This window comes from Myxocyprinus asiaticus, chromosome 22 (genome assembly GCF_019703515.2).
Source record: "Myxocyprinus asiaticus isolate MX2 ecotype Aquarium Trade chromosome 22, UBuf_Myxa_2, whole genome shotgun sequence".
Taxonomy (NCBI): Eukaryota; Metazoa; Chordata; class Actinopteri; order Cypriniformes; family Catostomidae; genus Myxocyprinus; species Myxocyprinus asiaticus.
In genome coordinates, this window is record NC_059365.1 from 13,716,022 (window position 1) to 13,840,195 (window position 124,174).

At 38.9% G+C, this 124,174-nt stretch overlaps 1 protein-coding gene and 2 long non-coding RNA genes across 4 annotated transcripts; 1 reads left to right on the forward strand and 2 right to left on the reverse strand.

Annotated features, from left to right (window-relative positions):
• The first annotated feature begins 31,460 nt into the window (after positions 1 to 31,460).
• Positions 31,461 to 119,179, forward strand: LOC127412947 (glycine receptor subunit alphaZ1). Of its 2 annotated transcripts, XM_051649679.1 has the most exons (10): positions 31,461 to 32,305; positions 40,598 to 40,722; positions 48,096 to 48,134; positions 84,678 to 84,745; positions 87,061 to 87,284; positions 92,913 to 92,995; positions 94,048 to 94,185; positions 96,810 to 97,024; positions 100,047 to 100,193; positions 118,253 to 119,179. In XM_051649679.1, the coding sequence occupies exons 1-10, from the start codon at positions 32,259 to 32,261 to the stop codon at positions 118,538 to 118,540; spliced, it is 1,374 nt and encodes a 457-aa protein (XP_051505639.1). In that variant the 5' UTR covers positions 31,461 to 32,258; the 3' UTR covers positions 118,541 to 119,179. The 2 variants fall into 2 exon arrangements, with proteins under 2 accessions (XP_051505639.1, XP_051505640.1); XM_051649680.1 differs by lacking the exon at positions 48,096 to 48,134.
• Positions 62,764 to 64,261, reverse strand: LOC127412948 (uncharacterized). The gene is made up of 3 exons (XR_007892506.1): positions 63,990 to 64,261; positions 63,665 to 63,830; positions 62,764 to 63,348 (listed from the first exon to the last, which is right to left on the reverse strand). It is a non-coding gene; the product is annotated as an uncharacterized LOC127412948 (long non-coding RNA).
• Positions 66,795 to 67,222, reverse strand: LOC127412949 (uncharacterized). Its single transcript, XR_007892507.1, has 3 exons — positions 67,149 to 67,222; positions 66,987 to 67,018; positions 66,795 to 66,905 (listed from the first exon to the last, which is right to left on the reverse strand). It is a non-coding gene; the product is annotated as an uncharacterized LOC127412949 (long non-coding RNA).
• Positions 119,180 to 124,174: the final 4,995 nt, after the last annotated feature.

Sequence of the window (124,174 nt, forward strand, 5' to 3'; positions counted from 1 at the left end):
GGTGGTGGCACTGGACCCACTCCACCGTTCCTATTGGTAGTCGATGGATTAGCTGCTCCAGCATCACCTGGTCGATCACTCCCACGATGTCACGAGCCCCCACCAGCAGTCATTTCCGGCATGCGTCTCGGAGCCGTTGGGTGAAGGCAAGCGTGCAGGATGGACTTCTTCAGGTCCTCATAAGCCAGGAGGTTAGCCGCTGGCAGTTGTTGAGCAGCAAGCTGGGCTTCCCCAGACAGCTATGGGAGGAGCCTGGCTGCCCACTGGTCACATGGCCAGCCCCAGATCTCTGTGGTCCGCTCAGACAAGTCAAGGAAGGCTTCAGGGTCGTATTCCACCCCCATCTTCAAGAGCGTGGGTGGGGGAAGGGGGCTGTGGTTGTCCAGGGGCAAAGCCAGGGCTCTCTCCTGGATGAGGAGGCTCCGGATCGCATGCTTAGCGAGGGACTGGAGGATCTCTGCCAACTGCAAGGACTCCATGGGGCGTACTTCCTCCAACTTCAAACCCAGTTTTCGGCACCAGTGTGAAAGACTTCACAACATTAGGGAAGGAGGACACAGGGAAGCAGGTTTTCCAGACTCAGGTAAGGCTTTTAATCGCCACTTCAATGCTTTACAACTTTCACAGACTCAACAGTTTCTGAGGCACGTAGACAGTCAAACTCATTTAGCTTCACAACATAAACTCATTAGGTTCTCAACATAAATTCATTAGCTTCACAAGCATCGTAGGCTTCCTTGTGCCAGACTCTCTCTGCCTCTGCTGGTGGCGTGGCCATACATATGCCGCTCTCCCCATGCTCACTGGAATTAGAGACAGGTTTTAGACATCATCTACCTCAGGTGTAAGCGCCCTTACCACTTTCTCTCACTCCGGACGGACGCTCGACCACGCCCCTGCTGCCACAATCACATAGGCTTCCAGAGAAGCACGGCATCCAGGCAGGACCCTAAATGACATGTTTAGAGCATTTCATCCAATGAACATCGATTTTTACTCCCCTGAATTGTAATGGTACAGGTATCTGCATAGACTCCCATTGAAACATGGCTTCAATAGTGCTCATGTGCCATGCACCTACAGTCTTTTATGGACACATTCACGTAGAACATTACATTTTACATTTACATTTAGTAATTTAGCAGATGCTTTTATCCAGAGCGACTTACAAATTAAGAATATAGCAAGCAATTTGTCATACAAAGATCAACAACATCTACAGTGGTGTACTGCCAAGCTCTGGGGGTGGCTGGAGTAGTATAGGTGCTAGCACAGAAGAAAGAGACAGAAGTGTTTTTGTGTGTGTGTACAGTAAGTACAAGTTAAGTTCAATAGTAAGTGCAATTAGTGTGGACTTGTTAAGTGCTCACTGATCAGATGTGTTTTCAGCTGGTTCTTGAATGTTGAGATGGTATCAGCAGATCGTGTTGATTTTGGAAGCTTATTCCACCACAGTGGAACAGGGAAAGTGAAAGACAGTGAAATAGACTTTGAGCCTCTTTTTAATGGGACCACCATGCGCCGCTCGTTCATAGATCGCAGAGAGCGAGTGGAGCATAGACCTGGAAAAGTGAATTGAAGTAAGAGGGTGCAGTTCCGTTGGCTGTCCTGAAGGCCAGAGTCAAAGCCTTGAATTTAATGCGGGTAGCCATATTTCCTGTGTAGTCTTAAAACAATCTCCATTGACGTGAACATAGGCTAGACTCAAGCTTTGGTGAATGCGAAGATTATAGGCTGTGTTCCACAGAATATAACAACATAAGGGTGAGTAAATAATGACAGAGATGTCTTTTTATGGTGAACTATTCCTTTAATGATGGGGTTGTTGCATAATTTCAGGTCTAAATGTATGCCCAGTCAATCTGAAACAAATGAATAAGCGATATCATGGCCCTGGCCAGATGGTGCATATGCATCTATATTTGTATTTGCATTCTTTGCTGTAAGCCATTTTTTCCATGGCCTGGCACCAAAGGGTAAGACTGCACACATGACATACTGGATAAACATTTGCCTTTGGTAGAGTGCATTTAACAATGCGCACACTCTCTGTTCACGCTCTCTGATGGCTATGTATAGCTTCGTACAAACAAAGAATCTACAGCTTGAATGGGTTAGTGTGAAAGCCTAGGCCCAGACTAAATAGAGTTATGACTAATAGCTAAGCACACAACAGTCTCTCAATGTCTTAAGGGGCAAGTCGGCACTCCAAATTGAATCACAACACACAGAGCAAACTGCGCTGTAAACCGCCTCCATTGGTCACATACATGGTTGTAATGAAAAAATATATTTCCTGTTTTACCTGGCCTTTTCTATTAGCATAATAACACATGGTGTGAGTTATCGCTGGCATTGGCCTGTTTGTTTTATTGGGAGGGAAGCAGTCCTGCCATTATAGCTTCTGAAGCTGAAACATTCCCATCCTATAATGAAGCCATTAAAAATACTCTGCTGCTGCCAGATGGTTTGTCATTGAGTAGGACAGAGTGGGAAGCCTTCCGCAGCTGAGACCTCAGCACTGTGGTGGATTTGAGGTTGTTGTTTTGCCTCAATGAAAGCAGTAGGGAGATTAGGAATACCATATCATTGAAACATGATGTCTCTGGAAGCCCCTCTTTGCTCCATTTTTTTCATCAGCTCATTCATACGGGAGAGCAAAGCAATCTGCTTTTGGGCTAGTTTGGCATCACACACATGGGAAAGCACACACTCACACACAGACAGGCTCTTGTCAACTTTACTTCCCATTGAAAATTAACTATTATAAATATGTGTTATATGCATTTGTAAATTTCTGTCATGTTTGACCATGTCCAGAACTTTTACCTGATTTCTGTAAAAAAAAAAAAAAAAAAAAATGTATTGAAAGAACTTAAAAGGGACATTAAAACAGGGTTTTCTTTGATCATTTGAAATTCAAGAGCTTTATGTACTAGTATGTGGACAGTCTTTAAACATTTAAAGTTTTTTGTATCTTGGGGAACTGAGAAGCTGGGGAGGAACAGTGAGTGGGTGGGCCTAATTTCTAAGAAAAAAATATTGAAAAGGGGGATCCTTGCAAACTCTCAGATCAAGTGACTTGGTATCAGGTAACTCAGTTTTATCTTAATGTAACATGGAAAGGTTTTAAATACCTTGTGCTGTTCCTGGCTTTGTGTAACACCTGCATATCCTTCTGATCCCAGTGTTAGTAATGACCGGGTGAAGTTTAAAAGGATAGTTCACCCAAAAAATAAAGTTCTTTCATCATATACTCACCCTCATGTCCTCCCAGATGTGTATAACTTTCTTTCTTCTGCAGAACACAAAACAGGATTTTAGAAGAATATCTCAGCTCTTTTGGTCCTTACAATGCAAGTGAATGGTTTGAAGCCCAAAAAAATCACATAAAAGTAATCCAAAAGACTCCAGTGGTTAAATCCATATTTTCAGAAATTATATGATAGGTGTGGGTGAGAAACAGATCAATATTTAAGTACTTTTAAATCTTTCACATTTTAAAAGTGAAAGTGGAGATTTATGGTAAAAAAAGGACTTATATATTTATCTGTTTCTAACCCAGACTTATCACATTGCTTCTGAAGATATGGATTAACCGCTGGAGTTTTATGGATTATTTTTATGCTGCCTTAATGTGCTTTTTTTTGGGGGGGGGGGGGACCTTCAAAGTTCTGGCCACCGTTCACTTGCAATGTAAGGACCAAAAGAGCTGAGATATTTTTCTAAAAATCTTTGATTGTGTTCAGCAGAAGAAAGAAGTAATACACATCTGGAATAGCATGAGGGTGAGTAAATTATGAGAGAATTTAAATTTTTGGGTGAACTATCCCTTTAAGGTCCCTGTCCATGAGGATTTCAGTTTAAGTGGCATATTTCAGCGTGGATTGTTTTTTGTCCCTTTCTCAATATAATGCAGGCCTTTGAGTTACAGAAGTCTGAGCTATTGAAGTCTGAAAGGTACAATAGCAAAAACAGCCTGTTTAATTCTAATGGTCAGAGAGATTTTGGAAAATGGTCATGTAAAACTACAACTGTACGGGTGTAAAAAAACCTAGACTAACATTAAAAGTGGACTTAAAGTGGAAATAAATGGCTACCTTTGTATAGAATATGGCTCCTTTAAATGAAAGAATGCAAACTCAGCCTTTCATTCCTATATTTAGTCAAGCAGACAAGAAGAACAGTTGGTTAAGACATGTGCTGAGCATCTCCTGGGAGTGATGGTAGGAAACTTGCCCTAATAAATGTCAGTAAAATGTCAACTGTTTGACCAGATTTCTCTAGCTAATATCAAGTGAGACCTACTTTGTACCAAATCACTGCACAGCCATTAGTGACACCATTAGTAATGCTTGAATAGCCCACTGTAACATGAAATATAGTGGTGTTCTGTAACTTGCTTCTAATTTATATTTAGTTTGCATCCTCAAATCACAGCTGATTAGTACAGTCAGATGAGGAACAGTAAGATTAAATCCATAACTGTGTAAATTTGATTACAATATGTTTCTTTTAAACATTGGGGATTGTAATACCTTTGGTTTATTCAGAAAATCTTAAAGCAATAATATTTGCCTCAAACCTTTTTTTCCGACATGTCAGCTGCCATTACCCATGTCAATTAAATTGATAACTTAATCGAGTTAGATTGAGTGTTACTCGTATCCCTGCTTTCCACTTGATCTGATGGTTCTTTCTTATCTAGTGAGCAGAATTTGCTACACTGCCTGTTTTAGGACTGAAACCCTCCAGAGCCTTATCTATATCCATTTGAGGCCTAAATCTCCCATTTTGCATTGTATTCTCACAAATGTATACATGTTTTGCATGGTGTAAAATCCACAAATCCAAAGGTCTGTGAACTTCAAATCTCCAAGCAATTGCCGCTCTGGCACAGAGCAGAAAAATCAGCTCATTTGTACAACTATGATACAGGGTTTCTGCTGATAGCACATTTTGATTTTTGATTATCCTGGCCTAAGCTTGAAAGAGAAACAGTAATTTTGTCTGGATTAGAGAAACTAGACTTGTACAAGCATTTGACTGTAGCACTCTGAGTCTAAAGCTATAGTCTCTTTCTGTTTTTCCCACCTGATATAGCAGGTATGCAAGGTTCAACAGGGCTGCTTACTCACAGTAAATGGAGCTGCACTAAGGTGTCTACTGCAAAGATCATTTCTTTATGTCAGATCTGTGCTGACCTTTTGACTTGTGTGCGTTCTAGTGAAGCGTGCTGATTTGAATATGACCGCAGGAAAATTTTTTAGTCCAGGACAAGCCGTGCGCTATTAAAGTGGAAGCAAAATAAAGCAATGGAAACTGGAGCAAGCACTTGTCTACATTCCAAAAGGGAAACAGGTCTGCTGAGAGGGACAATGAATCCCTATCCTTCACTGAATTCGACCCCCATCTGTAAAAAAAAAAACAGTAATGATAAAGTATTGATACTGTATATAACTGCAGTATATAATGTATTTTATATAAAAATCCCCCGAAAAGTATTTTTACACTTAAGCTACACTTATAAATGTCTGAATGTCAGTACATATGAAATCATTTATTTCAAAGAAAGATTTTCACATATTTTAAGCAAAACTTAAAATATAAATAAATAAAGCTTGTTAAGTTTTAAATGATCTCATGAAAATTATGTGACTGTGGTTACACTTTTTTGTAAAATTGTATTACGTGGTTCCTTACACATATCACGGCAGTTCTGAAGTGAAATGTTAAGTGTGGCTCTAAAAGCGAGTTGTAAACAGATTAGTTTTTTAAGGTTAATGCTCTATTGAGTTTTAAATCAACAAAACCTACCTTCCTACACTAAACTGTCAACCTAAACCTAACCGATAGTGTCATCAAAACAAAAAAAAAAAACAAAAAAAAAAACCATATGTGGCATGAAAAACGAGATTGATAAAGCAAACATGTAATTTTGTGGTGCTTTCATGACACTTTGGACTTACATGTCGACTTGCATGCTCTTAAGGACTCGTACCCGGTCCTTTGCATCACAAGTGCAATGCAATATCAGTTGAGCTACTGTGCAATTTGACTGTGTTTGAACAAGCTTGTAAATGTAGTTGATTATGTAATTCACACAATAACATGTTGCCTACAAGTCATGCACTATAGTGAAAGTACTGTATTTAGATGTAATTTTATAGCATTGTGTGAGGAACAGGGCAGAAAGTGTTTATGAAAAGTATTTATGAACTGATAATTTGCCGTTTTACTCGTGATTTGTGTGAAGGGAAATAAAAGTTGTTGTTTTTGTAGCGCCTCTAGTGTTCATTTCACCATTAAAGTATTTTGATACTTATAACGATCCACGTGAACATCATTTTGCAAAAATTCACCTTTATTAATGTTATTCTATGAGACCAGTTTGCGATATATTGTTCAAAAACAGTTTTTTAAAAAATTAACTTTTAGATGCTAATTAAAAGTAATTGCAAAATTAGCTATTTAGTTCTGAGAACAGCTCTACCAGCGTTTGGAGTGCCACTTAGTTTGATATTTTGTCATCAATGAAATGCAATGAAATTCATATATTTTAAGTGTTCAAATATTTTTAGCGCTACTGTACTGTATGTGCATATATTAACATAGTAAGATCAATCTATACATAATATGTGTAAATCAAATAAATTACCATTAATTATCATCCATTATTTTAGGAGGAAGAAAAGTTTTGGAGGAAAGTTTAAGAATGCCATATACAAGTGTTCCTCTGACAAATGCCATTAATACAGTGATTAAAATGGGATTGTTTTCCATTTAAAAAGGTACCAGAGTTAGCTTTCCATTCACCCTGAGGAATATTGCTTCAGCTGCCCAGAGTTATAATGAGAGACATTCTTCAAGTCAAATACCACCTAGAATGTGACAACATGTTGGTCTAGATGTTCAGTATATTGGAGTGACAGCAACTGAATGAAGCTGTCACTGAATCTTCACACTTAAAACCAGGACAAATTAAAAACTTGTGCAGGTGTAGCTCTTTCATGGAGCCTATGGTGGAACATCATACAGAAGCATTGTGCAATAGAAAGTCCCATAACCTAAGGAGTGTGTGAAAAAGAGGAAAAAGAGAAAGAAAGAGATGGGACAGGGAGGGAGAAATAGAGAGTTGGGGCAGCACAGCGACTGAATTAGCAACTTACTCCAGGCGTGTTGTCAAAACTGCTGCATGAGGACATGACCTCCATCACTACCAGAATCTGCGGCTGCAATGCTGGGCAGAGGGGGTAATTCCTCATGCACTGCCAGAGTTTGGAGCCCTCCAAGCACATATGCCACAAGCAATCCAAGAGCCGTTCCCCTCGAGACTTCTCTCAATGTATATAATTACACTCAGAGCTCTATGCTCTGGCCAGTATCTATTGTGTATGGCCAGTGCAGTGCTGTGTCTGAGCCAGCAATCCCTGCTCAAGATATGCCTTTAAAATGCACATGCAGTGAATAACAAACCTGGCTTTGACAGAATGATTAATTACCTGCAAAGGTGCTGCAAAATCTTTCTATTGATAGAATGATTCATAAGCAGTAGTGCTCGGACACCGACAAGAATTGCAAGAATTTAGAGGCAGAATCTTACACTGAAAAAAAAATGCTTTTAATTTACATAATTTAATCATGTACATCAGTTCCACATGAACCAATTAAAGGTGCTGTAAGCTATTTTTTTAATGGACAGGTATGCAAAAAATTGTCCTACTCCCTGAAAGATATTAATGAAATAAGTGTCAGGCGATATCTCACCGGTCTTTGTGACAGCACTCTATAAACAACAAACAAAAATGTATCCGTGGGCCACAGTCTCTGATGCTTTCTGCCTGTCAATAATGTTGCGCATTCTCATGTAGTTTCATCTTATTATTGAGGCTTAATCCCATTTTTATGCCATGTTGTTCATAACAGTTGTTAGTTGAGGGCTCTATTTTGCTGCTGTTGTTTTTGACAACTGCTTCTGCTCGGTGTCGGTCTCAATAAAGCTCATTTGGTATATTTGGTGTGCTGGGTTTTGGAAAGATGGGGCGTGGCTAATCCAACGGCTCAGCTCGTGGAAATTCCAGAACGGCTAAAATCACTTACAGCACCTTTAAGTTACATCTGCATATTTTGTCTTCTTGGTTTAGCTCATTATTCCTTTGTCAGAAAACATAATTTGTTCACGTAATTTCAACATAATTGAATATTGCCATTTTTAAATGACCCAATTAAGTAGCCTCAAAGTGATTTTATATGTTCCCCTAACATGATTAGTTTAATCAGTTTTTATGTAATATTTTTGTGTCACATTACTGATTTTTGTTATAAAGTTATGCTATGTAGCTAACTTTTAACTAGCAATAGCGTACATTAGCATGCTAAATGCTAAGTGGTATCTGCTACTTGAGTAAAGCAACAACATTACTTCTGAATTGTAATCCGGTACTGATTAAAAATTACATGACTAAAATTGCAATCATAACATACAGTATCTCTTATATTTTTGGGGTAATATAATATGATTACTTTTGGATTACTTATGACCTAACTTTTGTATATTTGATTTCAGATGCATTTGAGTAGGATAATATATACTGTTTTGACATAATGTTGCTTTAATGCATTAAAAAAACATACTTAATCAAGTACTTGATTTTTGGAATCTGATTATGTAATCCAGATTACATTAAGTAAAAAATCTGTTGCACATTCATGAGCAGTGTGATTGAAGCTTGTTCATCGTGGCACGATGCAATGCAATGACTTGCATTGCAAGTTTTTTTCACCAAAACCTATTGAATGTCTTCATAAGACATGTTATATGCATAAATCACATTCCTGAAATTGCTAAATATCTGTAAAATAAACAGTTTACAGTCTCTGAAACACGAGGAGAAATTGGCTAATGTGCCGAGTAATCAAACTTTTCTTTTGTCAGTGTTAACATCTCATCAATATTAATAGAAAAGTCTCATCCCTCAGACTCCTTTTATTACTTTAGCCAACCTTTAATGCCTGATATTGGAATATTGTGCATATTACTTTGTCATTCCTTATAAATGTGTTTTCCACCTTTCAGTATGCCGACTCCCACTTCAAATAGTTATTACCAAGATCTAATGAAAAAACAATCCCAATTAATTTTATTGATTTAAAAGGGTCTTAGTCACCCAACTATAGACAGCACTGTTGCAACTTAATTTGCATACTAATTAAAGCCCATAATCAGAAATTTTGGCAATGATGGGAAAATAATAATAGTACTGATCATTTTCCTCCCTCTGATTGCTCACTCCCAGTAAATTATTGTGCTTTTTATTCTCTATTTACACGTTGTTGAGAGCTGTTTGTTTAAAAGAGGTCTGCTTTTATGACAAATACACATGATGAATTTGATTATGCCACATCTAACTGCAAGTTACAAAGTCCCAGGTGGCCGTCTAATCAAGTCATCAGGCACCTTTAGGGCATGTGGTCTGGTTCTGAGCCAAAAGATGCATCTAGTCCAAATGACAACTATTTGTTGCTTTCTTGGACCTAAGCTGAGTGCCATTCAGCCAACAGCTTGTGATGAAAATTAAAGGATAATGTGACTTATACCAGCTCTATATGGTTTTTCTAGTGGAAAATGTATACAGTCATGCCTCAGCCATAGTAGCCTGCGTATAAACCACAATAGCCTATGCATTAGATGTCTGTAAGATAGCAGTCATGTTACATTTTGTCATTGGCTGCTTCTGAATGATTTGAAAAAAATATTAGTAAAATAGCCATATTTATGACAACACTGCAAAATGGAAGTCATATAAGAAGCTGCTTTCATAATGCAGCCTCATACAACCATGTTATGTTTTTTTTATGATATGTGGAGATTGTCCTGTGGCATGACTCTATTCATATAGAACTTATATGAGGCAGTGGGGGCAGTGGTAGCTCAGCGGTTAAGGCTCTGGGTTACTGATCAGAAGGTTGGGGGTTCAAGCCCCAGCACTGCTAAGATGCCACTGTTGGGCCTTTGAGCAAGGCCCTTGACCCTATCTGCTCCAGGGGCACTGTATCATGGCTGACCCTGCACTCTGACCCCAGCCTAGCTGGGATATGTGAAAAAGAAGAATTTCACTGTATATGTACAAATGTATAATGTGTGATGAATAAAGAAAATTAATTAATTAAAAACTTTTATATACATAAATACAGTTGGATAGAAATACAATTAAAGGGAATGTTCAGACAAAAATAAAAAATTCTATCATTTATTCACCATCATGTGAGGAGATGATTGGCAGAAATTTAGCCTCAGTCACTATTCACTTTTATTATATGGAGCAAAAAAAAAAAAAAATGGAAAGTGAATGGTGACTGAGACTAACAAATTACCTAACATCTTCTTTTCTGTTCCATTTAAGAAAGAAATTCATATGGGTTTGGAACGTTTATTTTTTTTAAGGGTGAGTAAATGACAGAATTAAATTTTTTAGTGTACTATCCCTTTATTAATGATTTATTTATTCAATTTTTAAATGGGCAGTGGGGATCCTTAAAAATGCCACTAATCACCAGACTAAGTGAGTTGCTAAAAGTGAGTTGCTATCAACTGCCATTATTGAAATGACGGACCAAGATATTGATTATATATTCTCCTTTTGTGTTCCACATAAGAAAGAAAGTCATATGGATAATATATATAATATTATTACTAAGAATTATAATTAAAAAATATATATTTATAAAATTCAGATTTACAACAGCCAAGTAAACAAACAAGATTACATTTCTAACTCCAATTATTACCCGAAGTGACATGTTAACACATGACTCTATTGACACCGATTGGTTTTCATCTATACCATTTAACAATTTTGATTAGAGTTAACCTAGCCAGTGTCCATGGCACTAAATTTAGTGCATTTTTTAATTGGACAGTTGTTTTGTGAACGCCATAGAGCCCCATACATTGCTAGTCCTGCTGTTCTGTTCTGAAATGCACGACTTCACCTTATTCCTAATACAGTGTGAGATGTCGTGTGAGTTTGGAAAAACAAAGATAGAGCTGGGAGGAAAAGCCACACAGTACCTGCAAATCCCCATCACTTCATGACAGAAATGGAGGCAGAAAATTCATGGGATCCATCACTTCAGCAAATAATTTAAAATTCTCCATAGTCTGTTTGTCCTGAGGCTTTATATGTTTTCGTTCTCACAGTATGTCCTTTGAAAGGCACTCCCTCACTTCAGCAACAACACTACCCAATAACATCTGCTATGTTATGTTCAGACAATCGTAAAATGGCAATTCAATGTTCCAAGTGTGACCAAAGACAACTGAAGCTGACACACGCTCATGTTGTGCTAAACATATGTGAATGTCTTTGTCCTATTTGCGCTCAGTGGGATCACATGATGCAAATACTGCTCAAATGAGCTCCTGAAACAAGATAACATCTTCATATCTTCATATGTCTGTGTGCAGTTATTAGAACTCAAACTGTGGAGATAAAAGTTTGTTTACGTAAGCATAACTCTAGCTTTGGCTCAAATTCCTGAAAGGTGCCCTGTTTGCTTGATCAGTATTCAAGAAGTATATCCGCCAGTAACTTCATGTTTCAAAGGCACAGAAACAAATGTGTAGCTCTCACAAGGCCAATTTTTTTCTAGGGATTGTTCTTTGTTCCCAAATAAGACCCACATTCAAAAAGTGAATGCAATTTTGATTCTTTCTATAGAAAGACCTCTGGCAGCTTGTTCTGTTTTTACCTACTACCCGCTTAAAGAGACAGTTCACCCAAAAATGAGAATTCTGTCATCATTTACTCACTCATACTTTCTTCTGTGGAACACAAAACAAGATGTTTGGCAGAATGTTAGGGACTGAGAGACTTAGTCACCATTTACTTTCATTGTATTGTATTCTCTTCCTGTGTAAAAGTGCAACAAAAGCCTGATGTTGCAGTTAGGCTTTTTAAATATGCAGTGTGAAACTGGCCTAATATAGCCTCACAGTATTTTGTATAATGAACAAAATGAATCACATATAGCTATCCAATCTTGTAGAAAATAGAATGGGTGAGCTGAATGCACCCAGCTTAGGCAGTATTTCTAGAATATACATTTGGAGAAAACATGTTGACAGAATGACATAAAGTAAAAAAGTTTCCAAATGAAATATATTCGTGTGGCAGTATGTTCAGCAGAGAATCTGATGGCAATAAACCTGAATGGAGCAGGAGTCTGTGACAGTCACAGCACATAGAATGTATATTTAGCTGCAGTACAGACCTACATAGATTGAATGCAGCAGTGCAGCATTTGACTTGGGCAGAGGAGGGTGGTGGTGGGGTGGTTTACTCTCCAACGTGTCTTTAGACTGTTATTTACAACATCTCTGTAGTTAGCACTGAGCATTTGCAGTCTCTCACCCAGACAGCCTTGGCCAAAAAACTAATGTGAGCGAAGATGTTGAATAATTTGGAATGAGTCCTTGGTATTGATAACAGGGTCACCAGAAAAGCTGTTCGTGAATTGTATTAATCTTGGCCTGCAGTATCCCACAATTCATCATGATGTGAGGCAGGATATGGCTTGCTACTGAAGCCTGTCCTAGACCAAATGAAGTCATAAAATACACACCTTGTGTTGAGGAAGCGCCTTCCCCCTTTTTTCTTCCTGGAAGCACTGTCTTGTAAGAAAATGTGTTCTTTCCTCCCTGTGTCTTTCTCCCTCCTTTCTTAATAGAGCACAGCAAGACAGATCAGCATGGTTTTCATGATCTAATAGAGGGCGTTTGCATTCATATTCGTACAGAAGGTATTCATACCTCAAGTGTACATACATTTTGGTGCATTTGGATTGACACAGAAACATAAAAACATCAACATATTGACAGCATCAAAGATGTAAACATGTTCATGTATGTACAGCTTTAGAGACGTACAAATCTTTTTGAATCCTCTGAAAACTGGTTGGAACTGGAATTGCTGGACTTATCAGATTCATTTATAAGTAAATAATGGAGAAACCTTTTTCTGAGAAAGACCTTTTTCATAGCAGATTTATTTATAAAAGTAATGTTCACTCTTTGTATGGCTCAATGTAATTATCATCAAAGTTTAACAAGTTTAAAATATACAATTGTAAGGCCAATCCAATGACGATATCCAATGGAATGACAGAAGGTATCCTGCGTGTTACTGTCTTTTTTTGTTACGCTGTAATAACAATATCATTTATTCACCAAATTTAGTTTGATTCTCTTGTTGATTTCATCTGACTGCAATTATAAAAACCTTGATGTTGTAATGAGATCTCAATTGACTGTTGTTATTAAAATGTATCTCAATCTTAAACACTTGTTACTTAGATCTCACGCTGGCCAAAGACACGAGCTCACGTAACAAACTCGTCAGTTTTGGATCATTAGCCAGAGGTTATTGGCTAATATTATTTAGATAGACTGCTCCCTGCTTACCTTTATTTAAATAGCAGTTTTGCCCTCGTAGATTGGCATACACTTAAAAGGATTGTTCACCCAAAAATGAAAATTCTCTCATCATTTACTCACCCTCATGCCATCCCAGATGTCTATGACTTTTTTTCTTCAGCAGAACACAAACAAAGATTTTAGGAAGAATATCTCAGCTCTGTAGGTCCTTTTGCAAGTGAATTATGATCAGACCTTTGTAGCTCCAAAAATCACATAAAGAAAACATTAAAGTAATCCATAAGACTCCAGTGGTTTAATATATTCACAAGTGATATGATAGATGTGGATGAGAAACAGATCAAAATGTAAGTCCTTTTTTTACTCTAAATATTCACTTTCACTTTTACATTTGAAAGCCACATGTGGTGCCTGTTTAGTTTCACTTTCACACCTGAAAGTGGAGATTTATAGTGAAAAAGGACTTACATTTAATCTGTTTCTCACCCTTACTTATCATATCACTTCAGAAGATATGGATTTAACAACTGGAGTTTTTTGGATTTGAATTGTAAGGACCAACAGAGTTGAGATATTCTTCTAAAAATCTTTGTGTTCTGCTGAAGAAAGAAAGTCATACACATCTGGGATGGCATGAGGGTGAGTAAATGATAAGAGATTTTTCATTTTGGGTGAACTATCCTTTTAAGTGTATGCTGATCTACGAGGGCAAAACTACTATTTAAATAAGGGTAAGCAGGGAGCAGTCTATCTAAATAATATGAGCCAAATAACCTTAGCACTAATCAGAGGTAATGACTAATATTATTTGGATAGGCTGACCAATGTTACCATATGCCAATAATACTTTTGTTTAGTCCCTATAGTTTTTATATACACTCAACTAAAGTAATAATATCAGTAATCAGATGTAATGACTTATAATATTTGGATAAGCTGAGCAACGTAACCTTATCCCAATAGTACTTTTGTTTAGTGCCTATAGTTTCCTGTATACACTTGAGTAATATTATCAGTAATCAGAGGTAATGACAAATAATATTTAGACATTAAGTTGTTCACATTTTTTATTCATTTAGTCCCTACAGTCTAGGTACACTTAACTAACATCAAATAGTTAGACAGAAAGCTAAGGTTGACGTGCCCCATGCCCCATAAAATGCTGAGCCTTTAGCACGTAAAACCCCTGCAGATTTGCAGTAACATAGATTTAGCATAATCTAATCGAGCCAATAATTTCAAAATAAATCAGAATAGAATCAAGTTTAACAATTTATTAGTCAGGTAAATATGTATCATGCCAATTACATAATTAACCAATTCAGAAATAAACAATATAAAACATCCAATGCTCAAAGTTGAACCTTAAAGGGATAGTTCACCAAAAAATGAAAATTCTCTCATCATTTACTCACTCTCATGACATCCCAGCACAAGGCATGGCACAAGGCAGCACAAAGGTAATCCATAAGACTCCAGCGGTTAAATCTATATCTTCAGAAGCAATGTCATAGGTAAGGGTTAGAAACAGATCAGTATTTAAGTAATTTTTTACTATAAATCTCAACTTTCACTTTCACATTCTTCTTTTGTTTTTGGCAATTCACATTCTTTGTGCATATCGACACCTACTGGGCAGGGAGAAGAATTTATAGTAAAAAAAGAAAATGACTTAAATATTGATCTGTTTCTCACCCACATCTATCATATCGCTTCAGAAGACATGGATTTAACCACTGGAGTCGTGTGGAGTAATTTTATGCTGCCTTTATGTGCTTTTTGGAACTTAAATGTTCTGGCCACCATTCACTTGCAATGTATGGACCTACAGAGCTGAAATATTCTTCTAAAAATCTTTGTTTGTGTTCAGCAGAAGAAAGAAAGTCATACACATCTGGGATGGCATGAATGTGAGTAAATGATGAGAGAACTATCCCTTTAAGAGTAAAATATGCATACCTGACTTTATAGTAAGACATAGTGTGGGGCTCATCTGGCTAAAGAATCCCCCTAAGTCAGGTTTCCTTAAAATTCCAGACCAGAATGATAATTCCATCAAATGGAGACAATAATCTAATTGGAATCTGGAACTGAATGGGCTCCAGTGACTTAGGAGGTCACACCCCAACAGCAGAGACATCATTTTTCTAACACCTAAAATCCCTGTTATGACTAAGTCTACAGCTATGGAAATTAGACCATTGTAACAGTTGCACTGAGACCTTTACAATGATTTCAGACATGGATATTTACATTCTTTGCATACGTAGGATATGGTATTTTTTTGTACATACAGATCTTAGGTGGGTTTGAGGTAATTCTGTGCTGAGAGGGAGAGAGTAGAGGGGGAGAATGGAAGAACAACGAGGAGTGAGTTTGCAATCCTTGCTTAGTGGGATGTGGTGTCACAGGTAGAGATGTCAATTGTGCGAGAGAGTTTATATGTTGATTTTCTTGGAAGTTTTCTCAGGAAGCAGTGCTCACTGAGTCCAGACAACTTGGCACTAGCCTTACACAATATATTATTTACTGATTTGTGAGTGTGCTGTCACAATGGTTCCAACCAGTCTTTAGAAATCAGAATGAAATCATTAAATAAATGTGATGTGTTAAACATATTGTGACAAGGAGGAGGGTGTGACCGGGCTGTGAGGATGCACGCCTGGCACTGAGTTGCCCCAATCAGCGGGAGAGAGCTATAAGGAGGATACCAGAGGAGAGAGAGAGAGGCACGCTGTGTGTGTGCGTCAGTGTGTGTTTTGGTTATGCTGACAAGTTGCAGTTTTATGTTATGTTTGTGTTATTAAAGTCTTTTTGGTTGATAACCCGGTTCCCGCTTCCTCCTTTCCGATGAACAAGAGGCTTGTCTGCCACACATATATAATTTCTCATTTATTATAAATACAATAAAACAGCCTATGATTTCCATGAATTCATACATTTTGTGAATTTCAAGTCTCTAAAGTTCTTCCATAAACTGTAAAAGGGTTCACATTTAAGATGCTGCCAATATGCTGAAATTGTACGTTTCAGTCTCTCCAAATTTACAGAATGTATGTATGTATGTATGTATGTATGTACAAATGAGATCTTGTTGGCTCATGATTTACTATTAATTATTACTAGAGCATTTTCTAATACTGACCTCTGGAAATTAAGGACTACTTATTCTTATGACATTAACATTACAGTAAGTGTGCTTTTAAATATTATTTATATGCAAAATATTGTATATATAATATATACAAATTGTATCTTGCATTTTGGGGATTGTATATTTTCTTAAAGGAATATTCCAGGTTCAATTCAAGTTAAGCTCAATCAACAGCATTTGTGGCATAATGTTGATAACCAAAAACAAAAATTTTAAATAATTTTGACTCGTCCCTCCTTTTCTAAAAAAAAAAAAAAAAAATGTTACAGTGAGGCACATATAATGGAAGTGAATGGGGCCAATTTTTGGAGGGTTTAAAGCAGAAATGTTAACACACATATTGTTTATGTCTTGTGGCTATACTTTTGAAACAATTAGTATTTTAACGTTTACTTTTAAGGTTCAAGTTTTAGATGCTGTCAGTATGCTGAAATTGTACATTTCAGTCTCTCCAAATTTACAGAATGCAAGTATGACCACACTTTACGTACAAATTCCTACAAATAAGATCTCATGATGTGATCATACGTACAAAAATGTAAATTCATAAAAGATAGACTGTTTCACAACCACCACAGTTAACCTTTTTGTGTGCCTCTAAGTAAGTTATGAGAAATACAGTATCTCAAGGTAATCCACCAATAAACTAATGAGGACATTGTCTTACTAATGCAGGATTAGTCATTATGATTAAATGCCTTTAAGTATTATAGCTCTGACATATAAGAGAATGCCACTGATTCAATTTGAATGAGTAACACAAATCACGTATGGACTTCAATTCTGAGATTCTCCTTCATTAGGCTTCCTACATGTGACCTTCCTTGCGCACCTCTTGATCACTAGAGATGCAGAATTTGTAATCAAGAGGCAGCTTGTGTTGCAGGCGCTGAAAATCCATCAGTCTCAAACTGCTATTGATGTGAATGTCAAGACCAGTGAGAAACCATCACACAGTGCAGAACTGCAGAACGCACAACAAAGCACTCAATGTAATTAGCAGTTGGGGGCCCTTGCCTCCATCCTATGAAATCACGCTGATGAAACAAAGAGTGACGGTGCAGTGAATCTGAAGCACGACAGAGCTGTGGATCGTTTCGTGTTGTAATAGTACGGCAGTCACGGAACACTGATAAAACATATTGTACCGCTATTTGATCTCAACAAGGGAACTTGTTAGTAATGTGTACAGTTTGTGTGTTTCACTGACCTCCTGAAGTTCATTATTTTCATAATTGTATCTTTTTTTTAATATAATTGAGCATAATTTGGCCAGAAATGTTAAAGGCAGAATGATATAAATCAAAATACATGTATATTTAATAGAACCAAATTTTGCATCATTGCTTGCCTAATTTTTCAATGTAAATTAATTAATTGCCTAGTTTGTGATGTGTGATCCAAGTTGTGATGGAAAACAATTTGATATTTCAAACCGATTACTATTACAATTCATTAAATTCTAATTATCTGCATACATTTAACAAGCACAGCAGTCTGAATGGGTTGACATTCACAGTAAGGTATTGGCTGCAGAAGTCGTCATTATTACTTGAGCACTTTCCAATACTGACCTCTGGAAATTAAGGACTACTTATTCTCATGACATTAACATTACAGTAAGTGTGCTCTTAAATATTATTTATATGCAATATATTGTATATATAATATATACAAAATCTATCTTGCATTGTGGAGATTTGTGTATTTATCTTGCATGATATTATTTTTTTAAAGGAATAATAAAAGTTAAGCTCAATCAACAGCATGTGTGGCATAATGTTGATTCCCAAAAAAATAATAATGATCATTTAGACTTGAACCTCCATTTCTTTTGGAGGATTACAATGGAAGTGTACTGCAATTACAATGGAAGTGAATCGGGCCATTTTTACATATATTGTTTATCTCTTGTGACTATACGTTTGAAACAGTTAGTATTTTAATGTTTATGAATTGGTCCCATTCACTTCTATTGTAAGTGCAATACTGTAACCCAGATTTTTTGCTTTTTTTTGTTTTTTTAAGAAAAGGATGGTGTTTAATTTCTTCACCACTAGCATCACCAAATGCTTTTGCAAAAATAATGAAACAGGTTTCCTGAACACGCCCCCGTCTATCATTGGATAACAGACTGTCCTGCCCCAAACTCATGCCATTGTTTGAGCCAACGTTGCTATGATGAGCTAGCTAGCGCGCTCAAACAAACAGAGCCACAAAGTTTTGAAAGTGCCACAAAGTCACAATGTTTCAATTTTCAGGGGGTATCAGGCTTCAAATGGTTTTCTTACTGTTGTTTCTGCATATTAAGATGGGATAGGAGAACTGATTTTAACAGAGATAAAATTACCTGCCTAGCTGCAGTTTTATCACAGACATTTTTTACAGTATCTTGACACTCATACGAAACTGACTTGTTAATGAATTGTTGTTATGTACATTTTATACCGGTTCACCATTTGCTAAGATAATCAGTATTTACCATTGGACTGTATATGCACAGCAGGCTCTACATGTATCCTGCCTTATGACTCATCAAGTGCTGTGTGATGATTCCGACTTCATTTTGCTGCACATGGCTTTAGCTCATTCCGATTTCCTGCTTGCTGCATCTGCTCATAATGCCCTCTGGGAATACAGCTGGGCTATGGCCTACATGGAACAATTCTGTGAAAAGTAGCAAGAAAATACTATAAATATCTGTATACTTTAATTATTGTATTTGTTTTGATCTGTTCTAATTTTTTCAATGTTAAAATACTTTCTTCTATCCCAGCTTAATATGCAGAGACAGCAATAAGCAAGCCGTTTATAGGTTGATTCCTTCGAAAGTGTGAACACTGGTTCACCACTATCAAAACATGGTTTGCTTGAGCATCCCTACCTGCTCAACTCAATATACTGGTTCAACCAATAGCATGAGTTTGGGGTGGCACTATCTATTTTTTATTTTTTTTATTTTTTTTAATCAAAGGCAGACCAGGGAGATTAAAACATGTTTGAAAATTATTTTTGCAAGTCGTTTTGGTGACACCAGAGGCACAGAAATGACACACTTCTCCTTTAAGGAGCCAGTTTTGTATTCATGTTTAGTTCCATTTTATTTAGACTAATTGCATAATCAGCGTTCATGCACAACATGTTATCGGTGCGCTCTCATAAACAGCGATTGTTAGGTAAATGAGGGGCTTATCGCAAAGCAATCAGTATTGTCAGAAATACAAATTCCTTTGTTATGCATGAGACACCTGGGTTGTCAAGCACATAGTTGAACACTGAGCTCACGTTGGGCGAGTCTCGCCACATGATGAGTTGTTATAATAAACAAATTCCTTCTCCACAGGAAGATGCGGACAAGACAGTCAGTGATTCAGTGGAGTTGTCTCAGCTCCCAGGTTCCCTTGGCTGGCTGACTCTCTTCTCTGGGGCAGCTCAGATCTGTTTGATAGCATTTAGCAGGACAAGATGTCAACTGCTGCTGACCTTGCCAATTAATACCCCGACAGATAGCTAATGACAGGATTCCTATTCACTCCTGCTGGGGAACTTGAAAGTTGCCATTACGTGCCTTTAATCCTTACACAGATATTTGTAGGTATTCTAATGTCTGAAAACCTGATAAGTTCATAACACTAGATTTTATTTCCCCTGATGAATTAGAGGTGGGTGATATGACCAAAATCTTATATCATGAAATAAGTAATTTTATATCACGATAACGATATATATCACGATATAGTTTAAAAAAAACTTTATAAACAAATGGGTTTGTATATTAAATAACCTTTTTGTAATGCCTATTTTCAAATAATCCAGTAAGTGAATTAAATACTTTATAAATGATAACCACTTCCTCTTATATAATTTCTCTTTATTTGGAACTTGACAAACATAGTCAAAGTAAAAAAAAAAAAAAAAAAAATTTTGGTTTAAATCAACCTTAAAAATTTAACATTATGCCACATTTCAGTCTGATGCTGTTGACTAGTATTATTAGTTATTATTTATTTCCTAATATCTAACATTATTCAAACAGAATTTTATTAAGGTGATGATGTGTTGTCAGTGTTTGTTAGAATGTCTGGCTGTCTAGCCATTTGAGATATTTGACTTCCTCAATAGCGTTTAAGGTAAAAAAACTGATAAGGGAAACCTGATTGAGTAGCACGAGTGATCCTGCTCTGCGCTCTTCTGTTTCTAGAGCACAAACAGAAAGTCTGCTGGACTCGCGTGCACTCGCATGCTCCAGAGATAATGCGAGCGACAGTCATGTGAAGCAAAGTTGCACATGTCAGATGAGAAGCATATTTAGAACACGAGACGAATGTCACTGAATTTGCTTTGGCGAATGAATGTCATTGAAATTGAATCTCCTCCTCATCTTTTCATTCACAGGGATTTGAGGAACCAGCCTTCCTCCATTTCTCCGACAGAATGTGTGTGTGTGTGTGTGTAACGTGAATAGAATGCTGTGCACATTTCTTGCCACACGGTACCGATTTTGCGTAATCGCGATAGAAACGATAATCCAAAATGTATACCAGTTGTCAAATTTCTACCGGTTTATTGTGTCTACTGGTATATCGGTCAGCCCTCTGAAGAATATGTGAGTGGTACTTAACCTTTGCAAAACTCGCCGCTATGATGCTAGGGTGTTCTTCATGGGTGCTAGGGTGTCCTGGGAGGTTGATAGTTGGTTGCTGGCCCAAGTCAAAAGGTGCCTCCCTCCAAGTCTCTGTGATATTCTGATCTCTGGGCTCAAGCCCCTCCTTTAATGTAAGGACTATTGATTATTGATTACAGTAGTAGCACACCTCTCCTCAACAAGCAGCCCAATTTGAGGTATCCTTAATGCATGTAGCAGAAATGGTGCGGGACGTGATATGCTCCATAGTTTAATACTTTAATCCTTACTGAGGTTAGGGATTTGTTTAAAAATAAAACCAATGGTAAAAGTGAGGCTTGTCTAGCAAACACCATTGACTCAGTTTCAGCTTGGTACTTCAAACAGACAGCTGGATTATGTAAACGGTCTTTTTTAAAGCATTTAGGGAGACTGGTTTCAACAGCCTCTTGGCATTGGTCAGCACAGGGGCGTTTGCTGATCAATGATGTTAATGCAGAAGATGCTTGATCTCAGCAGACGGTCAGGTTCATTGATCGGGATATTACTCACATGCTCAGTGCCCTGAATCACCAAATCTCTCAATACAGAGTTTTAAGACCCTTTGAAATAGGTGTTTTGTGGCTTTTAGCTTTGAGGCAATCTACATGCTATAGTGCAATGGTTGCAACCCAAAAATGGTTGGCAGGTCTGTTCTAAGCAGAGAGAAAAAAAAAAAAAAGGCACAAAAAAAAAATGCAATCATATAACTGTGTATAGTTAGGATAGCAAAATAAACAAGTAGATAGAATAAAAATAAAAATCAATAGGCTTATCAACGTTTAAATGAAGTCAGCTATCTTTTTATCTGACATCAGTGGCTGTGTTTCCAATTAGTCTCTATAGTTTTTTGCTGCAAATTCATCAGTCTGTTGGTAGAATCTTTTCAAATTAAGCAGATGCCAAACTTGGGCAGGTTGCATGACATTCTTGGGGTCAACCTTGGACAATGAATAAACTATGAAAGGTAAAAGAACATACAAATAAGAATACATTAAAGGGATAGTTCACTCAAAGATGAAAATTCTCTCATAATTTACTCTCTTTCCTGCCATCCCAGATGTGTATGACTTTCTTTCTTCTGCTGAACACAAACAAAGATTTTTTTAGAAGAATATTTAAGCTCTGTTGGTCCATACAATGCAAGTGAATGGTGGCCAGATCTTTCAAGCTCCAAAAATCACATAAAGGCAACATCAAAGTAATCTCTGATGTCAACTCCAGTGGTTTAATATATGTCTTCTGAAGAAATGCAAACACTTTGGGCGAGAAACAGATCAATATTTCAAATGTTTTTTTTTTTTGTTTTGTTTTTTTTTTTACTATAAATCTCCACTTTCACTTTCAGAATATGAAAGAATGTTAAAGTGAAAGTTAAGATTTATAGTAAAAAAGGACTTAAATATTGATCTGTTTCTCACCCACACATATTATACTGCTTCTGAAAACATAGATTTAACCACTGGATTACTTTTATGCTACCGTTATGTGATTTTTGGAGCTTGAACGGTCTGGTCACCATTCGCTTGCATTGTATGGACCTACAGAGCTGAAAAATTCTCTAAAAATCTTTGTTTGTGTTTTGCAGAAGAAAGAAAGTTACACATCTGGGACGGCATTAGGGTGAGTAAATGTTTGAATTTAAATTTGTTGGTGAACAATCCCTTTAAATAGCCGTTCCCTTGTAGCAGGGATAAAAATGTTTTCTTGCTGTTCATTATTGGCTGCTCAAACCCATTAAAATTCAAGAAACATTTTGAAACCATCAATAAACCATTTTATGCATTTCAATATTTTGTTTTAAGGACATTTTTTTCAATAAACTATTTATTGGGTTGGGTTGCCACATGATGCCCAGTATAAAATCTGGGTCCTGAAGCAAAACCAGCTAATAACAACTGCTATATCGTACTTCTAAAAGTAAACAAAATACACCTTTAGAAAATACTTTTTTATTTTTTTATTTAGTCATTCTTTTCTGGGAAAATGGATCAAAAATAGCGATGACATTATATCATGCTGAGAGGCTTATACACATTTTGCTCAATAAAATGCTCTGCCAATGACTTGCAATATCATATAGCAAATATAGTTTTGAGGACCAAAAATATTTTAACCCTGAAACAGCAAATATATAGGTGCGAAAATTAATTCATTGCTATTTTTTCAACACATTATGGCCCACATACTACAATTCCATGTTTTGTTTTGTTTTTCTAAAATATTGCTTTTATTTTACATTTTACAGCTTGCAGCTGGGTTAAAAAAGGAAAACCCTTCTATATATCCCATGCCAACTTCCTGTTTCGATTGGGAAAACATCAACAGGAAATTGTATTCGTCATGCCGTTTCATAGGATCTTAAAAAATAAAATGCAAATATAACACAATATTTTTCATTTGTAAATATTTTTTTTTTTTTGTGAATAATATATTTAATAAAATGCATAATCTATTTATCAATCGAGTAATTGCTCCTATTGTGAACTGGACTCAAACTATAAGCATTTGAAATGGATCGTTTAAAAAAAAATGATTTGGTCCAAACTGAACAGCCATGTCCTCTTTCACTCTACAAACTTTATTCCTCACACATGAAAACTCCCTACAACTACAGTTTAGTACCTGGGGACATGTAATTGTATTCATCTCCAATAGTACAAGCAGACTAGACTTATGCATTATTCATCTGCATTCCCTTTGCTGTAGTTCAAATTAGAGGTCATCATCTAGTACAGGCGAGGTGATACATTAGCCCAGTGGAAATAAACTCCTACTGTGGTCGGAAAGGGAACCATAAAACTTGTATTGTATTTACAAGTACCACCATGCTGTTTAGTTATCTTAAGGTGGTTTCCCACTCTCTCTCAACCTATGTTTACCTGTCATAATCTCCCCACCTTGACACACTGCAGGAACTCTCCTGATAATTGTTTCTGCTGAAGCAGTAGAGTGCTCAATAACGCCGCATGCTCACACTAACACATTCAAAGCGCAATTTGAGACGTAAACACTCATTATTCATCTACAGAATAAAATGTATTATTGACTCTCATTGGTTGGGTCTTGGAGAAAGGATATTATAGTAAGTTCTACCATAGCCAGTGGCAAACCGCATAAAAAACTCTTAGACTGGGTTCCAACCACAAGTAATGTTGTCATGCATGGAAGTTTGTAAAATGACTGAAATAGTGGCGCTGATTGGAACAGAGCGTGACATTTTTTGGGCAATTGGGAAATGTCTTCTATAGCTTTCTCTTTATTTATTTTTTATTTGCTTTGCTGATTTATTTTATTTTTATTTTTCTACAGATTTTTAGTTTTCAAATAAACATTTGATGCAATGTAAATGACAGGGAAGCAATTCCACAGCTCCATTTTAAAATCTTTGCTTCATATTACATGAAAGTTTATCTAGCAATGACTAGACACTCTTATAGAGTGCAGTAGTTTGGTTCCGGAAGTAAAAATCTCATTCATTTTTTCCATAGAGGAATAGATTATTAACAATAACAACTGAGGTTGTTAATTGATAGTATATGCTTCTCTTTAAGCCATCAGTTTGTATTATTTCAACTTCATTTTTAAACAATCTAAACTATTCGTGGATCGTGACGAGAAAGAAGGAAAGTACATAGTCTTGTACCTCATTTTGTTGATTTTCAAATATTTTTTTGCTAATGTTGTGATTCACCTCAGAGCTGGTTGGTTTGGTTCATAGCTTAAAACTAAAATAATAATAATAATAATAATAATAATAATAATAATAATAATAATAATAAAAAAGAAAATTGGGAAAATACTTCCGGAACAACGATGGCTGAAAAAAATGGCAGGCACTGTTGTGCTTTATTGGCATATCTAACTAGAATGCAATTGGCTCATAATGACATAAGTCCCCCAGTGGGGCGGAACTTTACCTGTCCCTTATGCCAGAGGCAATACAGACTTGTATACATGTACACTGTTCACATAATTTTCTGATTCACTCTGATCATGAACAGTGGCAGTATTCAAAGGTCTTTACAACCTCAAAACATACAGCACTTGTATTATTTTTGGAAATGGACAGTGTAGATTTCAAGGGCAGCCAATACTGGGGTCTTAACACGCTGTGGCAGAGAAGGACCAGCGCTGCGATTTATCAGTGTGGCTAAATTAAGGAGATTGCAAAATGTGGTTCCCACTGCGAATATGAACAAATGTGGCTTTTAATGTGATTGCCAGAGGCGGTTGTGCCATCAGTCAAGGTTGGTCACAGTCAGGGAGTTCTATAAGAAAATGGTTTTATGCCGATCCTAACCATGCGACAACTGAATATGTGGATGCTTCGAAATAGCACCTGTTAAAATTAAGGAGGCAGGCAGTTGACTGCTCTCCTCCCTTTTCATGCATGAGATATTTTTGAAGAGATGCTGCTGCTGCTGCTGCATTGGATTACAAGACGCATGCACTCATGTCTGATACAGGATACCATAATTTACTCTGGCAAGTTGCAGAATCATTCATAAGCCACTCGGTTAACACATAAACAAATTTGTCAGAACAGAAATAATCTGGCACTGGTTTGTGCTGATTTGTCACATGGCATCAACAACATGCTCTCTCTCTGATCATTTTGAGCTTGGATGAAAACCAAAGGACGTGCTCCTTCACTCAAAAGACAGTTGGATTTATCATTCCCATAACAAATGCTAGATGCATAATTTCCCTGAAACCAAAGCCAGATGAAGGCTTATATTCGTTGCTAGCAAATTGTTTGGTCTCTGTCTGCACTACACTGCAGTGGGGTGTTCCTTCTAAAGGGAAATCAGCAACGACACATCAGGGCAGAAAAATTGGTGAGCAATAATATTGGCATGTGTGACCTGCTAACATTGGCTTTTTAGCATGTTCTTGCTCCTGGATGTGTACTCCCAGGCACAGGTGTACCCATTCAGCTAGAATGATCAACGTTGCATGCCACACAGAGAGGGACTGTGTTTTCCAGTTGCTGATACGGCACTCATGGGTCTGTGTTTTAATATGAGGCTAGGAAAATTACAACCACATTCACGCTTGAGCAAAATTACATCTCCATTTCCCAAATGGCTCCTCAGCTTTTACAGAGTTCCTATCTTAATTTTTTCCAGCTTATTTTAAAAAGATAAAAATATAGGTTCTGTAGGTCAGTCTCAGGCCATCTGCCTGCTCTGTAAAAAATAGCTTACCGCCAAAGGTCAAGAAGTCATACCACTCCCTTCTCCTCACATTATTTACTTGTTTCATTTCAGACATTGGCTGTAAAAGTATGTCTTTGTATGGCAGAAGATGTTTTACTGTGCATTTACATTGCTGCTAAGCCACATGTATAGAGATGATTACTGGCGAGCTGTTTCATCAAGAGAGATAATGTCAGCACGGTACATTGAACTTATGAGTTTGCGCTGCCTTTGTGTTTCCCAGTAAAAAAAAAAAAAACAAGCTCCTTGTTTATGATGAAGCACACAAGAACATTTTCATCTTGTTTAAAAATGCATGCCCTTTCCAAAGAAAAACATCCTTGATTACACCAAGAATATCCCTGTGACTGATTGTCTGCTTTGTAAAACTAAATTGGACTGTCTAGGCTCAAGACCGACATAAGTAATTTTGATTGAGTCATAGTGATATGCCAGACACTTCAAAAGCAAACATTTCAATGATACAGGCTAGGGTGTTTCAGGCAAGCTTATGGAAATGCCTGAAAGAAATTAACAGTACAATGTACCTAGTGTACCTACTAGTCCACCAATAAAAGCACAGTGTACATTTAATAAAAGTTATCTGGCAAGACAAACCGATGCAACACGTAAAACTTTCCTATTAAATGTTTGTGGCTGACATTCAAAATGATCTGGCTCCCCTGTGCAGTTATGCATTTATTAATGTGAACAACACAGGTATGTAAATAAACTTTTTTATAGTTGTGTTTAATTGGATTAATCCTGACATGATATCAGCTTGTTTTAATGCATTTAATGCCTGTGCCATTTTTATTTTTGATGTCTATAACTTTCAAACTTAACCTCTTGTTCTTGGGTTTTAACAGTCAATTTATTCAAAACAGCCTAAGCTAACATTATTCAGTTTTGTCTGTGTTTTGGCCCACTTACAAATAATGACAGTGGAAACAAAGAGGAACAGGGCAAGCCTACCGCTACTCTCAGCTGCTGAGTTTTTGATGTCTTTAATCACTTTTTTGTGTTGGCACATATAACAAAAATTTCACTGAATTTCCAAATACTGTGAATTGACTCTTGTTCATCATGAAATATTACAGCTGTCAAGGTCCTTTATAGTTTGACAGATATACAGTGCATCTATTAGTCACAGTTCTGCAAAAACTAATAAAAGTGGTACAAACTGTAAGATCCAAATTGATCAAAGATCTGCAACAATAAATACTTAATACTACACTTAACCTGTTCAGATCTGAATTATTGGACACAAATGGACACAAAATATATGACCATGATTTGTTTCTATACTCTAAAGCAGCCATAAATGATCATCTATTTTTAAAAAATTAGTGTACGAGAATATTTACTTGTTATACTAAGTTATTTGTAATGTTCATTACAATGGACATTGATTCTGAACAGTAGTAACATCCAGATAATTATACATATGGATTTGTTGTAAGTTATTTTAAGAAAGCGTAACAAATTATGAGTTATAAAATTGACTCAAAATATGCATATATATTTCCTAATGAAAAACATTGCAAAGAAATTAACAATTAAATATGAATAAAATATGTATATTTTCAGACATACTGTATATACAGGTATATTTCAAATAAATATACTAAGATCTAATAGAATTATAATATTTTAGCTTTTTTTCCCGATGTACCCCAGCAAAAGGTCATTACCATCACAACATTGAAAAACAATTTTTTTAATTTATTGTTAACATTGGTAACTTTAAAAAAAAAAAAAAAAAAACTTTTTTTTTAAACAAACAACATATTACATATTTTTCATGTTTTCACCATCAAAACAATATTTTCATTTTCTAGCAATCTTCACTTTTGTTTAATGTGCAGAAAACCCCCTTCTGGTGTTCCTTTTTGATGGAGTTGTAATTATCTCATGAAGTAATTTGTGTAAAAGCAAAATGGTGAGGATACAACAGTTTAAGCTAAACTTTTACAGAAAAATAAGTGTCATGATGGTAATAACGTAGTGTTTCGGTAATGACATAAAGTGTTGGTGATGACAATAGTTAGTAACGTGGTACATAAAAATGGATTTAAGCAGAGACAAATGACACAACATAAAAGTAGCCCATGGGAAGGAAATATTTGGTGTCAGAGAATCAAATTTAATAACGCTAATTTGCTTTTTCACTTTTCACTTCACACAATTGAGCAAACAGTACTTCTTCAGTACCTTCCCACCAAGAATCTTTGAGACAATTTGCTTGTCTTTCACTCCAGACTGATGGTATTTTTTTTTCTAAGCTCTGACAACACTGTATTATGAAAGAGCAATGTCCTCATTAGGGCCTTTGTTTTAAGCTGCATTTGTTTTTTAGTTTTCAGCATTGGCAACTCCAAATTAGAAAGTTGCTGGGAAAGCCATGTACACCTCTTTTTGTATTTTTCCATCTTTCTCTGAGATTCTTCTAGCTTCTTTTGTATTTCACTATGGTCATGATAGACTTTTGTTCTGTTTGCCTTCACTTTTTTCCATCCTTGTCTGTGAGGTGTTTTATGATGTGCACTTGAACTTTCAGGACATTCTTGGAAACGTTGAGCATCATTCTGTCCCTGTCGCTGGTCTACTGGAGACTCAGGGGGGGCTGTTGCTTGCTAAATACTGCTGTATTTCCTGTCTTCTCCTATCACTGGCTCTTTTATTTCATTGGTTAACTTTCCATTGTCAGTATTTATGTCTTTTTTCCCATTTTGAAATCTGGGAGATTGTTTTAAGCTTTCTTTTTCTGTATCTTTCCTTTTCTCTTGCAAAGTACTCCTGATATTTCACAGGATCTTCCTTGACTTTGTCTCTGTATTTTCTAGACCGTTGTACTGCCGTCTTCGGGGCCATGATATCTTAAAGAGAAATAGTGAACATTTTAGTTCATATATTTTTTTTCATCATAATTATGGTCATAAGAAAGATGAATCTCTAAACATCTGAGAAGAAATCAAAATATTACAAAAGAAATCCCTACATATTAGAAAATAAACCGATAGGATGTCATTACCATCACAACTAGAAATGTGTTGGTAATGACATTTTGCAGTAATGACATTTCTTAATTTCTGGAGAAAAAAAGAGGCTAGCTCCTGGTTTTGCTAACACTACTTTGTAGCTAACATAAGATGCACTTTAAATACATCAAAATATGCATCTATTTTTGTAAAATATTGCATTAGGTTTATATATGGTTATGACAGTAAATAAGTATACTCTTTGATCAGAAGGAATAAATGATTAAATTACTCACTTTTGTCTTCTCTCATGGCAGGCATGTACTCCTCTGTCAGTTATTATTTCCATCCTTACCACTTAAACAGGTGTTACCCCCCAAAGGTTCCCCCTAGAAACAATATGCTGTGATGGTAATGATGAGAATATTGGGGACAGCGATATATTGTCCAAAAATATATACAAATTGTACAGATGTAAAATAAATTAATCTAGCTCGTAATTTTTTAAACTACTATGAAGACACAAAATAAGAAATGTGCATGATTTGATCACTTTTCATGAGTTTATCGAAACAACGAAGTTTAAAAGTCTGGGTTGGGGACAAGGCCAAAGTAGCAAAAATTGGTATTTAAAATAAAAAAAGAAAAGAAAAGAAAAAAATAGGAAGACATTTTTTTTTTGGTACAGTACATTTTTTTCAAGGTAAAATAACAAAATGAATTTAGTTAAGTGTTTTTAGATAAATTTGTGGTCCAAGGACATAAAAGTGCCTCCAATTGTTAAATCACCTATATATATATATATATATATATATATATATATATATATATATATATATATATATATATATATATATATATGAAAACATATATCTATCAGTATATTCTTCAAACTCTTCTCTTAGCCATGTTATCTCCTGTAAATTCATACCAAAGCAGAGCTACAGGCATAATAACAAGCATGACGTTTCATGACAGAATACAGACGGTCAATGGAAACGTCATGCATGTTAATAATAACTTCATATTTGTTATGATTACATCATGTTCGTTACCACGCCTGCAGTTTTGCTATGGCAGCGTTGGGGGCCGTTCAGACTGAACGCGTCCTTCCGCTAAAAAGCTAGATGCAACACATAAATGATACGTATACAATATACATTAAATGAATGGGGAGAGAGCCGTAAACTGACACTTACCTGTCGCAAAATTGTCCGAAGTTTGTTGAAGATTAGTGAAGAGGTGGTCAATTCATTAAGTGATAATGTGTTTCCTCACAAAAGCAGGTTATTCAGCACACTGGAGCATCTCCTCCATAGAAATCCATAAAAATAAAAAAACGGCCTCTGGTCACCTCACCAGTGTACCACCCATAGAATATCTGTGGGACCGTTGCGTTATGAATTGCTATGTTAACCTTGTAGGCTCACCTTGGTAAAATGGCTCTGCAGACAATTTTCGCCCAGGGGTCAAAGACGTTTGTCTATCACATGCACGTACGGACGCAAAAACGCGTTCAGTGTGAATGGCTCCTGATAAGTCGCTTTGTGTTGGACAGACCTAGTGAAACCGAACTGCAGTGAAGTGAATGGAAAATAAATGTGAACTTTCTTTCAAACATATTCCTTTTATGTACGTTTTATGTTTTTTCCCCTCTTCATTTAATACATTTAATAGCATTGATAGGCTAATTTAGGTGTCTAAATTAGATTCAAATTAATCTCGGGTTTGTCAGAAATACCAAAATTAGGTATACTGTGGGTATACCTGATCCTCCGATGTCTTTTGTAGCATCTTTCTCAAAACTGTGCCATACGTAAAAGTAGCCTAGGCTATATATTGTTTCTAAATTCCCATACAGTGCAGCCCTCAAATTCAACATATGGCATTGTCCATCGTTTCCAATCCGTGGAGGAGGCATTTGTCTGGAGTGCCATTCAGACCAATAACAGCGGCATGTGGGCGTGTGTTGAGAGTGTGTGAGGTGCTTTTTGAGTTTAGTAAATGACTGCAGCAAGAAATACAGTGAGGCTCACGGCGTTTATGACGGGCTTATGAGAGATGGAACAGACTCTGTGCGCTGAAATATCAACGCTTTGGCATTTATCACGAGGATTCTCGACAAAAAAAGCACTGAAACCGAAAATGAGCAACATCTCTTAACTGGACCAGACAATGGAAGTAGCTTCATGCAGCAGTAACAATTCACCCCTGGGAAACAAGTACGTACTAAATAAGACTACCTGCAGAAGCACATCAGTCAGAGGTAGCTAAAACTAACGTGTGGCTTGAAAGTGACACATTTTCAATTGGAATGCGTGTCGAAGAACCGCGAAGGAACAGAGCAGACGCGTATGTATGTTTTCCTATGACTTCGGTGGCGTTCCGACGTTGTGAGGAAATCGAGTATAGTTTAATTTGTTTCAAATCGCACTCACGTATCACCAGATGTGTTTGCGATGGAGCGTGTTTGATTATTATTGGTGACTACACATGTAAAGCTGCTATGGATCGTCCGGAATGAACACCTGAAATTTATTCGCGTTATTTTTTCGCAGCGCTGTTTCCACCTGAAATTCCGCAACCCGCGCGAGTCTCCGTCCGCGGTCCTGAAACAAACAAGAGCTCTGCTTCACGCTGAACAGCCACAGTCGGGGAAAATGATCTGCTCGTCTGTATGAGATTGTAATTTTTTTTATTTTGTTGGCCTTTTTGGGAATCTCAGACAAGCAAAGGACGAATTGTTCACCTCAGAAGTGAGAGAAGAAGGAATTTTTGCACTGAGCTGTAGCTTACTACATCTACTCATCTCTAACCTGACACAATGTTCGCACTCGGGATTTATTTGTGGGAAACTATCGTGTTTTTCAGGTACGTATCACGGTTGTTTTAATATGTTGTTGTTGTTGTCGTTTTACTCAAACCTAGCCTGTTTTATGCTTTGTTTTCTTGATATAGGTTTCTTAATTTCTTCTGAGAATAGTGTTGGAAGATAGGTATCCTAATTTCAAGTAACGATTGACTCATTGACATGCTAGTTTACAGTTTTAAAATTATTAATTCGTCTGAACTTATGTTTACCAATTAAAACAAATAAACTAAGTGATAATTCCGTCACATTCGGACATTTAGATAAGAAATTACAAAGGATTCCCATTAAACCGGGCAAACAGCGAACACTAGTGGTCATTTGACGAATAGAAAGTTATCAACAGGCATAAGACAATAACTCAATTTTAATAATGAATCAATGGGCGATATAATAATAATAATAATAATACATGTTGTGTATTGTGATTTAAAATGTCCTTAAAATGATGAGGGCCCCAGAGAAGGGTTAAAACAGGTCAACATAAATTGAATTTGTTTTCAGTGCCTGCTGGTTTGTTCATTGTTTCCTAGTATTCATTCATTCCTTCATTAATTCATACATTAACTCATTCATTTAGAAACAATAGACTTAAATTGCACTAAAAACACTTAAATTACTCGTTTTTCACAGGTCTCTTTTTGTATAGTGCTTTTATTTGACAATATAATGTATAAAATATTAAACCACCATTATGTTTAATATGCACATTTATTCAATTTTACTATTTACTGAAAAAAAATATTGATTTGATTTGATGGCAGCAATCTGTTTCAAGCTCTAAAAGAATGATCCACATATAGTTTCCTTTAAAACTCATTATACTAAATTTAAGCATACTCTATAACAATAAATGTATCATCAAAGGGTTCATCTTATCAAGCTAGTGGTTTGCAGTAATTATTTTGCATTCTGTGGGCATTGTTTAGTTAATGAACTAGAATCAGAATATTGCAGTCTCAGCTCTTGCTGCTGAACTTTGCAGCGCCTGTTAATTGATATCTCTCTCCCAATCTAGGCCTACACCCCAACCTCATTTCACATGCAGACTTATTACTAAACATTGATCACTACGTCAGTGCCAATAGCACTCACGAATACAAATCGTACACAGACATCATTTGTTCTATGAATTTCATCTCTCTATAATTGATTTCCATGTTAGCTTGTACATTTTCCATGCAAGGATTGTCATGCAAGAGGCTGCTGTGTGAGATTCACTGGAGGAAGTGATGCGTAGCTATTAAAATACTGTCCATGCATAAAACAGGCATGATGTTATGTCACCACACACAGAAATATGCAGGTAATGCTGTCTATGGCAAGTCCAAGTAATGGAAGTGACGGTATTCAGAATGCATTTGCATATGCACATTTTAAAATATACACTCACTGAGCACTTTATTAGGAACACGAATGTCCTATTAAAGTTCCAGACATGGTCTTTCGCTGTTGTAGCCCATCCGCCTCAAGGTTCGACATGTTGTGCATTCTGAGTACAGTTCTCACTACAGTTGTACAGAGTGGTTATCTGAGTTACCGTAGCCTTTCTGTCAGCTCTAACCAGTCTGGCCAGTCTCCGTTGACCTCTCAAATCAACAAGGCATTTCCTTCAACAGAACTGCAGCTCAATGGATGTTTTTTTGTTTTTGGTACCATTCTGAGTAAATTCTAGAGACTGTTGTGTGTGAAAATCCCAGGAGTTCAGCAGTTACAGAAATACTCAAACCAGCCCGTATGACACCAACAATCATACCACGGTCGAAATCACTGAGATCACATTTTTTCCCTATTCCGATGGTTGATGTGAACATTAACTGAAGCTCCTGACCCATATCTTCATGATTTTATTCATTGCACTGCTGCCACACAATTGGCTGATTAGATAATTGCATTAATAAGTAGGTATACAGGTGTTCCTTATAAAGTGCTCAATGAGTTTATGTAGAACATAATATAGGAAATTGTGGCTGTTAACATATGTACATTTTTTGAATAAATACTCTAATAATATACTAAAGAAAAATGTTCTTGTTAAATGTTTCTGTTAAATGGGTCTGCTAAGTGCAACGGTGAAATCTTTGAAAAAATGTAACTGTGTCTCAAGGGCTAATATCTTCTAATAGCAGAGTTTAGAGTTGAGTGTCTCTTAAGAGTCCTTCTCTGGTAATTGTATATGCACAGGTAGTGGCAATGAAACAGAGGAGGGTTCATTCTGTATATGGTCTCAATTTTGTGCCTTATTGTAGTGCTTTTGAAACTTACTGTAATGTTGTCATTAAAAGTTTTGGTAAATGAGGGGAAGGATGGCCAATTTAGCATCTGAAGAAAATAGCCTGTATTCCTTTTAACCATTATTATTAAAGGGATAGTTCACCCAAAAATGAAAATTCTCTCATCATTTACTCACCCTCATGCAATCTAAGATGTGTATTAGGGCTGCAAGTTAATTGAAATAAAATTGAAATCACAATTTGACCTCGTGCGATTATAAGGGCCACGATTTAATTAATTAATTAAATATATAAATAGTCTGCTCGCTTCAAAGTTTATTTGCACTGCTCTGTCCAGTCTATATTAAGTTAGAGCATTATTAGAGTGTTTTCAGAGCGGTTCTGTGCTCCACAACTCCAACTTTGCTTACGTGCGCTTTACACCAACCGGCGTGTCCTGCGTGCAGCGGTTTTTATTATCATCTGCGGTAGCAGCATCTCAGTCTCTGCCAGGCACAGGTATCATAATAATAACGTGGAATACAATATGAGGTATATTTTAAAAATCTTGATTAAATGATTGCTGAGCAAACAGCATTAACAGTAGCACCTGTAGAGTCCAGAAACATGCGCTCTTCCAACATTCTCCTGTCATTTGTTTACTTCACAAGAGAGCGTGTCCAGTGTTGCCAACTAGTTTCAATGGAAAGTAGCTAAAGCCTGCTCGAAAAGTCACTAAATGTCACTAGTCGACGTCATACGCTAATTAGCATATTCGTGACGACATCGCGTCTCATTTTAATTTTGCATAGTGTCTGCCCTTTACATGTGTTTGCTTCTCTGTGCTTACCGTACATACTGTAATACCCTATTAATTCCCTATATCTATCAATCACTCAGAGAGAAAGTTAGAAGCAACAGAAACTTATCTTTTCTCTCACACAGTGCTCAGCCATAACAAACCACTATGTGCATATTTACAAAAAAAAAAAAAAAACTATGTGCATGTTTACAAAAAACAAAAAAACAATACAGATTCGTGATTGGTCCTTGACAACGCTGTTTGCACATGCGCAGCTCATTCACGTCTATGTCAGCTGCCGTGCGGTCAACTGATTGTGCTGCTCCGTCTTCTCACCTGCTCACCACTCTCTCTGTCAGTCTCACTGAACAGAGTAGATGCAGAGAGAGGTGTGCCTCCGACTCCGGGCAGGAAAGCAAGACCACGCGCTCGCGGGGCAGTACTGGCAACTTTCTTCTACGGAAGGTAGCTAAGGTTTGTCCAAAAAGTCACTAGATTTATCGCTAGGCAATTTTTTTTATAAAAAAAAATTATATATATATATATATATATATATATATATATATATATATATATATATATATATATATATATATATATTTTTTTTTTTTTTTTTTGTCTACCATAATCGCAGTTCAAATCGCAATCTCAATATTTTTCAAAATAATCGCAACATGACTTTTTGTCCAAATCGTGCAGCCCTAATGTGTATGACTTTCTTTCTTCTGCTGAACACAAACAAAGATTTTTAGAAAAATATCTCAGCTCTGTAGGTCCATACAATGCAAGTGAACAGTGATCAGGCCTTTGAAGCTCCAAAAAGGAGATAAAGTCAGCATAAAAGTAATCCATATGACTCCAGTGGTTTAATCAATGTCTTCTGAAGCAATCCAGTTGGTTTTGGGTGAGAACAGACCAAAATGTAACTGCTTTTTCATGCTATATCTTGACAGCAGTCTCCTTGGTGATCATGATTCCAAGCTTGATTACACTTCCTATTGCGCCATCAAGAGCTCTGTGCATGTGTCAAGCACTGGGAAGTGTAATCGAGCTTGAAATCATGATCGCGCCTAGAGACTGCAATGGCAAGATGTACAGTGAAAAAGCGCTTATATTTTGGTCTGTTCTCACCCAAAACCAACTGGATCGCCTCAGAAAAACTTGATTAAACTTCTGGAGTCTGATGGATTACTTTTATGCTACTTTATCTCCTTTTTGGAGCTCTCAAAGGCCTGTTCACCATTCACTTGCATTGTATGGACTTACAGAGCTGATATATTATTCTAAAAATCTTCATGTTCAGCAGAAGAAAGAAAGTCATACACATCTGGGATGGCATGAGGGTGAGAATTTTCATTTTGTGGTGAACTATTCCTTTAAACTGGTTAATTCCCAGCTGTTGATGCATTAAAATACATCACTGATCAGCAAAGACCAAGACAGATCACGCCACAAATAGGAATGGCCTGTCACTAGTAGGCCTATTATGATTTTGGATCCACCACCTTTTTCGATGAGATCTATCTGAGATCTTTTTTTTTCTAGCTTTAGTCTCTATATTTGGTTATTAATTTTGAAATATGTACACTGGAGCCAAAAGTTTGGAATAATGTACAGATTTTGCTCTTATGGAAAGAAATTGGTACTTTTATTCACCAAAGTGGCATTCAACTGATCACAATGTATAGTCAGCGTATTAATAATGTGAAAAATTACTATAACAACTTGAAAAAAATGCTTAAACTACTTCAGAGAGTCCTCATCAAAAAATCATCCACGTGCAGCAATGACAGCTTTGCAGATCCTTGGCATTCTAGCTGTCAGTTTGTCCAGATACTCAGGTGACATTTCACCCCACACTTCCTGTAGCACTTGCCAAAGATGTGGCTGTCTTGTCAGGCACTTCTCACACACCTTACAGTCTAGCTGATCCCACAAAAGCTCAATGGGGTTAAGATTCATAACACTTTTTTCCAATTATCTGCTGTCCAATGTCTGTGTTTCTTTGCCCAGTCTAACCTTTTCTTTTTGTTTTTCTGTTTCAAAAGTGGCTTTTTCTTTGCAATTTTTCCCATAAGGCCTGCACCCCTGAGTCTTCTCTTAACTGTTGTACATAAAACTGGTGTTGAGCATGTAGAATTCAATGAAGCTGTCAGCTGAGGACATGTGAGGCGTCTATTTCTCAAACTAGAGACTCTGATGTACTCATCCTCTTGTTTAGTTGTACATCTGGCCTTCCACATCTCTTTCTGTCCTTGTTAGAGCCAGTTGTCCTTTGTCGTTTCTTTTTTTGCCATTTTTGACCTAATATTGACCTTAAGTCATGCCAGTCTATTACATACTGTGGCAACTCAAAAACAAACACAAAGACAATGTTAAGCTTCATTTAACAAACCAAATAGCTTTCAACTGTGTTTGATATAATAGCAAGTGATTTTCTAGTACCAAATTAGCAATTTAGCATGATTACTCAAGGATAAGGTGTTGGAGTGATGGCTGCTGGAAATGGGGCCTGTCTAGATTTGATCAAAAATGACTTTTTTCAAATAGTGATGGTGCTGTTTTTTACATTAGTATCCTGACCATACTTTGTGATCAGTTGAATGCCACTTTGGTTATTTAAAGTACCAATTTCCTTCCAAAACAGCTAAATCTGTACATTATTCCAAACTTTTGGCTGCCAGTGTATGATTATCAAGTGCTTTGCTGGGTTTTCTGAAAGATATGTTCTCTTCTGCCCTTCAGAAACCACACTGACAAATTGAGAGTGGCTTGAAGAAATGATGTGTTGGTTGCCAGTGAGGCCTTTGATTTCTTGAGTGTTACAAAATCACTCAAAATCAATACGGATTCTGTTCATCAGTGGTCCTAAGAACATAATGAGCTACACTTAAGGCTAATGATTGGATCTTCACTTTAAAGTATGCAGGTCTTTGGGTTGTTTGCATATATTTTCTGGCAGGGAGCTCTGGTTCCTGCTGCATCAGCAAAAGGCTCAAGCCCTTCTTCACTGCCATGGCCAGCATTGATCAGGGTTCATTTGTTCAGCAATGCTGCTTTGATCAGTGAAACCATTAATTACTAGAGACATGGTTTAGAGGTGGTCTAGAACCTGCATCACATATCCAACTTACTCTTTTCTCTGCCAGCAACTGCCTACTAATTGTAACTTTGCGATAGACATGCAGCGAACCAAAACTAATGACTAAATCCTCAGATTTCACACTGTCACAAAGATTATTCCAACAGCACGGGTTCATATAAGGAGACTATAGTGACAGAGAGTGGCTCTGAAAGAGCCGCAATAATCTGGCATACCATGACAAATCTTGTTATGTTTACATTGCAAAATTGTACATTCAACACAAAGGAGTCACTGTGAGACAAAATTCCCATATATTTTATTTATTGCAAAATATGATTTATTATAGTCATAATTAACTATTTATTTATCCACCTGCATAGTTTCTGTTTCTGAATTGCCACTTTTCTCCTGTCATTGTGCATTTAGATAAGTGCTAACAGTTCTGCACATGCTGCAATTTACTAATTCAGCATATTCAAATTTTGACATTTTGAGCCTAATCCTTTTTAGGTTTTCTTTAGACAAAAATCACACACTTTTAACATGAAAGTGATTCATGGTGTCCCTAAAATACAAAGCAGAATTTCCTAAATTATTTTGCTCTATGATGTATCCACACTTAAATGCCAAAGACTCCAATTTAATAGTTACTCGAGAAGATGCTGTAAATGTTAATGAGCAAAAAGAATAATGATGTGCAGAACAGAAAAAGCCTGACCAATGGTTAGTTAGAACTGAGAGTATAGCTGGCCATGCAGAAAGTCAGTAGACACGAAAGAATAATGGATATGCCACCAAAACGGACAGGATTCAATGGCTGGTTAAGACAATAGAGCAATTCCCCCTCAAGACAGACCCATGAAATAGTCCAGAAAAGAACCATGTCTCAAGGACTTGGGTGAAATCAATATACCACAGGCTATTTTATAAGTATTATCCTTCATTTTCTGTTCAGACACACTGATGGTGTAGTTAAAAAAAAGTCCATTGTTCCTGTATGAGTTTTCGTCACAAATATGTTTGAGGTCTTGAAGAAGTAGATACACATTGAAGTCCATTGTGGATTAGAGAAAGATGACAATTAAATGCAAGCCATCTCAAAAGCCCAATGGAATCAGTTAAAAGCATGGCTAATCAGCATTAAGAGTGGTCATAGGCTAAATGCCCATGGGATGAGTGATAATGTGACTCACAGGCCAGTTAGTGACCTGACATTTAGTATGAACTCAGCAGACAGGTTACACTAAGGTGGCAGTGGGACAGACATGTACCCTATTATCACTAATTAAGTTCTCATGGCTTTTAATGCTAATGAAGACAAGGATACTTATGTATGACGAGGTCTCAGAATTAATATCCTCATTCATTCAGTTCTTTCAGGGATTCTCCTCTGTTCTAGAACAGTGTTCCCTAACCCACTTTGTCTTATGTACACCCACAGATCCATCAGTAAGGCTCAGGTACCCTTCACTGACACCAAACCACAATTGTGTTCCTATTAACTCAATGTATATTGGATATCATTTAGCATGATCATTCTTTCTTCCAAAAAAAAAAAAATAAATAAATAAATAAATAAATCTCAATCCATTCCTGCACCACTGTTTCTCATCTTCCTCCCTACTTGCATTTCTCTCAGCAATTTTAAACTTTGTATTGCAGCACTTCTCATGTTATTGTCTCCTTAGGACAAATCGCTTTTGCTGTATTCCTCATTTGTAAGTCGTTTGCTAAATTAATAAATGTTAATGTAGTATTATTAAAGTCACTTAAAAAAAATGATACTGTGGGTTAATGCCAGACTCACCAAGTAGCACATACTGTTTATTCTGCTACAAATGTCATCCATAAAAATTTACAAAACAGGAAAACATTCACACACACACTCTCACACACACACACACACACACATGTCTATTGGTTTAACAAAGCAAAAGTAAAATCCCCAAGAGATTTTAATGCTGTATTTAAATTCAGAGATGATGTTTTTTCTTTAGGATGTGTTTAAAACCAGTGTTTGAGATTATAACACATGACATAAAATAATGTATTCATTTCAACTTAAGATATAATGGTTGCCTTAGGGCAGAAAATGTAATATAATTAAAAAATTATCACAATGTACTGAAAAAACAGGAGTTATATTCTGCAGGTGAATAGTTCCTTAATACACCTGTCTTTCTCCTGTCCCCAGCTTGGCAGCATCACAACAAGCAGCGGCTCGGAAAGCTGCCACCCCCATGCCCCCGTCAGAATTCCTGGACAAGCTTATGGGAAAAGTGTCTGGTTACGATGCAAGAATAAGACCTAATTTTAAAGGTAGGTGCGTCCACCATGACACTATTGGATATCACAGAAATGTAGCCAAACAGTGTATTTGTATTATTTTTTTATTTTTTTTAAAGTGGGACTTTTCAATTGCATCTTGAAGAGTTTGCAGCTTAATTCAAAATAAATACAATACATAGAAGCAAGTGCATTTTGACTATTGACTATTTGTCAATAAAAAGCTTTGGAAGCAGGTGATAATAATCCAACATGTTTCCATCATCCATTCAAATACTATGAACATAGTTTTCCTCTTACAAGACAAGATTTTTCATTTCAAATTCTGATTTTGAGGAATGTTCTTTCCAAAGCTGATGCCCAAAATGAAATTATACTCTCCAAAGCAACCTATTATATGCTTATTTAGACACAAGATGTTATATTTTTTTTAAATAAATGCTTTCTGCTTTATCAAGGATAACTTGCACATTATGTACTGTATATTAAAAAATCTGTTCCCAAGTTGGCTACATTCCTGTTCAAGGTCCATGATCTTGTATCATTATTCTGGGAGTATGTCTATGGTGGTACTTGGCGTTTTATATATTATATGTTGTGACGTGTGCTGGCAATGTTAGAAATAGCCACTGCAAGATACATGTCAGAGGTTTCCTTATTCAACAATGTCAAGCACTGCAAATTATAGTGTACCAGTTCCTTAGCTATTCTAGGAAACACACAACATTTTTTTCCAAAGGTATATCAGTTTTAATAACTAAAGCAAAAAAAAAAAAAAAAAAAGATTTATATATGTACACTAGTAATAAATGGGGAAAAAAATTGTAACTACCTTCAATGTCTTGCAAGATTGAATAGTCAAAGTATTTTCTTTGCCTTTTTATACTTGTAGTGATGCTTTTTTAGCTTGATTCACTATAGTGACTGTGTGCAGCGGTGCACAAAAGAAAGTGAGTGTCACTATTGTCACAATTCTGCAGGTGAATAGTATATTCCATTGGAAAAAATTATGTTTGAATACACAATGTTTGGAGGAGAAATTAAAATGTCATATTGTGAGATGTTTGATCCTTTGCATGTGTATTGACCGGTAACACTTTATAATAAATGTATCAAAAGTTATTACATAACATAATGTTAAAGAAATCATTAAACATCATTTGAACTACTGATTTGTTAAGCTTCATATAATGTTTGTTAATGATTTATTAATGAAAGGCATTATAAAGTGTTTCATATTAACCCCAGATGTTTTCATTCAGACACTTACGCAATCTTATTTTAATAATAACATATGAATTCTATTGAAAAAAATTTTTTATAAAAAAAAAAAAAAAAACGTGATGTACTGTATATGTATGACTTAAAAAAAAGTGAAACTGTATCCCTTTTCCTTTCAAAATATAGGTAGGTAAAAGCATTACTGAATAATAGGAACATTAGAGCAATGTATCCTGCAACTTGGTCTAGACTGTTAAACCTGCTTGAACGCTTAAATGGCAAAGGGCCCTGTCTGGTTTGGATTGGCCTTGCATCTTAACCTTGCTCGTGGCAAAGAATTTATTTTTTTATTTATTTTTCTTGACAGTTAGAGCTGTGATATGGTGAATGAATTCTGACATCTTCAGTTTTTGCCTTTTGCTGAGTTTTGCTGCAATCTTGTTTATGGTGAAGAGCGTCATACTGCAGAGTTGGTTGATTGTTTTCTCACTCAAAATGACTTAAGTAGCAGCGAATATTCTCAGTATTATAAACCCTGCATAGCTTTAAGGCTTCAATTTAAACCATAATTATCAGAAATCCAGTTGATTATTCTTTAGTAAATTAAGGACCAATTGATAATAGTTGTCTGAATATACATTGGCCCTCTATTGTGATCTCATTATGTAATTCATTCACTTTATTTTATGAGGGCACATGGGTCCTGTGGTCACATGACCAGACCAGACATTATGAAATACAATAGTTCGTCATGGCTGTCAGATCAACCGTGTAACTGCACTCTGAGCCGGAAGCTTACGCATTCTCAGGCAGTTTTCTCTTCTCCACTATAGAACACAATAATAAAATTCACATATTAAGAAGCCTGACAGTGTTTTTTAAAGGAATGTTCTGAATTTAATATAAGTTAAGCTTAATCAATATAATTTGTGGCATTATGAAAACAAATCACAGAAAAAAAAGTCTGACCTGCTTCAATGCAATAAGATTCCACTCGTTAACATTAGTTAATGCATTACGTATCATGAACTAACAATGCACAAAATATTTTTTACAGCATTTATTAATCTTTGTTAATGCTAGTTAATAAAAATACAATTCTTCATTGTTAGTTCATAGTGCATTAACTGATGTTAAAATATACAACTTTTGATTTTAAAAATGTATCAATATATGTTGAAATTAACATTAACCAAGATAAATAAATGCTGTTAAAGTATTGTTCATTGTTCGTTCATGTTAAGTAATGTTGTTAACTAATGTTAACAAATAGAACCTTATTGTAAAGTGTTACCTATAAAAGACAAAATCACTAGATTGAATAAATAGGGTGCCATTGTCCAGAGGTTTTAAGGGTTGAAATGTGAAGCACATATCTTCGTTAAAGTACTTACATTAATTCTTCCATTAAAAAATTTGTGTTATTTGTGCTGTATAAATCATCATTTTTGCACATGAACATTTACTAATTCGTCATCAACATAATATGTATCTGTGGTTACACCCAGTACATGTTCTAGGGAAGGATATTTTGTAGTTGAGTATTCAAACACATAAAAAAACAAGTAATCGATTACTTTAAATTTTGAATTTAAGTTCAACCTTCAACTTTTAAACCTGTTTTTCTTATGAAAAAATTTGCACTCTGCATAAATAACAAGATCTAGATTAAAAAATGAACAAACAAAAGACATTAGCACCACATAGAAACATACTTTCCAAGTCTTCTGAAGCAATAGTCACTTTAAATAATGGTTGAATTTTCTTTTTGGGGGAACTAATGGCGAGATTTAGGTGAGAGAAGCCATTTTAATGTTGCCTACAGCAGGCAAAGGTACAAAGGAAAATCAAATTGCAAAAGTTGAGTAGTGTTTTTACTAATCTAATATTTAAAGCTGCATGAGTAATTAATTAATCGCTTACTTGTGCACATCCCTAACATAACGTAACATCCCTACCCACATTTGCCAGTACATCAACAGAGACGTGTTGTCACCATTACTTACAACAAATTTGAAAATTTGGATATAACTTTGCACTGACAGTAAGTTATTCTGCAACTAGTCTTATGTTAACAAATATAATATTTAAGTCTTACAACTATATTAGTGTATATTTTGTATTTATGTTTATTTACTGATCCGGTTTAAGTGCCTTACTGCAGCAGCGATTTTTTTCACATTAATGTAATTACCTTTTTTTTTAAGAGATGGGTCAAAATTATTTTCTGTTATAATCAACATTATGCCACAAATGCAGTCGATTGAGCTTAACTTGTATTGAACCCAGAAATTTCAGAGGAAGTCCTCAACCAAAGCTGAGAGAGGGATATTTAGAAGGTCGCTTCTATGTAAACACCATCTAATGTGAGAAGACATTTTTCCCTGCTCAAGGTGAGGGGGAGATCACCTTCTCTGATTACTGCATTCTCCTGCAAATTTGGTTGTACAGCAACAGTGAAAAAAGGGAGTGAAAAAGATGAGAATTGCCCGCAGCAATGAATGTGCTGGCATGAGAAGAAATTACACTGATCATGACTGGGACTCACTGTGGGAAATCCTTCCAAATGATTTAGCTGGGATCCAATTGAAATGGAAATCTCATACCCTGGCACATTTGGGGCACCCTATGCAGTTCGGGCTGAGAGAGATATCATTTCATATTTCCACATTCACGTGTATCTTTTCAATCAACGAATTAAAGCTGAAGTGTGTCATTTTTCTTTTAAAATACTTTCTTTATTCTATTAGTCTAATATGCATAGACAACTGTATGTAAGCAAAATAAAGATACTTTAAATATGTTAACTATAATATCTTTATAATATAGTATGCATAAATATAATATATATTTATATACTTAAAATACGTATAGCTCTATTATACTTATATACTTTTAGTAAATTAACTATAAGTAAGAAAGGTGGAAACACTGTGGCTCGACACAGCAACATTGGCTTAACCAATGGTGTGAGTTGGGGTGGGACTATCTGTTTTCCTAACCAACAGAAGATTTGGGTGTAGAGTTCTGGAAACCTGCTTGAAAACAATAATTATTTTCAGAATTTCGTCGGAGACTGTAGTGGCACATAAATTACACACTTTGTCTTTAAATCTCAGCAGCTTAAATCATTTTCTCTTGAAAAGACTATTTCTATTGACTAGTGCTCTATTGATCATAGTGTTGCATTAAACAAATTGGGGATGGGTGAACCTGAACGCCAGCATGTGCTAGAAGAGCAGGGACTGTTTGTCCGCAGACAGGCAGCCAGCTAGAGCTGTAATCTATGCCTGCAAGTGATGAATGGTGTGGAGTACAGCTGCGTCTCCAGTACCCGCATTAACCTTGTCCCTTCTCATCAGTCACAGCGAGGCACTATGGGGCCGACAGCCACGAGGTGCTACAGATTCCACCCAAATAGCACAATCATCAGCTGCTTTCGTCATGCCACAGTAAACCACGCATTTCCCGCAGACCCATGGCCACCCACCCACCCTATTTCAAATTTGCTGCCATGATACATAACAGTCATGGTCAGTGTAATGCTTTCTGATTACTATGTCACTTTGCTTCTGAATGGGTTCAATGAGACAAGTGTACATTTGTAAATATACAGTCTGCTGCGGTATATTTACTGATTGCTTTTATTATTATTTTTTTGGATGTCCTTTATGTCTCTGTTACCTCTTTTCTATTTATCTCCTTCTCATTAATGTTATGAAGTGCAGAAATGGAGCATTATTAGCTGGTGGAGCTTGGTGTTAATTTGGTGCTATCAGCACTTGCTTAATGGGACTTTAATAGGATTAAAGGGAGTTCTCTTAATGAGTGGGGGTTGCATTGTTCACATACAAACGGCAATGGTGAACCAACTGATGTGCTTTTCACTTATTTAGATGATGAAGAATGACTGAAATTTGTTTGAGTGTTTATTATTTGATGTTAGATGTTATTGGATAGGATGCCTTCTGTCTTTAGAGAGCAACTTCCTTAGTGGTCATTCAGACTGAACACATTATTGTGCTAAAAAAGCTAGATGCAACACACTGAATATAACATAATGCCCGTTTTTTTTTGTTTTTTTTTTTACTTGACACAGCATCTAAAAATGTGTGGTAGATGCTGAAAAAAACAGCGTGATGAGCGCAATGATCAAATATATCTGTCTATCACATGTTTACATAGAAAATCAATGAAGAAAAAAGGGAATAGAGATGCAAAAACACATTTGGTGTGAACAGCCCCTTAGAGCCCAATCTTTGGGTCCCAGCAGATTCTAGAAGAGCAAGAAATATGTTCCTGCTAAAATCTGATTTTTGTCCTTTCAAAGGCCTCTACAAACAATTTTATTATGTCAATCATCATAATTTTCCAACTTCAGTTTACACAGGTTGTACGAACTGCTTTTCTGCCATGGTGTTAGCTAATTGTCACAGGATTGCACTAGCAAATCATGTTTTTTTTCTCATTGATGCGAGGGGGCTGCAGGCATCTTAGAAACATCACAACAGAACAGAACAATCAAGCGACACTGAGACAGAGCAAGGTTACATCTGATTAAAATTTTTCGTACATGATTTAGCCCATTGCCTACAAATTGTTCCAATTCTCACAGGGCTGCAGACACTGTCATCCATGGAAATTTAATTTCAAAACTTCTGTTAGTCAGATCTGAAGCTGAGGATGCAATTAATGTTTGAGAATTGGCCTTGCGATGTAACAGAAAATTACAGATACATGTAACTGATCTATCCCATGAGGTCAAATTAGGTACATTTGTATTTGATTTTGGTGACCCATGTTCTATAAAAAAACAAATTCCGAAACAAATTCCAGAATGTTTTTTTTTTCTTCTTTATCTTCTAAGTATGAATAGAATGTTTTTTTTTTTTTTTTTTTTTTTTTTCTCAGTGCAGCTTTTAGCTGTTTAATATACCTTGGATCTCCTATGGCCTTTCTTAGTATTAGCTCTCTTGTAGCCCTAAGATTGGTGATTGACATGCACAGGGATTAGGTCTTTTTCAAGATTTAGAGTCCTCTAAATATTTGTTATTGTCTTTATTTAAACACTTTAGACAGAACAGTCAAAACAGGGTCATTTGAACTGGGATTTGAATGGTTAACATAGATCATTCACACAAAGGATAAGCCTCTTGGGATGTCTTGAATTACACCAGACTGGCATTTTTGGTCAACACTGGAAAGAAAGGTCTAACTTTAAGTCTTTATATCATGTGTCTACTTTCATGTTTGTGGCCGTAAACTGCAATCCACTGGATGAGTGATTTCTGTATCGAGTAACAGAAATGACGACCACCTACAGTGCAGTTGCCTCATCAGAATAGACTGAATTGCATTCTCTATGGCTCATTACTGTACACAATATCCGTGGTCACATGTGTGCATGGTAGTTTTGTATAAGGAGTATTTTTATCCTTGTGATTACCATACAGAACTGTGCAAGAGATACACAAAGTATGCGGTGTTGTCATTTCTGTATGGTTTCGATGAAGATCACAAGAAAAAATTTACTCTGGAATATATGCACTGTGACCTGCCATATGTTCTCCATCTTAAACATTTAGGGAAAATGCCCTTCTTTTATTATCCTATTTTTTAATTATACTCCTTTAAAAAAAAAGTAAAGCAATTTGGAGAGTTCCTCTGTTTTTCCAAAAGTAAGTTCCCATTCCTTTTTTATTGCACAGTCCTGCAAACCAGTGGAAGGCAAATCATTTTAACTACCAAAAATCCTTTTAACAGTTTGTGCAGAACTTAAGTGAAGCCAGTTTGACATGTAGTCTTTGCATTTTCCCTCTTTCTAGTGTATTGCATCTGTTTTGCTCACCTTTGCCTCCTGTGTCCAGATCTGCATTGCAAACCCCATCCTTTCTTTAATTTCAAGGCTTTGCCTCCTGTCCTGCCCGCTCTGACGTTTTGGACAAATTAGTGCATCCCTCCTTACCTGCTCTTGCCCTTAGTATTCCCTTAGCACCCAATATTCCCTGCCACACACTTCAAAGCACAAAAGTGTTGGCAAGAGTAAAAGTAAAATAAGTGCTGCTGCTTATATATATATATATATATATATATATAAATATATTGTTCTGTTGGTCCCGCAAAGAAAAAAAAAAAATCTTGCTGTTAGAATATCATGTGATTAATCCTGATCTTTTTTTCATTAGACCCACAAGGCTCCAAATCGGATGGTACTCACAAGAAAGGTACTTGCTTTTTATTTATCCAGGAATATACAAGTTTATTGATTAATGCGGCCGATATTCCACCTGAGAAATTGCGTAGCAAGAGTGTGATTTCTTGGCTAAATGATAATGAGTTAAAGATGTTTGTTTGTGTCTTTAGGCCTGAAAAGTGTGTTTGTTGTTAAATGAGTGAGAGTAAAAAGCACTAGGACACACTCAGCATTTTAATGGAAGAGAATAGCCAGGCATCATTTCTGTTGATACAGACATTTGTCACAGTGTAATGTAAATTCTCAGAGCTGATGCTGGTAAAGCACTAAGCAGAAAGCATTTGCCATCTGACGAATGTCTGATATTTTCATAATTAGCTTGCTAATTGATAACACAGAATAATACTTTCAGATGCGCGCTGTGGCATTAATTTATCTTTTGTGTTTTAATTGCTTGATCTTTTCACCTGTGAAAGGAACACAGTATTTTGCCTTCAGGCAAGATATTTACAATAAAGTGTTTTTGTTTATTAATTTACTTTTGCTCTGGCTGTGGAAAATAACTATTTGTATTTAATTCAGTGTGTAGTCTCCAGTTGTCATTTAATTTGTTGTTTGGTTTAGCAGTGGAGCTTTGAGACTGCCACTGTTTAGCATTTTGTAGCTTTTTGTAGCTGGGCACAGTTTTTATCTCTGTGCATTGATTTTCTTCTACTTGTTGCTTAAATATATTTAAATCAAGAGAGCAAGTGAATGTCTACATCTAAACATAACCAAAACTTGACTTAAATTATTCTTCTAAACTAATAAAATTTTGTTGCTTTAAATAAAAATGTATTTTTATTATTATTATTTATTTTTTTGCATTTAAATATTACATTTTAAATTATGGTTCACTCAAAATGAAAATTCTGATATAATTTACTCACCTTCATGTCATTCCAAATCTGTTTCACTTACTTCCGTGGAAGAAGAAGAAGGAGATGTTGAGCAGAATTTCTGAGCAGCTCTCCTCCATGGAATGAAAGTGGATGGGGACCAGGCCCAAATAAGAGAACTATAATAAACATAGGATATATGACTATATTGCAAGTCTTCTGAAGCCATACAAATGCTATGTGTGAGGAACAAACCGAAATGTAATCTTGCTCGACAGCAATGGTCACCATTCACTTGCATTGTATAGAATAGAGCAGCTTGGACTTTCTGCTATAAATTAGAGCTTTCAAAATTAACGTGTTAACGCATGCGATTAATTAAAAAAAAAATTAACGCATTATTTTTTCTTAAAGGTGCAGTATGCAAGATTCAAAAACCCTTGTTATTAATGACACCTGTGGCCGTTAAGTGAACTGCAGCCTGTTGCTCGTGATCGCGTGTGCACACACTCTATAGGGACCAAAACAAAGAGACTGAACATGATTCACCGGCCATGATGACAGATAAGGTAGCATAATTAAAATTACACAGTTATGATTGTTTTACTACAAACTTTGAGACTGTATATTATATTTGACTCTCCAGTGCTGGAACAGGGCTAAAACAAAGTGTGGATATAGGTCTGACTATGCGAGACTGTAGTTTGAAGTAATCACTTTTCTTTGCATGATACATTGACTGCATTTATATGATAGCCTATGTTGGTGTTAGCTAGCAAGCCAGCTTTATCAATAGCTGTTAGCTAAATTTGGTGGATGATGACAGTAGCTGTTTATAAAATAGACTGTACATTATAAATATGTTAACACAATTCAGTATTGATGTGATTCCATCACAACTGTCATTTTGATATATCGATGCACTATTGTTTTATAATAATAGAATGTATATATTTTCTGTATAACCAAGTTACGTTACACTAATGAATGGAGATTTTTGCATTATCTTGAACATTGTCTAGCATTCATTTCATGTGTTATTGTAGTTTACCTTGCTGAATAATTACAGATTAATATTGACATTAACCTGACTTTTAGTATAAAGAGAAGATTGTTGAAATTATTTGAAAGTTACAAAGCATGGTAGCTTGCAATTCGTCAGCGTTAGCTAAAATTACACAGATCAATCCTTATGGCACTATATTTCACATGCTTTGCAGTTATGTAAGCTTACCTGTCCAATAAGAAGAACACCAATTCAAGGTTGGTTTTGATCCCCAAAACTGAATGAAGGTCCCTCCAGGAATCAAATACCCTGCTGATGTGTAACTCTAGTTTTCTCTCGACCATGATCACATTCCCGCTTAGCCAGACGGGATTCAGTAAAAAAAAAAATTATTTTGTGGGTTTTTTTTTGGCTTAGGAGTTTGTATATGAGTCGGTATTGTGCTGGGAGCCGGACGTTTGCTGGATTCCATCTCTAAGATAACGTTACCTAGTGTTGCAGTTTGTTGTCGCTGTTGAATAGCGGAAGAGAAGCACTGAGGCAAGGCTCTCAGGAGCGCGCATAAACGTCACATCCTTTGGATTTTCCCGGCAAAAGCGACCCGCTCCCTTTGCATGAAAATCAGTCTACAGGCTTTAACAGGCAACCTAGGAAGTTTGGGAAGGGCTCATTTTTTAAGTTGCATTACAAGCCGTTCACACATTGGCAAAAAAAAGGCGAATATTACATGAAAACATTTACATATGGCACCTTTAATCGTGATTAACACACTCAGAGTTAATACATTATAAACCAGCATAAACACTAGTTGGAAGGGCTGGATCTTTGCGATGTGTTTGCCCGGAGTCATTACACTGACACACACCACAAACACACACAGCAGTGATTCGGTGTCAGTAATAAGTAGCTCTCAATGCTATTTATTGTACCAAATAAGATGGGACTTGTGACAGAAATCAAGTATTTTTCAGCCTAAGTAAAGCACACAGAAGCACTGCAAGTCTTAACTATCACCAAAATGCAGAATGAGACATTTTTGTCTGCAAGTGCTTTTCACGTGGAGCTCAAAATGGCTCTTGATGCTGACGCTGATGCCCTGCTGTGAATCATGAACGCGGTTTCACGTTTGCTTTAACAAAGTGAATTGCCACTGTCTGCCGGCTGATTCATATTGTGGAGGATGAGAGTTTAAGAGATTTAATGCTCATTGCAATGAATATGCAACCTATGTGGGGATTGGTTCTTTCAATTAGTCAAACTCCCACATAGACTTTGTGAAATGTTTAATGTTACTTGAATTTATTTGAACTTGATACTGTTAAATGCTTTGTTTGGAAAAGGTTAATAAAGCATTATATTGTTACATATTGTTTTTTTTGTTGTTGTTGTTGTTTTTTTTTTTTCTAAGAAGGAAATAAATGCATTTGACAGGACAAGAAGTCTATTTATAGTCAAATTTCAGCACTTGAAATATCTGTGATTAATTGCGATTAACTATGATTAACTATCGCAATTTAAATGAAAAAAATAAATAACTGACTGACAGCACTACTATAAATAACTACTTTTGTGGTCTATGGAAGAGAAAAATGAGAGAATTTTCCTTTTTGGGATTCCTTTAAATAATAACATATTTGACCCGGGTGTACAGTCGATTTCATGGCACATGTAATATTGTTTTGTGTGGCGAGTATTGAGACTATAGATGCAGAGATAGTTTAACAGCACTGCGTGCAGTTTTAGCCCTGTGGGCTGAACACTGGCAGTAGATTCCTATTGTAGCCCTGTTATTTAGCTTTATTAAGGACATTATATACACAGCTCACTCCCTTCATGTAGACTAATGTGGAGCCTGCTGGATGTTTGTCATGGCTCCAGTGTTCTCAAATGAATGATCATAGAAGTGGTATCCACAAATCACATTACAGAATATTTTTCTGCATTTATCACACAACGTTTAATCATCATTTATCCCAGCAGAAATTACTGCTAGCTTTTGGTTTGCTGTAAAATATGCTTGCGGTATGTCTAATGTGTGTTGTTTGCATACATTATGTGTGTATTAAGTAACATGCTTCTAATGGTTAGTAATTAGTCATGTTCTCTGTTTGTTTCTAGTCTTGGCACCTTAAACATAATTAGTAATAGCTGTGTAAAGGTTGCCGCTTGAAGCAGAATGTTGTAGCTAGTGTTTTAATATGACGTTTTTAATATTCTGGGGATGCAGCAGCTATGATCTGCTGATTAGACTGAGGACTATTCAATGGGTTTGTTTTTATTGCAAACATTCTCTGAGCCATTACATATGACATTCAGCACCATACAACTAAATATAACTAGATTTGCATTTCCTGAAGAAAATACCACTGCTTGCAAGGCTGCAAAAAATTGTGCTAAAGTTTTAGCTTTAGCCTTGAGCTTTGGTTCTGTGCAAATGAATTGCTGCATCAGAAATATATTTCGTCATTGTCATGACACTCAGGTTGTGTCTTATTTTCTGTCAGGTTTGTATGAGTATCAACACACAGCGTGGCAACTTCTTTAAAGGTTATATGGGTAAATAGATGCAAGAAAGAAAAGACAGAGCAATTAGGTGAAAGAAACAAGCCAATCAGAATTCAGTATACAAATATCACTATGATGTCATTTCTATCGTTTAAATTGAACCCAGAACATTCTATCATTGCAAGTCAAAAGGACAATTTCCAAAAATAGGTCAAAAGAAATGAACTTCTATTAATGTATGAAATATATTAGTATGTTTGAGGAGTATCAATACAGTGCTGCCTTGCAAACACTGTAATCAACTAACATGGCTTAATAATTAATTTAATTTTTTTAATTTTCTTTATTTATCACACATTATACATTTGCACATATACAGTGAAATTTTTCTTTTTCACATATCCCAGCTAGGCTGGGGTCAGAGTGCAGGGTCAGCCATGATATGGCACCCCTGGAGCAGGTAGGGTCAAGGGCCTTGCTCAAGGGCCCAACAGTGGCATCTTGGTGGTGCTGGGGCTTGAACCCCTGACCTTCTGATCAATAACCCAGAGCCTTAACCGCTGAGCCACCACTGCCCCCCTAACAATAACCACGGTATTAAAATCACAAATCATGTCATGTTTTTCTTATATCTTTATAAGAAAAATTTAAGTGGTAAAAAGTGGTAACCTGCAATTGTTATATCTATTTCTACTTGATCTAATCCATGGAAACTACTTTTTTTTGGTGTAACCTGATTTGCCAGGTTGATTTGGTCAGATTATATAAAATTTTTGGAATGGATAAAACGTCTCGGTTACTGTCGTAACCTCCATTCCCTGATGGAGGGAACGAGACATTGTGTCGATGTAGTGACACTAGGGGTCGCTCTTGAGAGCCCCGATCACCTCAGATCTTTGAGAAAAGGCCAATGAGAATTGGCGAGTGGAATTTGCATGCCACTCCCCCGGACATACAGGTATAAAAGGGAGCTGGAATGCAGGATTCATTCATGTTTTGTGCTGAGGAGCCGAGACATGTCCCGGCCATTTCAGCGGCTAGTACAGCGTTGTGGCAAGAGGGACACAACATCTCGTTCCCTCCATCAGGGAACGGAGGTTACGACAGTAACCGAGAAATTCCCCTTCTGTCACTCACTCGACATTGTGTCGATGTAGTGACACTAGGGGTCCCTATGGAAAAACGCCACAACGGCTGAACCGTGTTACGTGAACTGCCGATGCAGGTGCAAGCAAGCTGCTGCGCGCGTAATAGCAGGTGCATCAGACTGCACGAAACCTCCCCCAACGCCCCAAAAGACATCATGTAGTTCCCCACATCCTTGAGGGGGGGAAGTGACGCAAATAGCATGGGAACAGGCCGCACCAGCCGCGGCCTTTTCTCTCTATGTTTTCTCTCCACAGAGTATTAGATTCAGCTGGGGCCATCTAATGCTATCATACGCATTGGGGAAGGTGTTCTTTTCCTCTCCTATTCTTTCAGGGGGAAAAGACCCCGCAGAGACCACATCCTGCCCAAAAGGGGAGGTCAACAAGTGGCAATACGACACATGGGCTCAGTAGCCGCACATGGAAGAGGCGCGGTGGTAGGTCCCACCACGAAAAAAGGGGGGGAACTCTACAAACACAGCGACCGGGGGCAGAGAGAGCTCTGCCTAAGGGAGATGCGGGTCCGCCGACAGTGAGACCTTACCGCAGAATATACATCACAGGGGTATCCCAGTACAGGGCATATTAGACCCCGTAGTGGGGCTTGCTGTGAACTCCTCCGCCGAGTTCACGAACCATAGGGCTAGGGAGGAAGGACATCCAGGGTCCACGACTTCGTGAACTCTACTGGGGGTAAAAGCGCACGTTTTCACCTCAGGGGAGGGGAAAGGCGCTATACACAAGCGGTACACCCGGCCAGCTGTTCCGTATTACCGAACTCTACCTGTTCATACCTGAAAGAACACGGGATGAAACCGGCTCAACCCGGAGATTGTAAAATCTCGCGAAAATATTGGGTGTTGCCCAGCCCGCTGCTCTGCAGGTGTCTGGTAGAGAGGTGCCATTGGCCAGTGCCCACAAGGACGCCACACTCCTTGTAGAGTGTGCTCGAACCCGCAAGGGGGCGGGCACGGCCTGGGTCTGGTAGGCCAATGCAGTGGCGTCCACAATCCAGTGGGCAAGCCTCTGTTTGGAGATGGCGTTCCCTTTCCGCTGTCCACCAAAGCAGACAAAGAGCTGCTCAGAGCGTCTAAAGCTCTGCGTGCGATTCAAGTAGGTGCGCAAAGTGCGCACCGGACACAGCAACGGTAGGGCTGGGTCTGCCTCCTCCCGGGGCAGCGCTTTCAGGTTCACTACCTGATCCCTGAAGGGGGTCGTGGGAACCTTGGGCACATAGCCCGGTCGGGGTCTCAGGATCACGTGAGAATCTGCCAGACCGAACTCCAGGCAAGTGTTGCTGACAGAGAACGCTTGCAGGTCCCCCACCCTCTTGATGGAGGTGAGCGCAATCAGGAGAGCCGTCTTTAAGGAGAGGGCTTTCAGCTCGACTGACTCTAGCAGCTCAAATGAGGCTCTCCAAAGGCCCAGGAGGACCACGGTGAGATCCCATGAGGGGAAGAGGCATGGCCTGGGAGGATTAAGCCTCTGGGCGCCTTTGAGGAACCTGATGATCAGATCGTGCTGTCCAAGGGACTTACCATTGACTGCGTCGTGGTGAGCCGTTATAGCGGCTACATAAACCTTCAAGGTGGAGGGGGACAGCTGCCCCTCCAGCCTCTCCTGCAGAAATGAGAGCACTGACCCGACTGCGCATCTCTGGGGGTCTTCGGCTCGGGAAGAACACCAATTCACGAATAAGTGCCACTTTAGGGCATAAAGCTGCCTGGTAGAGGGAGCTCTGGCTTGATCGTGTCTATGACTGCTGGTGGTAGACTGCTTAGACCTTCCATGTCCCGTCCAGGGGCCAGACATGGAGATTCCAGAGGTCTGGGCACGGATGCCAGAGGATGCCCTGTCCCTGAGAAAGAAGGTCTTTCCTCAGGGGAATCCGCCAGGGAGGTGCTGTCGCGAGGAGCGTGAGGTCCGAGAACCAAGTCTGAGTGGGCCAGTATGGGGCCACGAGGATGACTTGTTCCTCGTCCTCCCTGACCTTGCATAGAGTCTGTGCAAAAAGGCTTACTGGGGGGAATGCGTATTTGCACAGCCCCCGGGGCCAGCTGTGTGCCAGTGCGTCTGTCCCGAGGGGGGCTCCTGTCAGGGAATACCAGTGCGGGCAGTGGGAGGATTCCCGGGAAGCGAACAGGTCTACCTGTGCTTTGCCGGATCGAATCCAAATCAGCTGGATCACCTGGGGGTGGAGTCTCCACTCTCCGCTGAGCGTTGCCTGCCGCGACAGCGCATCCGCTGTGGCATTGAGGCTGCCCGGGATATGAGTGGCCCGCAGCGACCTCAGCTGCTGCTTACTCCAGAGGAGGAGATGGCGGGTGAGTTGCGACATGCGACAAGAGTGTACGCCGCCTTGGCGATTTATATATGCTACTGTCACTGTGTTGTCGGACCGGACCAACACATGCTTGCCCTGGATCAACGGCAATAGCCTCCACAGGGCGAGAAGTACAGCCAGCAACTCTAGGCAGTTGATGTGCCAACCCAGTCACGGTCTTGACCAGGAACCGGCGATTGTGTGCCCATTGCACACGGCACCCCAGCCCAGTTTGGAAGCATCTGTGGTGACCACGACACATCTGGACACTTGCTGTAGGGGAACTCCTGCCCGTAGAAATGCAAGGTCTGTCTAAGGGCTGAATGGGGGGGGGGGCAGAGCGGCGTGATAGCTACGCAATGTGTGCTGCGGCGCCATGCCCATCTTGGGACTCGAGTCTGAAGCCAGTGCTGAAGTGGTCTCATTTGCATCAACCTGAGCGGCGTTACTGCCGCTGAGGAAGCCATATGCCCCAGGAGCCTCTGAAAGTGTTTCAGTGGAACCGCTGTCCTCCGCCTGAATGACTTAAGGCAGTTCAGCACCGACTGCACGCGCTCGCTTGTGAGGCGCGCTATCATTGAGACTGAGTCTAACTCCATGCCGAGAAAAGATATGCTCTGAACCGGGGAGAGCTTGCTCTTTTCCCAGTTGACCCGAAGCCCTAGACGGTTGAGGTGCCTGAGCACCAAATCTCTGTGCGCGCACAGCAACTCTCGAGAGTGTGCTAGAATCAGCCAGTTGTCAAGGTAGTTGAGTATGAAGACACCCACTTCCCTTAACGGGGCAAGAGCTGCCTCTGCGACTTTCGTGAAGACGCGAGGGGACAGGGACAGGCCGAAGGGGAGGACCTTGTACTGATACGCCTAGCCATCGAAAGCAAACCTTAGGAAGGGTCTGTGTCGAGGTAGAACCTAGACGTGAATGTACGTGTCCTTCAGGTCTACCGCCGCAAACCAATCTTGATGCCGGACGCACGCCAGAATGTGTTTCTGCGATAGCATCTTGAAAAGGAGTTTGTGTAAGGCCCGGTTCAGAACTCGCAGGTCCAAGATTGGCCGCAACCCACTGCCTTTCTTTGGTACGATGAAGTAAGGGCTGTAGAACCCTTCCCCCGTCTTGGCTGGAGGGACAGGCTCTATCACGCCCTTGCGTAGAAGGGTCGCGGGCTCCGCATGCAGGGTGGCAGCGTTCTCGCCCTGCACTGAAGTGAAGCGGACGCCGCTGAACCGGGGCGGGCGCCTGGTGAACTGAATCGTGTAGCCGAGTCGGATGGTCCTGGCCAGCCACCGCGACGGGTTGGAAGCGTTAGCCACGTGTCCAAGCTCCAGGCGAGGGGCACTAAGGGGACGATTTCATCTGACGTACCTGGGGGTGGGGCCTCACGGCGGGGGAGCATGCAACGCCACATTGAGGAGTGTTGCTTTGTCCCGAGGCGGCTGCGCTGAGCGGGACCTCAAAGCACTTACCTTGCTCTGCGTACCTGGCATAGGGCGGGTTAGCGACTGAGGAGGAGGGCCTTTTGGGCCATCCTCGAGACTCGTCACAACCGGCTGGCCATAGGTGTGGCATGGACGGGCACAAGAAGGCGGGGAGCCGTGTTCGCGGGGCCCTGTCTGCGAATGCTCGGTGTCTGGCGGCCGTGACAATGGTGGCCATGCACACCGATTATGTGACACAAGGAGTGAGGAAACCGCTCATTTTTTGACAATTTGGGTACCGCAGCCCGTTCGGGGTGCAGCGAACAAAGAAGAAAAGGAAACAAAGGATTTACCTCCCGGCCCTCCAGCGGGGGATGGAGCGGTCTGGATATCAGCTCCGTAGCGGACGTCTCGCTCCCTGGGTCATCTGTCTCAGGGGCGCTTAGGAGCCTTCCGAGTCCTCATGCCGGCCCGAGAGACGGGGGCGTCAGCTTCCTGCGGGGCCGAAATGAGCTAGGCTCAGGCTGAGGCGGAGCCGCCTGGGCTTTCGCCGCCGCAGGGGGACACCCTCGGTGAGCAGATGGGGTGTGGGATCTTGAGCCGCACCGGGGCAAGATGTGCTGGATGGCCTTCGTCTGCTTCTTCACTGCCGAGAACTGCTGGACGAAGTCCTCAACGGTGTTGCCGAAAAGTCCAATCTGGGAGATGGGCGTGTTGAGAAAGCGTGCTTTGTCTGCATCCCTCATCTCGACCAGATTCAGCCACAGGTTGCACTCCTGGACCACTAAGGTGGACATTGCCTGCCCAAGTGCTCGCGCCGTGACCTTTGGAGGGCGAGGTCGGTCGCCGAACGCAGCTCCTGCAGCACATCGGGATCAGGACTACCCACGTGCATTTCTTTTAGTGCCTTGACCTGGTGTACCTGCAGGAGGGCCATGGCATGCAGGGCGGAGGCGGCCTGTCCAGCGGCACTGTAGGCTTTGGCTGCCAGAGACAACGTAGTCCTACAAGCTCTGGAGGGGAGCGCTGGACGATCCCGCCAGGTGGTGGCATTTTGCGGGCACAGGTGCATCGTAACCGCTGATCCACCTGAGGGACCTCCGTGTAACCGTGGACCGCCCCGCCATCGAGGGTAGTGAGAATGGACGAACCCGGAAGTCTGTTTCAGGCAGCGAAAGGTGCCCTCCACGACCTCGTGAGATCGTCATGCACCTCCGGGAAGAAAGGAACCGGGGGGGGGCATGGCCGTGAGCGGCGCCCCGAAACCAGGAACCAATCATCAGGCCGTAAGCGCTCAGGGGAGGCTGGAGGGTTCCAGTCCAACCCGATACTCACGGCAGCCCGGGCAAGTATGGCGGTCAGCTCTGCGTCAGCCTCAGACTGGGCGGGCAGACCCGAAGGTGGCAGCCCAGTCGAGTCCTCAGCATCCGACATCTCCAGTGCGCTCTCCGATGCAGCAATGGAAGACTCATCCTGCTCGTGGGCCCCGAAAGAGACGTCAAGCCGGCCATGAGGCGGGCTGGTCTCATTTCGGAACCGGACGGGAGCAAACAAGTGTGCAGGGGAACGGGAGGTCCGCGGGGAATTACCCGGCGAGACCGCGCCCATTGAACTCCCCAAATCGCCTCCAGCGCCAGCCGGGCCGGCTTCACACCCGTGGGTAGAAGGCACAGCGTGGGGGGGCGGCTAGAGTGGCTTTCCCTCGGAAGAAGGAAAGCCGCGACCGCAACATTGCCATGGTCATATCCTCACAATGAGAACATGAACCATCCACATCCTCAGTGTTATCGCTGCCCAGACACGTGAGGCAGCGTCCGTGGCCGTTGGAGGCGGAGAGATAATGACCGCATCCAGGAATCACACAAAGTCGGAAAGGCATCTTTAAAAAGACGTGTCTTCGTCAAGATGTTCAACGTCAATGTGTGTGCTCTAATAGAGAAAATATACTCTTTAGCAGAAATATACGCTCTTTTACGCTGTCGAAGCGCCCAGGGGCGAAATCTGCACTCGTCGTGCAGAAGGAGAGAAATGCGGAAATGCACCGTATATATCCAACAGCATACGCTTCTTAAGAGGTGAATGGAACAGCAGTAGTATTCAGCTCACTGATAGTACAACCGCTCGGCTCCGAAGAAAAAATCTGAATGAATCCTGCATTCCAGCTCCCTTTTATACCCGTATGTCCGGGGGAGTGGCATGCAAATTCCACTCGCCAATTCTCATTGGCCTTTTCTCAAAGAGGTGATCGAGGCTCTCAAGAAAGACCACTAGTGTCACTACATCGACACAACGTCGAGTGAGTGACAGAAGGGGAACCAGTTAATTTAGATGTTACTGCATGAAGCACATTTTTTAAGTTACCTGACAAAAAAAAAATGTACAGTGTAGAATGTTACTACTTTAACTACCACTGCACACCCTGAAAATATCAAAAGAATTTAAACAGCATTTATTATAAGAACATATGTAATCCGGATCTACAGTATATACACTTACTGAGCTCTTTTATTAATAACACCTGTACACCTACTTATTAATGCGATTATCTAATCAGCTGTGCGGCAGCAGTGCAAAGCATAAAATAATACAGATGCGGTTCAGGAGCTTCAGTTATGTTCACATCAACCATCAGAATGGGGAAACAATTTGTTATCAGTGATTTAGACCGTGGCATGATTGTTGGTACCAGACGGGCTAGTTTGTGTATTTCTGTAACTACTGATCTCCTGGGATTTTCACACACAACAGTCTCTAGAATTTATTCAGAATGGTGCCAAAAACATCCAGTGAGTGGCAGTTCTGTTGAAGGAACCACCTTGTTGATGAGAGAGGTCAACAGAGAATAACCAGACCCTCTGTACAATTGTAGTGAGCAGAATAACATCTCAGAATGCACAACTTGTCAAACCTTGAGGCGGATGAGCTACAACAGCAGAAGTCCACATCTGGGACTTTATTAGAACCATAGTGTTCCTAATAAAGTGCTCAGTGAGTGTATGTTATAGTATCTAAAATACAGCAGTACAATAAGGAGGTTCAGTTCCAGCTAGATGTCGGTTTTATGCTAAATCATCACAGTACTATAATTTTACATTAATTAATTTGACAGACACTTTTCTTCAAAAAGACTTTCAGTGCGTTTAAGCTACACATTTTATCAGTAAGTTCCCTGGGAATTGAAGCCATGACCTTGACATGGCTAGCACAATACTCTACTATTTGAGCTACAGGATTTTTTTCTCTGTCTGTTAATTGTTTTATTTTATATGCATAGCTCTACAGTATAATGACAACACGTTTTTCTCAAATATCATTCAAACCATAATTTTCCTGAAAAATTGGCTATTTTATCTTATGATGTCTGTAGCCAGTGCTACCCAGGTAATCCAGTATAATCAAAGTGCTGTTGCCTCATTCTCCATTCTGGACTCAGTGCCACAGCCCTCCTATTGATTTATGTCTCTCTCCAGCCTTCCTCCTCCAAGGCTGTCATGTTCCCCCTATCAGTGATGCTAGCCTCAGGGGCAGGAAGAGATCCTGGTAATTTAGCTGTGTGCCATTACTTATAGGCATGTGACAATGCTAACTCAGGCGCTCTCACTGAAACTAGCTGTCACTGCACAGGCAGCTCTTCCCGCCTGAGCCACGCTGTCCGACTCTTATGAATTTTAAAACAATCCCCTTAATGGTTTGGGTCGCCTCTAGCTGAACCAAACATAGAGTGATGGATGTTTGTGACTCCTGTTCAGTCTGGATTTTGTTTTGTTGGAGTGGGCTTTTTTAAGTAGAAAACACAAGGAATGTAAAATAGAATGATTTTCAGTCAGACAGATGTGCAAATTCTTTTTTTCATTAACCAGGTTGTTAATTGTGGATTTTTTGTTTTAGCCATCCGATAACACCATATAATACCTGTAGACAGCTATCCATTAGCATTGCCAATGGCAGTATGCAATTTAAATTCGACCTTTTTTGCTCATGGACACAATTATTTTTTTTGCCATACATATCATGTGATTCACTCTGGAGCTACAGGAAAATGACGGCATGCACAGTCCCAAGCCCTTCACTAGTAACTGAGTTGTGACGTCAAAGGCAGTCAAAAAAAATATCCTTTTAATTATTTTAAGGCCACTTGGTTTGATTGCTTGGATGGAACCTGAGTTTGTTTCCTCCCCCTTCCCCTGCCCCCGCTGATCTCTGTTCACATCATATTATTTGGGTCTGAACCGCAATCCAGTTGCGTCATCAATGTGAGTACAAGCGGCAGCTGTTTACCACTGTAACTAGGTAACAATTTGAGAAGACATCAACTCCAATGTGTTATTAGTCTCTTTGGATTTACCACCAAAATTTTACATGCACAGAATGACACTTATGTTTGTCTGCCACGGATGCATTGAATGTGCAATGATGTGATGAATGTTAGCATTTGTCTGCCACGAGTCCGCAGATGTGTTGTGAGAGATTTGAAGAATGTGATCTGCTCTCTGAACGCAATTTATTTGGAGACAACCAGGTATGAGAAATGCTATATACCACAAAAATTGCAATCGGGAGCCTGCAAAGAAACAAAATATACGTCATCAATAGCGGTTCACTTCCATGATTTGGTTCGATTGCGTTCATATCAGCAGTGAACCGTACTGGAGTTAACATGAATTGTACCCCAGACCACCTTTTCAAGCAGACTCTGGTGCGTTTCATGGGTGCACACCCATGTTCGGAAAGCAGCATTTATATAATCCAAACAAACCAAACTTTGACGTAATTCGAACCCGGATGTGCACCAAAAGTGCTAGTGTGAAAGCACCCTAAGAGCCCTGCAAAGATTCTGGAACTTAGTAAAGCATCTACTGTAAATGTAATATAAAGAAATAATTATTTTAATGATTTATATGTTGCTTGCCAAAAATGCATTTAATCAGAATCCTTGCCTACACTGTAAAAAGAACACTGTGAAATGTACAGTAACTGGCTGGCAGCAGTTAGCTAGTAAGTTGCTGTAGTACATTACACAGTACGCTTACTGTAAATTTAAACACAGTACCTGTAAAATACTGTAATTATTACTGTTACTACAGTAATAATCACAGTACTGTAACTGTCATCAGAGTAATAGGATGCTGTATTTTGTTTTTTAGCACAGCAAATATTATACTACTGTAACAGGTATTACTGCATTAATTTTAATACTGTAAATTAATAATTGTAAAATAATTACATACTGTAAAATGAAGACACTGTTTTTGTCACAAAAATTACATTTATTGTATAACTTCATTCAACTTTCAACATTTTACTTAAATAGATTTTATTTTGTATTTTTCAATTTGTAAACATTTTTCATTTTGTAAACATTTTTTATTTTGTAAACAACAACACTACTTTCCTGAACATACATATCCTTGCTCTTTGTTCCAGTTACCTCGACAATGTAAATTGCATGGCCTGAAATTCTTTTGTTAATCTTTCATGTATATTTAGAGAGTTTTAAAATGATTGATTTATTGTTTGAGGACTTTTAGTTAATTTGACTGTACTTCTAGAGACAAATATAAAATGAAGAAAAAGAAAAAACAAAGGGAAGGATAATCATAAAGATGTGTGCAAGTCCTCTATTGTTTTACATTTGCTTTCTGAGACTCGCTGACAGTCACATATATCCTAGTTATGTTGATTCAGTGTGAAAAAACACAAAAACATCACTTTGTAGAAAACACTGTCACACAAGATATTTTCAAGTAATTTTTACAAACAAAACAGTAAAATCCGAGCACTGGAAGCAATTAAATGTTCAGTTAAAAGTGGAAATGTATAAAAACACAAATTAAATATGAACCAAAAACTGTATAATTTTAAACAATAAAATGTCTAAGACTTTATTGTTCCTGAACTGGATTCTGCTTCCTGAGTGGATACTTCTTCCTGAACTGGATACTTCTTCCTGGGCTGGAGTCTTCTTCCCTGCAGTGGAAGGAATTAGCTACTAATGTAGAAATTTATAGGCAAGACTGATGGCTCTATGACAATTTTTGTTGACTCATTACTTCCCATTAGAAATACCACAATATGTTTCCTACTACTGACAACACTACATAAAAGGGCAGTAGCATGGTACAACAGTACACACACACACACACATATACACACACAAGGGCATTATTAAGGCCCACTGCCCTGTGTTCTGTGTAACAGTGAATAAGGTCTATAAATAAACTTGAACTCTAGAGTAATGTCTTTATGGAAAGTATTCAAGGTAAAAATGAATTAACATTCTCACCTGGTATCAGTTGTTCTGCCAGTCATACTCAATGAAGTCCCTGATGAACGATGCCACATGTGGATTGAGGGACTCATTCTTTCATTGGACCATCTTGCTAGTCCTTCTGCTCACCTGAACCTTGGAAGCACACTTACTCTGCTCTGTATTTATCCTGACAAAAAATCTGCAAATATAAAAGACATCATACATTACCCTAGCCAAGGAGAAAACAGTGATAGTTTGGATTCTTACCCATATAGTGGTATTTGCTGCTCCATGGGAGTGTAATACATCCACCAAGTTCCTATCCTATCAAAAATGTTGTGCTGTTTAAAAGTCTTACCTGTTGTTGTGTTTTCTTTCACCTCTGCCCGCTTCAGTACTTGGTAACCCATAACCCATTTAGCTAGCAAGAGAAAAACAAGTGACAGGCTTCTCCAAACGGAGCTAGCTAGCGCACCAACACACACACATACACGCGGGCACACACATATGATTCCAATTTAACTTTTATCCAATAATGTTACTCCTACAACAAACTGATGACGTTATCAACTAAATGTCACCAGATAACAAAATCTATGTGCAAATAGTTTCTTTTGGTAATATTATGCACACTAGCTTACTAGCAAAGGAGGGTGCCTCTCTCAACTTCTATCTCCCAGTGCAATCTTAAAGTTAAACACACAGGTAACTTTACATGAGGAAACTGTGCTAAATTAACGTAGCATTGCAAAATAATGAGCAAAGTTCAAAGTCAAAGTCAAAGGCTGAAGAAAGTGTGGAATCTTGTCATTAAGCTCTTGCAACAAAATAGTGTAGAAAAGAAGGTGGCCATCAGCATATCGTTATACTCCCATCAATTGTGGATCTGTTAACGTTATGGAGGATATAAGCATGTCCGGTCCTCCTCTGTCTGCATGATAACAAAAACCTGAAAACGTCTGTGTTGGAAATAATGCAAAGTGTACCATCAGCAAAGACAGATTATTGTTTCTACTGCTGAAAAAAAAAAAATTCCGCTCAAAAGGACTGAATTGTGATTCACAGGAAAAATATATTTACTGTAGAATTCACCCAGCAAAGAAATTTGACCATGATGCTTTGCAGATCTACAGCAACATGCTGTATACAGGCTCTACGGTAAGCATTTGTTCATTATACAGTAATAATGTTGTGAAAATTACAGAAATTTGTTACAGTGTACTTTTGAATGGCCATTAATGGAGAAAGATTATTTTTGCATGCAGAAGAGTGTAGTTGCAATATCTACCAGCAGGGACATTTTAGATCACGCAAACCAGCCAAACCTTGATGCCTTTGATTATAAATTTCAGTGCCTGTTGCACTGTAATGTGTTATTTCATGCATAGAAATTGTTTTCAACATCAAATATCAGAATCTCAATAGGAATTTGGATTATGTAGCTAGATGATTTGTTTGTTTATATCCTGTTTCACTTTTCCTGAAGAAGCTTACAGGATCACCTTCACTGGAGCTTAACACCTTTTTTTACCCTATCATTGTCATTGTTGAGCAGCGCAAACTGAAAATTGCCCAGTGCCAATAGATTTATTCAACATAAGGTCTTATGTCAATGCATGAGTAATAAGAAGAAGCCCTTGACATTTGCCCCGATGTTGATTCAGTGAAGTGCGATGAAAATGTGTACTTACGCAGAGAGACTGGTAGGGCACTTTGCTGTCCCTTTGTTTTTGATTTTAGAGTATCTCACTTGAGAACTGCCTTGCCAAGACCTTATAGGTACAGCCGAAGAAATATAAACATTTAATGCCTCAGTGCCATTGTATTTCTTCTGAGAGCAGCTCAATTTTTAACATGCGCAATATCATTAAGCATTCTTTATTTATATCAGACACTTTCATTTGTGGCGCTCCACTTACCTGGGAGGCATCTTGAATACACGTTGTTTGCTCTCGCAGTGAGAGTGTCCTTTGGGTGCAACATCTCATGCAGCATTTTCTCACCAGCTGACCAGTGTAAAACAGACTAATAGCTATTGAGACGATATCATTCTCCAGTTTCTGCTAGCTAGAGAGATAGACTGTGGTATTGATCAGTTTAGACATGAACCTTGCTAATGAATGACTATAAACGGTTAACTGTAAAGATGAGTTGTGGATGTTGGTTTATGAAGAAGTAATTGGTCTCCCAGCACAGGGCACTGTTTTTTTCTTTTTGAAGGCAAACAAGTAATTTATGGTTCTTCTATGAAGGTTATACTGTACTTACTCAAGGGACTTTTGATTAATGATTGCTCTGTTTGTACACCAGTCAGCCACAACATTAAAACCACCTGCCTAATATTGTGTAGGTCCCCCTCGCGCCGCCAAAACAGCTCCAACCCGCATCTCATAATAGCATTCTGAGATGATACTCTTCTCACCACAATTGTACAAAGCGGTTATCTGAGTTACCGTAGACTTTGTCAGTTCGAATCAGTCTGGTCATTCTCTGTTGACCTCTCTCATCAGCAAGGCATTTCTGTCCACAGAACTGCCCCTCACTGGAAGTTTTTTGTTTTTGGCACCATTCGGAGTAAATGCCTTGTTGATGAGAGAGGACAACAGAGAATGGCCAGACTGGTTTGAACTGACAAAGTCTATGTTAACTTAGATAACCACTCTGTACAATTATGGTAAGAAGAATAGCATCTCAGAAAGCTATTCTGAGATGCGGGTTGGCACTGTTTTGGCAGCATGAGGGGGGCCTACATAATATTAGGCAGGTGATTTTAATGTTGTGGCTGATAGGTGTGTGAGAAATTAATCATGATAATGAGACTCTGAATGTCTTGATTTTTCTTTGTAAAAACTTAGGGGCGAATTCACTAAACAGTTGCAGCAATTTTGTGTGCAGCACAAAAACTTGCAGTCTTTTTCACCCACAAACCTCAAACGCTAAATGTGCTGAAATAGCACTGCACAGTATTTAAATTAAGTCATTGTCATTCTTTTCAGCACAAACATTTTCTTTCTATGTAAATTAGGCTTATTTTAGATCGCCTTATTTAAAAAACTCAGCATTATTTGTCTGGCACAATTAACGTTGCGCTATTACCGCACACAGACAACAGGCAGTAAATATAATTTTATTTAAAAGGGACATTTGTGTACATTTTCTGTTGGTCATGGCAAAAGTAATTCATCAAATGATGGTACTCACACTGTAATGTTGTAAAATCCCAGTAAAAATGTGCCACATCATGGTTGTCTGCTGCATCCTCCATGACCTAGCACTTGAAAATAACCAACAAGATCAGAATTGCACCATACAAATTACGTTCAGATCTAAATTTTGTGCGTGTTTGCACCATTACCTGATTTGCATACTTCCTTAGTGAATCGGCTGCTAAAACAAGACAGACAGCATATGCAAATAAATTACGCTATAATCAGGCACATTTTCATTCCCCCTGTAATTATTTAGCTATGCAAATAGTGCAACGCCAATATTTTGTCGAAAACCCGTCCTTTCTCACTTTCTTTCTTTCTGTCTTTGATTAGCTTGTCTTTTGGAGAGAGACAAGGATGAACTTTGTGAGTTGCATGTCCTGTTTATGTCTTTGTAATAAACGGAAGCGCAGTGAGACATGTGAGGCTTCTAAACTACCGTCACCTCTAAAGACGAGGGTGGAGGTATGTCTCAGAAATTAAGATCTGATTTGCTAAGAAAGAACAGCTGAGTAAAAAAAAAACAAAAAAAAAAACAAATAACCAAACGTCCCTTTGTTGGCAGTTGCATCCTCTCTGCAGTGAGCAGTGGTCTTAGGAGAGCAGGGCGCAGATTGTTTGGCAAAAACATGGCAAAGCAAATCATTCTTGCTGATGAGTCACCCTTTCCTGACAGTTAATGAGCTCTGTCTTTCACTCTCTCACTCTTTCTCCTCTCATTATTGGAGGCCAGGCTCACAAATGAACTGCAGTGGGGGTGAGGACATTAGATTTCCTCTGCGCTGCGTCACATACTGCAAGAAAAGTCAAGAAGAGACAAATGATTAGAGCCAGTATAATACCCAGTAGAAGGAATGCGCCAGGAGCAAGGGACTATGGGTTAAACACAGGCTTAAACAAGAACTGCCCCAAAATGTTCCTGAATAATACCTCTGTTCAAAACCTAGTGAGCTTCCTTGCTGCCTGCTGTCTACATAGGCAGTATCTTTGCCATCATGGAACCTGAGTGACTGATTTGGAACACTCTGCCAAAGGTGGATCAAAAATGTCACGTTGGCACAATACTCCATTCACAATACACAGTAACACAGTACTCTCACATGCATACAATTACACAGCACAAAAAGCTATTGGGTAAAATAATCTATTTTAATTACGCTGATTTATTTTTTATCAATACATTCTGTATTGAATGAAACAAGTACATTTTAATCAGCATTTCTTTCACGTCTGCCATCTTTTTCTCTGAGCTTGATGAATTGAATTCTTGAATTATTTTCTCAAAAAAGGATTCATACGATGCTGCCTTAGAATTTGGCTAAAACAAGGTGCCTTAGGAGGCAGCATTTATAAGATTTCTAACTTTTTGAATAGCCTTCGTATCAGGAGTGTACCTATGATACCTTAAAATACTCCCTTCGTAGGCAGCTCACTAGGTGTTCACTGAGAAAAAATAATTTTCTTTTTGAGTATCTTTGTCCTGTTTTCCAGTAAAATATCTAAACATTCTTAATCCTTAAATGCATCGCCGTTTTGCCAAACATTATTACACACCTCGGGTATTTAGAGACACGGCACATACATCTATCACAAATGGATCTACAGAATGCCACGATAGTGTAACATTTTCAAAGCATTTTTAAGACAATTAGAAAATAAAAGAATAGAATATATTCTGTTATATTTTGGTGTTTTATTTTTCATATACAGTTGTGCTCAAAAGTTTGCATACCCTTGGAGAATTGGTAATATATGTACCATTTTTAAAGAAAACATGAGTTAGCAGGCAAAACACATTTCTTTTATTTCTTATGGGATTCATATTCAGCTGTAGGTTACAACAGAATGGCACAATCATAAAACAAAACATGGCAACAAAGAAAAAAATGAAATGACCCGTTCAAAAGTCTGCATACCCTTAGTTCTTGATACTGTGTATTGCCCCCTTTAGCATCAATAACAGTGTGCAGTCTTTTGTAATAGTTGTCTATGAGGCCCCAAATTCTTGCAGGTGGTATAGCTGCCCATTCATCTTGGCACAATGCCTCCAGGTCATGCAAAGTGTTTGGTCGTCTTGCATGAACTGCATGTCTGAGATCTCCCCAGAGTGGTTCGATGATTTTAAGGTCAGGAGACTGTGATGGCCACTCCAGAACCTTCACCTTTTTCTGCTGTAACCTCTGGAGGGTCAACTTGGCCTTGTGCTTAGGGTCATTGTCGTGCTGGAAAGTCCAAGAGCGTCCCATGCGCAGCTTTCGTGCAGAAGAATGCAAACTGTCTGCCAGTATTTTCTGATAACATGCTGCATTCATCTTGCCATCAATTTTCACAAGATTCTCCGTGCCTTTAGAGCTCCCCCCCCCCCCAAAACATCAGTGAGCCACCACCATGCTTCACAGTATGGATAGTATTCTTTTCACTATAGGCCTTGTTGACCACTCTCCAAACATAGCGCTTATGGTTGTGACCATAAAGCTCTATTTTGGTCTCGTCACTCCAAATTACAGTGTGCCAGAAGCTGTGAGGCGTGTCAAGGTATTGTCGGGCATATTGTAACAGGGCTTTTTTTTTTGGCTTTGGCGCAGTAAAGGCTTTCTGGCAACTCAACCATGCAGCTAATTTTTGTTCAAGTATAATTGTATTGTGCTCCTTGAAACAACCACACCATCTTTTTCCAGAGCAGCCTTTATTTCTCCTGAGATTACCTGTGGGTTTGTTTTTGTATCCCGAACAATTCTTCTGGCAGTTGTGGCTGAAAAATTTCTTGGTCTACCTGACCTTGGCTTGGTATCAAGAGATCCCCGAATTTTCCATTTCTTAACAGGTGATTGAACAGTACTGACTGGCATTTTCAAGGCTTTGGATATCTTTTTATATCCTTTTCCATCTTTATAAAGTTCCATTACCTTGTTACACAGGTCTTTTGACAGTTCTTTTCTGCTCCCCTTGGCTCAGTATCTAGCCTGCTCAGTGCATCCACATGAGAGCTAACAAACTCATTGACTATTTATACACAGACACTAATTGCAATTTAAAAAGACACAGGTATGGGAAATGAACCTTAATTGCCATTTAAACCTGTGTGTGTCACCTTGTGTGTCTGTAACAAGGCCAAACATTCAAGGGTATGTAAACTTTTGATCAGGGCCATTTGGGTGATTTCTGTTATCATTATGATTTAAAAAGGAGCCAAACAACTATGTGATAATAAATGGCTTCATATGATCACTATCCTTAAATAAAATCAATTCCAAAATTTAGCAATATCTGCCAGGGTATGCAAACTTTTGAGCACAACTGTATCTAAGAGATGATGCAACACATGATAGAACAGGATTCATTACTTCCACATTAAATTTTATGAGACTCAACTGGCAGTCAAACGCATATTGAGCTACACGTAATACATAAGCTACAAATGATAGAACGGGTTACACATTTAAATTTTCTCAGGCACATATTGAGTCTAAATGTACGTACAACTTACATGATTTCAGTATTACACCCAAATTACAATAGCCATATCATTCTGTTAATGTGTTGTACTTGCTATAGATTACTTCCATGTTGCTTCTTCATCAAATAGCAATGTCAAATGTAAATCAAGTCAGTCACTGAAACAACAGCGCCACCTTGAGTAACAAATAACATGTATAAAATTGATAATTCACCACCATTGCACAGAAAATCGACATGATATAGTAGTAATTTGTATTTTATAGGGCACTTATTTGTATTTTAATAAACAAAGCAATAGATATCCTGTGATAGTAAACCCTATACACTTTTAATAATTTATTTAAAATAAAATTTTTTTTTTTTTTTGCAATTTTCAAAAATAACATTATTTTATTGTTAGACGATTGATAAAAGAAAGGTTGAGAAATACTAAAGAAGAGGGGGCATAACTCCAAAAAAAAAAAAAAATGGATGAGGTAAAGAAGGAGTTTGAATGAGGTCCCGGGTCACTAAAGACCTGAGGTATGTATTTAAGGGTTAAAACAAGATACATTTACATTTACGAGATATTTTCTCTTGTTTTCTGAGAAATCTTGATGGGGTTAAAAAACGAATTGCTCATAGGGTAATAAAAAAACTTGATTCAAAGGAGAAACAAGTTTATTTGTCTTACCCCATTGGCAAATAATTTTGTCTTGTTTTAAGCATAAACCCCACTAAAGTTTAAAAATAGAACTGTGATATCTTAAATAATTTTGCTTCTCAAGTAATTTTTTCTTGTTTAGATATTTTTACTGTATAAGACATAAATACTCAGAAATATATATATATATATATATATATATATATATATATATATATATATATATATATATATATATATATATATTTATTTATTTATTTATTTTTGTGTCAGAACAGAGGAATTGTGTGTATTAAGATACATTATTACTCTACCAAAAAAAAAATGGCTGATGGTGCATAGGTACATAGGATGCTAATTAGGATTAATTTCCATGTAACTGTTTTCTTAGGGGTTACGCCATAGGCGTTTATCTTAGGGATGGGCATTTTGGTCATTTTGTCTACTCGACTACTCGTCGAGTACTTGAGGGGCAATGACATTTACATAACTGTATAATAACATGTCTGACAAACGTCTTTGGCTGCTGCATTGCATCTTGTTGTTCCAGTGTATTGTCTATTCATTAGTATAGGCTGTTATAAAATTATCTGTTACAAAATGTACAAAAGATTGCATAATCAAAATATAATGCATCATATTTTGTCATTATGTGAAGATTCGCTGCCCAACTTAATGAAAGAATGTGCACAAAGCGCATCTGTCTGTTCTTACCTCAGGTTACCGTAGTAATCCTAGTAAGCGCACACTAGTGTTTTTAGTGACTGTCTGAACCGTCTATTTTCAAATCGCGGTTGGCTTAACTGGAGACGCCATAACCATCGTGTTTTTAATATGCGTGTTAAGTTGAAGTTCAGCATTGAGTCCACTGCCACACACCTGGTGTGTGTGTGTGTGTGTCTCCCCAAGTGTTCTGTGGGGAAAGCCGCGATGCTCGGTATTGTTGTTGCTGTGATGATTCATGATGCATTCAACATGGAGAGTCGGAATTTCCACCTTTCAACTGGGGAAAGTGCAACGGAATGACACTTTATGTTGGACTTCTAACATGGAAACTCGTGTGGAAATCTTCAAATCCCATTTAGTCGAGATGCAGGTGTGTTACTTCACGCAAACATGTCAGTACACAGGGCAGGGAGATTTACAATCAGTTACAAACATTCACTTTTATTAAATAATATCCATTAACGAGTCAAAGTTGTTACATTAAATGATAATAAACTGTGTTTAGCAAACATTTTGCCAGCAGGGGTAAAATCTCTCCCTGCCACGGAGACCTGCCGCTGCCGCAGGTAGCTCTCACTCGACCTGCTACCGCCAACGGCAGCTCTCTTGACCTGCCACTGTCACACAAGGCTGAATTCGGCTACTTAACCTCTCACCGTCACAGGCAGCTTTCATCACTTCGTCTCTGTTATTTGTGCCTCTTTAAGCCTAGTTATATCAATCCAAAATATTATGAATGTGAAAAATAAGTTACAAAATAAGAAGGAAGAGCAATCAAAATTCATTTTAAAACACTCCAGCGCATGATTTACTGGTATAGTATACATTCATTATATAGAATATAAGTTCAGCTGCCTCTGTGTCAGGCACATAATTTATTAAGAACGCGCCAAGACATAAGCTCCTGATTTTGTGTCAGATCGAGTGTGAGAGCTGCCTGTGGCGTTGACAGATCTAGGTGAGAGCTGCGTTTTGCGTTGACAGATTGAGTGTGAGAGCTGCCTACGGATCGAGTGTGAGAGCTGCGTTTTGCATTGACGGATCTAGGTGAGAGCTGCGTTTTGCATTGATGGATCAAGTGTGAGAGCTGCGTTTTGCGTTGATGGATCAAGTGTGATTGCTGCCTACGGATCGAGTGTGAGACCTTTGTGTTGTGTTGACGGATCTAGGTGAGAGCTGCGTTTTGTGTTGACGGATCGAGTGTGAGAGCTGTATGTGGTGTTTACAGATCAAGTGTGTAAGCTGCGTTTTGAGTTGACGGATTGAGTGTGAGAGCTGTATGTGGTGTTTACAGATCGAGTGTGAGAGCTGCGTTTTGCGTTGACGGATCGACTGTGAGAGCTGCCTGTGCTGTTTACAGATCAAGTGTGAGAGCTGCATTTTGCGTTAATGGATTACGGTGAGAGCTGCATTTTGCGTTGACGGATCGAGTGTTAGAGCTGCATGTGGCATTTACGGATCGAGTGTGAGAGCTGCGTTTTGCGTTGACGGATCGACTGCGAGAGCTGCCTGTGGTGTTTACAGATCGAGTGTGAGAGCTGCATTTTGCGTTGACGGATCTAGGTGAGAGCTGCCTGTGGTGTTTACAGATCGAGTGTGAGAGCTGCGTTTTGCGTTGACGGATCGACTGCGAGAGCTGCCTGTGGTGTTTACAGATCAAGTGTGAGAGCTGCATTTTGCGTTAATGGATTGCGGTGAGAGCTGCATTTTGTGTTGACGGATCGAGTGTGAGAGCTGTATGTGGTGTTTACAGATCGAGTGTGTAAGCTGCGTTTTGCGTTGACGAATCGAGTGTGAGAGCTGTATGTGGTGTGTGAGAGCTGCATTTTGCGTTGACGGATCGACTGTGAGAGCTGCCTGTGCTGTTTACAGATCAAGTGTGAGAGCTGCGTTTTGCATTGACGGATCTAGGTGAGAGCTGCATTTTGCGTTAATGAATTGCGGTGAGAGCTGCGTTTTGTGTTGACGGATCGAGTGTGAGAGCTGCATGTGGCATTTACGGATCGAGTGTGAGAGCTGCATTTTGCGTTGACGGATCGACTGCGAGAGCTGCCTGTGGTGTTTACAAATCAAGTGTGAGAGCTGCATTTTGCGTTGACGGATCGACTGTGAGAGCTGCCTGTGGTGTTTACAGATCGAGTGTGAGAGCTGCGTTTTGTGTTGACGGATCTAGGTGAGAGCTGCATCTTGCGTTGGCAGATCGAGTGTGAGAGCTGCATTTTGCGTTGACGGATCAAGTGTGAGAGCTGCATTTTGCATTGACGGATCGAGTGTGGGATCGAGTGTGAGAGCTGCGTTTTGCATTGACGGATCGAGTGTGGGAGCTGTATTTGGCGTTTATGGATCGAGTGTGAGAGCTGCGTTTTGCATTAAAGGATTTCGGTGAGAGCTGCGTTTTGTGTTGACGGATTGAGTGTGAGAGCTGCATGTGCCGTTTACGGATCGAGTGTGAGAGCTGCGTTTTGCATTGACGGATAAACTGTGAGAGCTGCCTGTGGTGTTTACGGATCGAGTGTGAGAGCTGCATTTTGCGTTGACGGATCGAGTGTGAGAGCTCCATTTTGCATTGACGGATCGAGTGTGAGAGCTGCATTTTGCGTTGACGGATCAACTGTGAGAGCTGTATGTGGCGTTTACGGATTGAGTGTGAGAGCTGCGTTTTGCGTTGACGGATGGACTGTGAGAGCTGCCTGTGGTGTTTACAGATCGAGTGTGAGAGCTGCGTTTTGTGTTGACAGATCTAGGTGAGAGCTGTGTTTTGTGTTGATGGATCGAGTGTGAGAGCTGCATTTTGCGTTGACGGATCGCGTGTGAGAGCTATATGTGGTGTTTACAGATCAAGTGTGAGAGCTGCGTTTTGCGTTGACGGATCGAGTGTGAGAGCCGCCTACGGATCAAGTGTGAGAGCTGCCTTTTGCATTGACGAATCGAGTGTGAGAACTGCATGTGGCGTTTATGGATCGAGTGTGAGAGCTGCATTTTGCATTAACGGATCGAGTGTGAGCTGCGTTTTGCATTGACGGATCAAGTGCGAGAGCTGCGTTTTGCGTTGATGGATCGAGTGTGAGAGCTGCGTTTTGTGTTGACGGATCGAGTGTGAGAGCTGCATGTGGCGTTTACGGATAGAGTTTGAGAGCTGCATTTTGGCTTGACAGATCTAGGTGAGAGCTGCGTTTTGCGTTGACGGATCAGACTGCGAGAGCTGCCTGTGATGTTTACAAATCAGAGTGTGAGAGCTGCATTTTGCGTTGACGGATTGAGTGTGAGAGCTGTATGTGGTGTTTGCAGATCAAGTGTGAGAGCTGTGTTTTGCATTGATGGATCTAGGTGAGAGCTGCATTTTGCGTTAATGGATTGCGGTGAGAGCTGCTTTTTGTGTTGACGGATCGAGTGTGAGAGCTGCATGTGGCATTTACGGATCGAGTGTGAGAGCTGTGTTTTGCGTTGACGGATCGACTGCGAGAGCTGCCTGTGGTGTTTACAAATCGAGTGTGAGAGCTGCGTTTTGTGTTGACGGATCGAGTGTTAGAGCTGCATTTTGCGTTGACAGATCGAGTGTGAGAGCTGCATTTTGCGTTGATGGATCGAGTGTGAGAGCTGCGTTTTGCGTTGACGGATCGAGTGTGAGAGCTGCGTTTTGCATTGACGGATCGAGTGTGAGAGCTGTGTTTTGCGTTGATGGATCTAGGTGAGAGCTACATTTTGTGTTGACGGATCTAGGTGAGAGCTGTGTTTTGCATTGACGAATCGAGTGTGAGAGCTGCCTGTGGTGTTGACGGATCTAAGTGAGAGCTGCGTTTTGCGTTTACGGATCGAGTGTGAGAGCTGTATGTGATGTTTACAGATCGAGTGTGAGAGCTACGTTTTGCGTTGACGGATCGACTGTGAGAGCTGCCTGTGGTGTTTACAGATCAAGTGTGAGAGCTGCGTTTTACGTTGACGGATCTAGGTGAGAGCTGCATTTTGCATTAATGGATTGCGGTGAGAGATGCGTTTTGTGTTGACGGATCGAGTGTGAGAGCTGCATTTGGCATTTACGGATCGAGTGTGAGAGCTGCATTTTGCGTATATGGATCGACTGCGAGAGCTGCCTGTGGTGTTTACAAATCGAGTGTGAGAGCTGCATTTTGCGTTGACGGATCTAGGTGAGAGCTGCATTTTGCGTTGACAGATCGAGTGTAAGAGCTGCATTTTGCGTTGATGGATCGAGTGTGAGAGCTGCATTTTGCGTTGGCGGATCGGGTGTGAGAGCTGCGTTTTGCATTGACGGATCGAGTGTGAGAGCTGTATGTGGCGTTCACGGATCAAGTGTGAGAGCTGCGTTTTGCATTGACGGATCTAGGTGAGAGCTGCATTTTGCGTTGATGGATCGAGTGTGAGAGCTGCATTTTGCGTTGGCGGATCGGGTGTGAGAGCTGCGTTTTGCATTGACGGATCGAGTGTGAGAGCTGTATGTGGCGTTCACGGATCAAGTGTGAGAGCTGCGTTTTGCATTGATGGATCTAGGTGAGAGCTGCATTTTGCGTTAATGGATTGCGGTGAGAGCTGCTTTTTGTGTTGACGGATCGAGTGAGAGCTGCATGTGGCATTTACGGATCGAGTGTGAGAGCTGTGTTTTGCGTTGATGGATCGACTGCGAGAGCTGCCTGTGGTGTTTACAAATCGAGTGTGAGAGCTGCGTTTTGCGTTGACGGATCGAGTGTGAGAGCTGCCTGTGGTGTTTACAAATCGAGTGTTAGAGCTGCATTTTGCGTTGACAGATCGAGTGTGAGAGCTGCATTTTGCGTTGATGGATCGAGTGCGAGAGCTGCCTGTGGTGTTTACGGATTGAGTGTGAGAACTGCGTTTGCGTTGACGGATCGAGTGTGAGAGCTGTATATGGCGTTTACGGATCGAGTGTGAGAGCTGCATTTTGTGTTGACGGATCTAGGTGAGGGCTGTGTTTTGCGTTGACGAATCGAGTGTGAGAGATGCCTGTGGCTTTGACGGATCTAAGTGAGGGCTGCGTTTTGCATTGACGGATCGTGTGTGAGAGCAGTATGTGATGTTTACAGATCGAGTGTGAGAGCTGCGTTTTGCATTGATGGATCGACTGTGAGAGCTGCCTGTGGTGTTTACAGATCAAGTGTGAGAGCTGCATTTTGCATTGACGGATCTAGGTGAGAGCTGCATTTTGCGTTAATGGATTGCGGTGAGAGATGCGTTTTTTGTTGACGGATCGAGTGTGAGAGCTGCATGTGGCATTTACAGATCGAGTGTGAGAGCTGCATTTTGCGTTGACAGATCGAGTGTAAGAGCTGCATTTTGCGTTGATGGATCGAGTGTGAGAGCTGCATTTTGCGTTGGCGGATCGGGTGTGAGAGCTGCGTTTTGCATTGATGGATCGAGTGTGAGAGCTGTATGTGGCGTTCACGGATCAAGTGTGAGAGCTGCGTTTTGCATTGACGGATCTAGGTGAGAGCTGCATTTTGCGTTGATGGATCGAGTGTGAGAGCTGCATTTTGCGTTGGCGGATCGGGTGTGAGAGCTGCGTTTTGCATTGACGGATCGAGTGTGAGAGCTGTATGTGGCGTTCACGGATCAAGTGTGAGAGCTGCGTTTTGCATTGACGGATCTAGGTGAGAGCTGCATTTTGCGTTAATGGATTGCGGTGAGAGCTGCTTTTTGTGTTGACGGATTGAGTGTGAGAGCTGCATGTGGCATTTACGGATCAAGTGTGAGAGCTGTGTTTTGCATTGATGGATCGACTGCGAGAGCTGCCTGTGGTGTTTACAAATCGAGTGTGAGAGCTGCGTTTTGCGTTGACAGATCGAGTGTGAGAGCTGCATTTTGCGTTGATGGATCGAGTGTGAGAGCTGCGTTTTGCGTTGACTGATCGACTGCGAGAGCTGCCTGTGGTGTTTACGGATTGAGTGTGAGAACTGCGTTTTGTGTTGATGAATCTAGGTGAGAGCTGCATTTTGTGTTGACGGATCTAGGTGAGGGCTGTGTTTTGCGTTGACGAATCGAGTGTGAGAGATGCCTGTGGCTTTGACGGATCTAAGTGAGAGCTGCGTTTTGCATTGACGGATCGTGTGTGAGAGCAGTATGTGATGTTTACAGATCGAGTGTGAGAGCTGCGTTCTGCATTGATGGATCGACTGTGAGAGCTGCCTGTGGTGTTTACAGATCAAGTGTGAGAGCTGCATTTTGCATTGACGGATCTAGGTGAGAGCTGCATTTTGCGTTAATGGATTGTGGTGAGAGATGCGTTTTTTGTTGACGGATCGAGTGTGTGAGCTGCATGTGGCATTTACGGATCGAGTGTGAGAGCTGCATTTTGCGTTGACGGATTGACTGTGAGAGCTGCCTGTGGTGTTTACAAATCAAGTGTGAGAGCTGCGTTTTGCGTTGACGGATCTAGGTGAGAGCTGCATTTTGCGTTGACAGATTGAGTGTGAGAGCTGCATTTTGCGTTGATGGATCTAGGTGAGAGCTGCATTTTGTGTTAATGGTTTTCGGGTGAGAGCTCTGTTTTGTGTTGATGGATCGAGTGTGATAGCTGCATGTGGTGTTTACGGATCGAATGTGAGAGCTGCGTTTTTCATTGACGGATCGACTGTGAGACCTGCCTGTGGTGTTTACGGATCGAGTGTTAGAGATGCATTTTGCGTTGACGGATCGAGTGTGAGAGCTGCATTTTGCATTGATGAATATAGGTGAGAGCTGCATTTTGTGTTGACGGATCGAGTGTGAGAGCTGCATTTTGCGTTGACAGATCGAGTGTGAGAGCTGCGTTTTGCATTGACGGATCTAGGTGAGAGCTGCATTTTGCGTTGGCGGAATGCAAACGCAAGTTTCCCGGCTTGTATAGCTAAAGCGTATGCGCGTTCTAGAGTTGATTGACAGGTGATGTCTGTATCTAAACGGTGCTTGGCTCTTTTTACTGTAAGGCGGGACTTTCTTCATCCGTTGACTGTTGAGTGCTCAGAGCTCCTTGCTTGAGCATTCCAATTCCTCCCATTCATTTAAATAGAAGTGGCCCATCTCTGCTAAATACTCTCTGACTGAACAAACATTTTGAGGGACAATGATCCAAATTAGTGGGAAAAAAACTTAATATAGGCAACTTAAATATTTAAACACACCTTATTTTGTTCATTAATGTTTTTAAGATTATGAATTCATATTGATGTACATTTTAATATTAAAATGTAATTTGTATAATATACCTTTTTGAGTGCAGAGTCTGAGTCCTATTTAGTAGTGTAGGTAGCACTGTTGTACAATAAGGCAACACATGAACAGTAGCAAACATTACATAACAATAGTTATATTTGTCCTCCTGTAAAGTTAGGGTTAGTTTTGCTAAAAGCAGTGTTAACAACATTGAATAAATTAATATATAAAAATATTTAGGGTTTGTATAACACACCTGTATTTATGGAGTGTCAAGCTTTTTGTTTACACACATTATGATAATGTCAAATAAGACCCTATCTTATTAGATGTCTTATCTTATTGAACTAAAATAAATGATGCTACATGTCAATGCTGCTTATTTTTTTGGTGTCTGTGAACAGTCTCTCTCTCTCTCTCTCTCTCTCTCTCTCTCTCTCTCACACACACACACACACACTCTCTCTCTCTCTCTCTCTCTCTCTCTCTCTCTCTCTCTCTCTCTCTCTCTCTTTCTCTCAGTTCAATTCCGTTTCGATAAAAGTACTTTATAAGCATCATTGTGTTTACATACAATATTACCAAAGCATTAATACACAAAACAATTTCTGACAATAAAATTAAATATGATAATAATAAAATAGGACAGAGTAACAATAAACAAAGATTAAAATAAGGTGCCAAGCAATGAATAAAATGAAAAACTTTTCTCCCACAAACACAAACAGACAACAATTGTAATTCTGATGTAGTCTATCATTTGTAATTAAAAATGAATAGATATGCACACTGACACAGACTTCGTGGACACAAATCATTCTTGCTGGATGGTAGGGTTTTATTGTAAATAAGTTAGGCTTTACTGTTTCCCCATTACTTTATTACCTCACTTTGCTGCAGCCTAAGTTTAAATCTGTAAGTTGAATTTCAAATGCTTTTATTATCATTTCTCTCCTGTGTGGTCTTCTGAACCTCAAATAGATATGACATACATGACCAGTAGACACATGTATTAGTACAAATAACAACAGAACACTCCACAGAAAAACAAGTAATACAGACAATACACACAGACAATTTACAATTCGCAGTGAGCTATAACTATGCTAAAGAGTAAACTACATCTCTTTTTACTGTTGTGCAAGTTGCACATCTGCATATATTGAAGTGCTGTAGGCTGTACATTGTGAGATTTGATCAAGTTTTCTTGTGCAAAAGAAAAAGACAGGATTGTAGAGGCAACAGAATATGCATATTAATGTTTTAAATATCCTAGTGTATGGAAACAGTACATGCACATGTGTGTATACAGTGGCAGATCGCAAGAGTGGCGCAAATAATGGTGACGGTGCAAGTTGGAGCTGTCTGTGACACTGACGGGTCGAGAGAGAGGCGCAGGTAACAGTGATGGATCGTGAGGAAGATGCTTAAACAGTGACGGAGCCAGTGAGAGCTGTCTGCAGCAGTGGTAGGACGAGTGATAGCTGAGTGAGAGCTGCCATTGGCAGTGGCAGGTCGAGTGAGAGCCCTGGCAGTTCGAGTGAGAGCTGCCGTTAGAGGTGTTAGGTTGAGTGAGAGCCAAGTGGGAGCTGCCTGCGGCGGTGGCAGGTCTCCTGCCACGGAAAGATTTTACCCCCTCTCCGTTTTGCAGAGACAGGTGTTCAAAACACGGTTAATTACACTCTCTTTTGATGATCATAACGATAGCATTGCAGCATCGTATATCAGTTTGGTTGCTATGAGACGTCTTGGACAGTCAATGTACACCTCAAAATCACAACGTAATCAATCTCAAAATTAAAAATAAGCTACCTCTTTGACACGTTTGTGTTTAGTTGTCAGGTAATTGTCACTGAATTTTGAATTAAGTGAGAAGTCACATCTTGCATGATCACCATCGATCATCATTTTCATGATCGATCATTGCTGCCACATCCGAGTACTGAAGTACTCATGCCCATCCCTAGTTTATCTCAGCCCCCCTAAAAATCTGTGACTGTGCAATCAGCACACAAATCTGTGATCACCTACGCTGTCTTAAACTGTTTAAACACCAGCAGCACTACATTAGTTTGAAGTGTGAGATTGCTTTGGTGGCTTTTCTTGCCTCTTGACTGACTAAAGCACAATGATCTTGTTAAACAAGGAGAGAAATGGGCTAGGTTAATTATGAGTAAAAGTGACTGATGACATTACAATGACAGGACATACAGTTGTGCGCAAAAGTTTGCATACCCTTGGAGAATTGGTAATATATGTACCATTTTTAAAGAAAACATGAGTGAGCAGGCAAAACAGATTTCTTTTATTTCTTATGGGATTCATATTCAACTGTAGATTATAACAGAATGGCACAATCATAAAACAAAACATGGCAACAAAGAAAAAAATGAAATGACCCCTGTTCAAAAGTCTGCATACCCTTGTTCTTAATACTTTGTATTGCCACCTTTAGCATCAATGACAGCATGCAGTCTTTTGTAATAGTTGTCTATGAGGCCCCAAATTTTTGCAGGTAGTATAGCTGCCCATTCATCTTGGCAAAATGCCTCCAGGTCATGCAAAGTCTTTGGTCATCTTGCATGAACCACACGTTTGAGATCTCCCCAGAGTGGCTCGATGATATTAAGGTCAGGAGACTGTGATGGCCACTCCAGAACCTTCACCTTTTTCTGCTGTAACCACTGGAGGGTCAACTTGGCCTTGTGCTTAGGGTCATTGTTGTGCTGGAAAGTCCAAGAGCGTCCCAAGCGCAGCTTTCGTGCAGAAGAATGCAAATTGTCTGCCAGTATTTTCTGATAGCATGCAGCATTCATCTTGCCATCAGTTTTCACAAGATTCTCCGTGCCTTTAGAGCTCATCCCCCCCCCCACCAAAACTTCGGTGAGCCACCACCATGCTTCACAGTGGGGATGGTATTCTTTTGACTATAGACCTTGTTGACCCCTCTCCAAACATAGCGCTTATGGTTGTGACCATAAAGCTCTATTTTGGTCTCGTCACTCCAAATTACAGTGTGCCAGAAGCTGTGAGGCGTGTCAAGGTGTTGTCGGGCATATTGTAACTGGGCTTTTTTGTGGCATTGGTGCAGTAAAGGCTTCTTTCTGGCAACTCAACCATGCAGCTAATTTTTGTCGTATTGTGCTCCTTGAAACAACCAAACCGTCTTTTTCCACAGCAGCCTGTATTTCTCCTGAGGTTACCTATGGGTTTTTATTTGTATCCCGAACAATTCTTCTGGCAGTTGTGGCTGAAAGCTTTCTTGGTCTACCTGACCTTGGCTTGGTATCAAGAGATCCCCAAATTTTCCACTTCTTAATAAGTGATTGAATAGTACTGACTGGCATTTTCAAAGCTTTGGATATCTTTTTATATCCTTTTCCATCTTTATAAATTTCCATTACCTTGTTACGCAGGTCTTTTGACAGTTCTTTTCTGCTCCCCATGGCTCAGTATCTAGCCTGCTCAGTGCATCCACATGAGAGCTAACAAACTCATTGACTAATTATACACAGACACTAATTGCAATTTAAAAAGACACAGGTGTGGGCAATTAACCTTTAATTGCCATTTAAACCTGTGTGTGTCACCTTGTGTGTCTATAACAAGGCCAAACATTCAAGGGTATGTAAACTTTTGATCAGGGCCATTTGGGTGATTTCTGTTATCATTATGATTTAAAAAGGAGCCAAACAACTATGTGATAATAAATGGCTTCAAATGATCACTATCCTTAAATAGAATACTATTTTCAAAATCAATGCCAAAATTTCTGCCAGGGTATGCAAATTTTGAGCACAAATTTATTTGAAAATTATAATGATTTTAGGCCAATGTTGTTGTGTTTTTTTGGATAACTTGATAGTCATAGGAGCAGTTAATAAAATGATGTGTTCTGCAGAAGAAAGAAAGTCATACGAGTTTGAGAATGGCGTGAAGATAAATTATCATTTTTGGGTGAACTGTTTCTTTTATCAGTGGTTTAATGTCTCACTCAAAACACATAAAAGACGTTTATTATTTGCCACCTACTGGCGTAGAGGTGTGATTTACAGATATGGTCAATGAACAAATTAGTGAACGAATCTGAACAAATCTTTTTGGTGAATGGATTCAAATGATTTGAGTAATGACAGACAGAGAAACATCATCTGGAGTTGATTCACTCTATTAAATAATGACCAAGCTAAATGTGACATATAGTATATTACAGTAGTGGGTTTTTGTGGTGTTAGATAAAACTTTAAACTATAGAAGTTGCAAAAGATTGATTTAATGTTCTTTAATTTAGTGTAATAAATGGAGAATGGAAAAAAGGGAATGTTTAGGACAGATGAAACGTGTTGCAAATAAATAGACAGTTACGGTAATATATGATTTGTCTATAGTCTTCAAGTTGTTTCGGTTATTTTATATACATTTATAATGGTTTATTATAGTAAATGACAATATTCTAAATGGAGTTAAAACACAGTTAAAAAAACCATCTATTCAACAGAGTGGAATACATTAAATGCGCACATCTTATAATATGATTGGATTACACCTCAGGAGAAATTTACAGTTTGAGAAAGATGAAATTATTTTGCAAGACTTTGCAGATTGCAATATGTTCCATTTCTATAATGTACCCATTCAGCAGCTTAAGATGCTGCGTATGGCTCGTCAGCAGGCGAAAACGGGGTGCAGGGTTTTCTCTGTGCTGTTCAGCAGCTCTGTATCTAACCGAATCAGAAATGTGGAGTAGCCTGACAGGGTCTTTACGAGGCCATGAGCACTGTGTCACTCAGAATCTCTCTGTCTCTGTGTTTACAGAGCCATATGTGATAGATCTTTTAACCACAGAAATATGGTTTCTGTCCAGTTGTATACATCTCTATGTAGTCATAGTCTCTATGACTGGAGGTTTTCATTTATGTGTCTCATTGTATGCCAGCAGAAAGATTAACTTCTGATATTTTGTAAAACAGAAATAGGAGGAACAATGGCTTCTCTGAGTAAAGAGTTGTGCTCTCAGGCTTCTTTGGTGGTTCGCTCTTTCTGTGGTCTAACAATATTAATGTTTGTACGGGGGTCCTGGTCTTCAGAAAAGTCTGGTTCTTAGGCTGTCTTCCTTTTTTCTTTTTTTTTTTTGTTTGCAACATATTACTCCATACTATAACAGTATGTTTGTTTTGTACAATGTAAAAAAAAATCCTGTTGTTTTAAAAAAAAAAAAAAAACTGGCAGCTGTGGTTGCCAGAATAATTATGTAAAAATACAGTAAAAATGTAAACAACTTTACAGAACAACCTGTACATTTTACAGTTTAAAACTGTTGTAATTTACATGACCACGCTGGCACTGCAATGCCCGATTACTGTTTTGTACTGTAATTTTAACAATAGCTTACTGTAAAAAGTAAGTGTACTCTCTTGTTAAACATAATGTAAATTTTTACCATTATACAGGAAAATCATACTTTTTACATCAAAAAAATTTAATTTTTACAACATTTTATTGTAAAAACTACTGTATTGTCTTTTAAAATACATTAACATTTTTACTGTATATTTTACAGTTAATACTTTTTAATCAATTAACGTTTTATTTCTGTAGCATTTTTACAGTGTAGAAACCAAGGCATGCATGTTAAAAATATTCTTTCATGTCAGTGTCATTATTTGATGTCAACCTTGACATTTCATGTGCTTATTTAGCAGTAATCAGGTAAGTATTGGTTAGTAGCAGCAGAAGTGTTCCATAATAAAGAATAAGCTTAATCATGATTTGATGGCTAGCATATTTTTATCCGGATCAGTTAACTAATATGTTTTATTTTTGTATTTCTATCTTTTTTCTTTTTCCACAGGTCCACCTGTGAACGTAACATGCAACATTTTTATCAACAGTTTTGGATCCATTGCTGAAACAACAATGGTAAGTGATATTCTGGTCTTTGGAAAACCTTTATCTATATTAATTCAAGTGAAGCATTAACCACATTAAAGGTGACCATCAATATACCTTTTGTGAATAAATATCAGATAAAGTGGTCACAATTTATAAAAAAAAATATTATGATGATGGAAAAGCAGTGATTTGAATATGTGCACCAAATGCTAGACTTTCACACTAATGATGTATTGATCATGTGCCCCCAGACATGCTCCCAGTAGTCCAGTTGTTTATGTTTTTATCAATGTGCAAAGATTGCTAGATCGCCCCCATAGGCGATCAAGGTCAATACACAATCCCAGAGTGGGACTCTCATTTGTCAATAAATGATGGAGAAACTTTTTGCGTAATGTCTTTCAGTGTAATGTATTGACAAATAAAACCCAGATGGGACTAATGAAAATCATTTGCACAAGCATGAAATATAAGTGAAACAGTTTCGATTTGATGGTGTAAAATGGATGTTTCACTCATTTACTAATTTATGTGTGTGCTGAACAGAACTAAAGATTTATAACGTCAAACTAAGATAACCGTGTTAATGCGCAAAATTTAAAAAATGTAACAGTATATATTTAATTAAATAACAAATAAGTAATAACATAATTGATTATAAATGCAATACAATCAGCCAATAAACACAATTTATTGTATTTATTATAAAAACAATAAAGCCTACCTATCCAAACAACACAATGTTAGATCATATTGGTATTTCACAGCCCTAGTGAAAGTCATGCCTTTCCAAGCCTTCGGATATACTAAGCAACTATATTTTTTATTAAGATTTGGCATGCCAAAGTCCTAATAGACCAAGATTTCCTGTTTGGCACCAACCGAGCAGGTCCAGAACTTCAGCAGCTTCAGCAGCTGCGTTGCTCTTGCCCTTGTTCACATTGAGCAAGCAGTGGCGAGGTGCAGGGGAAGAAGCAGATAACGTAAGTGATATCAATAAATCTTTAGCGCTTATAGGGCAGCTTATACGTGTCATCTGTCCGACTCAGCCACTACTGGGTCCGGCAGTCCCCCCAGCCCTCCGCTGTCTTAATTGTTTACCCTTTTTCTAAGGTACGGGGACCAAGGGAGAGGAGACTGGATATTTAATTACCTCGCCAGCTCTTTCATTTTCTTGACGAGGGAAAAGAGTGGATGTGTAAATTCCAAAGTCCGTCATTTGTTAGCAGAGTTAAGACGTGCAAGAGTCGTGCAAGATGGCAAACTTTTTCTAATATGCCACCGCCAGGATAGGATCTGGCCTTGGGCTTGAATCACATTATGAGTGGGTTATTGCCATAAATCACGCTCCTTAGCCTAGAGAAATAAAATAGAAAAAAAATTGTGTGTGCGCTGATGAATGTGTGCCCACTCTTTGCTGGTTTGCAAAATCATTCTGTCGGAAACTAGCTGTATGTTTGAAGGGTAACATTTGACTTCAGGCGATCACTTTGCATCACAAGTTTGGTCCTGGTAATGGATGTCCGATAATCAGAGTAGACAAGAGAGGAGCGTTTACTAATTGTGCAATAGTCATGATTTCTGTGCTGTAAAAGCTGCAAAAGTTGAATGTTCCAAGGAGAACAGATGTGTTTACATAACACCAGAGTAATAGGGAGATAATGCCATTGGTAATGAAGCCGCTATATATGGCTTTGTTGTTTTAGCAGGGTTCATTTTGCTTCTAAAAATTACCGTGGGCTGTTTATCATAAAGGAGACATATTGACTTAGTAAAATCGATCAGGCTTGTTCTTTTTTTCCATGCTATGGTGGTTGTGCTCTCTAAGAGGCAAATCTAATAACCTGAGACAGATGATTCTCCTCCATCAAAATATTTTGAAATTCTGTGGATGAACCGGTCACCTTACATTAGGATAATTGCCCTGAAATGTCCTTGCATGTTGTAGCTGATTGCCATTGTAAAGGTCATCCACTATATTTTCCTTCGTGTGGATCATCCCAAGGTACATTACTGCTTAGACAGTTTAATGGTCTCCCTGAAATGATATAACTGCATGCCTGTTTTGGAAAGGAATTGATAATTATGGCAGTGTGTTGGGGCGAAATGTCACCGCTTTACGGTGTCTGCTTTTACGCACTTCCCATTTCGCCAGTCTCTGTCCACAAGTAACAATTATCCCAAGTGAAATTTATAGTGAGACGATGCCTAATTTACCCGGACTGAGTTTAGACACACAAGCAAAAAAAAGTTAATAAAACTGATGTTAGCTGCAATCCTGTTACAGTATCTGTTCTTCCTACCCTTTGAGCTATTAACACGGTTGTCTTTGTGTGCCACAGGATTACAGAGTGAACATTTTCCTGAGACAGCAGTGGAATGACCCTCGGCTGGCTTACAGCGAATACCCCGATGACTCCCTTGACCTTGATCCCTCCATGTTGGACTCCATTTGGAAACCCGATCTGTTCTTTGCCAATGAAAAGGGAGCCAATTTTCATGAGGTTACCACTGACAACAAGCTTCTAAGGATCTCAAAAAATGGGAATGTCTTGTACAGTATAAGGTGATAATCCAATTCATAATCCAATTCTATAATGAATACATTATACAGTGTGTTCATATATGTATATTTAAGGTCAAGATTGTGGTGTCATGTGGGTGGTCGGAGGTCTGTTCTGACATGATAGCAGACAGCAGTGATAAAACAATGCTAAATGCAAATAATAAAATGCTATTAACCAAATATTTGGGCAAATAGTTAGGATGGCAAAATAAACAGGCTTATTGACTTTTTAAATTGAGCCAATAATGTTTTGCATTTGTTTTGTTTTTTACATCAAATGCCATTCATGCAATCGAACTCCACCTGTCACTTGGTGATAAGGCTAAAACGAATTCAGTATTTTGCCCAATATTTGTTCCATGTGTTAGGTTATGTACTGGTAAATCTTTTCTTCATATATTTACAGAATGTTCCACATTATTGTGCCTATGCAGTTGATGGTAATATTCATGTTTGGTTGATATACACCGATCAGCCACAACATTAAAATCACCTGACTAATATTGTTACAGTTAAGTGTAGACCCTTCTATCTAACGAGGGAATTCACTACTGTTATGTAGTGAATTGTGGCTGTTTACATTCCGCCCAGCGCTGACTCAAAGGAAGCGCTGCGTGCCCTTTATGGAGAAATTAGCGATCTGCAAACCGCACACCCTGACGGCTTCATCTGTATTGCTGGAAATTTCAATCAAACAGACTTAAAGACTGTTTTTCTCAAGTTTCAACAGTATGTAAACTTTGCAACTAGAGGAGAAAATACTTTGGACTTGGTTTACACAAACATTCGAGATGCATACAGAGCAGCACCCCGCCACCACCTAGTCTCTTCTGACCACATCTCTGTCATGCTAATCCCAGCATACAGACCACTGCTGAAACGTGTAAAACTGGTTCCCAAACAGATCAGAGTATGGTCAGAGGGAGCCATCTCAGCACTACAGGACTGCTTTGAGTGTACTGACTGGAGCATGTTCAGAGAGGCAGCTACAATTGGGAACACCATCAACATGGAGGAGAATGCAGCATCTGTGTCCGGCTACATTAGCAAGTGCATAGACAATGTTACTGTCTCCAAGCTCAGCATCACATGGGCAAACCATAAACCATGGATGAATGCAGATGCCCGGTTGCTGCTGAAAACACATAATGTTGCATTCCGGTCAGGTGACAAAGCTGCCCTGAAGACTGCAAGGGTCAACCTGTCACGTGCCATCAAGATCGTAAAACGTGCGCATGCTCATAAAATCCATGGTCACTTTATGGACAGTGTATGTGGAAGGGAATTCAAACCATCACAGAATACAAGATTACTCCACGGGTCTGTGACAGTGATGCATCCCTGCCAGATAAGCTCAGCATCTTCTATGCACAGACAACACCTGCCCCTGATGACCATGTTCTCTGCCTGTCTACAGCTGAAGTGAAGAGAGCACTAACTTGAGTCAATCCACGCAAGGCTGCTGGACCAGACAACATACCTGATCATGTGCTCAAGGAATGTGCTGACCAGCTAGTGAATGTCCTAACCTCTCATCTTTAACAACTCCCTGGGTCACGCTGTCATTCCTGTCTGCTTCAAAACTACCACCATCATTCCGGTTCCAAAGAAGTCAAGTATATCATGCCTCAATGACTACCGGCTGTAGCACTCACACCAATCATCATGAAGTGCTTTGAGAAAGTAGGCATGAACCACATCAAGTCCTCATTGCCCCCCTACCTCGACCCTCTCCAATTTGTATATAGCCCCAATCGCTCAACTGACGATGCCATATGCATCGCCCTTCATCTGGCCTCATTACTTCTGGAACAGAAAAACATGTCAGAATGCTGTTCATAGACTTTAGCTTAGCATTCAATATGATCATCCCTCAGAACCTTACAGAGAAACTGAATACACTCAACATCAGCACCTCCCTCTGTAACTGAGTTCTGGACTTCCTGACTGGGAGACCTCAGGAAGTCTGGATAGGCAGCAACCAATCCAACACCATCACACTGAGCACCGGAGCCCCACAAGGCTGCGTGCTCAGCCCACTGCTGTTCACCCTGCTGACCTACGACTGTACTAATAAACACAGCACAAACCACATCATCAAATTCACAGATGATACAACAGTAGTGGGGCTCATCAGCAATGATGATGAATCACCATACAGAGACGAGGTGAAGTGTCTAGTGGTTTGGTGCGAGAACAACAATCTGTCTCTGAATGTTGAAAAAACAAAGGACTTCAGGAAGTCACGTGCTTACCACCGCCTACTGCTCATCAATGGGTCCCCTGTGGAGAGAGTAAGGAGCACCAAGTTTCTGGTTCTGTACATCACAGACAATCTGACTTGGTCCCTCAGCACCTCTTCACTCACTAAGAAAGCACAGCAGTGTCTTCACTTTCTAAGGCGACTGAAGAAGGCAAACCTCCATCCTCACCACATTCTACAGAGGAACCATTGAGAGCATTCTAACAACCTGCATCACCGCCTGGTTTGGAAACTGCAATGCTTCAGACCGTGAGGCCCTGCAACGCATTGTGAAAACAGCAGAAAAAATCATCGGACTCTCACTCCCATCCGTAACAGACATTTAACAAAAACGATGTCTGCACAAGGCCCACAGCATCATAGTGGACCCCTCTTACACCTCCAGCAGACCCTTTGACCGCAAAAGAGATACCGTAGCATACGGGCAAAAACACAAAGACTCTGCAACAGCTTTTTCCCTCAGGCTGTCAGGCTCCTCAACACCCTGACACCTCCTACCACCTCCAGGACAAGAACTTAAACCTAACTGAAAGAAAAATGTTGCACTACTTTCAGCCTTTTGCACAACACTTTACACTTTATTGTATATCATATACTGGTATATATACCATATGCTGCTGCCACCACCAGTATTTGAGTGGACACTGTGTGTTCCCCCTCTACTTTCATTGTATTTATTATGTTTCAGTGCATATTGTCTAGAGAGTATGAATAGTGTAGACAAACCATTCTGTAAACGGTTATCACAAGTATGTGTACATATAGATTTATATTGCTTATAGTGTTTGTTTCTTAAGCTCTTGTTTATTGTTTATTATGTTTGTGAAGTGTGCCTTGTTTTGTCTGTAATTGTGCACTGCAGACCTGGTAAATCACCATTTCATTCCACTGTATACTGGTATATTGGCTGGAATGACAATAACACTTGAACTTGTGTAGGTCCCCCTCGTGCCGCCAAACAGAGCCAACCTGCATCTCAGAATAGCATTCTGAGATTCTATTCTTCTCACCACAATTGTATAGAGCAGTTATCTGAGTTACCATAGACTTTGTCAGTTCGAACCAGTCTGGCCATTCTCTGTTGACCTCTCTTATCAACAAGTCATTTCTGTCCACAGAACTGCCGCTCACTGAATGTTTTTTTGTTTTTGGCACCATTCGGAGTAAATTCTAGAGACTGTTGTGCATGAAAATCCCAGGAGATCAGCAGATACAGAAATACTTAAACCAGCCCATCTGGCACCAACAATCATGCCAAGGTCCAAATCACTGAGATCACATTTTTTCCCCATTCTGATGGTTGATGTGAACATTAACTGAAGCTCCTGACTTGTATCTGCATGGTTTTATGCACTGCACTGCTGCCACACAATTGGCTGAATAGATAATCGCATGGATGATTGTTGGTGTCAGACGGGCTGGTTTGAGTATTTCTGTAACTGCTGATCTCCTGCGATTTTCATGCACAACAGTCTCTAGAATTTACTTCGAATGGTGCCAAAAACAAAAAACATACAGTGAGGGGCAGTTCTGTGGATGGAAATGCCTTGTTGATGAGAGAGGGCAACAGAGAATGGCCAGACTGGTTCAAACAGACAAAGTCTACAGTAACTCAGATAACCACTCTGTACAATTGTGGTGAGAAGAATAGCATCTCAGAATGCTGTTCTGAGATGCGGGCTGGTGCTGTTTTGGCGGCACGAGGGGGACCTACACAATATTGTGCAGATGGTTTTAATGTTGAGGCTGATCGGTGTATAGATATAGCTACTGTATGTGTACTGGGTGGATAGAACAGATAGCCGCCTCATCTCTTAACTTGACACTATCAAATGAACCCTTCAGATCAGTTTGGTCTTCGCTGTGAACTCCCCTAAATTGCTCCAGCCACAGATTGAAAATTTCGGGTAAATAACCCCTATCCTGTGATAGTGGCGTTATTACAGCCTTGAGGGAGTATTAAGTCCGTGCAAAGCTCTGCACTGGGCTATTTCTATTTCTTTATCTAGCTTTCAGGTCTTATAAGGCAGTTTATCAGGAAAATAATAAGAAGGCCCACACGGAATATGTGCCTGCAGGACGCTCCGCAGATTAGCACAGAGTTGGAATGTCAGTCACTCACAACGGTCTTCACATTCCCCACCCGTTGCGTGTTTGTTTATTAAATATTTTGGCTGATTTTATTTTGCTTTCAAACACCAAAAATAATGTTTTGCTCTCAACTCTAACACATTTTACCATGTTTAAATTAGAGTTGTCAATCGATTATCAATTAATTTTTTAATAAATTAATTACATGATATGCCGATTAATTAAATAATCAAATAAATCAAAATTAATTTTGCGTATCAATATTTGCTGAGAATATTGACCCAAATGAAGATAATTAAAAAAACATTAACCTTTTTTATTGTGGCAGACAAGTAAAGCAAAAACATTACAAAAGTTGTTTATGAAGTCTGTGTATTGTTTGTTTTGTTTCCATATCATTAAACATTAGGCTATCACTGGCCTAAAACCACATCAGTTCATTGATTTTGCAGTCGAGTCAGTCTGTCTATTATTTAAAAAAAAAAAACATATATATATATATATATATATATATATATATATATATACACACATCTTTGGCCATTACATTGCATCAAAAGCTTTTAATTCTGAAACATTGTTAACATTTCTTTCTAAAATTATTATTATTTTAAATTTTTTAATATATTAATCACACTAAATTAACTTGACATTTACAACCCTAGTTTAGATCCATTCCAGAGAATTCTGCAGATTTTCTCAAAATCAGCTCATAAAATGCATAAAAAGGCAGCAAAATGAATATTGGCCTAAAAATGAGTTGTTAATAATCATAGGTTTAATTTAGGGCTGGGAAATTTAACATGAAAAGTTTTGCGATTAATAGTTGACTGTTTAATGCATTTCCACTGATTTTATGACATGTATACATACTACTTGTATCAAGATTTATATATGTAAAAATGTGTCTAATTTAACTCTATCTGCAAAAAACTGAACATTTAAACGTATATTTTTAAATAATCCAAATAATTGATGATTCTTGCAAGTTCTTTGAGACAAAGTATAAAGTAAATATATTTGTGATTATATTTTAATGTTTGTTTTAATGTACTATGTACCACGATTAATTATGATTAATCACAGAAAACTGTGCTATTAATTAGTTAAAAAAATTATAGATTCACAGTTTAGCCCTAGTTTAATTAAATATTGTATTTCACAAATTTCAATGGATTAAACTCTGAAACAAAAACAAAAATAAGAAAAGAAAGAATTTTCTGATTTGGTTTGTTGTGTTATTTGTTACTGAGATTTGATCTTGTTGTTTTCAGAATTACACTAATTTTGGCCTGTCCCATGGACCTGAAGAATTTCCCTATGGATGTGCAGACCTGTATAATGCAGCTGGAGAGCTGTAAGTATGCCCTGATCCTTTCAGCCTGATGGAGAGGATTTATTCAGTGCTGCAGAGAAGGATGTTCTACTTGCCGGCAAGAGGAGATGAAGAGCCTAGTGATTTAAAAGCACCTTCAAGTAGATGCAGCAGTCAGCAGGGAGACAAGCCACTGCTGGCCCCTTCTACCATTATAGATTTCTGTTATTTACTATTTATCCTCAAATTTGCCAGTTTTATATATTGTACATATATAACATGTATTGTAACATACACATTTCTGCTGAGAAACTAGTGTCAGAAAGTGTTACCGTACTTCTGTTTGACTGAAGCTTTTGGTCTTTTTATATGAACACTAAATTGTTCTCTTCAGTACTTAATTTGCAAAATAGAGGGTTGTTTGGTCATGTAACATAAACGAAGAAGAGTGTGTTTAAAAAGCCCATGAAATAATTTTGTCCATGTGAGTTTGCTTTGAGGTCATCTATTTATAGTGTACTCCTTAATCATTGACATAACTGCCTTTTAGTACATGTATAAAATGTAAAATCTTTCTCTTGAGAGAAAATGGACCAAAAATATTGATGACTCTTTCTACACTACACAGATTTTTGTCCACTTATATGCCCTCTAGAATGACAGCATTCCTCCCTCTGCAACCAAACAGAAAAGAGCAAATTATGGTTAATAACCTTGACGAAACAAGTGTGTTTGTCTATTTTAAAAACAAGGAACGAGCCCTTTGTTATGTCCCAATATGGCCAAAAATTCCTGTTGCAACAGGAAATGTGAGATCCAATGCGACAAAACTACTTAGCTTTTATAAAAATCAGCGAAGTTTCCTACACTGCGAGCAGCGCAACGGTCGGGCTCTTACGGAGTAAATAGCTTTGTTGATTACAGTGGAAGTGGCTACTTTTGTTTACATTTTTTATGGGGATATTGCAGGGTATTGAAAACATTATTGTTAGATGCATTAAAACGGGATGAATCTAGATTCATATCCGGTTTGTTCTGCCACAAATTAAGTCTCTTGAACAACATTTGATACTAATATGTCTTTCCTCCACCAGTTGGCTACACGATGAATGATCTTATTTTTGAGTGGGATGAAAAAGGAGCTGTGCAGGTAGCAGACGGTCTGACATTACCTCAGTTTATACTAAAGGAAGAAAAAGATTTGCGCTACTGCACCAAGCACTATAACACAGGTTAGTGCCCTTTTTTCTTGTAATATTTTGCATTTGAAGCTGAACTGTTTGCTTAGAGCCAAGTAGAAAAATGCACAGATAACACACATACATGCAAAACACATTATATGGCTGCTATGAAAAACTGTTATTGGAAACACTGCTACAAATCACTTGGTTCCAGAACTGAAGGATAGAGACTACAGCTCTGCTTTGATTCTTCTCCATGAACTTTCGATTGAGTTAAATACCATCTGTTCGGTCAGCGTCAATAGTCAGGATTTGTTACACTCCAGATAAACTGGAAAAATGCTGAAGGCCAGACTAGTTCAGATCAAAATAGAAGCAGGCCTAAACAGAAGGGACAGTTGGAGCACATTTTCTGTCCCGTTCCTTTAATAATATTTCTCATTGTGCTAATAAGTGTCATTTTTATGCCAGTTGTTTTGTTAAATGTCTATAACAGTCTTCTAGTGTTAAAGCTGTCATTACATCTGTGCATCTTTGCTTTACAATTAAGGGAATAGTTCACCCCAAAATTTACATTTTGTCATAATTTACTCACCCTCATGTTTTTCCCAAACCAAAAGGAGATGTTAAGCAGAATGTCCAAGCTGCTCTTTTCCATAAAAAGACAGTGGATGGGGATTTGCCTGGTTACGTTCTAAAAAGGACAAAATACACCATAAAAATAAAAAAAAGTAATCCATACAACTTTTGCGCAATATTCCAATCTTCTGAAGACATGCTTTGTGTGAGCAATTGTACTAAAATGTACTTGTCATCATTATAAAAACAAAGCTTTTCATTTAAAAAAATGAATGAATGAACACATAGCTTAAAGATATAGTTCACCCAAAAATGACAATTCTTTCATCGTTTACTTACCCTCATGCCATTCTAGATGTGAATGACTTTCTTTTTTCTGCTAAACACAAAGTAAGATTTGTAGAAAAAGATCTAAGCTCTGTGGGTCCATACAATACAAGTGAATGGGTTCCAAAATTTTGTACCTCCAAAAAGGAGATAAAGGCAGCATAAAAGTAATCCATAAGACTCCAGTGGTTAAATCCTTATCTTCAGAAGCGATATGATGAGTGTGGGCTAGAAACAGATCAGTATTTAAGTCCCTTTTTACTATCAATCCCACTTTAACTTTCAATTTCGCATTCTTCTTTGTTTTATGGCGATTCACATTCTTCATGCATATCGCCATCTACTTGGCAGGGAGGAGAATTTATATATGGGAGGACTTATTTATGTTCCTTACCCACACCTATCATATTACTTATGAATAAATATACAGTATTTAATATACAGTCTTATGGATTGCTTTTATGTTGCCTTTATGTGCTTTCTGGAGCTTAAAAATGTTGATACCCATTCACTTGCATTGTGAGAACCTAAGAGAGCTGAACTATTCTTCTAAAAATCTTTGTTTGTGTTCAGCAGAAGAAAGAAAGTCATACACATCTGGGATGGCATGAGGGTGAGTAAATGATGAGAGAATTTTCATTTTTGTTGAGGGAACTATCCCTTTAAATGCAGTTTTCAAATACAGTATTGGGCACTCCAATATTCTCTCATGTCTGAGGTCTATCTCATATGTGACTTTAGATCATATTCCTTTAGTATGCTTACTTTGCCCATCACCTCTCACTTCACTGTTGGTGTTCAATAAAAGTCTTTTGAAGACCCTGAGGGTGCCATAAAACTCTAATCATCCCTTTGCTGTCTTTTTCAATCCTTCTGTCTGTCTGTCTCTCTCTCTCTCTCACTCACTCTCTCTTCTTCCCTCTGTTGGTATAGACAGCACTGGACAGCCAGCCTAGTGCTGAGTGCATGCACTCTGCTGCTCCCCAGTCAAGCATTAAGTAAAGAAATTTCAAGAAATTAAAGTGTCGTTTCTCTCAGATTTATTAGTGGCAATCTATTTTGAGAGCCTAAGCTCTGCAGTCCTGCTTCCCTTTCAGTTTGTCATCCCCATCCAATTGCACTCTCTGTGTCCCTGGTCAGTTGCATCTCTCTTTTTATTCGCTTGGCTGTTTATGATCAACAAAGATCATAATCCACAGAAAGTTTTTGTTCTCTTTGAGTTTCGGTTTGAGTCAATACCTCTGTTTGCTGTCAGTACTATTTGAGGTATTTTCCTTTTATACCTTTATTATATTTATAAGCAACATTTTTTTATTTTATTTTATTATTCATTACATAATATTCCCAAGGAACATGAAATAATCAAGGTTTATACAGTATCAACTTTACAAACAACTGCCAAAAGCTAACTATATTTGGACCTTGACGTTTTCAGCTGAGACTGTACCTTCTGTCTGTTTACAGTGTGTAAACTCATATAGAAGTACCATGGCCCTGTTTAAAAATTTTAACCATCCTAAGCTGTTTTGCTGGTCTTAGCTGGTTTAAGATGGTCTCCCAGTCTGGTCAAGCTGGTAAGTGCCCAAAACCCCTCTAAAAAAAGCCAACTGACCAGCCTGACCAAGATGAGAGACCAGTTACTGTAAAACCAACCAAATAAACCTGCAATGACAAAACAAATAAAATACTATATTTTTGTTTGATCACTGATGTGCAATCACTCTACAAAGAGGGGACAATGAAAACCATGTACTTTTTCTGTTCACCAGGAAAGTTCACCTGTATAGAGGCCCGTTTCCACCTGGAAAGACAGATGGGCTATTATCTGATCCAGATGTACATCCCCAGTCTCCTGATCGTCATTTTGTCTTGGGTGTCCTTCTGGATCAACATGGACGCTGCCCCTGCTCGTGTCGGCTTGGGCATCACTACTGTGCTGACCATGACCACCCAGAGCTCAGGATCAAGAGCCTCTCTTCCGAAGGTGAGTTGGGTCTCCGGCCATTTTCATTCTTAATCAGTTCCCTATAAAACACTTATTCCTTTTGTTTCCTATACAAACTGTAACAGCCTTTGTATCAGGAACATGCCTGTGATGCTCAAAAATGCTATCTAGTTGCACTAAGTTTTGAGACAAAGCCTTGATCTACACTACATGGCCAAAAGTATGTGAACACCCAAACACCACATCCATAAGTGCTTGTTGAATGTTTAATTTCACAACCAAGGGTATAAATAGTGAGGTGCTAACATAGTTGGAACATAGCTGCTGGGATTTGATGCCATTCAGACACAAGAACATCAGTAAGCCAATTCTTTATGGTCCTTGCTTGGTGCACAGTGGCACAGAAAAGGGCCCCGTTCTACTAAAAATAGAGATTGCTGTATGCTTGATTTTATGCACCTGTTAGTATTAAGTGTAGCTGAAATAGCCAAGCCTGTTAATTAGGGTGTCCACATACTTTTGGTCATGTAGTGTATGTATAGTGGGTTCGATTTAAAATGTAGCAACAAATATTTGTAAAATTTTTCTAAATGTAATATTTTACAGTGTTGGTGACTTAAAGGTGTTGTAAGCAATTTTAGCTGATCTAGAATTTCCACACGCTGAGCTGTTGAGTTAGCCACACCCCCTCTTTCCAAAACGCAGCACTCCAAACATGCCAAAAGAGCTTTATTAAGACCGACAGCAAGCAGAAACAGTTGTCAAGCAAAATAGCACCCTGACAACTGTTATGAATAGCATGGCATAAAAATGGCATTATACCTCAATAATTTGCTTCAACTACAATACTATTAGAACACACAAAATGATTGGCAGGCAGAAAGCGTCAGAGACTGTGGTCAGCAGACATATTTTTGTTTGCCGTTTACAGAGTCTAGAGCTGTCACAGAGACCAGTGATATATCTCACAACACTTATTTCATTAATATCTTTCAGGGAGTAGGAAATTTGTTTGCACACCTTTCCATGAACAAATCGCTTACAGCACCTTCAATAACACACAGATTTATTTATTAGTGAATAGCACCAAAGGGCTGTTTGAGAATCCCTCACTAAAACAAAAGACAAAAAAAAAAAAAAAAAAATCCCTGACCACTCAAGGAGAATAATCAAGTCCTCATATGGCTCTTCATACCTATTTAGCCTAGGGCAGGAAGATGGCGAGCTCAAGGCCATGAAAGCTAATTCATTATTCATTAATGTGCATTGATAGCAATTTGTCATGATGATTTAAATGACCTGCTATTATTTCCTCTTTATTATCTACAGTAAATACAGGTTTTTTTCAGTCCTGCTATGATTCCCATGTCCCCTTGTGTGTGTGTTTGTTGACGTAATTACTCTGAAGAATGTACAAAATCGTGTCCATAATTTCCAAATCTCTCTATACCTGTTTTGTGTAACCTTGAATGCACCTGCCTTTTGTAAACAAGGATGTTTATTCCTTTTATTATTATTATTTATAATTATTGTGTTATAGATGAGATACAGCGTACATATGCACTATTCGAACAGGATATTGCAGTAGTTTGACAACCATGTTGATCATTTCTATGTCAATTGTAGACCAGGCACACTAACAGTTCAGGTTAACATATGTTGTCATGTCTGACATGATCACACTAAAACCTTTGTCTCTCTAACATGGATTTATGAGATTGAAAAGGGTTGAATGTCCTTGGAAATTATTCCTAGCTTTGTTTGTTGCCATTGGCTGATTTGTATGAGTCAGCCACATTTACAATGATGTTCTGCTGCCACAATAGTCATCTCGCAAATATGCACCATTGCTGCATGCTGAAAGTTCTTAAATTCTATTTGTCACGATATGCACCCTCAACCTCATTTAACATCAGGGCTCAACAATAAAACCGGCCCAATTATCGAGGTCGGTGTAAGAGCATTCCGTGATGGTTGACGGAACTCCCACGTGCCCTATTTCTGATATTAAGCCACTGCTAATGTTCCAATGATTTATTTGTCAGGTGCGTGCGTTTTATGCCTTGCAAATGAAAACATTTGGTTTTCTGTGTTTTGAAAATTGTTGTTTTGCAAATTCTGTTGAATTTTGCTCATGTAATTTTTTTTTTATAAAGAATATTTAAATTTAAATATAAAGATTTTTTATTTTTATTTTTATTTTTTTTATAATATTTTAAATAAACATTATGTTTGGGGGGAAAATATCTACTTTTGTTTTTCTGACACATTTAAAAATATGTTGCTTAAAAAAATTATCACTTTTGTGGCCAGTGACAGGGAAATTGATGTTGGCAGCGAAAGTACAAATCTGAACTACTAAGTGACTGGGCCAGCAGGAAAAAATTAAAATTTTATTGTTGAACCCTGAACACTCAACCCATGTCCTTGGATTGCTATACCTTCTCTCTGTCCATTCATCTAAAAAAAAAAAAACTCTAAAATTTCGCTTTTTACTCTTGACCAAAGCACTATAGGCTCTTAGATTTTGAAGCACTGGAGTAATCTCACCCCAGCCTGTTCTCATCATTTCAACAATGCTTTCTGAACCATGCACTCTCTGTAAAGCCACCTAAACTGGCTTGTCAAATAAAGTGAGTCCCAGTCAAACAGTCAGGCTGGCAGCCAAGTCAGGCCAAAGAAGCAGCAAACTTCAGTCGCCTATATTGCGTAGGTCGCTGTCTGACAACGATCATGCTTTGAAAAATCGATGGATAAAGACTTAGTAGTTGTGCTGCTGTGCCTAAATTCTTAAAATTGAATTTTGTTATTCATTAACAATTTGATCCTTATGTCAGACTGTGTAGAACAGTTCTTGTAGCTGCCTGGATTTAAGATGAAAGTGCTTCTTGGGTGTTCTTCCTTAAAATGGGCATATTTTACATTTTTATCAACTGGAAAGTTTTGAGCACTTGAGCTTAGGGCGAGACTCAGTGAGTGAACTCTGAGCCAGGCAATGAGTCAGAGTGGTGCTTATTCTGAGCCTCTTAATTCCAATCCTTTTGATTTTGCCTTCTTACAGGTCTCCTATGTGAAAGCCATTGACATTTGGATGGCTGTGTGCCTACTCTTTGTCTTCTCTGCCCTGCTGGAGTATGCTGCTGTCAACTTCATCGCACGCCAACACAAGGAACTGCTGCGCTTCCAAAGGAGGAGAAGACATCTTAAGGTGAACCGAAGCCCATCACAGTCCAACCATCCACAAGTGCAGCAAACACAGGGGCAAATTCACTATAAAGTTCGCCACTTTTGCATGCATAATTTCAGCGCAAACACAAAGTCTTTTTAACTAACCACCACAATCCAGTTGAACCAGACACTAAATGCGCTAGATTAGCATTATGTAGTATTTCAATTAAGTAATTGTTTTTCTTTTTAGCGCAAACATCCTTTTCATGCAAATAAGGCTTATTATATATTGCGCCTTATAAACAAAACTTATATTTGTCTTGTGCTTTTCACCTTACGCCATTATTGCCAATGGAAAGCAGGCGATAAACATTTGTAAAAACAAATATGTGTAAATTTTCTATTGATCTTGGCAGCAGTAATTCATCAAATAATGATTGAATGACAGTGACGAGCATCATAACCAGGCATATAGACCCATGCTGTAGTTGAGCGTATTTTCAGCATTTTAAAGAACCATTTAAGATGTCTGGATCACAGTGGTGGAGCGATGCTGTACAATCCCGGTAAAGTATTTCAGGTTGCAGTAGTCTGCTGCATCCTCCACAAGCTAGCACTCAGAACAGACCTGCAAGATCAGGAAATTGTGCTGTGCAGATTGCATTCAGCACAGATTTTATGGCAAAGATTACACCAGTGCCCGTTTTGCTTAATTGCTGCAAGTGAATTTGGTGGACTAAAACAAGGCAGACAGTTTTTGCAAGTAGTCACAATTTGTACTTAGTGATTCCCCTCACAATGTTTCCATTCCATTATTCCAATATTCCATTGTGCTAAATATTCACTTTAAATATTCAAACAGTCAATGTTCTCATGTTTGCACACAGAGTACAAAATACACCTTAAGTTAATATTTCATCAGGACACCAAGTAGCAGCATGTGGGAGAAAATGGCATGGTGCCACATTCTATAAGCAAATCCCTGGATTTTGTAAAATTGGCTTTTTGCTATGCTTTATTGCTGATCTTGTAGAATGTGCATTTTAGAATGTACACTCTAAAAAAAGAAAAAGAAAAAATATATCAAAACCTACATTTCAAAACAATGCAATATAATATATGTAATAGTGAATTGGTGCTTTGATCTTCTCTCCTGACATCACCATACTGACACTGAAACCAAAATAATTTGAGTGAATTTGAAGCGTGAATGCTCTATAAATGCATACAGTAGTGTGGTTTGGCATGGTGAGATCTTTCAAGTGGTTCAAAATAAATCCTGAATCCCACTGTTGTAATCCTCACTTCGCCTCTGGGCTGTATGTAATAGGTACAGTGAGATTAGTCTCTGGTTCCCTCAGCCCTGTCCAGGTAAATCCACAGAAACAGACTACACAGTCCTTGCTAATAGCAGTCCACCATTCAGCCACCAAGGGCAAATACCACAAACCACAGACTGTTTGGTATGAATGTCCCAGACTCCCATGCAATACGTGACCAACAAAGAGATTCCAGGGGACACCACTTGAACATGGTAAATGATAACAGATAGACCGATAATCGGTTTGACCGATATTTTTTAACAATATTCACACTTTTCTACTTAATCGGTTATAGATTCTTTAACATTGAGTCTACCGATAGATTATGTGTCTAATAAAATATCACCCAACACCAGCATTGCACCACTGTGTAGGAAACATAGGTATTCACTCGTAAAGGAACATAAATATTTAATATATTATTTGCCTAAATCCAGTCAGCCTTTTTATTTTTAATGTAAATGATGCATTGTCAAGAAGCGTAGCATTTTAAGCGTAACAGTTCGACATAGCTGAAAAATAAAGATGAAAAATAAATTTGTGGGTGTTTACATTTCAAAAATGTTTCATAAATATAATGACAATAATAATAATAATAATTGATTATTATTATTGTTTTTTATTGTTTTAGTGTAATGATTATTTCATTATTATTGTGTCAAAAAGAAGAAATTATACAATCATTTAAAATCTGTTCTGCATATCGGTTATCGGACACGTAAATCTAAAACTAATTGTTAATGGTATTGGTCATAAAAGAACAGTATTGGTTGATCTCTATAGTGTGTGTATATGGCGTGTTCTCCATTTCAGGAGATGTAGCCCAGCAATGGGTCTGCTGCATTATCATTATCACTTCCAGTTTAATGAAGCTCCCTGGCCACAGTGATCCACGGCTGGGGTGCAGCCCTCCATTCTGCCTCACAGGGGCCATCACTCAGTGCCTGCTCTCTGCACTGCACCCCAGAGCTGTCATCTCCCTGCACTACACAATAAAACAACTCCCCAGTATTACCACAGTAGCTTATTGACCTCCTCCTCATTCCTGCAAGAGGCAGCAGGTGTCTGGGTGTAGAATGAGGATTCCACCTGCTGGACAGCACTGAGATCTGTGTTCAGCAGTGATGGGACTGACCCCAGAGGAGGACTGTTTAAACATTGTGGAGACAGCTGTCCTGAAAAGACTAAATAAGTGAGATATTCATTAATGTGGAAAAAGGGAATGTTCATAAATAGATAAATCGTGAAACTGATAAAAAATTAAGTATTTTATGAAGTCAGAGTCGTGGCCCAAATAATAATAATAATTATATATGAATACACACTGATGAGTCAAAACATTATGACTACCTGACAAATATGCTGTTGGTCCTCCGTGTGCCGCCAAAACAGTACAGACCCGCCGAGGCATGGACTCTGTGGTATCTGACACCAAGACATTAGCAGCAGATCCTTCAAGTCCTGTAAGTTGCGAGGTGGAGCGGCCATTGATCGGACTTGTTGGTCCAGCATATCCCACAGATGCTCAATCAGATTGAGATCTGGGGAATTTGGAGGCCAGGGCAGCACCTTGAACTCTTCATCATGTTCCTCAAACCATTCCAGAACAATGTGTGCAGTGTGGCAGGGCACATTATCCTGCTAAAAGAGGCCACTGCCATCAGGGAATACCATTGCCATGAAGGGGTGTACCTGGTCTGAAAAGATGTTTAGGTAGGTAGCATGTGTCAAATTGATGTCCACATGAATGGCCGGACCCAGGGTTTCCCAGCAGAACATTGCCCAGAGCATCACACTCCCTCCACCGGCTTGTTGTCGTCCCACAGTGCATCCAGGTGCCATCACTTCCCCAGGTAAACAGTGCACATGTTCACGGCCATCCATGTGATGTAAAAGAAAACAGAACTCATCGGACCAGGTGACCTTCTTCCACTGCTCCAAGGTCCAGTTCTGACGCACGCGTGCCCATTGTAGGCACTTTCGATGGTGGACAGGTCATCATGGGCTTTCTGACCGGTCTGCGGATGCACAGCCCCATATGCAGCAGGGTACGATGCACCGTGTGTTGTGATATATTCCTCCTGTAACCATAATTAAAACTTTCTGTGACTTGTGCCACAGTAGACCTTCTGTCAGTTCGGACCAGATGGGACAGCCTTTGTTGCCCTCACGAATCGGTAAGTCTTGGGCGCCCAACACCCTGTCGACGGTTTGTGGTTTGTCCCTCCTCAGACCACTGTTGGTAGGTACTCACCACTGCTGACCAGGAGCACCCCATAAGCCTTGCAGTTTCAGAGATGCTCTGACCCAGTCGTCTGGCCATAACAATTTGGCCCTTGTCAAAGCCACTCAGGACTTTACTCCTTTCCATTTCTCCTGCATTCAACACATTGACTACGAGAACTGATTGTTTGCTTACCATCTAATCTACCCAGACCTTGGCATGTGGCCTTGTTAGGAGATGATCAACATTATTCGCTTCACCTTTGAGTGGTCATAATGTTTTGGCTCATCGGTGTGTGTATAATATATATATATATATATATATATATATATATATATATATATATATATATATATATATATATATATATATATATATATACACACACAAACTGGTGGCCAAAAGTTTGGAATAATGTACAGATTTTGCTCTAATGGAAAGAAATTGGTAATTTTATTCATCAATGTGGCATTCAACTGATCACACTACTTCAAAGAGTTCTCATTAAAAAATCCTCCACGTGCAGCAATGACAGCTTTGCAGATCCTTGGCATTCTAGCTGTCAGTTTGTCCAGATACTCAGGTGACATTTCACCCCACGCTTCCTGTAGCACTTGCCATAGATGTGGCTGTCTTGTCGGGCACTTCTCACGCACCTTACAGTCTAGCTGATCCCACAAATGCTCAATGTGGTTAAGATCCATAACACTCTTTTCCAATTATCTGTTGTCCAAATGTCTGTGTTTCTTTGTCCACTCTAACCTTTTCTTTTTGTTTTTCTGTCTCAAAAGTGGCTTTTTCTTTGCAGTTCTTCCCATAAGGCCTGCACCCCTGAGTCTTCTTTGTACTGTTGTACATGAAACTGGTGTTGAGCGGGTAGAATTCAATGATGCTGTCAGCTGAGGACATGTGAGGCGTCTATTTCTCAAATGAGAGACTCTGATGTACTTATCCTCTTGTTTAGTTGTATCTGGGCCTTCCACATCTCTTTCTCTCCTTGTTAGAGCCAGCTGTCCTTTGTCTTTGAAGACTGTAGTGTACACCTTTGTATGAAATCTTCAGTTTTTTGGCAATTTCAAGCACTGTATAGCCTTCATTCCTCAAAACAATGATTGACTGACGAGTTTTTAGAGAAAGCTGTTTCTTTTTTGCCATTTTTTACCTAATATTGACCTTAAGACATGCCAGTCTATTGCATACTGTGGCAACTCAAAATCAAACACAAAGACAATGTTAAGCTTCATTTAAACGAACCAAATAGCTTTCAGCTGTGTTTGATATAATGGCAAGTGATTTTCTAGTACCAAATTAGCAATTTAGCATGATTACTCAAGGATAAGTTGTTGGAGTGATGGCTGCTGGAAATGAGGCCTGTCTAGATTTGATCAAAAATGAATTTTCAAATAGTGAAGGTGCAGTTTTTTATATCAGTAATGTCCTGGCTATACTTTGTGATAAGTTGAATGCCTCTTTGGTATATATATATATATATATATATATAAAAGAATAAATATATTAAAATTATTAAAATATATGTTTTATGAGTATGTTTTAGAACTTTTTTATAACAAATGTATATGTTTTACAGTGGCAAGAAAAGTATGGAATTACTTGCATTTACATTTGAAGTCAGAAGTTTACATACACTTAGGTTGAAGTCATTAAAACTAATTTTTTAACTAAAATTCCACTGATTTCATATTAGCAAACTGTAGTTTTGGCAAGTCTTTTAGGACATCTACTCTGTGCATGACATGAGTAATTTTTCCAACAATTGTTTACAGACAGATTGTTTCACTTTTAATTGACTATATCACAATTCCAGTGGGTCTTTAAGCAGCTTGGAAAATTCCATAAAATGATGTTAAGCCTTTAGACATTTAGCCAATTAGCTTCTGATAGGAGGTGTACTGAATTGGAGGTGTACCTGTCGATGTATTTTAAGGCCTTCCTTCAAACTCAACCTCTTGGCTTGACATCATGGGAAAATCAAAAGAAATCAGCCAAGACCTCAGAAAAGAATTTGTGGACCTCCACAAGTCTGGTTCATCCTTGGGAGCAATTTCCAAACGTCTGAAGGTACCACATTCATCTGTACAAACAAGAGTACGCAAGTATAAGCACCATGGGACCATGCAGCCATCATACTGCTCAGGAAGGAGATGCATTCTGTCTCCTAGAGATGAACATAGTTTGGTGCAAAAAGTGCAAATCAGTCCCAGAACAACAGCAAAGGACCTTGTGAAGATGCTGGAGGAAACAGTTAGACAAGTATCTATATCCACAGTAAATCGAGTCCTATATCGACATAACCTGAAAGGCTGCTTAGCAAGGAAGAAGCCACTGCTCCAAAACCACCATAAAAAAGCTAGACTACAGTTTGCAAGTGCACATGGAGACAAAGAGCTTACTTTTTGGAGAAAAGTCCTCTGGTCTAATGAAACAAAAATTGAACTGTTTGGCCATAATGATCATCGTTATGGAGGGAAAATGTGGGGGTGCTTTGCTATAAGAAAGAGAGTGGTGCACTTCATGAAATAGATAATATCATGAGGAAAATTGTATGGATATATTGAAGCAACATCTCCAGACATCAGCCAGGAATTTAAAGCTCGGTCACAAATGGCTCTTCCAAATGGACAATGACCCCAAGCATACCTCCAAAGTTGTGGCAAAATGGCTTAAGGACAACAAAGTCAAGGTATTGGAGTGGCCACCACAAAGCCCTGACCTCAATCTGATAGAAGATGTGTGGGCAGAACTGAAAAAGCTTGTGCGAGCAAGGAGGATTACAAACCTGACTTAGTTACACAAGTTCTATCTGGAGGAATGGGCCAAAATTCCAGCAACTTATTGTGAGAAGCTTGTGGAAGGCTACCCAAAATGTTTGACCCAAGTTAAACAATTTAAAGGCAATGCTACCAAATACTAAAAAAGTGGATGTAAACTTCTGACCCACTGGGAATGTGATGAAAGAAATAAAAGCTTCTCTCTACTATTATTCTGGCATTTCACATTCTTAAAATAAAGTAGTGATCTTAACTGACCTAAGACAGGGAATGTTTCTACGATTATATGTCAGGAATTGTGAAAAACTGTGTTTAAATGTATTTGGCTAAGGTGTATGTAAACTTCTGACTTTAACTGTATGTATAAATATGTCTTAAAATCTGGTTTGATCTTCATCTAAGTTACAATAATGAACAAGCACAATCTGTTTAAACTAATAACACACAAATTATTGTATCGTTCTTGTACTTACTGAATAAATCATTCAAACACCCTGAACCCTTAGACTAATTACATTAAAAGCTAATTAGAGTCGGAAGCTGGCAAACCTGGCATCCAATTAATGAAATGAGATTGGAGGTGTGGGTTAGAGCTACTCTGGCTTATAAAAATCACTCAAACATTTTGAGTTTGCTAATCACAAGAAGCATCTGCTGACTTAGACCATGCCTGGCAAAAAAGAGATCTCAGAAGACTTACGATCAAGAATTGTTGCTTTGCATAAAGTTGGAAAGGGTTACAAAGTTATCTCGAAGAGCTTAGATATTCATCTATCCACAGTTAGACAAATTGTCTATAAATGGAGACAATTTTAGTACTGTGGATACTCTCACTAGAAGTGGCTGTCCAACCAAGAGCATCATGATTTGGGGCTGCTTCAGGGCCTGGATCACTTACCATCATCGAGGGAAAAATGAATTCCCAAGTTTATCAAGATATCCTACAGGAAAATGTCAGGGTAACTGTGTGCCAGCTGAAGCTCAGTAGAAGCTAGGTGATGCAGCAGGACATTAATCCTAAACACTGAATAAATCAACCACAGAATGGCATCAAAAAAAGAAAATCCACCTTTTGGAGTGACCCAGTCAGAGCCCAGACCTTAATCCAATAGAGATGCTGTGGAATGACCTCAGGAAAGTCATTCACACCTGACATCCTAAGAATAGGCTGAGCTGAAGCAGTTCTGTAAGGAAGAATGGTCAAAAATTCCTTCTGAATGTTGTGCAGGTCTAATCCGCAGCTACCGTTAATGCTTGGTTGAGGTTGACCAGTTATTAAACCCAAAGGTTCACATACTTTTTCTGCAGCGCCATGAAGGTTTAATGGGATGTGTAAAATAAATAAAAGATTATAATTGTTTGTGTGTTGGTAGCTTAAGCACATTTTTTGTCTATACTTGTGACTTTGTTGAATATGAGATCATATTTTATGACCAATTAATGCAGAAAACCAGCTAATTCTAAAGGATTCACATGCTTTTTCTTGACACTGTATATTTATGTTTTATAAATATTATAAATAGTTAAAATACAATTATACAAATTAAAAATAAATTAAAAATAATTACAGTTTTTAAGTCAAGACCCATCAAGACCCATCTTCTATTGGTCAGCCAAACTCATGCCATTGGTTGAGCCGATGCTGCTGTGTCAGGCTGGTTGGGATGCTCACAGAAGGATGTTTTGATATCAGCATACAAATGGCTTACTTAAAGTTGACTTTGGCAAATGGCATATTAAACTTGGATGTGAAAGTATTTTTAAAAACTTTTTAAGAAGTTTTAAGATTTGTAAAAGACTAACAAATAAGCCTGTTTACATAAACAGACTCTAATTTAGCTCTCATTCTTTAATGTGATCTACTTTAATGGCATTTTGACGAATACCAAGATTATATACTGGAAGCAGTCCAGCGTATCGTCACACAAAGTGGATAAAACAGACAACAACTGACTACCAGAGTGCCTCCCCCTATGCCGGACTCTATACCATGGCAGAGTTTTATTAATAACGTGAAAAAGTACGACCTCTGGACTGCAGATGTCTTTGCTTTGCCTAACAATTACAAGAGCGTATTAGTGAGAAGCAGATTGATGGAGAGTAATCACCTCGTTAGGGCTGATTGTGATGCAGGGGGGATCGCTCACAGGGAATTGTCCCCTCTATCTGCTCTCAGCTCTAAGCTGTGCAGCTGCCGTCTATAAGCAAGGAAGATACGAGGGGGATTATCTATGTAAATAAGCATGGGAAGATAAGTAAGCCACTGTCGCACTGCTCTGGCTGCCTGTCTTTAGCCCTTAGGTTGGGTGAACTCGAACGAGGTGATAAAGGCGCAGAATGAGGCTGATTTTGGGTTGTGTGTTTTTTGGATTGGTGCAACTAGAATTATAGTGGAGTGCACTTTGCTGGAGTGCTTATTAGAGGCAGAGGTGTTGAGTGGACTTGTCACTGGACTGAAGTGTGATGCAAAATATACTGCAGTCTTGTGTGGAGTGTAATCAGTTTGTTGTCTTGTTGTGTGCTTTGCCTATATAGGCGTTGCTCATTAGATGTGCTTGCTGTTGTATACAGAGGTCAGAGATGGTGAAACAGCGCCATTATCGACTATCAGTCATTGAGGCTCTATGGCATTTGGGGAATACCAATATGGCCGCTCAAACACTTCCTGTGGCTTCATCTTCTGCTGGCTGTTTACCATTGCATCAGCAATCCAGTTCTTTATATGTCAGTGATTGGATATGATTCCGGCTATTGAAGAAACCTTAAAGGCATAATATGGTTGTATGTTATTTGTTGAGTCCTCATATAAATTCACAGTATTTATGAGGTCACAGATGTTTATTTGAGAAAATATCACATTATGTAAGCATATATTCATCCAAGATTCATAACCATTGGAGACATCTACATAATGCCTGAATCCTTATTTTTATGCTGCTCATAATATATTCATTCCAAGTCACCCAAAGTTGATAAAAGAACAGACATTATGTAAATGTAATACAATGTAATGGTATTCACAGCAAGGCTATAGAGATATATGTTATACACTATTATCGTCTCAATGTGTATAATAATGGTGACTTTTTACATGTTTTCATGCTGTATGGGGTAAGTTGTGTGCAATGGAACCTGCCATTATACAGTCTGTTATAAGCTTTTCAGCAAAATGTAAACAGTAAAACAACAATGAAACACAAAATAATTAATAGCAAGAAATAGCAAAAGTGTAAAAGGTACTATCAAACCATTGTTTTAAAACACACGTGACAACTTTCCCCAGTTAAAATGTCCTAACCTGACATTTACGAAAAATAACCTTTTCCTGAGAACACAGTTAAACCTTTTAGTTCAAATCTATTTTGTTATATAGTTGACCCTTGCCTGAACGTATGCAATTGTGGATTTATTGTGTTCAATGTTTACCCAACAGCTATAGAAAAAACATGATGCTCAAATGTTAGTTTGGAGGATGTAATTTACAGAACATATTCTATTTTAAGAGTGTTTTGAACTAGGTGTTTGAAACCAAAAATACAAAACAACTGCTAGAGAAAACACATGTGTAATTGGATTTTGTCTCAAATCCTTATAGTTACTGAGATATAGCCCTTCCCATACAGTATATGACAACTACCCCCAGTCTCCCCTATATAAAATTATCTGATCACATTACCAAGAATCCAATGCAAAACATTTTGAATATGTAAGATAAAAGCATAAAGTGGCAGCGACTTTACAGGCCATTTCAATTTCTTTCATTTATCACATCATCCCAATAGAAGACAGAAATGCATCAATCACATCTAAGCGCTTTGATTGATGAAGGAGCTAAGAGGTCCTGTATATTGCGTTGGACGCCACACCCCTGCTTTGCAAATGCTGGCGTGAGCTGCATGCTGATGCCCGCCGATATTGCATTCGGCCATAAAACTCGAGGACGCTGGGTTCTGTTCTGCTTATTGTGTTTTCTCTCTCTGCTAACAGTCGGACTGGGAACGCGGCTGGCACGTCTAATGCTGTAATGGCAGAGTTTTAATTAGGTAGGGAGGGTAATGAATCTGGCAGGGCCAAGCTGGAGGGAGAGTGACGCAGGACGCGGCGGTGCTGCAGCCCTGCTCCTTTTTACAACTCCATGTCACGTCTCGGTGCCACTACATTAATCATATGGCAGCTGAAATAAAGCCGAGCATACGTAATACTTAGAAATGGTGAGCTGGAGCAACTGAAGGACAAGGAAAGGTCGTTGCAATCTAGCATCAAAGACAGCATCGTATACAAAACAGAGGGGCAGTGAAATAACATCACCCTTCACACACACACACACACACACACACACATACATCCTAGCGCGATCTTCCATTTACCCCTGCACGCATTAACAGTTATAAATGGGATGGCTGAAAGACAAGGACAGAAGGAGGACAAAGTGTCTAAAAATGGAGTCCTGCTAAGAAAATGGCTGATCTTTCGCTAAAAGCAAGCCGACTCCTTCCCGAGCACTATTATTTCTCCAGTGTTAAATGTTTGCACCTGCAAATTAAAAACTTGCTTTACCAAGATAATGATCCTATTTTGCTTCCCTGGTTCATGTTTAAACAGGAATAATCAATGTGAAATATTCTCTATCCAAGCTCAAATGTAATTAAGCATGCCAGTTATTTGGTACTATTTTCATTAACGTGTTAAATCAAGTTCATCTGCTGAATTTAAAATACGAACATGTGGGTGAGGGGAGCGAGGCAACGTCGTTCTATTAACTCGCCTGAAATTTTGTGACCTTTGACTCTACCTGTGCTGCCCAGCAGTCATATGTCAATATTTAATTCCCATGAACACATGTAATCCACATCATGCTGTGCCACAAAGAAGATATGGGCAACAGATCAACCCAACAGGATTGAAAGAATCAATAAAAGTGCATTAAAGGCCAGGGTCTTTGCATTGTTTAAAGTGGACTGTGTGAATAATTTGTTTCTGACACTTGATCGACAATTAAAGGGTTGGTCAACCTATTTACTTTTGTCTTCTGTGGACCACGAGGGGAAATCTTCAAAACAAGTGTTGAATCTTCTCTATTTTTCATACAATGAAAATGATCAGGGACTGAGGCTGTCAGTCCCCAACATTCTGCCTAACATTTTCTTTTGCGTTCCACAGAAGAAAGAAAGTCATACGGCTCTGGAACAACATAATTGTGAGCTGTGATTGGTAGGACAAGAGGCTGTATGTAGGCCATTTAAGCTGTACTGTTATTTAGTAAGGCAACATGATTGTGAGTTTGAGTTGCTTTTAAACAACAGGGGCCAGCTGCATCATGCATAAGCTACAGTTTAGACTAGTTATAGCATAAACGGGCACTAAGTTACAATTTATGCACTGGTACATTTTTGAGCATTGCACCATTAAACTGAAACATATGCATAACCCTATATATATATATATATATATATATATATATATATATGAAGTAATAAATTACGGACCAGGAGTAACAGTTAGGATAAAAAGCAAACTGATCACATTAATCACATTTTTTGTGCGACAGACTTCAATCCTTTATACATACGATGTTGACATTTACCCTCGTTTACATTTATGATAAAGAACATTATGTAAAAAACGAACTTCTTTGAGGCTCTTCTGCATGAAACTGCTCTTTCTACATTTACATTTTACATTTATTAATTTCATTTAGCATATGCTTTTATCCCAAGCAACTTTCAAAATGAGGAACGATACAACATAAGCGATTCATCTGAAGAAGGCATTAATACAAAAAATGCAGCATTACAAAGATTAAGTTGGGAAGGTTGTTCCACCATCAAGGTACAGTGAAGCCGAAAGTCTGGGAAAGTGATTTGGTGCCTCTTTATATTGGTACCACAAGGCACTGCTCATTTGCAGACCACAGCCTTCTGGTGGGAACTTAGCTTTGCATGAATGATTTTTGGTAAGCTGGCACAGACCCAGTGACTGTTCTCTATGCCAGCATCAGAGCCTTGAACTTGATCCTTGCAGCAACTGGCAGCCAGTGTAGAGAGACAAGGAGGGGTGTAACATGTGCTCTCTTGTGTTCAGTGAAGACCAGTCATGCTGCTGAACAGACTGAACAAAGAGTTGTGTGGCATGATCAGAGAGGAAGGGTCTTATCTTCCTAATGTAGTGCATATCTACATGATTGTGCTGTTTTTGAGATGTGGTCGGTGAAATTGAGTTGGTAGTATCCTTAGGTTTCTGTTCCTTTTGGATAGTGTTAATGTGGATGAACCCTGCTGAACAGTGATGTTTGTGCTCAACAGCAGTGTTGGTTGGAAAGACGAGGAGCTCTGTCTTTCCTGTGTGCCTAAAGTTTAACACAAACAAAATATATAGGATATTCTAATTAATAAATGTCAATTTTTCCAGTCTGTTGTATTAATATTTATTTATTGCCCCTAATTAATTAAGATACTTTCCCTGAATATTGTTATTTACATATTGGTATACACTGTTTATTATTTGTACTTATTATTTGGACATACGGGTATAAAAGGAGCTGGTATGCAACCACTCATTCAGATTTTCTCTTCGGAGCCGAACGGTCATGCTCATTGAGCTGAATTCTACTGTTCATTCACCTCTGCTGGATCTGACGGCGCATTTCAGCGGCTTCTCCCTCCTCTGCACTGGTGCACTGCAAAGAACGCCCCTGGGCGCTTCGGCAGAAAACAAGAGAGTATATTTTCTGAAAGAGCTTTTTTCCTCTAAAAGAGTATATATTTCTCTAAAAGAGCGGCACACACGGAACGTCTTTTTAAAGACGCGTCTTTTTAAAGGTGCCTTTCCGATTGTGTGTTATTCCTGGTTGCGGTCGTTATCTCTCAACTTCGGATGGTCATGATCGCTGTCTTTCATGTCTGGGCGCGACCCACATGGAGGCAGCGTTTGTGGATGGTTCATGTTCTCATTGCGAGAACATGACCATGGCAACTTTGCAGTCCACCCCAGCGGCTCCCCGCCTCGGTCCTTCTACCTACTGGTATGAGGCCAGCGTGGCTAGCACTGGGGGCGATTTGGGGACCCCAATGGGATCGTCTCCGCCGGGTATCCCCCCGCAGACCTCCCATTCCCCAGCACGCTTGTCTGCCCCAATCGGGCTTCCGGATGAGTTCGCTGGCTCGTCTCACGGCGAGTCTGGCTTCTTGTTCGGAGCCCGCGAAGATGATGAGCTCTCGAGCGCAGCATCGGAGAACGGGCTTGTCCAGTCGGATGCAGAAGCCTCAGCTGGGCTTCCCCCCTCGGGGATGATTGCCCAGTCACAGGCCGATACCAAAATGACGGACATGCTTTCCCGGGCAGCCGCGATTGGTTCCTGGGCTCGAAAGTGCCCGAAAGTGCACGAGGAGCTGACGAAATCGTGGGAGGCATCTTTTATTGCCCGGCCCCGATTCCGCAGTTCCCTCGCTCTCACTACCCTCGATGGCGGGGCGGCCAGGGGCTATACAGCAATTCCCCCTGGTGGATAAGGCGCTCGCGGTGCACCTATGCCCGCAGAGCGCCACCACCTGGCGCGGACGCCCTAAGCTCCCATCCAAGCCCTGTAGGCTCATGTCGTCCCTGACGGCTAAAGCCTACAGCGCTGCTGGACAAGCCATCATGGCTCTCCTGCAGGTCCACCAAGCCAAGGCATTGAAAGAACTGCACGAGGGTAGTTCCACCCCAGATTTGATCGCTCTCCGATCAAAGCGACGAAGGAGCGCCACCTTTGGCTCAACCTGGTCGAGATGGGTGAGGCCGACAAGACACGGTTTGTTGCTGCCCCCATTTCCCAGGCTGGCCTATTCGACGACACCGCCAAGGACTTTGCCCAGCAGTTCTCGGCGGTGAAGCAGCAGATGGAGGCAATCCAGCACATCCTGCCCCGGCGCGGCTCAAGATCCTGCACCCCGTCTGCTTGTCGCCAAGTACGTCCCCCTGCGGTGACTGCACCAGCTCTGCCGCAGCCTGGCCCCGGCATGGAGCCCACCGCAGGAAGGCTCCTGGGGCATATGGCATCCTCGGTGGCCACGAGGCATATGAGGCCGCTTCAGCACTGGCTCCAGACTCGAGTCCCAAGATGGGCATGGTGCCACAGGACACATCGCGTGGTCATCACGGCAGTCTGTCACTGTCTTTTCAGCCCTTGGACCAACCTCTCGTTTCTACGGGCAGGTGTTCCTCTAGAACTGGTCTCCAGGCATGTCGTGGTCATGACAGACACCTCCAAAACGGGCTGGGGTGCTGTTTGCAATGGGCAACAGGCAATTTTAAAAATTAATGAGACCCCAAAAGACGTTAGGAAGTTGCAGTAGAAGAGAACAAGGCATTTTTGCAGCATGGTTTCAATAAATGCTTTTATTGCATTGGGCATGAAGTTTTGAGTTCTGAAAATTACAGTATGTTTTTATAGTAGAAAGACCTCTTATATGTCAAAATATCAAGGAAAATGTGATTCCTCATGACATGACCCCTTTAAGAACTGCTGGGGCAACCAAATTAAGCACTGACTTAAGGCCTGTTCACACCAAACCCGTTTTTCCGGTATGAATGTTCGTTCCGAATGAGCTTTTGTACGGTAACAACGGATTCTGATGCCGCTATACATACCGGGTCATACAAATCGTCTTCTGACAACCCGAAGGTTTTTTTACGGAGAGTGTTTCCGATATTTTTTGTTCTTCGGACTGCGATGAAAACTGACTGACCAATGAGATGAGATTTTTTCAGTCACTGCAACTGCTCAATCCAGCGTGTTTGTGGCACTAATCAACTGGCAAACACTGGCATTGGACGTGCAGCTGATGCACACCCGAAAAGTATATACTTAAAAATAAATAGCTGCAGTTCATGAACCCTTTGTACTGCAGACAAAAACTCATTCTGTTTTTGAAAGTCTGCTTATGATGTTTTGTCTTAATGTGCATTATTTAATATGTATATCACTGTGTCTGTTATATTCTCATGGCATTACAAATAGCAGCAAGGTGTAGTTTGGACTAAGCTCATATCCCATAAAAAGATTTGTTACATGCAATGTTTTAGACAAATGAATAGCAGAACCACACTGCTATTTTTATTACAAGGATATTATATCAAAGTATTGTAATAATGTAAATAAAGAAAAGGCAGTGAGCCAATATTTATTTTATATTCTTTTTAATATACAATGCATCCGGAAAGTATTCACAGCTCTTCAATTTTTCCACATTTTGTTATGTTACAGCCTTATTCCAAAATGGATTAAATTCATTATTTTCCTCAAAATTCTACAAACAATACCCCATAATGACAACGTGAAAGAAGTTTGTTTGAAATCTTTGCAAATTTATTAAAAATAAAAAATGAAAAAAATCACATGTACATAAGTATTCACAGCCTTTGCCATGACACTCAAAATTGAGCTCAGGTGCATCCTGTTTCCACTGATCATCCTTGAGATGTTTCTACAACTTGATTGGAGTCCACCTGTGGTAAATTCAGTTGATTGGACACGATTTGGAAAGGCACACACCTGTCTATATAAGGTCCCACAGTTAACAGTGCATATCAGAGCACAAACCAAGCCATGAAGACCAAGAAATTGTCTGTAGACCTCCGAGACAGGATTGTATCGAGGCACAGATCTGGGGAAGGGTACAGAAAAATTTCTGCAGCATTGAAGGTCCCAATGAGCACAGTGGCCTCCATCATCCGTAAATGGAAGAAGTTTGGAACCACCAGGACTCTTCCTAGAGCTGGCTGCCTGGCCAAACTGAGCGATCGGGGGAGAAGGGCCTTAGTCAGGGAGGTCACTCTGACAGAGCTCCAGCATTTCTCTGTGGAGAGAGGAGAACCTTCCAGAAGAACAACCATCTCTGCAGCACTCCACCAATCAGGCCTGTATGGTAGAGTGGCCAGACGGAAGCCACTGCTAAGTAAAAGGCACATGACAGCCCGCCTGGTGTTTGCCAAAAGGCACCTGAAGGACTCCCAGACCGTGAGAAACAAAGATTGAACTCTTTGGCCTGAACGGCAAGCGTCATGTCTGGAGGAAACCAGGCACCACTCATCACCTGGCCAATACCATCCCTACAGTGAAGCATGGTGGTGGCAGCATCATGCTGTGGGGATGTTTTTCAGCGGCAGGAACTGGGAGACTAGTCAGGATTGAGGGAAAGATGAATGCAGCAATGTACAGAGATATCCTTGATGAAAACCTGCTCCAGAGCACTCTGGACCTCAGACTGGAGTGAAGGTTCATCTTCCAACAGGACAATGACCCTAAGCACACAGCCAAGATAACAAAGGAGTGGCTCCGGGACAACTCAGTGAATATCCTTGAGTGGCCCAGCCAGAGCCCAGACTTGAACCCGATTGAACATCTCTGGAGAGATCTGAAAATGGCTGTGCACCGATGCTCCCCATCTAACCTGATGGAGCTTGAGAGGTCCTGCAAAGAAGAATGGGAGAAACTGCCCAAAAACAGGTGTGCCAAGCTTGTAGCATCATACTCAAAAAGACTTGAGGCTGTAATTGGTGCCAAAGGTGCTTCAACAAAGTATTAAGCAAAGGCTGTGAATACTTGTGTACATGTAATTATTTATTTTTTTAATAAATTTGCAAAGATTTCAAACAAACTTCTTTCACGTTGTCATTATGGGGTATTGTTTGTAGAATTTTGAGGAAAATAATTAATTTAATCCATTTTGGAATAAGGCTGTAACATAACAAAAAGTGGAAAAGTGAAGCGCTGTGAATACATTCCGGATGCACTGTATGCATACTGTAATTCTCAATGTTCATAATTCCACATGTATTTATATCACTGTGCCTTGTGTTATATTATCCTGGAATGATAAAAAGAGAAGTTGGGTTGGGTTTGGAAGATACTCATAGACATATATGTGCAAATATAAATAGGACATATTTACGCAACAGTGCTCTTTACTCTTCTCACTCGCATTAAAAAACACAAATTATATACTCCTCAAAATGCATCAACACCGTGGAAAGAACTTAATGAAAGTTATGTTGAATTAGGTAAATAAATGCTTTTTATTAATATATTAATCTCTAACAGCTGAAGGTGAAGGGAGGAAACTGGTATACATGTTTGTAGAAAAGCAAACAGAGCCATCTACTGTACAGGAGTGAAATAGTTTTTCATTTCATGTTTTAATGGACGCTGTGTGAATAGACCTTCCGTCAGAGGTTCATCTCGCAAAACTGGTGTGAACAGGCCTTTAGAAACTAACTAGTAGATGCTTAGTTTGAACTTAACGTCCCAACTTAAGTGAGACCTTATGCACTGCTGGTTTAACCCTACCCACATCTACAGTATAAACAAAAAGTTAATATCAAGTAACTAGACACAAAATGGCCAGCTGTTTTGTTCGTAATTGTTCAGCTAGCAAACATGGACATGCAGAGTGATACAAACAGACAGTCAGACAGACCTACAGTATATAATGCGATTGTAGCTTGACTTCGTCCAGCATGTTCATTGGACTACAACTGGCCTTGGTGATGCACATTTATTTAACCTACCGTATTTGTCATCCTTCCTTCAAATATTTAATTAAGCAGTGTGCCATGTACACTTGGAAAGACAGATTAAGCATGAAGATTGATTACGCAAAAACCCACTGTAGCTTGATTATAACTGAAGCATCCCAGTGCTGCAATTCAAAATATCAGCACTCTTAATTGTCCAGTAAAATTAGAGGACCAAAACTAACAGTTGTATAATTGTACTGTATTGCAGGAGGATGAAGCAGGAGATGGCCGTTTCAGCTTTGCCGCATATGGCATGGGTCCGGCGTGCCTGCAGGCCAAAGACGGCATGGCCATCAAGGGAAACAACAACAACGCACCCACCTCCACTAACCCCCCTGAGAAAACCGTGGAGGAAATGCGCAAACTCTTCATCGGCCGCGCCAAACGGATCGACACAGTGTCGCGTGTGGCCTTTCCGCTGGTCTTCCTCATTTTTAACATTTTCTACTGGATCACTTACAAGATCATTCGCATCGAAGATGTTCACAAGCAGTAAAGAGATGAAAAGGGGAGTCATTTCTAAGTATAACTACTTCCATGCCCCTCCCCATAACTTCCTGCGCCAGCCTCTCTCTTTCAGTGCAGTGCTCACTTGCTTTTGGTGATGATGAGCCCATGGCAGAGGTATTTATTCTTCTTTTTTATTTTTGTCTCATTCTCTTCTCTCTTGTCCTTCTGAATAATCCGGACCTGTGCAATAGCAATGCAGTAAAATGCATGATATATGAATGTGGCAATATATTTACAAAAAAAAAAAAAAAATGACTTAAGTAAATATTAAACTTTTACAAAACATGTCTAAGAACTTCTAAACTGATGACTGGGAATCCAAGAGGAGATGCTTTTGTAAAACTCTTTTTCGCAACTTAAAGACATACTGCATTGCGAGAATATGAAGAAACATTATCGCTGTGTAATATATAATATATTTAAATTATAATACTTCCATGAGAAAGTCTTTAAAAAGCATTTTTCGAGGTTTTGAGGCAGTTTGGGACTTTCATGAATATACAGTGAAAATGTTGCAGGTCCTATAGATGGAGATTTGCTTTGAAATGTGTATTACATGCACTTGTCAAACTATTCTGGGGTCTCATGATGTTTAATTCTGATATCAATTACTAATGAAATCTTGATGAGTGCTAGTCAAAAAAATAAATAAATAAATAATAATAATAATATATATATATATATATATATATATATATATATATATATATATATATATATATATATATACATTATTTAAGCTGTGCTCAATGTGTTCCTCTATCTGTGCTCATTTGCAGATACTTATTTTTTGTTTAAACATCAGATTATGTTCACCGTCACATGTGCCAAACATTATGTTACTGTAATACATCTTACTTTCAGGTTGACCAAAAAAAGAGACATCACATTTGCATTTTTTGTTGTTTTGTTTTATTTATTCATTCATTCAGGTGTTCACATTTTTTCTAGGGACTCTGTATTTAAATATTGAAAACTGAAGTAACCCTGCTGAGGGCTGGGTGGGGGAAAAAATAAAAATAAATAAATAAATATATTCTTTTTAGTGTTTTTTCTCTCTCTCTCTCTCTCTCTCTCTCTCTCTATCTCTCTCTCTCTTTCAACGCATTTTTTTGTTTTGGCATTTTTGTCACATCTCAGAATGCATCAGAAATGGACACGGAAAGAAAGTGCAATGGGATCTTTCATAAATCATAACATATTTTATACATATTCTTAACAGCTGAAAGTGTTATTTTTATAAGCTTGGTTACTTATCAGTACAGCCAGTGCCATGATACAACTACGTAGACCTATATTTCAAACCAAATGTATATTACTGATTTTTCAAACTATATGTATAAATACATAGTATATTGTGCCGCAGAATAAATAAGTGCACAAAGGTTTCATTTATGAAATTCAGAATGCATCTTCATCTGGCTTCTCTATGCAATGATCATATATGCAATTATCTTAAGTTTTTATTATGTCAAATATGGGCCCAAAAAGATGCTTTTTATTCTTACATACAGTCATCCTCACTTGCACACTGAAACAAAAAACATCTGAAAATAGTATTTAAACATGGAACAGCTTTTTTGAGGTACAGATGATATAGATGTCATTTTCACTTTTGTATTGTTTGGTTGGCTGCTAATTTAAAGAAATCCACCATTATAAAGAAAATAAAAGTATTTGCATGGTGCCCAGGATGAAAGAGGTTTTCTGTAGGATATGCAAGCTTTTGTCATGTGTAACATTTTTTATTTTTTACTGTTTTTAAAACCAAAGAGCAATTCTTTTAATCTATTGTCAATGCCTTTCAGGTTTTCAAACAGTTTATGTCAGTTTCACATTTATAAGAAATGTGATTTTCTTGTGTCTCCATTTCCTGTTTCATCCTGATGCATTTGACCATGACATGTTCATTTGTTAAACCTGTAACATTTGTAATTATTATGGTTTTCTCATTTTTATTGAAGAAAACATCATATGATAACTTCATACTCAGCATCCAATTAGATATTTTATGACCCTTACCCAGAATGATAGTGACCACCAAGAAATAAGAAAAACAATCTAGATCAAATTAATGGTATTATCACATTTTGGTGCAAGTAATTCTATTAGATATTTTCAAATGTTAACTGATTACTGATGCCTATAATTCTTTGGACATTTTGTTTCTTTAACATTTATTTAAATGACCAAGCATCTTGTTAAATTTGAAGGGCTATTTTTGATTATCAAGATCAAATCTTCTCCCCCAAATAAATCGGCTTGCGATACAGTTTTGACATATATGTTCTGAAATCTGTTTTCTGTCTCAGCAATGGAGATATGGAGCTTACATATTAGAGTTCTATTTAGGATGCATCAAAATGACACAGAAGCTGAATTTTGAGGAGGAAGACATTGTGATGTGAAACAATCTACATGCTTTACCTCCAACAGCAGCACAATGTAGCAAGAATGCATTTCAACATATCTTTTGAATCATCGCACATCTGTAACATTCCAGACAATTTAAATCATGATTATTTTACATTGTCACTTAACTCATCTTTGAGACTGATAGAGGCGTGTGATGTATAATATACATCAGTGTACAATGTGGAAGGTGATAATGTTGCTTTTGACGTGCTCATTCTTGATGCAGACTCTGAAATGGGACGATTCAAATATGTATTCAAAAACACATTTAAAGAAGATTTGTAGAAATATTGTTCGGCTTAATGTTGCTGTTAAAGACAAATTTCTTTAGCGACAAAACACTGCTTAGGCTACAATGCTGCTGGACTGTCCTGTGTAAATGAAAGCAGTCACGCCCTGGGCCCTCCAACACACACAACAAGCTAAATGAAATTTAAAAGACAAGAACATCTAAGATTAAAACTGGCTTGGGAATACAAATACAATGTGATGTGAAATATGTGCTATATGCAACAAGGATTTGTTCTTTGGCTTAATATAATCATACAAATATCAGTTTAATGTCCAGATTATTACAGTCATTCTGAATTAAGGCATAATATTGTTTTTGTCTTTTTCATTAATTTATCTGTTTATCCTCTTGTTATTTTGAATAATGCCACCTTGTATTTTATTGCAACTGCTCAAGAAATGGAGTGACAAATGGAGTGACAATGGGCATGGCGATCAGATGTAACGTATGTATGCAAAACTGTGGGTAAAGTTTTAATTTTGCACAAGTTGGTATGGCCTTAATTTATGTGTTTATTTGCTTATATTGTGTACTGGCACAAAGTGCATCTGTTCATTTGCTTATTGTCATAATCGGAGTGCACTTCCAAGCGGTGAAAAAACAGCAAATCCTTATTTTTATGTTCACATAACTAAAACATGGAATTTTGCATGAATAGGATTAAAATGGCATATTTTTGGCTTGTACAGAAATGTCAGCTATTTGAAGAAAAAAAAAAAGGAATGTACGATTTCTGCTATACCTGTATATAACAGTATTTATTGAAATATGTCATAATGCTAAATCTAATTCTACTATTAAAGGTTTTCTGAACTAAAATATCTGAACTGTTTGTGAGAATTGTGAAGTTTGTGAGAGCCGGCTGACTATTGCTATCTTTCGTCCTAAGAATACACTATTCTGTCTATTAATTTATTCAAAAACACATTAAAGATGTAATTCATACATGTAATGACTTGAATATACCTCTTTTCAATTTCTGAATTAAACTTAATTTTGATATTTATGGGCCAAAATGATTGAGCTCATTTGCACAGACATATTTTCATTTATCGTTGTAACGTCACAAACCATTTAAGAATAAACCGATCAGCACAGGTACAATTTTTTGACCATTACCCAGATTTTGCATTGCATGTAAACACCTTTACCTGCATTCTTTCCAGCTTATGCAATGTGTGTTTTGACATCAAAACACACATTTGACGTCGCAACAGTACCTGCCCACATTTCCAGCCGTCTGGGGTTCCAGAAGTATTATTCCCATAGACTTTTCATAAAATCCTTCATAAAAGAGTTGTAAGTCATAATCCAAACCAACCAGCTCCAAGGTGAATCACATCACAAACTTTGTTTAGAGGCAAAAAAATATTTTAAAATTGGACAAAAAGACAAGGGTGCAAGAATATGTACTTACCGTCTTTCATGAGGGCATGGACTACAATCCCATGAAGCATTGCGAATGATACAATTGAATAAAAACAATGGGAATATATAAAACTATTGATTTTAGGATGTTGATTATGATTATAGAAACAGTATACAGTATGTTACGTTTATTGCAAAATATTCCGATTTGTACAAATAGATCATTAGTTTAAGGGTGAAGAGACACCGACTCGATTACGTCATTCATAGTTGGAGTGGGCGGACACTCTGAGGCACATTTCGCTGGCTTTGTTGACTGCAGCTCTCTGATTGGGGAAACTTTCTCTAATGGTCCATGGGTATTGTAGTTGTTCACCCGGAATTCAGCTATCAAACATGGTTTTTAAACAATGAAGTTGAAATAAGGCAGACTGATGCTTCAGTGGATGCATATACCATCGATCAACAACCTCGGAGCTCATGGTAGGTTTGTCTTTAAAGGTTTACAAGTTATCATTGAAAACCAATTTGTCTATGGAAAAAATGAATGGGATTTTTACTTCTGGAACCAGACTGTTGCACTCTATTAACATAACATTATGAATGACGTAATCAGAGTAAAACTAATGGAAAAATAATACAACTTTTGATTTAAATTAGTAAATTATATGAATAAATCAATATTTTTAATTTATTGTATTCAGATATTTACAAATATATAAGTAGTTTGTAGAATGTAGGGAGACCGGCTCGATTTCATTATTTGCAGGGCATCATGGAAGTGGGTGGTCACTGCTGGACTTTTTATCCACAATTCTGTGATCGGTGGATTCTTTCCCTCAGGATCATGGATGTTGTAGTTCTCCACTAGGAATCTCGCAATCGAAACACTATTTTTAAGAAATGAATAACTAGGACTGATGGCTTCAGTAGATGTACAGCTCAAGGTAACTATATACATTTACAAGCTATTGTTAATTCCTTATATTGTTAATAAGGAAAATATTTATGGGATTTTTTACTTTCGAAACCAGACTGTTGCATTCTATAACTCCATGATTTCAAGTTTTATGTAAACAGTTTCCTTGCATCTTCACATTTTTTGGATAAGCTGTTTTTGTTTTTTTGCATATTTGGGCACACATAACCAAACTCTATTTTTGTGTTGTTGGCTGAACCCAACAAGCACTTACCATTTTCTAAATTTAAAAGTCATAGTCAAATATTGACTCCTTTTTAATATACTTACCTTGCAGCATTTGTTTGTTTACTTATGAGGTTTATATACTCCAACCAAATTTGAGATGAAAGACAATTAAGTGGATTCAGGCACTGGAACCTACATTTTGTAAAAAAAAAAAAATAAAAAAAAAAAATTCCAAGAGGCCCAGTATGGCTGCATTTGAAAACATCCATACTCTGAGTCTTATGGCCATCCTAGCTAAGACTTTTAAATTATGCAAGGGGATTACGAACCACAAAAGGCTCAATCAATTTCTCCGCTTGCTTGAGTAGCATGGAAGACCCCACACCCCTCTCCCAACT

What these genes read in the sequence shown, in the direction of transcription:
- LOC127412947 (XM_051649679.1), top strand. Translation starts at nt 32,259, where the DNA reads ATGTTCGCACTCGGGATTTATTTGTGGGAAACTATCGTGTTTTTCAG. An exon ending in AATGTCTTGTACAGTATAAG is followed by an intron (nt 87,285 to 92,912) that starts GTGATAATCCAA and finishes TGTTGTTTTCAG; the next exon opens with AATTACACTAATTTTGGCCT. An exon ending in GGAGGAGAAGACATCTTAAG is followed by an intron (nt 100,194 to 118,252) that starts GTGAACCGAAGC and finishes ACTGTATTGCAG; the next exon opens with GAGGATGAAGCAGGAGATGG.